The 103444-nt window shown below is 50.7% G+C and overlaps 2 protein-coding genes across 3 annotated transcripts; one reads left to right on the top strand and one right to left on the bottom strand.

Annotated features, from left to right (window-relative positions):
• The first annotated feature begins 11803 nt into the window (after positions 1-11803).
• Positions 11804-46805, top strand: STK32A (serine/threonine kinase 32A). Its single transcript, XM_055812901.1, has 13 exons — positions 11804-12179; positions 15337-15530; positions 22142-22197; positions 23397-23548; positions 26188-26361; positions 29713-29750; positions 35393-35482; positions 38884-38981; positions 40619-40735; positions 42748-42873; positions 43791-43919; positions 44284-44348; positions 44753-46805. The coding sequence occupies exons 2-13, from the start codon at positions 15479-15481 to the stop codon at positions 44844-44846; spliced, it is 1191 nt and encodes a 396-aa protein (XP_055668876.1). The 5' UTR covers positions 11804-12179; positions 15337-15478; the 3' UTR covers positions 44847-46805.
• Positions 46806-48411: 1606 nt separating this feature from the next.
• DPYSL3 (dihydropyrimidinase like 3) lies at positions 48412-87443 on the bottom strand. Of its 2 annotated transcripts, none has more exons than XM_055812899.1 (14): positions 87107-87443; positions 65895-65983; positions 63380-63564; positions 62163-62327; positions 61944-62005; positions 61495-61575; positions 59070-59138; positions 56442-56562; positions 54263-54419; positions 51663-51804; positions 51143-51313; positions 50363-50542; positions 49581-49743; positions 48412-49112 (listed from the first exon to the last, which is right to left on the bottom strand). In XM_055812899.1, exons 1-14 carry the CDS (start codon positions 87404-87406, stop codon positions 49024-49026), a joined length of 1974 nt encoding a protein of 657 aa, XP_055668874.1. In that variant the 5' UTR covers positions 87407-87443; the 3' UTR covers positions 48412-49023. The 2 variants fall into 2 exon arrangements, with proteins under 2 accessions (XP_055668874.1, XP_055668875.1); XM_055812900.1 differs by lacking the exon at positions 87107-87443 and adding an exon at positions 73025-73175.
• Positions 87444-103444: the final 16001 nt, after the last annotated feature.

The raw sequence follows: 103444 nt of genomic DNA, 5'->3' as shown, positions 1-103444 counted from the left end.
CCCGGCCCAGCCGGCACCGCCGCTGCAGCGGCCGAGGCGCGGCCGGCGCTGCTGACTAAGCCCGTCCTGCCGCGAACACACCCCCGGAGCTCCGCGCCCCGGCCCCGGCGCGGCCCCGCGGGGAGGCGCAGACCCGCGGCCCAGCGGCGCCCCGAGCCCCGGGCACCGGGCGGGGAGGGCGGAGGCTCCGCCGCGCCCGCGGCGCTTGGCAGCGGCTGATCAGCGCCGGCCGCGGCCGGTCCGCGCTTGGCACCGGGCAGCCCCCGGCCCGCACCCCCCGGCCCTTCCTCAGCCCGCAGCCCCCACCGCTTCCCCGGCCCGCAGTGCCCGCAGCCCCCGGTCCTTCCCCAGCCCGCAGTCCCCGGCCCGCAGCCCCCGCCGCTTCCCCGGCCCCCGCAGCCCGGCGGCGGTGCGGGCAGGACGCGTGAGCAGCACGCAGGTGTGAGGAGCCGCAGGGTTCGTGGTTTGCATCCCCGCAACGCTCGCGGCGCAGCCAAAGCGCAGCCCAGCGCCCCCGCACCGGGGGCTGCCGGGGCACCGGGGCAGGTGCCGCCCGGGGAGGGGGGTCGGTCCCCGGCCCCGGGGCTGTACAGCCCTGCTGCTCAGCCCTCCCGCGATGGGAGGGCAGCTCTAGACCAGGGGGTAACCAAAGGACAGCAGAAAGGCACCCACAAACCACAGGGTGCAAGTTAAACCACAGTGCAGAAACACATTTTGCTGGAGCGTGGGATCTTCTGAGGCAGGGCTCTTAATTCAGGTTTCCCAGCACCCAGCTGAACCTGCAGCATCTAAGTGGAACAGACCTAGATCAATATTGCTAACACTTTTTCAATCACAGCCTGCTCTTTAAGGTAGAAATCTCTCACAGCTCAGTGCACTCCAAACTCGCGCTGCCACAGCCTGCTCAGGTGCACACGATGGAAAATACCACAGCATCAAGAGGGCAGGTTGGAAGGAAACAACATAAGCTGCTGATGCTCATACACCCCATTTTACTGCTGTTTAATTACTCTAGGGACAGTTTTTTTGGTTTAGGACCAAACCACTCACCACCCTTGCCTGCTGTTGTTACTGTGTGTGGAGCACTGGGTCATTTTACTCTTTGGTTTCATCATCTGGCTGCAGCCTTTCTGACTTTGCTGTCATTGGCAGGTGGCAGCATGACTGCATTTCTCTCAGAGATGCAAAGCACCTGTGCCAGTGAAGAGAGAAGCTCTTCATTTCACTTCAGTATCTTTCTTTTTATTCAAAATACCCTCTCTGGATGTGGAAAAAAATATCCAGGTCTGGGCTGTGAGCCATGCAAAGCCTTCCTTCTTAGAGCTGACGGCTCGCTCTGCGTCACACAGAAGTGAAGGCTGAAGATCAAGTACTACAGTGTATCTCAAGCCTATCCCAGGAAACAAGATATGAAATAAAGAGGCAGTATTTTATAAAGCACTTTTCATGGAAAGTCACTTTATGTGCTCATGTGTGACTCACACAATGAGATTATTTAATATACTAGCCTGGAAATGGAAATTACTCTCTGAAGCAAACACATTTATGATATGTAATTCATGTGTATGTACATCTATCCACACACATACACTTTCACATGCAAACACACCACCAGCATCACAACCAAAAAAAAGCCCAGTCCTGTACCTAACATACTCTCCCGAACTTCCTGCTCAGCCATGGTGAGGCCATTTGTACCTGTTGGCCAGATTCAACAAACCAATGTGGTCACGTTTTTGTTATTGGCTTCACTGAAGAGAGCCTTCAAGTACTGCCTCTCAGCCTTCACTGCTCCGTGAGTCCAAGTTACCCCAAGAAAAAATCATAGGGGTCCCTTCCTGTCCCCATGCCTCTGGATTCCTCCAGCACTGGGTCTCAAATGTGGAAAAAAAAATAGCTTATAGCCTTCACTTGATAACTGGTTACATTAAGAAAAGGATAGTGAGTAAGAAGAGGCAACCTAGCATTTTATTAATCCTGAACTAGCAAACAAGTACTCTGGACTGTTAGCAGATTTGCAGATTCTACAGTAAAAGCACAAAACTTTTGTAAGCACTTCTGCAAAAAAAGACCTCAGTGAAAAAATATTTTGGCCTTAAATGCAACGGAGTGTTTTTTCCCTAGGGATTTAACAAACTTAAATATTCTCCTGAGGCTGGGGCCCCATACTCTCTCAAGGCTACAGACTGAAACCCTTCTCTGCAAAAGCAGCGTCACAGGGAGCTGCAGGTGGGGCTGGGTGGGTGGCAGTCACCATCCCACCGGGGAGGTCAGGGCTCTTGGCGGAGGCTTGGGCTGCCTCCCTCTCTCCTCGGTCTTACAAGACTGTGCTTCTAAAGAAAGCATCACACTTCGGGAAATACAACAAAATAGAAGAAATAGATCTAACAGGCCAGCTCAGTTCCTGCATCTGAATACCCACACGAGCAGCTGCTCGCAGCTGCTCTTCTAACAACATTTTTCAGGCACTGCCCCACTTGCTAGCAAGCTCTTTCCCCAGCATTATTCCCATGTCCAAACCCGCTCAGCTGGAGGGATGAAACACTGCTGGTAGTGCCTACACTCCGGTTTCAGGCAGCCACCATGGGCACGGTGCTGTCAGGGCAGCCAGTGTGTGATGGGCAGCACCGCGCATGCTGCATCCCAGTCACTGGCCTGTGCCTCGTGCCGCCAGTCCACAGCGCCATGCCCAGGGACATCGCTCACCTCCTCTGCTGCGCCAACAAAACGGACACAAATTTCCATGCGCTTATAAGAGGTAACACAAACGAACACGCTCTGCACATGGGAGGCAGGATTTTATCACTGTTTGTTGGGCCTCCCTACGGCAAAAACCATTGCCCATACTGGGAGGGTTAAGAGAAGAGGGATGTGGTAAGGGTTTCAGCTGTCCTTGAGGGATAAAGAACATATAGGGAATAAAATGTGAAATGGAAAGGGGCAGGAATTAATGGATTAATGGGCAATGCAATAAGAGAAAGGAAGATGAAAGTGTGAAATGAGAATAAGAAAATGGAGGAAAATGCCCGGTAAGAAGTTTAAACCAGAACAATCATAGGAAGAACAGAACTGAATGAATAAATTCAACTTGAAAGTCAGAAAAATTGAACGCATCATGTATTTCTTTTCAGTTGTCCATGTTTTTGCAGTCCACATGTTGGCTAAATGCTGAACAGATGTGCTTGCACATAAATAAGTGCCTAAGTGATTGAGGAGCACAAATCACCCTGAAAGCTACTGAGTATTTGTTCCTAAAATCCCCCAGCTGCCTGCATCAGTCCCTCCAGCATAGACACTTATCTGTAGAAGTGTATGCGCTGCAATTTGTTCTAACTCCAGATACAAGAATGAGAGCCAGGTTATACTTATGTCACCCAGAAACAGAATCCAACTGATGCCAGCGAGGATGTTACAGTGGGAGAGACTGTCTTGTAATTCCCTGAAAAATTCTGTAAATAACAACTGAAACCCAAAAGGAAATCTATTTCAAAGACTATTGATATGATTAAGCCATAATGCCTTCAATTGAATTTTTTGGATCAATAGTTAATTTTAGAAATCCATCTTTTTCAAGTGTGTGAGTACATAATGAAGGCAGAAGCGAGAAGAGTATAACTTAGCTCTTTGCCAGCAGTTTCCAACAGCACAGTAACAAACTTCTGCACACTGATGAGGCAAGATGTACATGACAAACAAGTTATTTTTGATCACAGCGACAAAAGGAAAAATAAACTTACCTTCTGTCACCCCAATATCTATAGTTCCTTTTACTTGGCTAAAGCACCACAACACATCCTGCATGAGGCTTCCAAATCCTGCCAGGGAAACACATGCAGAAAGAAGATAAGATACGATTGCATTGGTGTACAGATTGTCCTTTTTCAAATGAACACACACACATGCACATACGAATTGGCACACAAAAACCTGCAATGCCTGTGTGAAGATAAATATTTGCTCACCTGGTATCATTCTTCCATACAAAGTCCGAAGCTAGCACTGCAAAACTGAAAACATTATGCCCGCGTTATGAATTGCCCGTCTGTTTGTTTTCTCCGTACCATGGCAGGGCTATTTCGAACATGGTGCAATTGGAGTCAGTCCCCTCTACATCACTGGCAGCATCACAGAAGAGTCAGGAGGCCCTGTAGTCACGGTCTTTGTCACAGCCTCTCTCCATCAGAATACTAATGCCCCCAATCATTTCCAGCATTGTTGAAGAGAGTGAAACAGAGAAAAAGAGCACCACGCTTACTACCACAACAAAATTTTTTCCAGTCTGTGGTTAGCGGAGTCGTGAACTGCTTGCAATGAACCCAAGCAAAACGAAGCCACTTTCCAGGACATCATAATGTTGTAATCAAAATTTGCCTGGAATCAGAAGTGCACTGTAGTTGCTTTAAAAGAATACAGACATTTCTATTATAAGGTGTATTATTAAACTGTAGCTGTCTCAGCTGTGCTTGCTCCTCTAGCAATACTCTGTGTTAAGCCACTCTGAGAGATATTAGGATTTTATCTACTGCTGCTTCTCATTTTCTTGACAGCTCAGCAGAATTTCCTTTCCTGTAATGCAGTTTTCACTGTAGTAAAAAAAAAAAAAAAATAACCCACCACCTCAAAGGACAACTTGCTTCCTTTTATCCTAACACACATTTTATCTCAAAGCAATTTCCAGACACGAAGAAAGCAGCACAATGGAGCCATGAGGACGGGGAATGTCATCTTATCTGCTTTATACACAGGTGAGACGTGGCACAGAAATTGTGAATGTTTCGCACTCGGTGAGTGCGATCCTGGACCCAGGCAGGGCATTGTGTTATGGGAGACCCATATATGGTACTTCCCTGCAAAACACAAGGAAAACACGGAACTGGGAGATAGTGTGTAGCTGGAGACATAGCTGAGGCTGGGCTGTCTCACAGCCTACCAAATGTCTCTGTAAGATTTCTGTCTGGTTTTATTTAAATCATGATAAGTTTTCCTGCGATAATATAGGTCAATATATATAATATGTATTAAAAGTAATATAACTATCTCCAAGACATAATAGATACAAAGTCCAGAATGAGCTTTATTGGATGATTCAAGCCAAATACAGGGGAAAACTGGAGTTTTAAGAATATGAAAGGATCTGAAATCTGAGGGTATGGGACAGCTTGATAAGATTATGAAAGAATATTGTTTAGTGAGATTCAAACCTTGAGATGTCTGAACAGTGGGAACAGCTGCAAAACATGACAGGAAGATGTGGAAAAACTGGCATCTACAAAAGCAGGTCTGAACATCATTGTGTATGTTGGAACATCACATTGGAACATCACATCAGTTCTGCTAGAAGGTTTCAAAAGTGAGTGGACAACATGGGCAAGAGGAGCAATATTGTGATGCCCTTTCTAGAAAGCTCCTCTGTATCACTGTCCAGGTCCACTCAGATAAACTCCTCAAGGGAAGAAGGATTTGTGACTTCTTCCTCTTGGTCTGGGAGTTTGATGATGCCAAACACGTTTCTGAAAAGAGGGCTTGTTGTGTTTCCCAGAACCCTGGCTGCCCATAGGGGCTGGTGGGGGCAGGCGGGCAGCGCAACCCCCCCACAGTGCTTTCCTCGCTGGCCGTGTGCCCGGCTCCATTCAGCGCCTGGCGTAAGAAAAGCTTCTCGCTATCAGAGCGTGCTGCGTTGGGGTTTTTTTTCATGAAAGGAAAAATAAGCGTTTAGAGGAATTATTTATAACTCTCCACTCATTTGAGGGCCCTGGAAGTGACACCTTTGACACGTTTGTGGAACTGCTCCGAGAGCAACGGGCTGCCTGCCCATTCACTGCACTGTGTTATGCAGCAGCTGCTAACGCAAACTCTTTGGGCATGGTTTTAATTCAGAGGACAGACAAAGGCAGTATCTAATATGGCCCTGCTGGGGTTTAGGAAGCCTTATTTTGTCACTGAAATCGGGACTAAACCTCTTAACACCAATGTAGCACTAAGCAGTAGGCATTCTTTCTATTTACAGCCCTGGATGTGAGGGGATCGCTCCACCCAACATGCTCACGGAGCTATGCGAGGGTATGTGTTACAGCAGAGTGTTTGCACATTCACCGTGCATTGCATATTCATTTTCATTCATGCACAGGGCTGGTTACAAGTTTCTCACTTCTAATGCAAACGCCTGCGCACCCTCAGACAGTGCTGCTGAAGCTGCTCACTAACTCCACATGCTTCCCCAGTGGGATTTGCCCTCCCTCGGGGGGGCTAGTTGAGTCGGAGGTCGCGATCTCCCACTGCCGCAATCACCTTTGTCCTACTTTCAACTAATTTTCTGTGGATTGCAGCCCCTTATCAGCTTTTCTCCTCTTGCGACCAGAACTTCCTTGCTCAGAGGCTTGTTTCTGCATAACTCAGATAGTGGTGTGCTTTCCCCCACCCATTCCTTCTTTCCCATCCCTCCCAAGGCTGCCTTCCTTGGTTAAGAAGTCCCTTCGTTTGTCACTTTTAAGAACTTCCAACAACTTTAGAGAGTCAGCTTGGCCTAGACTGTGCACAGATTAGTTTAATGTATAGCTAAACACTAAATCTGAGTTTGGTAAATTGGGAGTTTAGACAACCATTTCAGAAGATTCCTGCTGATAACAAATGGTTCTGGCTGCAGCAGCAGGTGATCCCACACCTCTCCTGCCGAGCAGGAGGCTGAGGGCCCTGACTAGGCACTGGAGATGGCACTGGCCATGGCAGCTCCCTGCCAGCCCCCTACCCTCACTCCATCAGTGCCCCTGCACGGTGGCCATGCATGGGCAGCCCGTGCCAGAGAGGGGACAGGGGTCCTCGGGCCCACCCAGGTGCCAGGACAGTGATGGCTGCTCCTGGCCGGTGACCGGCAGCCTGGGCACGGGGCTGCACAGCTGCCATCAGGCTGGTAACAGCAGCAGCTGCAGTTCAGCACCAGCCGCAGTCACACGGTTGCTTGGAGGGAAGCGAACTCAAGGGAGAGCTGTTTGTGGGGGAGAGGGGTGTGTGAAATGCCCACCAGCATCCGAAAGCCTGTGGCTTTCCAGAGGCTCTGTGGCACTTGCCCAAGACCAGGCTGAAGCTTTGACAGCAGCGACAGTGCATCTCTCCAGCTCTCGGCAGTTTGCGGGGCTCTGCCTCTGATCTTCACTGTCATGAACATTGGTGTTCAGTGATTTTTTTGCCCAACAGCCTTTGACAGGATTTGTTCCTGTCCTTGCTTTGGAAGGTCACACATTTACACCCGGGATCGTCTATTCCTGCATTGTGCTGGATGAGCACGGCAGCCGGGCCCCCTCTGCCCTTGGTACCTCCTGGCTCCTGGGGTAGAATACTGCTACGTTACGGGAACCAGGTGGGGAAAAAGACTTCACTGAGTCCCCATTTGATTTAAAGCATGCCGTCATGTTTTTCAAGTTTTATTGCTGACTTAGCTTCTGTAAATTCTCTGTGGACAGTGTAGCGATCACCTGTAATTCTTGGGCTCATTTCTTTCAAAACATCGGTTCTCGCTCTTAGGATAGGATTTCCCTAATGAAGTGCATGTCTTGTGATATTGATGTATAAAAAGGCTTACCTGCAAGCTTGGTCTCTCCTCAGCATGCAAATTAAATGCCTTTTCATTCTAAGAGTTTGAAGAACTCTTTTAAAAATCAAATATGCCTGGGGAAAGGCTGCGCATGGGTATTGATTAGCTTTATGATGTCTGCGGCCGACTGCATTGCATTCAGGCCTGAAATGAGGTGAGTCACGCACGCCGTGGGGCAGGGGGAGAGCAGCTCGCAGACCTGGTATCTCGAGAGTCTGTTAATACTGGTGGGAGCGGGGGACGTGCATAGAGAGCACTTCTTGCTGCGTGAGGTTATGATAGGTGCTGGTTATGGAGTGGGAGCAGGAATACTTTTTACTTCTCAGCCCATCTATTGACACATCATGTGCCCATAAAACAGAGTTAACTTCCATGTGCATCTGTTTGCACCGCTGTGAGGCTGAGCTCACGAGTTGTTAGAGTTGTTAACGTTCCAGCTCCCTGGAGGAGAGCTGTTACACACATTTTTGTGCACAGAGCTATTCACAAAGCATTAATTTCTGCAGAAACTTGCTTACAACTTTTGTTTCCATTCTATGATTTCCCCCTAGTTGTTTTTTGTGATGTAAATGTTATGGGAACATTTTTTAAAAAAAAACAAGAAAATGAAGATTAGGTGGTTTTCATGGTGGCAAAAGAAGAGAAACACGTTAAGTGAAATGAGGTGGATCTCCTTCTGTTCCTGGCCATGTCAGAAAACAGACTCCCCTTATTCCAGGTGTAAGTGGAGCTGGAGGGGGGGAATGCATACTAACCAGAAAGTGAATAACCAAAAGTGAAAGCAAGGCCGAAGCAAAGGGAAACCCCTTGGCACAGGGAGCATGAGCCAGGGCAGCATGAAGGGGCAGGTGAGGATCCTCAGCCCGAATGGAGAGCAGCTTTTCAAAAAGGGATGTGGGGTGGGAAGGGCTGGAGGGACAACAGCCTCTCATAAAACACTGTGGTCTGCTCCTTATTTCTCCCTTCACACTCTCCTTCATCTACAGCTTTTAAGATGTCTTCAGTGCATTTGTAGCTCTAGTGAGTTCGATAATGTGTAGAGATAACTGAGCTGGAAGGAAAACAAGTTTGATAGAAGCTGATACACTGTTCTCTGCATGGATTCTGCAGCTGACTTTGCAGAAGCACTGATACCTCATCCGCTAGTTTAAAGCTGCAGTTCCCAGCATGGCACAGCCAGTGCCACGTAGGCAGGACTGGGGGTACTCGGCAGCCTCAGGTCTGCCACTCAGGATGTCTCTCTGGTGTTTTTTCTATTCCAGTACTCCAGAAGTCAGAACCAGTTGACAGTAGGTTAAGAAGAACGAGGACATGTGGGAATAACAAAGGCAATCTTGTGTTAATTTCTTGGGAAAACTGAAACCTTTGGAGTTGTCGTCTTTTCATCTTGCAGCCAAACAGAAAAGCATGGTGAATTCTACTGTGCATTTGTATGGATCACTGATATGTAGTGAATGAATCTTGCAAAAGCTGCTGCTGGCAAAGCTCAGTTTAGTGAAATAACTTCCATCTATGAAAAAGTAATTCTGTCCAGTAGCCACAGAATGGATCTGCTTTCGGAGCTTCAGTTAATCTTTCCATTAATACATAAAAGCTTTTATTCAACAGTCTTCTCTACAGAGCATGTCCTCCCTCTGGAGTAGTTAGATTCTGAAATCCTCTTCTGCCTTAAATTCTAGTGACCTCTAGCTGAAGAGGCTTAGCACTTCACATACTATAGCCACCAAAAGCCAGAACTTGGTGTGTTCCCAAACACACCAAACTTGGTGTGTTTCCAAACAAGAAATCTTGCAGGGATCAGTGTGTTTAAAAATTATTTTTTAATTCAGGCATAGATACATATATATGTAGTGGGTGCAGGTGCCACTGTGCTGTGGCCTGTGGCAAAGGCTGTGGGAGTCAGTGAATGGGCTGTCACATACACACACACACACATTATTTTTTTAAGCTGGGTCTTTAATATTAGCAATTTTAAAGTCACAGTACTTTTAAAAACAAAATTAACTGCTAGGGTACCTGCAATCTGCATTGCTTTAGGTGTTTTCTGTTGTTTAGTAGCTGAAACCTTAGCTCAACCCAGGACTGCTTTCTGCTGTACTGATGGACTTTGTGTAGGGCAGTTCAGTATGACAGGGTTGACCATGCTCTTTTTTCCTGCCTCTGCCAGTTACTTCATTAGTACAGGTATAGTTGTTGCAATGTAGCAGCCTACAGGCAAGGCACGTGATTTGTTGTATGCACAGTTACATCCCTTCATAAACGCATCCAGCTGTATCCTGGCAATTCTCTTATGAGTGAGTCGATGGTATCCTTCATTCTGCTGTCTTCAGGAAAGAAAGTCAAGAGATGTGTTGTATCCAGATGGACAATGTTCTTGACCTTGTGGGCCACAGTTAAGTCTTGTGGCTTAAATTTGTAACTCGGGTGTTACTGAGTGCCAGTGTGAGAAAGAGCTCTGGAAATAGGACTGTAGAATTGTTTAGGTTGGAATAGACGAGTCCTTGCTTCCATACGGGTTAGACGGGTCAACTGGCAGCAGGGACAGCTTTGCCCATCCCAAAAAACCTCGCTCCCTGCTTGTGGGAGAGGCTGTGCTGCTGGCGGGGAGCCGCGGCTGCTGAGCGTCGGGAAGCGCAGCGGAGGGAACCGGCTCCAGCAGCTGCCGCCGCCGGGGCTTTAGGGAGCACGACCCTGGGCTCCCCACTCGTGACTCCTCCCCACGAGCAGGGCTCGCCTTCCCGTGATGACTCTGGGGATAGAAACGGAGATGTTGCTCTCCGTTAGCTCAGGGAAGGAGAGCTTCGGCCAGCAGTGACCCTGTGTGGCTGATGGCAGAACTGCTGTCCCTGCGTGGGGACCTCGCCCTCCAGCCCCAGCAGGCACAGGCAGCAGCCGGAGCTTTTGAGGGCTGAAAGCCCTGGGGAAACTGCGCGAGGTAGATTAAAACATTCAACGTACCGGTCTTAAGCTTGATTAAATACGCATCTCGATACCTATGCTTCTGAACAAATGTCCACCTGCAAACCAACACAGAATACCTCAAATTCAGTGGAAGCTTTGGGCACTCATGTACAAGTGAGCCCACTTTCACCACAAGAGATGCCAGCAGTGGATATTAAAATCCGACACATGGAAGACATACCATAATGTCAAAGTTCACCAGAGTGTTACAGCTGAGAGATGGCTGCTAAGTCTATCCAGGACAAGAAGACTGCAGGTGGATACTCTGAAAGGTGAAGTCCGACCTTGGGCAGGGAAGGGAATCTCAGGCCTCCTACAGCTGAAGCTGTAGATAAATCATTAAACATTCCCCGCAGCATGAACTTGTTATCCAGCCTACCCGAGATGCTTTTATTTCAGCCACCCTTTTTGTTTCTGTGGGGTAATTACTGGATCCCCATCCTTGTTGCAGGGCTGTGCAGGTGGTCTCCCAGGGAAGAGAGCTGGGCTTCTCTGTCGGGGGGCTGACCTGCCGCCAGTGCCTGGTACGTGCTCCTGTCCCTGGGCTGGGTGGTGAGGGCGAGTCCTTGTCCAGCGGCAAGGTGAATCCAGCCTCCTCCTCCTTCTGCAGCCCATATTTATTTTTCATACAATTTGGTGCGTTTGATGAGAATTCTGTTTTAGGGGAACCCAAGCTGTGTTTCAGCTTGTTGGTTCTTCTCCGAGTAATACATGACTATGGCTACGGTTGGGTAACTATTCCGACTCTCGCTGCCCTGGGCAAGGACTGGTCTCCTTAGGAGCTCCAGGAGGCTGAGCCGAACACGAGAGGGAAAGCCAGTGTCCAAAGAATACGGACAATGGGATGGGAAACGTGGTGTCTCCCTTTTCATGGGATCCTTTCAGATAGGGATGTGCCTGGACAGAGGGGGCGGCGTGCCCACCGGGGCTCGGCTTTACTGCGGGCAGAGCCGCGGGGGCCGAGCTGGGCCGGGACCCCGCGTTGCCGCGGGTGGGGGCTGCGCCCCGAGGCAGGCGAGGGACGGACCCCCGGGGAGGGTGGTCCCTTGCTGCGAGACAGGAGCACAGCCCGACCCCCGCCCTTGGCAAAAGCGGCACAAATCCACGCCATGACACGAGGCAGAATAGGGAATAACGCCCCGCCGGCCGCGCCGCGCAGGGCACAGTCCGGGTCCCGCCCGGGAGCGGCGGCAGCGCCGCCATCGGGGCGGGCCGGGCGGCGGGGCCGGTCCCTCCCCCGGCCGCGGGGGCTGGCGCAGCCCGAGCCGGGCCGGGGGCGGCGGCAGCACCGACGCCGGCGCCTCCGCAGCCTGGAGCCGCCGCCAGCCGGGTGGGGGGGGGTCAGCACCACCGCGGGGGGGCACGGCTCCTCCGCCCCGCACCCCCCGTAGGCGCGGCCCCACGCGTGTGCGTGTGCCTCCGCCCGCGCTGCTGCGGCGTCCCGGGCAGCTCACGGCGGGGACCGGGGACCCGGCCGGGGTCCGCGGGGCGGGCGGCGGCGGGGCCAGTCCTGCCGCTCCGGCTCCAGGGCCGCTCCGGCTCCCGGTCCCCCTCCTCCGGCCGCCGCCGGCTGCTGCCGCCCGGGCAGGGGCTGCTCGGTCCCGCCCGCGGCCCCCTCGCCCCTCCCGAGGTAGGTGCCGTGCTCGGTTGCGCCCCGCAGACGGGGCTCCGCATTCAGCCCCGTGGTTGATCTGCTTGCCCCGCGGCTCGCGGTGGGGTGGGGGGGGGGGGCTGCTTACTGCTGCGACAGCTTGTTTGGGGGGGGTGGCTCAGGCCGTAACTTCGTCCCTGCCAGCAGGAGGGTGAGCGCTGGGAGGTCGCATGGCCGCGCTTCCAGGGGGGCTCCAGCGGGGTGAGAACCGAAGGTGACAGCGGTGGTACCTGCCCTTGTCCTTCCTGAGCTTCACAGAATCATTTAGGTTGGAAAAAACCTTTAAGATCATCAAGTCCAACCGTTAGCCCGGGACTGCCACGCCTGCGGAAGGGTCCCGAACGGTCCTTAGCTTCTCTGGCACAGAAGTGGCCGGGCAGTGTCCTGTGGTGCTGTTCCTGCCCAGCTGCAGTTGTCCAGCAGGGCAGCAGCAGCACCCGCCCCTGAGCAATGAAGAGAAATTTTTGTGAGCCCCTCGGAGTTAGTGGTCCCCTTCCGCGGAAGCTCAGTAGTCACCCATCAGTGGTAATGCAGCGGTGCAAGTGGTGCTCGCCTTCGGTGTGAACATCCAGCCTTTCCGTAGCCCTGCCGAGCTCCTCTCCTCAGAGGGCAGGGCCTGGGCGCGGGGCAAGTGCCAGACCCTGGCAAAGGCACTCGAGGGGTTACATGCCCTCTGCTTTGCTTGGCTTTTGCCGTTATCCGTTATATGCTTGGCAATGTGAAGGTGGGCTGCCTGGCTGGGGTGGGAGCCTGGGCATCCCCAAGCAGCTGCTTTCTCATGCCTGTAAAATTTCCACTGTGGCTGCCGGAGTGGCTGATGAGACCCCTGGGACCACTGATGGGTGGAGCCGCTCCTGGCACAGTGAGTGCTCCAGCCGAGCATCAAGTTCATGTAGAAGCATTAGTAGTTGTGGCCCAAGGGAAAGTAATGATTTTAATAATTTTGTGACTTTGCAGTGTGAAACAGGAAGAGATGTATCATTACCATGCCTTGGGCACACTTTATAAAGATACAAATCCTAATAATTATTACTCAGACTAGCTTAACTTCAAGGAATACCTATGTTCCTTCCTCATAGCTTTTATGTATTGATGTATTTTAAAAAATAAATTCAGCTGCAGACTCCTATACCAGAAAATACCTTTGAGCAGGTGACCTGGGTTGACATCAGTAAGATCAGTGTGATGTAGAAGCATCAGTATGCAAACCTGATTTATGGCTATTACATCTGTAAGTGTGGTTTTCCTCTAAAGAGTAAGTTTTGGGGCTTGAAAAGAGATACTGGTGTGGCTTTGTGTCAGACTGAAGGCTCAGTCTGTTCCCTTCAGAGGCACTGATGGGGATCATAAACATTTGCTGCTTCATTTGTTTTATTGTTGGATCCTGTTACAGGTCTCTGAGATGAGAAAGCAAGATTTTAGGTTTTTTAATAGTTTGCTCTGGGTTTTCTTAGGCTTTTGAGAAACGCAAACTCCCCTGCTCTTTGCTGGGAATAGTGAGCTCTACATAAACCACAGCAGCAGCGTGAGTGGGTTGTGGCTGAGATTGTGAAATGCCTTGGAGAGAGGGTGCCCCGTGTGCTGCCTCTGATCCGTTTTGGATGCCTCTTGGTAGTGCTGGGAGAGACTGGGGTGTGCTGGGGGACGTGGGGAGGATGGATGCCATTGGATACCGTTGCAGTCAGCCGGACATGGCTTTGGCAGCTCCTGCAGTTTGATTCACAGTTGGATTCCCAGGACTGTCATATTGGGGGTGAACGTTACATCACTGCAGCCCTGTTCAGGCAGACACCCAAATATAGGGATTGCTTTTAAACTTCGGGCAAGCTTTGGCACTTGCTCTAGGGTAATTGTCCTGATAGAGGGTGTGATGTTAGGGCTGAGTTCTTGGCTGAATGGTGGAGATAAAGTTAGCTGGAGGGAATGAATGAGCCAAGCATGCTGGTGTGAGGGATGCACAGCATCCCATGGCAGTCCCAGTTCCCAATACTGTCCCAGTAATTCTGTTTTCTCCAACATTTTTCTAATGGTTCATCCCTTTTGTGCTTCAATAACATGATTTTGTTATTTAAAGTAAAAAAGTGAAGCTGCTCAGTTTGCTGTGTTTCCAGAGTGTAGATCTGAGAAAAATGAGTAAGGCTGCATTCCATCCTTAAACGTTCAATGAAAATACGAATGCTCTGGAAAACACTCCGGGCTGGACAAAGTCCAGGTTATGCTGCACTGTTACTCCCTCATTTTATTCCTTTAGGGCTTTGTACTTCCAATAACAAATAAATGTGTATTTCACAGGGATGTCAGTATCAAAATAATCATATAAAGGTGCTTTGCATGTAAATGCTTCAAAAATAAAACTGCTGCTGTACCCATATAGGACTGTTCAAGCTATCTTGCGTGTCACTAAACTGTACAGTCATATGCTCCAGTATACATATACATGTTCAGGGGAGAACTGGAAGATTAAAACCTGTGTTGTCTGCTAATGAACAGACCTGTCCTTCCGCAGTGTAAGAGGAAAACCAGCTGCTGCGGCCAGCACTGAACCATGAATCAGAAGGTTTTCATTTTTGTTTATAACTCGCATCCAAAAAGGTTTTTGAAGAAACTGATTGGGAACTACACCTTCATTTTCCATGAAATCTTTTCATTTTAAAAAAAGAAAAAAAAGGTTATGATTTCTGTTCCAAATGACAGACTTCTGTAACAGCTTAAATCAAATAGTTGTCTCTTGGAATTTCTTCCTATATAGCTTTTACACTTCCATGTGACCTTAGTAGTCAAAAATGGCATTCTGATTTTATCAAGCCAAGTCATCACTGCTTGTGTTTATTTTGGATATTGACCTCACTACAATTAATCACTGAAGCTACAAAATATAATATGTTGGATGATACAGCAAACATGAGCCAGATCCTCAGATCTTTTTTCTGTGAGTCTATTTCTACACTTCCCTTAGTGGGGAGCAGTCCTGGTTGAGGTTGCAAGGTTTGATGTTCCTGGGTTTCTCTAATAAACTCCATTATAATGTGCTTTTTCCCTGATACTCGGTTTTGTCTCCAGAGTGGTGAACCTCCAGTGAGAAATCTGCTGGCAGAAAAATGCTTCTTAATCCTGAACGATGAATTTTTGCCTCCAGCCTTCTCCAGGATGCACTGGCAGAACGTTGTGCAGGTCTGCTGGGAGTGACCCGTGGGTAGCACCATCCTGGAGACACCGGCTCTGAGGGTGCCGGAGTAATTGGGAGAAGTGGAGAGAGCTGTGCCTGGGCTGAACAGACCATGGGAGCCAACACCTCCAGCAAGTCAGCACCCTTCGATGAAAACGAAGATGGTAAGAGCTTTTCCTAGTTGTTGTCTGGGACTGCAAAGCGCAGGGACAAGTGCAGGGACTGTGACTCTGAGAGCTGCCACCAGCTCCTGTGCTGGGGTTGCCAGTAGCCGGATGACATGGTTAAGCAAAAGGGTGTCCCGGTCTGCAGCATCAGTGTGCTCTTGGTCTCCTGCAGAGCTGTGGTCAGGTGTCAGCTGGCCCCTTGCCTCCCCTCTCTGCGGCTGGGCATGGGGACAATAACTGTCAGCAGAGGTTTGGTTTTGAGGTGGACACTGTGAGGTGCTTCAAAGGCAGGGTAGAAATGCTGCTGTTCAGGAGGCAGGGAGGGTTGTTCTGGAGTTCACAGTACAAGGAGGACTGGTATGAAGCGTGGTGGGAAGATAGCTTGAGCGATGCATGTTTCCATCCCTGCTTTGGCCTTGGTGGGAGGGCCACCGAGAGACCCGCTCAGCAGCAGAGAGGGTGGCTGGGCAGTTCTGCCCGTTGGCACGGGGAGACCAACATGCGGGCTTCATCGGCTGGAAAAGGAGAGTAACAATGCTGTGAGCAGTGTTGGAGTCCAGCGTCACCATGCTGCCAAGATGACAGAGACAGTCATTAAAAGATTTTTCCATAAATAACTTTCCTGTTGCATGAGTCAGCTTGCTAACTGCCCTATGGGCTTTCACCTAGGTAAAATAATAAAATGCATATGTAGATAAATACAAATATACAGAAGTAGAAGTAAAACATATGAGAACCTAGGTAACTCATAACCTGCTGCCCCAAAGATAAGAACTCCAGTCACGGAGGATGTAATCCTGATTACTGGGGAAGTAAAGGGAAAAGGAGGAAACATTGGCCAAAACCTGCTCTTTCTTGCTCAGCTCCTTGAGGAAAGAGGTCTCAAGGAGGAATGCGCTTTCATTCTGGAAATGCAGGGATTGTATCAGTAGCACCATTAGTGCTCGTGGCACAAGAGCCTTCTGTCCCAGGCTGTGGCTACCCAGCTCTTCAGCCTCCATGCGCAGCTGATGATGCACCCGACTGCCTGGGGAAAGGGAAATTCATTCTGCCCAACAGCGTGTTCCCTTGCTGTCCCGAACTACCCTGCTGTGACCTGGCCCTTCCCTGTGCACCCCTGTGCAAACCCTGTGCAGGTTTGTCTTCCTGCAGTGATTTCACACTCCGGGGTCTGTGCTTGCTGCTGTCGCCTGGTGAGCCATTCTGTCCCCACGCCCTGTGCTGCTGCGCCCACAAAGCCAGATGCATGTCTGTGGCTGTTTGGCTAAATTGGCTGTGGTTTCCAAATTATTAATGCAACCACTTGCAATTTTCCTTTGTTTTTCTTAGTTTTTTCCAGTTACTTTAAAGCAAAAGACATCTGTGCTGTGAGGTTTTCCTGGAGATTGTATTCCTGGGGCATCTAAATCGTCAGTATTGGTATCTCGCATAAACAACTTGTGCTAGCTTAGGATGAGTAGTGCTTTTCACGTTCCTGATCACCTTCCTTAGGGTGATGTGTCCTGGCTGTGAGACTGACTGTAACAAATTGAATTTTCCTTGGGGTGGCTGGTCTCCCTGCTGAGTCTTTCTCTGGGTTTGACATGCTTCGTGCAGTATCAGCTCCTGTGACTGAGAAATAAATCGTACCCCAAGCGATGCAGTGACCTGTGCAGGGTGACTGTGCTTGGGGCAGTAAATCTTCTCAGACAGGTGAGTTCTTATGAGAGCCAGTTCTGTGCTTGGAAAGAGCTTGGTTCCAGCAAACTAAACCTGACAGCATGTGAAGTCCCTATTAGCTCTGTGGCAAAGGACCCTGGGCTTTCCAAGTGTGAAATGCCGCTCCCGTGCTCGGTGCATTTGTGTGTCGTGCTGGCAAGTCAAGGGGAAGGTCCAGTCCTGACCATCTTGTGTGGTTCAGTGTTGATCTCTTGAGTTGCAGTAGGCTCAGGGGTCACCCTTGCACCCAGATACAGTGTCCAGACTGGTGCAGATGTGCTTTCATGGCCGTGCCCAAATCTAAAAAGTGGTAGCACTTTTTTCCCCCTCTAATTAGTCATATTTTAATGTAATGGGGGCGGGGAGAGAAACCCAGCTGAAATGGGGATGTCCCCTATTAACTTTTCCATTATCTTGGCAAATTTATGACCTGAGACTGTATCACCTTAGATGTCACAATCTTGTCCTCATTCTAATTTCAATTAAAACTGAAATTAATTAAGAGCTGCTGGGTCCAGCAGGAAGCAGCACAACGGCCCTTCTGCTCCATGACCCTGGCAGGTTGCCTCACGGGGCTGCGGCCGGTGGAGAGCAGTCCCACCTCTTCGGCTGTGCCGCAGAGAGACTTTTCTTTTGGGACCTGTGTAGATATAAACAGTAACAACGTGAGTGGTGCAAGTGCTTTGGTGCCAGGAAGGCACCTGATTCTTCACAGCCTGAATTCCGGCTCCGGCAGCACAGTGCTGTGGCTCGGCAGCTGTCTGCCTGATGCTGCTTGCTGGGGATGTTGCCAGGACCTGTGGCCGGGGGAGGAGGAAGGAGGAAGCATCCCCATCTAACAAGCATTTTGCCATTGCACCCAAGAAATGGGTTTGCTTCTTGGAGAACCGTGCTGTAATGTTCAGGGATTTTGTTTCTCTCATTACCTCTCAATTTGCTTACAAATAAAAAAAAAACCATCTTGCAGAATACTTGGGCAGTTGCAACAAAGTGAAATCTTTTGCAAAACAGAGTTGTTATGGAGCCAACTAGAGGGTGAAAACATCTGGATTTACATTGTACCATCATTTTCTGAATAGCTGTGGGCAAAAAAGTTACTTCACCTTCCTGGTCCTCTGTTCTTCAGCAGTGGGCTCCCTTCTCCTCCCACAGCTTGGCCATTTGCCCCGCGGAGTGTGCACTGCCTTCTGCCACGCAGGGACAGGCAGCAGGCTCATGCCTCGCTCGGGCTCCTGTCATCCCTTGATGTGCATGCATAGTTGTAACACCTCTTGCATATTTTTTCCAAATTGCTGTTGTTATGATTTGACTATTTTCCGTGGCACCGTGACTTTTAAGGTGTTTTTTTTTAAGATGGACTTCTCAAAGGGGCTTTGCTTGCCTTCAGCTGAAGTGGAATGATAATATTATTTTTTTTCTCAGTGTCTCCTCTGAGTAGGCACAGTCGTGGATAATAAGCTAGTGAGATGAAAAGAAAATGTAATAACCAGACAGAAGGTTCAGCACTGCAAGGTGTTTTCAGCTTCCTATGTAGTCAGGATCAGACCGCGTTAAAAGCCAGGTTTTGTTTGTGCTGCTTCTGGACAAAAGGGCATGCCGGGAAAGCATCCCAGAGGGTGGCAGCCAGATATTCTCCCCAGCTGGCCAAATCTGTTGGAAGATAAAGCAGAAATAGATAGTAGGTGAGGGCAGTGGCTGGGCGAGGTGGACATACACTGTTTTGTGTACCCTTGCCAGTGTCCTCTCCAGCCAACAGTCAGCTGTTCTGTCTTCAAACTGTGCTGGGACCAGGAAGAGCGTTAGACCTGTCCTTGTTCCTCTGCCTGTGTCTGTGCGGAGTTCAGCTCCCTGGTACGGAGGGGCTTGTGTTGTTGCTGCTGATCCTGTGGTAGCACTTGTTTTCCTGAGGCTGCAGAGCAGAGTAGGAAGGGAGGGAGGGAATTTAACGAAAATGAGGGAAATTACAGTGACAAAAGGAAGATGACTCCTAACAGACTGTGTGGTGTTGTGCTGGCTATACTGGGGTGGGTGACAGGGCTGAGAGGACTTGAGCCCCCACATGATTGATTTCCACTTGGCAGGTGGAATTTGGGGGCTTTGGCAGTGCCGACTTGTCTCTGGTAGGGTGTTTTTCATGGCTGGTTATGTTCTGTATTTTTTTTTTATAAATATTGTTCCTTGAACTTGGGTTTAGAAATACAACCCCTTATTTTCAAAATGGTATTTTATGCTTACGCTTCAGTTGTTTCTTTATAGGAATCGTACTATCTTCCTTGGCATCTCTTAAACATTATTTGTCTGAGTTGGCATATCACATGATTTTTCTCTCTGAAGGGCAAATGCTTTGGCTTTTTTCATTGTTTTAGATGCCATCAGGCAGTGAAATGAGGCTTGTCAAATCTGTAGATGTGGATTCAGGATGAAGAGCATCAGTTTAGTTCCTGATTCGAACTTTCAGTAGTCTTTGGAAGGGAGACTGGATTGGCTTGCTGTGAAAATTGGGGATGATAGGAAAGCTAAAACAGGGAGAGGTTAAAATGTGACCGTACCTAGTTTGAGAGTCTTAAATAAAAAGTATGCAATTTAGCTTCCTTGTGACCAGCTCAGTTACAGACCTGTGTTTAAAATGTTAATGAAAACATAAATATTAAAAGAGAAGGAGGTAGAGGGTGTTCACATGCAAAATCTGGCTGCCAGCTTAACTCCTGGATTTGCAGCTGTTCCAGATGTTAACATCTGGCTGGATGTCTGTGTTTCGCGGTCTGCCCTGCACAGGGTCCCAGCGCCTGGGACCTGACACGCAGCTCCTGCAGCTCATCCCACTCCCTGGCGAGCACAGGCTGTCTCTTTCTCCTCTCATTTTTCCCTGCGGGTGATAAGCATCTTCACTCTTCCCTTTTGTTCTGCAGGTATCCACCACCCTTCCCTGAGATGGTCTAACTGGTAAACAGGTCTAGTTAGACTCAATCGTATCAACTTGTTAGCTCTGATATTTGCAGCTGTTGTTCTGGGTTTGAAAAAGGGTGTCTGTGCCTAAAAGCTGGTCTTGTTTGCAAGTGCTACAGCTGGAAACCATAAACTTTGCTTTGGTTAGATTGCAGCATCATACCTGAAAAGGTAATGGCAACGAAAAGGACATTTTTTTTTTTTTTTAATTTAGTGTGCCTGTTTTAAAAAGTCATTCTGTGAATGGGTTACCCAATGGATATTACACTCCCAGCCAGGTATGCAGCACCTGTTTTTAGCCTTTTTTTTTGGAGAAAACGTGGGCAGGCTTAGTGGACTGTATGTCTGAGGCAGTTTGGTGACCCTCATGCATCATGTTTATGTTGTATGAAATCCCTTCTGCCTGGATAATTTCTTTGGGAGATACATACATTACATTAAAAAAAAAAAATCTGCTAGCAAATTATGAGTACATTTCCCTGCAGTTGTGTTCTGGCAAGGATCTAGTGTCTGCCCTGTTATTCTAGTGTTAGCTTAGAGGCAGGACGTGTCCTGGGGAAAATGGGTTTATTTCTGACCACTGTCATGCACAAGCCTGTCACGAGGAGGATTCATCTGTTGCTGTTGCCTTCCGAGATGGTTGTTAAACTCGCAGGCAGTGGTAAGCCTCAGCAGGGACCTGAGCGTGGCACAGGGCGTGCGAGGACTCGGTGCCCGCTGGCTCTGGTGGTCCCCACGTGGGGACAGCCCTGCCTTGTGGCCCCGTGCTGGCTGCCGGTAGCCCTGACCCCAGCCACTTCTGCCACGGGGAAATGCCAGGGGCATGAGGCAAATGAACCCTGCGATTTCAAACCCTCATCTTTTTCAAAACATCAAAACATCAGTGCTGCCTCTTGGTTCCAGAGGTCACGCTGATTAAAGCTGATGGAGTTATTATAAATCTTATCAGTGGCTTTCTCTGATGCCTTGAATGAGCATCTGGGCATGGTTTGGTTTGGCTCAGCCAGCAGTGGCTGGTGAAGGAGCGGATCTCTGACCGTGGCCCCGTAGCTGATGGCTGCTGCGCAGTGCGCTGCTGCACCAGCGTCTTGGAGAAGCGTTAGCAGGATTCAGAGCATTCAGCATGAGAATCATTGCTGTGGTGCCTTATCCGGCAATCGGCGGCAGGGTTTGAACCCAGTCCAGTTAATCTGTGTTAGCTGTGCAGTAATTTGATTTGCTGTTTCTCTGCATCTGTTTATTGCCTGAGATGAAACACAAGCAGCTTCATCCTGGCTGATCAGGAACACTCGATATGTAGGGTCCTTCAGATGAGCACTTACAAAACATTCCCCCTTGCCGTGCAGATGTCCGCCTCCCAGCTCCATCTCCAGCCAGAGGCCAGAAGGTGAAGTGAAATGCATGTTCTTGTTCCTCCCTCCGTGTTGCGATGCACGATCCACAGCGCTGCTCCTCCGTTTCCTTCTGAGCAGCAACAGCCGCCCTGGATGCTGGCTGGTGTGAAGCTGGCAGCCAGGCTTGCTGCGCTTAGCTTGCACAGCTGTCAAACGGTTGTGCAGAACACCACAAGGATACAGTGGTCTAGCTGCCTGTTGATGTCCTCACATGGTATAGAGTTTTGATGGGCTAAACTTCTTTGCATTTGGTTTCAGCAGGAGCGAGATGAGGCTTGTGTGTTTAACAGGCAGGGCAGTGTGACAACAGCCGCCCGATGACTCCTTGCCTGATTTGCCATTGGCAAAGGCTGACCCAGGGAACTTGCCTTTGCAGCTCAGCTGCAAAGAAGAAAAGCCTGTTAAACACCAAGTTTTAAACAGCACCCGAACTCCAAAAGCAACAGAAAGTTGCTACGGTATCCCTTGTTTTTCTCAGGAATTATCTTACAGAGAACAAGTAGAAATAGTGTAATGTCATCAAATGTTTGCTCAGCCATTTAATATTTGAATGTTTGCTCTCTCTTGCAGTCACCTTCGACCATTTTGAGATTTTGCGAGCTATTGGGAAGGGCAGCTTCGGAAAAGTAAGTATTTTGTGAACTAATCACCATTTGGACAGCTGGAAATGTAACTGAGAAATGGGCGAATTAGAGGCTGACACGAGAGTAAAGAAATAAGCCCCTGCATTGTCCAGGAGCTCTGACCTGAGCTTCAACTCCTGATAATCAAGAAGGAATCAGAGCCTGATTCCCTCATCCATTCCATAGCCACAAATTATATTACCGGAGGTTAAAATGAGAAACTGATAAATCAAATGAGCTGAATTTCATTATGTTTCTGGATAACCATTTCCCAGCACATCAACACTGAACAACATGACGCATCTGTATTAAAGAACTACAACTGACACGAAAGGCCCGGCAGTTTTTTCAAAAGGATGTTTCTCTGTGAAACAGTGTGTGTGTTATTAAAAGTGTCAGGTTACAGTTATACGTTTTAATGTTACGCTGTTGTGGAATTCTCCGCTTGTAGACACTGACAGAACTCTGGAAGGCCATTTGCCCCTTGCCGTGAAAGCACACTTGTGCCAGAAGTGGGGTGTGCCTTGGGTGCAGAGAGCGACAAACATCTCTAGAGATGTATTTGGTGGTGAAACAAAAAAGGTTGGCTGAAACTGTGCAAATTCATCCTGAATTCATAAACTGATGTGGAAACAAATCTGAAAAATCAGTCTGTTCCGTTTTGCGGTCTTAAAAATTCTGAGTCCTTCATTGAAGCCATGTTTGATGAAATCTAGATTTGATGAAATATAAGAAAGGTTAAAATTCAAACCCCAGTACCACCCAAAGGGAGCACAAGGTTGATTGTGAGCTGAATGAAAATTAGCAAGAAGGGGGAGATGAGGGGCTGCTCCCCAGTTTCTCACCTGTAGTCCTGTGGCGGAAAGGACCCTTCCAGACAGTAACTGGTGAGGGAGGGACAAGCACGGCTGGGATTAGTTAGTGCTATAAAATAAAATATTGACTTGTGTGTGATTCCCTGTCTCCTATCTTTGTGGTGATAAATTCCTTCCCATCACCTTCTCCCCAGCAAAATTTCTTCTTTGGCTGAAAACCAGGTGAGAGATTTGCTGGCCATGTCCCATGCTGCAGCGTCACAGCACAGAGCGCTCGGCAGCGTGGACTTCACTAACACCACTGGAGAACGCTGGCGTGACCATGCCTTAGCTGCCTAAATGTGCTGATGGATCATCCCTGATTTATCCCTTGCTTTGCTCACTTAGGTCTGCGTGGTGCAAAAGAACGACACCAAGAAGATGTATGCCATGAAATACATGAATAAACAGAAGTGCGTGGAGCGTAATGAAGTGAGAAATGTTTTCAAGGAGCTGCAGATTATGCAGGGCCTGGAACACCCTTTCCTGGTTAATTTATGGTAAGATAATGTCCCTTTGCTTACTGGCTGGGTTGGCATTGTCAGTTAACGATGCCTTTGGGACCGGAGTTGCCCACTTGCCCGCTGCCAGCCTGTTTGGGGAGCAGCCGGTGTGCTGCTGCGTGACAGCGGCATGCTGCCCGCCGAGCTGGGTGCTGGCGGTGGGTGGGTGGGCAGTGGGTGGGCTGCCTGAGGCTGGCGGCAGCTCCTGCCCATCGCTGCTCAGGAGGACACACGTGTTTGCCCTGTGGAGCGGCCCCAGGGCTCCTTGTCTGTCCCAGGGCTCTGGCTTCAGGGGAATCCTGGTTAATTAAACAAGTTATCTCCCTTGGCCCTCCCCAGACAAGCACAAGAGAGTTTATTTGTATGTTCCCTTGTGGTTTCTTCCTTGACAGGTATCGCTCGTTACCATAACCCAGTTTGATTTAATAATGCTCTTTTGCAGCAAACAGCAGCTCCCAGGACCAAACGGAAAGGGCACAGGATCGATAGCCAAGCAGTGCTCTGATTGCAGGGTTTCCCTTGGCAATGCTTCCTTCTCATCCCCTCTGGATTCTGATTTTGTAGTTTATTTTGTACCTTAAACAGGCTGCCTTAATACCTTATTGGTATTTGACTGAGTTGATGCTAATCAGCAAATATAAAAGCAATTTATCATTGAATTTACTGACAGGAAAATAACACCATTCAAATTTTTTTTGCAGAAACCCACGTATCTATTGGGGAAATGTGTACATGAGTCTTTTTCCTTTAAGAGTACTTGATAAATGCAGCCTACGTGCTCTGGTTATAGTCCATTTTCAACCGTTAGCAATGGGATTGACCAGCTGAGTGATATAAGATGCACTAATTCTTCCCCCTTCATTTGATTCAGCATGTTTTCCTGCAGTGGGGCAGTAGGAAGGAATTTTGAATAAGACTCAATTACTGTTAGAGCATGCCAGGCTAATTTTATTAGGGCACCAGTAACATTTCAAGTGTTGTGGTCTTGCACGATGCAATAACATGCAACGTGGCCAACATCCTGTAGTTACAGGATTCCTCGAGGCGGGGCGGGCAGGGGTGTAATTACATTTATTGGATATTGAATTTATTTTTAGAATGAGGTAGAATTTACCAATGCTAAACACAAAAGATGAGCCTAAGACACTGAAAATCACAGCTCTGTGAATAACTTTGTGTTCCTTTTTGAAATCTCTTGTAACTTGAGTGCTGTTAGGTGAGCTCTCATGGTTCTGATGGTATTGCCATTCAGTGTTGTTCTAAGGTATGAATGAAACCCACACATCTAGGCCTCCCGGAGCTTTGGGCTTACCTCCAAACTTTGCTTTCCTGCTTGAACGGGCAGTTCCATGCAAAACTCACTCCACAGCTGAGAACCAAACAGCATATGCATAGGTATAGACCTGTACAGAGCAGATCATCTGAGTTTCCCTACTTCTGTTCTTATCATGGCCTCGGGATGCCTTTAGCATTCCTTTAGCTTTCCTGCACTCTGAGTGATACACACAGTACAAGCTTTGTGAGGAGTGGTGTTCTGGTGCATGGTGCTGCTCATCACATCAAGAAGCTGGTGTATTGGTGAAAAAAAAAAAATCCATGAGAAAAAAGCTCATAGCTGGTTGATAAGCTGCCTGAAAGGGACACTTGGTGTAAACAGTTGCATCAAATGAGGTCACTTGAAGAGGAACAGCAGATAGGAGCTGCATCCCCTGTTGTGTTGAGCGAATGGATTTATTAACAGGCTGCTGCCAGGAGAGCCAGAGCCTGGCTATGAGTGCCTGCAGTGCACAGCCTACCGCTGTGAGTCTGGGCAGGGCTGTGCTTGCTCTGCATTGATCTACAGCCGTTCCCTTGGGTGCTTGGAGAAGATTAAATGTCCATCTTGAAGAGCAGAGTGTGAACCCCAAGGGAACAGACAGCAGTTATCCAGAGCTCCAAGCTGGATTTCCACTGCTGTATTGAGTTACTGATTGCTGGGCCAGCTGGCACTTGGCAGCAAGTGAAGGGATCTTCCAAGATCCCTTGGAGGGATCTCATGTCCACGAGTGCTAGCTGGGGCAGTGGAGGCTTTATGGACAATTTTCACAGAGTGCCAGCACAGATTCAGGTAACAAACAATAAACAAATAAGTCCTCCCCAAATGAAAATGCGTGGTCCGCACCTCCTGGGCTCTTTGTGGTCTGTGCTGCCAGTCACTGCCACTCGTGTCCCGCGATAGACACCTGAGCGCTGACCCCATCCATCTCCCTTCACAGCCCTTGGGAGGAGGAAACCACGGCAGGCTGTTAGTGATGGCTTTGGGGATGCTGGGATGTGGCGTTGGTTTTGAAGTGGCTGATAGCAGCAAGTTTGACATCAGAACTCTGTTCCTCTTCTTCTAGTGGGCTGCTGGCAGTCAGTCATGCAAGCTGCTCTGACCCCGTTACGGATCTGAAGCTAAATTTTCGTCATCTCAAGTATGACAATGGGAGTTAGAGTCACAGCGGGAAATGGAGCATGGAAAGGTCTTGAAATTACTATTTCCCAAGTGAAAAAGTTCCAAGAAATTATGAGTATCCCCACAGGTGCCATACGTCCCTCTATAACCTGTCTTTTTTCAGTATTGTCATCCTTGAATCATGCTTGTGCCGTTTTAGGTACTCGTTCCAGGATGAAGAAGATATGTTTATGGTTGTAGACCTGCTGCTTGGAGGGGACCTGCGTTACCATCTCCAACAAAACGTGCGGTTCCAAGAGGGCACCGTGAAACTCTTCATCTGTGAGCTGGTGCTGGCCCTTGACTACCTGCAGAGCAGGCACATCATCCACAGGTCAGCCAGGGACCTCGGGGTGGGGGGTGGGGGGCTGATGCTCGCAGATTGCAGTAGGGGTAGACATTCCTCTGTGACAGAAAAGACAAATAGAAGCTGAAGAGCTAAACAAAATATTCTCCCACATGTGTTTGCTTTTATGTAAAACACTAGGCTTCCCAGAGAAGAGCATTCCCCATACAACAGAGAACATCTTATTTCTCCCTCTGGGGTAGTTATGATACAGCGTATTTGATCTGTTTGCTGATCCTGCAAAAAGCTGTCTCCAATACCTTTAATTAGTTGTAGCTGATTAATATCCATCCTGGTCCAGGGAGGGTAGGCATCAGCCTTCGGAATTCCCCTGCTGTCACACTTGAAGGTCTCTCTTCCTTTTGCTCCCTTCTCTGTGCTGCACTGAAAGACAAGGAATGGGACTAAATGCAGCTTTTTTCTGTGCGAGGTTAAATTTCTTTCTAGAAGTGGTGAGTTTCTTTTTGGCCACCAAGACCTTTCATGGCTACTGAAAAAATATTAGAGCTCTTCCCACACATTCGAAGGCCTGCAAGGTGACAGGAGGTAGTGCTTTTCCAGGGTTTGGCTCCGGGCGGACAGACGGGCTGGCTCCCACTGGCACACCGGGCAACGCGAGCCTCGCCGGTCTGGGGGCTGTGACTCAGTGGCTGCTGGCAGGGGTGACGAACAGGGAGGGACTAGCGGGGGGTTAATAGAGGCGGCAAGGTTACCGTCTCCTGTATAAACATCGCTCCAGAAGAGCATTCTCCTGAGGTGTAAACATGAACCATGGTACAAAATGTAAACCTGAGGTTATGTGGGTTGTCAGTAGGGGAAGGAGCGTGCTGCTGAGGGGCTGGTAAAGACTAATGTGTGTTGGTGCCGGTAGCGTTTGGCCGCCGTTCCTGAGCGATGAAAGCCAAAGGGCTGCCGTGCCCGCAGCGAGCCCCGGAGCCCTGGGGGGTTCTGCCCTGCTGGCTGCAGGCAGCCCACCCTGGGGGTCGCTCCCACTTTCTCAGGAGTCTCACCTTCCGTGCTGCTGGTTTTGGTTTGTACCTGCATGGATTTGTACCTCGATGCACCCGCTGCGGGCAGGCAGGCAGCCCATCCCTGCTGCCCGTTCCAGCTCTGCGGGCACTGCTGTGCCCTGGGACACGAGGCTGGTGTGCGGTGACGGGGGCTTCACGCTGGCCCTCACCACCCGGCACCTGTGTGCCCGCACCAAATAATGGATGAGCATGAATTAAACATGGAGTGCAGGCTCAGCTGTCTCCGTCCTGGGCTGCGAGGGGTGAATCCTCACGCTGTTGCCTTGGCCCGAGCAAACCAAGGGGGGCACAGGCATAAGGGAAGCACGGGGAGGAAATCCTCCTCTGTTAGCAATGCATTGCAACTAGTAGTAGGGTTTATAGGACTACAGAGCTAGAGGTTCAATGAGTCTGTGTTAGAAGGAGACTGTTCTTCATAATGATGAAGGACATGACAGCTGTGGGCGCACGGGGTGCCCAGTGGGCTGCGGTCCCTGTTCTGAGCCACATCCCTGTGGTGCTGTGGCCGTCCAGGTACAAAGCAGACAGCCAAAGGGCAAAGCCTCTGCGAGTTCCTGGAAAGTTATTTGTAAATATGGGTGGGAGAAGCTAAAGTTTAGGCTGCAATGTGCATTTCCAGCAGCTATACATGTTTAAGGTGAATCGAGTACAACAAAACATGTATGGCAATCTGTAAAATTTGCAAGTTATTTAATCAACACTGTGATGCAAGTTGTTTAATTAACACTGTAACCCAGTGGGACAGAATTATATTGATAAAGTGACTCGGCTGAGTCAATTATGTTGCAACATCTGTAATTGGGAACACCAGGAGACAGGCAAGCGGTTGTTTATGTCGCTTGAACAAAGCCATGCAGAGACAGCAAGCACAGACTGATGGCTGGAGTTATTTCCCACCTACATGTAGAAGAGTGGGAAATATTTGTTAATTTTTTCAGTCTAGGAAATGGTATAACCAGTTTACAAAAAATAAACGTACAAATAATCAACTAAAAAAAATTATCTCGGTTCATTGTTTGCATCCTGGTAATGATCTCACTGTGCTGGTGTATTTCCATAGGCTGCATACCAGACTGAGTGAGATCATGAAAGGCCCCAGTGGAAATTAAAAAAAGTTAAAAGGTCGGAAACTGGATGAGAAATGAAAACCTGTCTTTATAGTTCATTTTGAAACTTTGAAAATATTTTTGTATCAAGAGATGGAAAGAATCCATTTTGTTTCAAACTCTTTTTGCTGAAACATTCCTTAAAGTTTTTGCTTAAATTAGTGCTTTCTCAGAAATGCCAAGTGCAGCATCACCATTTTTCACTATCAAATTCAGAGCTCCTGAGCACCTGGACCATTTGGCTCTAAACTTATGGCACAGCTTTGCTTACCTGAAGCCGCCCCATACTCTTTTGATTCACAACACTTACCTGTGTGATGGGGCACAGCACGAGGAAGGCAACTGGTGTTTATAACCCGCTGGAAGGAGTTTGGGTGAGAAGATACCAGAGCACTGTAAGCTATTACATGGTAATTAGATATATTGCCTATTCTTGATTCCAGGTGGCTAGGTGAATCCAAACTTTAGGTCAGTGACTGCATTTTTGAAGATAAAATCCTAAACCTGCTCATTTCTTCCCTTTGACCCCCTGGGCCAGCTGGGAAGCATCGAGAGGGGACAGGGTTATTGCACCAGTGCCTGCCCTGCGGAGGTGACAGTCTCAGGGGCATGAAGTTGCCAGGTGCCTGGCTCAGGCTGACAGCGGGTGAATGGGGACTGATGTAATGAGCTCATTAAAACCAGGTAGTGTCTTGTAAAGTCACTCGGGTGGATGCAGCAGGTGTATCAGGTGTACATGCTCTCACTTCAACAGAAAGCATTTCCCTACAGCACTGCTATAGGTATTATTATTTTGTTGGTGGTTTTTTACTGAGGAATAAAACCGGTGGGGTACCCCTTTGCTTCTAGCGCAGAGATGGGGCACAGCTCTCAATATAGTATTGAAAGAGATCAAGAAGTAAAAAAAGGAAAAAGATAAAAAGAAGCCCTAACCTTTTCACTGGATTGCCTGAGTCCACAGCAGCCTTCGCAGCCATAGCCCTGTACCACCATTTCTGCTTTGTTTGATTAGTCATTTTCTTGTACCTAAATCAAACCCTGCAGGAACATCAGAGCTGGAGACCCCCAGCAAAGGCACCCTCTAGGGCACAATGTTGCTGGAAGTGTGTCCGTCCAGAGCTTGGGCTTCCCTGAACTGCCTGCAGCAGTGTTTCATGTCGCTTTTCTAGGCTAATGGCTGTTTTCTCTGCCTTTTCTCTTAGAGACATCAAGCCTGACAACATTTTACTGGATGAGCATGGTAAGTGCCAGTTGCTTTGTAGTCCTCATGCATATGCATAAAAGCAGAGTCAGAAACAGGAACATCCAAGCTGAAGTTCAGGTGCTTGCAGTTTTCCTCGGTTTGTGTTGCTTTCTCTCCCTCGGTTCATTTGGGAGCAGGGCTATCCCTTTGTGTTCTGGTTGCTGTCTTTTGCTTTTTGAGCAGCAGCATCTAGTACCTTCAGGGCGCTGGGCACCCTCTGATGCTGTGGTATTTCTGGGGCTTTAGTGTTTAATCAGCACCTCCTTCTGGTCGATTGACCTAATGGTGTCCCTAGAAGACAGTGGTGAGACATTTTGTGCTGCTTGTGGTCAGTTGCCTAGCAGACCTTATTTTAAGACCTTGGCTCTTGCTTAAAACTTGCTCAAATTGTATATATTTGAATGGAAATGCTCATGTAATTGCAGGCTGTGTGTAACATATGCTCACCAACAGAATGAATTATGGTTGAATAGATAGTCTTCGTTTAGGTATTGTCTTCTTTCTTGAGCATTTGACATTGGGAGGGAGCTCCAAAGAGGATTTGGGGCTGGATTTATCATACCTGTTGCTATCATTTTTTTTTTCTTAGACAAAACTCTATGTTCATGCATTACTCTCTAGACACATTTTGCACTGGCAAAGCTCTCACAGTGAGAGTTCTCTGCCATTTATTAGCTTTTAACTCATTAGAAAAATACTTCGTCATTTCATATTTTTCTGAAAACCTGTGTAACTGGCTTGTGGTGGAAAATCTTCATTAGCAACTACAGCAAGGCACTCAAAGAGAAAGAGTCAGTGCAGGAGCAAGCTTATCTGAATTCATTATGACTCCAGAGGCTGTAATAGAGATGCTGGTGGCTCTCCTGTGTGACTAGGGTTGCCTGGCAGCACCAGAGCCCAGACTCTCCCCGTTTTGCGTATGACCTCTAATTTCAAAGTGCTAGCTGATTATTTATTTAGGAGCTGTCAGCAAAGGTGCTTCTGCCCCCAAGTGCAGCAGGCGTTCTCCTGCCTCACTCGGTGCTTCTCCTGCTGTTGCCCCACACGTGGACTGATGCAGAGCCCCCTCCTCCCTCCTGCCAGCCCCCACCGATGGGCTGTGGACCTGCTGGGCCAGGCAGGACCAGGCTCCTGGGGCTGCCCTCCCTGCCAGCGCTGCGCAGGGCTGCGGTCGGTCCGTCCTCACCAGCAAACACTCTCGATGTCACCATCTTCCAAGAGCCTCCACACCCTGTAGGACCAGGGTGATGCAGCCCCCTGCGAGCACTGGGGCCGTGGAGGTGCAGGTCAGCAGTCCCCGAGGAGGGAAGGAACAGGGCAGGGGAAGCTTCGCTTGTCTCTGTGGTTGCATTCAGCCCAGCAGGACGGAACCTGCAGACTTCTATAATGACACTGCAATTTAGGTTGATTTTTGAGCCCATTCTCTGCTCGCTGTGGTCTTTTAGCTGTCTGTTGCAGAGGTTTCAGACTTATTTTCTGTGGCTGTACCCTTGACTTCAGTGTCCTTCTGACTATGACTTGTAGTATTTCTTTTCCTCATCCATGGCAGCAAAGGTGTGTCCCCTCATGCATACAGAAAGCTTCGTGCACACACAGTTCAATTCCTTCTTGTCCCCAGAGCAACTGTTATTGTAGCTTGTTTATCTATATTTAGCCTTGTAGATTGTGCTTGTTTTTCAGGATTTCTTTCCCCATGAACGGAGCTGCAGCTCCCCATTCTTCCCCCTCTCCCTTCAGCAGGCTTTCACAACCATGATCACATAATAGATGCTATTTGCCAATATCAATTTTTCATAATGTTCTTGATTGAGATCAGTCCTCTGAGAGGCGGAGGCACCCAAAGACCTTCAGCAATCAGACTTCAGTCCTTCATTGTTTAGATTCTTCTTGCCCCCTAACTCTGTCCTTTGGCCCATCTGCCTTTCCAGCTGTAGAGTACCTCACCAGCTGTGACTCCTTCACCCTTTCAGATTTGCATGTCAAAAGGCACCCACGTCTGTTACAAACCACAGCACTCTTTTTGCCGGTGTAAATTGCTGGAAAGGCTGCTGGAGCCCTTGTGTCCGTCGTCTGATCTTTGTGTAGGAGGCTGGCTCAAGTTTTTAATAGCACAAATGCCTCTCGTGATGCCACACATTGAAGTGTATTGTCCTGCTGCTGACGGTCATGAACTTGACACACACCTCATGCTTTTGCCTCTGTCACCCCAGTCAGTGACATTCTGTATTACCATATCAATTTCAGCAAAGAAATTAAAGTGAGCCATAAATAAAGTAGAATATTGGGCAAATGTCTTGCTGTGCAATAAATAAAGCACTTGTCCAACATCAGAGATTGGGATCAGGTCCCACGATGAAAAGATCCTCAGCAGATGACCACCTTCAGCAGTCATTCCAAGCACAAAGTGATTTCCTCCTTTAATAAGTCTATTGATTTGGCTCAGTGACAGCACGGCTCACCTGGGAATAACAGACTATAACAGATGGCAGTTTCCAGGAATGGTCACTAATTCACCAGGAGTTTTTGGCCAGGTCATTTGTCTAATAAAATTGAAGAAAAGCTCAATTTTATCTCTAGTAAAACTGAGAGTTTTTTTGCAAGAGCCCCATAATGACTTGGCTCAGTGTTATTTCTCGTACCACTGCCGAAAGGTTCTCAAGGGCAGTGCTAAAATGGGTGAGCTGACGCTAATGCAGGCACTGCACACGTAGCCTGTTTGCCCTCTCAACACAGATAAGAAAGTTAAGGCACAGCCTGTCCAAGATCCTCCATACCCCACAGCTCCTAATGTCTCTTGTTTCATATTCTTTAGAATGTTATCTTAGTTGAATCTGCAGAAGCCTTATATTTTTTGCATGAAAGATGCTCTAGGAAGGTGAAGGAATTGCGTAGTAACGGAGGTGCTGAATATAGTAAGAAAATTCTTTGCCTTAATGTGGAACCAAAGGCTTGATCTGAAAGTGCCAATTTCAGGCAGGCGGGATGTGCTTCGGGAAGGACATGGTGCCCGCAGGACAGCTCTGGCTGTGCTGTTTCGAAACTGGCTGAGTTAGGGATGCTGAGCGATCAGGAAAACACCAGCCTTGAAGTCTGACCCTAAAGCCCAGCAGCAGCACCCAGCACATCCCTCTCGGTTACCAGTAGCTGCTGTCCTTGGTCGCCCAGTCCACCCCAGTCTGCAACGCGGCCGTTGCTGTTCAGCCTCCTCATATGAGCCTTCTTCCCCGGCCTCATTGGCCTGATTTGGTAATTCCCCAAGTGGGCTAGTTGATAAAACTTGTGATTTATTTGAAGTGAATTGTTTAAAAGATGCATCCAGAGAAAGGCGCATTTGTGCTTGGAATATCAAATTCTTCATAAGTCTTTATGATTCATATTTATGAAAACAGCTCCCTACAAAGTGGAACAAGAGCTGGGGATGAAACAAAAACAATGCAAGGACATAGAGGACTTATCCAGACAAGACAGGTGTGTGTCAATCTTTTCTTTCAAGTATTCCCCAGCGATTTGACGCCTGTTCTTTTGTGGACAGACCTGGCTGGTTTTGTAGAGTGGTGTAAGCAGTGAGGAGGGATGTATGCTCTTGACAGATCCACCGGGTACGGTGTGAGAGGTGAGCTCTGACACCTCACTCGCATTCTCCGAGCAGTGCCCACGGCTCACCAGAGGGACCTCCCATTTTCCTTCCTTCCTGCACAAGCCTGGCAAGCACCGCAGCTTTGGTAAGGAAATCTGTGCCTGGGTGGGGCTGGCAGCCCAGAGACCCCCAGGTGTGAAGACAGGTCCCACCTGAACGGGGCTGCCCTCCCCCTGCCCCAGGCACTCCGATGGTGGAATATGGAATTGCCAGAGAGCTGGATGGTAACTTCACAGGGAGGGGCTGGAGAACTTGCTCGTCCTCACCAGATGCTGACATGGAAGTGAAGTGGTTTCAGTGTGATCCCAGGGCCTTCTGGATCAGCGCCACATCTGCCCGGGCTGTGTGCCTGGCAGCAGTGTCGGGCGGTGCGTGTGCCAGGGCTCAGCACGAGGCAGGAGCCAGCACTAGCAGAGAGGTGGTCCCTGTCCCTGGAAACTGCAGCGCAAACAGGGAATGTGCCTGGGTTTTCATAAAGCACGGCAGGCCACGTGCTTCCAGCAGTTCTGCTGGGAACATGAGCCGCTCTGAGCCTGTCTCCAGCAGAGCTGTATGCGTGGATCCAGCCCTCCTCCAGGACACCGGCTGGACGCGCACGCTCCAGGGTCCCTTTTGCACCCTGTCATTGAAGAGACAGAGGCAGGAACAGGGATGTGATACAGCATTTTTGGGTGAAATCACAAATTCTGCTCTTGTTCCTCACATTTTCCCAGCTAGATCAGGTATTTGCAGCAGGAAAACTTGTGTCTCTGCCCTCATATAACAGACAGGAACAATGGTAAAGATTTACTTAAATGTTTTGTAGCATCCAGGCAAGACAACAGAAGTTCATTACCAAAGCATCAACTCTGAGATGTACAGAGGTGACTGTGTTCTATTTTAACTCATGAACTAAACCAGCAGTGAATTTCTAGCTGTTGAAGCTAATGATGGAGGGAAGTACTGTCACAGCATCTCCATCAGTAGGAAACCACTTTGATTTGATCTCTGTGGTGAGAGGAAACAACAGCAATTCAGCCACCCCCTGTTATTGCAGAGGAGGGTGATGAGTCTGCAAAACACAACACAAAACACCTGATGTTTTGACAATGAGCTCACCTTTGTCAGGGCTGAGCAAGTTCGGTGCCTTGGGAGAAGTTGCCTGAGGTCAGGAAGAGGAAAAGGCTGCCAGCCTTTGATCAGAATTAGGCTGAATTAACCGGCAAGTTTCACAGCAATTCACTTCCATGAAGCCAGCCTTGTGCTACCACCTGTACTGCTGTATGAGACTGTCTGCTCACTGGTATGAGTTTAGTGAATAAGGAATAATAAGTGCTTGGGGAAAAAAAAAAAAAAAAAGAATGCAAGAAAAAGAGCCAGCAGGAGCGAGGTGGAAGCATTTCCTTTCTCATCCCTGCAAGTGACGTCCACCTCTTGTTTCCTTTTCACTTGCAGGCAAAAGTGGTGCATATGGTAGCAGTGATAGCAGAAACCATTCCTACCCGCCCCCCAAGGGGGTTTTCGCAGTGTCTGAATTTCTTGCGCGAGGCTCCTTTGCTTTCTGTCAAAGGTATTTTGTTCCATTCTAGAGACATCCTCTAGAGAGGAAGATGGAGAGTACTCAGTACCTGGGAACAGCAAAGGACAGGTAGAAAGCCAAAAATATAAAGATTTTTTTTTTTATCCAAAAAAAACATAGTGGAATTTTTTCTGTGAGAAAAGTTCAGCTCTCTTCCTCCCAAGTTTAGGAAGACTTAAAACAGTCATCATAAAATAACTTATTGGAGAACTCCATACTTTTTTTTTCTTCCCAAAGGGTAAATAAGAGGATGTTTGATGTAACAAGATACATCTGTAAGCAGCCTGCAAGCTGAGATACTTTCTACCAGTTCTCCCACCAGAATATTTTTTTTTCCTGGAAATTCCTTTCCATGGAGTATTTTACTTTAATGTTTCCGATTCAAAGCTGTTTCTTGTGGGAAATTAAAGCAAATCAAGTTACACATTAACCTTTCTCTTTCAGGACATGTGCACATCACTGATTTCAATATTGCCACGATGCTGACTAAAGAAATACAAGTCACCACCATTGCTGGCACAAAGCCGTATATGGGTGAGTACCAATAACAATTATGTATTTTTGAATTAGCATTTTATGGGCTTGATTTGACAGCTGCGGTGGGATACAGATGGAGTCCTTTTTGATGAGAGTTTGAACTCTTTTCTTCCTGGTATGTAACCAAACACGTGGATTTGTTTGAAATGAGGAGCAAACTGGAGAGGTGATGCAGGGGAACATGGTGGGAGTCCTGCCCCAGTCACCCCCTGATCCAGCTGGAAAGTGTGCTGATATCACACCACAGACCAAAGCCAGCATACTGCAAACAGGGGGTTTAGTGCCGTTATAGCATGCTGTGCAGCATGGGTTTCATTGTAAAAAAAGACAGTTGTGCTCTTGAGATCTTGGAGCATTTCACAAGCAGCAGTCAATCTGTGTAGCAATGACGGAATGCTCTTGCTAGCCTTGAGGAGGAAAACGAAGCACAAAGGCTCGTATTTAGTCCCCAGTTACGTACGTTAGTCCCTAGTTTAGTACATTAGCATGTCTTACACTGCTGCACCACCAGCAATAATTGGAATTTTTATATAGATTGGCTGCTTTAAAAACTAGAATTAGCCTGTGTTTGGGCCAAGTGGATGTAAGGCTTGCTGTGTTCCTGCACTGCAGCATCCACTTGGCGCGGTAGGGAAGAGCCCATATTCTAGCATCGGGCTGACGTGGTCGAGAGCGTTGCTGCACTGGTGCCAGGCTGCATCAGAAAAAGGCAAGTGAGGCTTCAGCTTCTGCCCCTGCTGCAGAGGTGGCGTCCTGCCTTCCCACAGCAGGGCAGGAGGGCAGCGCCGCTGGGGGTGCAGAGCGCAGCGGTGCCTGTAGGAAAGGGGCACAGCTGTGGTGGGAGCGGCCGCCACGGCTGGGAGATAAATGCTGAGCCTATTTTTCAGTCTTTCCAAAACCCCTGCTGTTGTACCTGTATTGCTGGTAGCAGTAAACGTGGCTGTCGCTGCAGCAAGTGCAGCCCGGGCGATGGGGGTGCACTGGGGCAGTGGGGTGGGTGCCCTGGTGCTGAGCACATCCTGCACGCTGCGCTGCCAGCGTGGCACCAGCCTCCAGTGCCCGCGGAGCTGAGTAGCTGGGCTGGTTGCTACAGTTCTGTACCATCCCCTTCCCTTCTTTCCTCAGTTCACAAAAGCTGCAGGTTTTAGGAAGTAATAAAAACCATCCAGGCAATGGGATGGGATTAGTCCCAGGCAAGAGCACTTGTCAGGCAGCTGCAGGAGTGTGCAGGGAGGGCTGTTCTCCCAGGACAAGGTGACTGGAGCAGTGGATTGCTCCGTGGCAGTCTGGGGTCGGCTGGGGGAACAGCCTTCATGAGCGAATCATCACGCATGGAAGGAGGGCACGCAGTGATTGCCCCCCATGCAGACCTCACTTCCCTAGTACTCAAAAAATTTTGCTTCTTTTCTGCTTTATAAGGGGAGTACAGAAAACTTACTTACATTCACTTACTGTCCAAATCAGTGAAGCAGCTGACTTTTCAGACAGCAAGAGACCCACTTGAGACTTAGCGCACAAGCACAGGTAGTAAACAGAGAGCAAAATAACCGTGACAGATCTGGGAGGAATTGGGGCCAGGGCATGCAGCTGGTGAACCAGAGAGAAACACCCTGAGTTAATGCTAAAAGAACTCCTGTGCAGACAGGACACAGAAAAGTCTTTGTAACCATAAATTCAGCTTCCCTAACTGAAAGCAGTTCGGTACAGCTACAACCCCGCACACACAAAATACATACTTTCACATACCGTAATGCTGCCTCTCAGGCCTAAATAATGCAGCCTCCCTACAGCTGTTGCATAGCCCAGTCCCTTAGGGTGATCTGCTGGGAGTCTCCTTTTTATCAAGATGACTGAGTTGATCTTTCACCTTTGCATCACTGGTGCAGTCCTTTTAAAAAGAAAAACACACACAAAACATGCCCCCTGTTTTGGTTTTGTGTAGAGCAATTCTTGCCTCCCAGCTGACACCAAAATCTTGCAGTACTTTTTTTTCCTTACTCTCGAAAGGGAAATTTATTGGCTAAGAAAGCACATTTCAGCCTATGCCTCGGCCCACTGCCTGCTAGCCTGGTAACCTCCTTCTGAGAAGCTGTGGCTCTCGGGCTTTGCGCAGTTAAAATTTGCTTTCCCCTGCCCAGGGTGCAGTTGGCACTATGTCTGCATTTACGCTGCATGTTAATGTTTCTGAAGAGCCACTTCCGTTCACTGGGTGAGGCTGTATTTAGGCTCTGCCAGACTGAAGTACTTTTAAATATGAAACAGAGATAGGAGTGGGATGGGAACAGCTTTCCAGCATGAAGATCTAGTGAGCACTAGCTGAGGGCAGAGAGCTGGGGGAGGTGAGGAGATGCTCAGGCCAATTTTACGCCCAGATTCGGTGAATTAGGGTCAGTCCTTATTCTGAAGCACGTTCACTGTGAGGTAACGAGCAAGTTCTGTGTTGGCAAAAAGAGTTTGTTCTTTTGGGGCTTTGGGGGCAGAGAAGTGCTGGGATCCCTGTGGAGGGGACCGTGGGGCTCTAGGGCACCCGGGAGCACAGCAGCGCAGGCAGGGCTCTGCGCCAAGACGGTTGGGCTTTCAGTGCTTTGTATACTGCAGGAGCGAACGGGGCCTGATGAATCTCTTGGTGATTACAGGAGTCACATAAAGCATTTTATAATCCAAACAAATTGGATTGTGTTTATTGAATGTTAAACATTCCAGTTACCAAGGTGGTAGCAAACCTGTTTCTCCAGGCCATCCCATCATTTATGCACATTAATCAATCAAGGTTTGTAACAGTCTGTTGAAGCAGAAATTATTGGCAGTCCCATTCCACCGGTGGGGAGAGTAAGGCAGAGCAGCTGAAACGCTTGCTTGGGTTTCAAGACAGTAGAAAATGTTCCTCCCAGTGCTAATTGCACATGCGGCTAGTCGGCGGGGTCAGGGCTTCAAGGGGTGGCTGCTCCCAGGGTAGGCACGTGTCTGGGCAAAGTGGGGTGCTGGGAACTGGGTCAGGGCGGAGAGGTGTGCAGTGCTGGGCAGGATGGGACCGGTGGGTGCTGCAGTGTGGCTGCAGGGAGCAGCAGAGCGGGCGCGGCGGGATGCCTCTGCGCTGCAAGGCTGAGAGTGGGGGGAACCTGACAGAGACCACAGAATGAACTGCCCCAGGGAAACCTCTGCGCTCTGGTTCATGCCCACTGCAGCGGTGTTTTGGTAAAGCGCCGATCTACAGCCATGTGCCATTGGTCTGGAGAAAAAAGCAGAAATTGGCAAAGGCAGGTGAAGGGTAAGACACGGGTTTGTGCCCAGGGCAGAGCAGCAGGGATGCTCTCTCGGCACGGGTCAAGCATTCTGTGTTGCTCATTTCCACTCCAGACTGCAGCAAGGCAAACTTTTTCCTTTTCTGTATTCTACAGCACCTGAAATGTTTAACTCTGCAAAACCCACCGGCTATTCCTTTGCTGTGGACTGGTGGTCACTGGGAGTCACTGCCTACGAGCTGCTCAGGACCCGGGTACGGTGCGCGTGGCTCCAGTCCCCGTTGCCGGTTGGCATAAGCTCTGGGTTGGCATAAGCTGGGCAAGGCGAGCGAGTGGCAGTGCCTGAAGTTGGGTCTGTGATATAATTGGCTTTGAGTTCCCATCCTGTGGGGAAAAAAAGAAAACTTGAAAAAAATCTCGTTGCTGTTGTAATGAGATTGAGCAGTTTGAGTAAACACAAACTGCAATGCATGAATTATTAATAACGCATAATCCCTACCTGCCCCATCAGTGGTCTGCTTCTACCTCAGGTAGGGTTGGGGGCCTCACAGACAGATGGCTAGGTTAGTGTTTTAGAAGTGTAGTGTAAAAAAAGTGGGACAAAATTATTTAAATTACATTCTTCTAAGCAAAAGGTTGTTTAAAATCTTGTGAAGCTAGGAAACTTCTTTTGGTACGAGCATGCAAAACACCTTTTTAAGAAACTCTATCATCAGTCTTCACAGAAAGTCTAAAAAAGATGTTTTGATGAATATATATTAAAGAACAGATTTTCAAATTAATTTGTGTATCTCAAATTGTGAGTGACCCAGGTAGCACACATTAAGGGGACGTGGCTGTCTGACCTGCTGGGTATCTGAAGCCATGTGCCCCCTGTAAACATACTAATATAATACTTGAGTTTTCCATTTGTGATGTTAAATGAATGGCAGGAGTGTTCATCACATTGACTTTTGACTTGATGGCAAGCAGATGGGAGCAGAAATGGTTAGGTGTTCCAGCTGATGGCACAGCCGTGGTAAGAGGGTGGCACCAGTGATGGTCACCGTGGGGAGGAGGTGAAGGGAGACCTTGAGGTCCATCGAGTGCCAGTACACATTAAGTATAATGCACCTGGTTCGATCTCACAATTTATATCTACTGTTTTTTAAATGTATATTTAACACCCTTACCCTCCCAAGACACTAAAAATATGGGAATCAAAAATCTTTCAAAATGGGAACACTCTACCCTTGTAAATCCTCCCAGGTGGGCAGTGGTGTTGTAGCTGGGAGCTGTACCGGGAGGTGACTCACCTGCCCCGTCATGCCAGCTGTACGTTGCCTATAGCTGGAGGTGGCCAGGTGCTGAGCTGGGGCTGGGGCAGCCCTGTGCTCCAAAGGGACAGGTCATCCTGCAGCCTGGTGTCCCAGCTGTGCTTGTAACCCTCCTGGGACATGTTTTTTTCAGCCAGTTTGACAGGTGGGAGAAATCCTGCTCCTGTTCACTTGTGGTGTCTCCAACATGAGTGAAGAACTGAAAAGAGCAACACGTTTTACAGGGAATGTTGGGAGTGCTCTAGCCACAGCACCAGCTGTATAAAAAGCCTTTTTGATACCCCTGCAAGACACAGGTATTGAAACAGCTGGGCAAACACAAGCTGGCTAACGATGCTAACTTGTGGGTGTTCCTCCCATTGTCTGTTGTGCTGTTTAAATATCTAGTGATCCTTGTTCTTACTGATATTATTATTTTGTTTATTTCAACTGAGCTGCCATCACATGGGGAGACTTTCAACAGGAGGCCCGAGGAATAGGCAGAGACCGTTTGTAGCTTCTTTGCTTTAAAAAGATTTCCCAAGGAGTCTGACAAAGCAGATAAATTAAAACGCTTTCCTTGTGGCGTTTTTCAGAGGCCGTATCATATCCGCTCCAGCACTTCCACAAATGAAATCGCTCACGTGTTCAGGACGGCCACAGTGATGTACCCTGCTGCCTGGTCTGCGGACATGGTAGCACTGATCAAAAAGGTGAGGGCAGCCAGGGAAGCGCCTGGCACAGGGGCTGCCACATGTGGGTCCTATCTGGGCACCTGCTAAAGCACCTGCCCTCGTGCTTTGTAGCCGTTGCAGTAAATTGTGGGGAGTCATCGCAAGCTGTGTCCAGACGCAGTGTTAGCGACCTTCAGATGGTGCCATCTGATAAATAGTCAGCTTTTAATGTTGTAGCCGCACTAGTGTAATAACCAGTTAGCAGTACAGCGTCCTGGGCTGGTGGGATGAAATCTGTGCCGGCGAGCGCAGCTGCTGCTAATGCATCTCTTCTAAGGTCACACGCAGTCTTTGCTTCCAGAGTTCCTCCTCTGACTTTGTCTCTATGGAATGACGTAACTTAGAAGTAGATATTAATGTATATGTCGAAAAATTTGGCCAAAAAACAGCATACATTTTTTTATTTTGAAAAAAAAATTCTCCCAACAATTAAAAGATTTGCAAGAAGTGCTGATGCTGTTGAAATCTTTCCGTGCCATGTGGTTTATGCACCACTGTAATTATTTTTTTAGTAAAGCTGTTATCAAAATTGCTTCAAAATCATTACTGGAATCATTCTGAAGCTGAAATCATGTTTGAAGTGGAGCCATAGCTTCAATAAACAAAACTATTGCTTGACAGTGTCAGACGCTGGTTGCATACAGTGGCAGCAAAGCTGAAATGCCAAACCTTGCATAACGGCACTAGCTGCGTGTTTTGGATAGTATGGAAATAGTTTTCTAATTTTCAAATGAGTATAGGCAATATAGTAGTACTTCATGTAGCTTTCATCTATTTTTTGTTCCAAACAGTATGAAGAAGTATTTTGCCGTCTCTAATGAAATACTCTCAAAAGTTTTAAATGAAAATGAGACATAAATTCTTTGCATGAGACAGAACCAATGGCGTATTTTCCAAGAAGAAAGTTGAAGAATATCTCAATTTGCTTAAAATGAAATAGAGCTAATATTTCATTAAGCCTAACAGTAATACAGAGATATTTACTGCAGATGTCCTCTGTGTTGTTATGCTGGAAGTTTTTCCCTGGACCACAGCGTGCCGCGAGCCATATAGGTTCCCTTGTGAATAAATAATGCAATGTCACAATTAAATTTCCCAGTGCCCCTCTGCAGTTGGTTTAACAGCCAGATGTATTATTTATGAGGCCACTGTGGTTCTGTCCTGGCTCAGACATCTGTGAATTTCTGTGTTTATTAATGTTCAAGGTAAATAATCGTTCCTCGCCAAGCCTCATTGCTCAAGTGAGGATGGGATTGCAGAGCTGATGGGAGCACAGGGCTGCGCGGGGGGCGACCTGGGGGACACACCTCTGTGCCCTGGCTGCCCACAGCCGGTGCCCCGTGGTGGGGCTGGGGGGGTCACCTCATCCACCCCTTTCCCAAGGGTTTGGGTGGTTTGGTTTTCCTCCTGGGTTTTGGAGTGCATGCTATCGGGAGTTGATGCAATGTCAAATCCTTGAACTTTGGAGGCAAACCTCAATCATTTCTTTCCACAGCAGTAATTCCTACAGCAACGTTAAAAAAAAAATGCTGAAAATAAGCTGTGTGAATGCATTATTTCACACTGGAATTATACTTACGAATATTCCATTACTAGAGTGGGAAAACAGGGGATGATTTTCTGATACGGTGTTAAGTTGGGAAGACAAAGGCATGAGTTTAACTCCCCGTTCTGAAACAAATGCTTATTTTTAACCTTGGGCAAATTGTTTAATGTCATGGTACTGCCTTGTTGCCGGCTCCTATAACGTGGGTAAAAGTTGTTTGTAAAAATGATAATGAATAGAGTTAAAGACTGTGAGCCCTTGGCATCCACTGGCAAAGGGAAGCTGAGCCAGAGCACAGAGGAGAGGCACCCAGCTGAAGTGCGGGCGATAACGCAGCGGTCCTGAGCCCCGCTCAGTGCTACAGGCACTTCTGTGAGTACCTCATCTCTGACTTCGAATCTCAGGGTCTTGCTTTCTCACCTCTTCCATTTAACTCTGGCTGCAGTTGCTTGAGGTGAACCCTGAGAGGCGTTTTTCTCAGCTGAAAGATATCCAGGACTTCCCGTATCTGTCTGATGTGAACTGGGATGCTGTTCTCCAGAAAAGGATCATGCCAGGATTCATTCCCACGGTAAGGCAATTCGATTTTACAAGGTTCTCAGTGTGCCCAAGTCTTACACGCTGTAGCCTGCCCTCACACCTGGCACCACATCGTGGGACATTCTTAAACATTTCCAGAAGAACATCAGATGTCATTGAGGACGGGGGAAAAGAGAGGCCGGGGCAACATTCTCACTTTCCTGTGGGTGTAGTAAAGACTAATGGGGGATGACTACAAAGTGTGGGTGCCCCAAAATTAATCTGCTTTTTTAATAACATTCCCTGTTAGCAGCCTGGAGGGCACCCGCCGTTCTGCCATAATTGTTCCTTCCCGTAATGGCTCTCCCTAACAAGCCCATTGTTCATAGTAAAATAACACATACAGTAGATTACTGTTTCTGATCCTTTTTTAATTGGATTAAAACAGCACAGATGTAACATAACCCTTAGGGAAAATAATCCAAGGACTGTGGTGTGCAGTGCTACTCTGACTGTTTTTCAGCCAAACAAAAGTTGGGCTAAGCTATGAGTATTTGTTAATGTATTATTATATATTTTTAATAAATATAAATATTTATTATCTATTCCCCCCTCAGTTGCTGGTTTTCTCTGTGGTGGGTTTATTGCTTTTGCTATTGCTTTAAAACCAGTCCTGCAGGCTGCTGCACTCCTCCCAGCCAAGACACCCCGTCCTTGCTGTCACTTCAAAGCAGCCAAAGGGCAGAGTAGAAGCAGTGAGCACAAAAGGAGCACTTGTCACACCTTGACAATGTCCCCTGGCTGAAGGAACTGATAAAATATGTAAGAAGTACAGCAGGCATTCTGGCTATGTGTGCAGTTGTAATTAGTTTATTTTTTACAAAATTCAGCTCCCAGGCACGGTGCAGTTTGAGACACATTTCCAGGCAGGCTCTGATCACTTAGGGCCACCTTTTCTCTCCCCTCCAGAAAGGCAGACTGAACTGTGACCCAACCTTTGAACTAGAAGAAATGATCCTAGAATCCAAACCTCTTCACAAGAAAAAAAAGCGTTTGGCTAAGAAGGAGAAAGACACCAGCAAAAGCAATTCCTCCCAGGTGAGAGCACGCAGGTACAAGCACGTGGTCAAGGGAGTCCCTCATTTTGCAAGAAAGCTGTTTGTCATTTAGCTATCTAGCAAGACCACAGCAAACTGTTTAAACAGACCACTTTTTTCCCTTGGGACCAACTTTATTCCCAAAACTTTTCCATATCTTCCCCTGAGTGGAAGGCAGCATATATACCCGCCAGTCTGGTATGAGAGGAGAGTCTCAATGCCATTCTCCCCACTGGGGGGCTAAAGATGAGAGCTAAGATTTACAGCCATCTCCCCGTCTCCTTGAAATTGTCCTTGTAATGTCTTTCTGTGGCAACTGTGAATTTATTCCTCGTGTTTTTTATTTTTCTACTTGAATGTGAAAGACCTGCCATCTTCAAAAGCACCTGGAGATGCTCCAGAGGGACTTCATTGTTTTCAACAGAGAAAAGTAAGTCCTGATGCAGAGGCAGTGTATGAGACCCTGGCCCTTGTCAGGGCCTCTGGCAGAGCCGGGGTGTGGGCACCCTGGTGAACAGGGGGGTCAGGGGCATCTGCCAGGGCAGAGGCAGCGTTTCTGGCCTTGAGGCAGCGGCTGGGCACACGGCCACCAGCTGCATTAATTGCCTCATTTGTGCACACGGACTGTTACTGTTGGGGCTGGGGGCTCGGAGGGCTGCAGGGGCTGGGGGCTGGGGTGGCTCGGGGCTGCAGGAGCCTGGAGCTGCAGGGTGCAGCCATGCAGTGGGTGGCAGCTCGGCCAGAGGACGGGATGCTCGTGGGCAGCCGTGGCGCTGCGTGGCTGGCACTGCCTGGTGTTCCCTCACGGCTCAGCCCACCCTTTCTCTCCCTAAGGGTGAGAGACCACCGGAGCGACACCCAGGAAGCCATAGCGCTGGTGAAAAGCAGAGGCGCCTACAAGGAGGACAACCAGAACAACCACCTCTGATTGCGGCACAGCCCCTGCTGGCTGTCCTGGGGGCCAGTGCACACCCACCCACTCACCTTCATGCTGCTGGGCCACCGAACTCACCTGCTGCTGCCGGGACAGTGCCGATGGCCCAGGGCAGGTGGCCGGGTGGGAGCGGGGACACCCATCCCTCTGCCTTCCAGCCCACGGCCGGCAGACCCTGGGTGTGCGGGAGGGGCTATGGGTGCTGCCTCCGCCGTTCCCCGCAGTCAGTTGGACTCTGTTCCTATTATTTTGCCTTTCTTGGCGGCAGGAATGTGACTGTGTGATCGTGGATGACAGTACTCACCCTTTGGCTCGGCTAGCCGGCATCACAGCCCTGGCGCTGCCTGCGCGGCGGCTGCCAACGGCATAACTGAAGGGCTGAGTGCGTGTTGTTCAGAGCGGTGTCACCGCTTGCCATCAGTCCTGGTGATGCTGTGAGTCCAAGCTCTGGGGAGGGTGGGACTCCCCATGGGCTCACTGCTGGTTGCTCCAGCTGGAAGAAGCTTCTCTCAGCTGCAGGGTCACCACCAGTGCCCAGTGACAAAGGTGCCCTTTGCTTACAGATGCCTCCTGTGAACACCCCGTGAGTGTGGGCACGGAGGGCTGGAAGTGGCAATGATTGATCGATCTCCTTCCTTTGCTGGGAGGAGGCAGCAGTGGTTTCCCCTCCCTTCCCCCACTCTCCATGCTGGTTCCTGTTCCCATTTCTCGCAGAGCAGGACTGGCGTGGTGGGTGGTCAGAGCATGCAAGCAGATGCAGAAATAAAGAGGTAACAACCAGGCACTGGTAAATAACCAGCATCCAGTTGCTTTTCCACCTGAAAAAAACGTTGATCATCACATTAAACTACTGCAGTTCACTGAATCCAATTGGATTTGGCTTCCAACACCAGAGGTAAATTTGATTGTGCTTTTTTAATCTCTCTAACACTGAAATCATTCTTGATTTAAGCAGCTCTTGTAGTCCTGGTGCGGTCTTTGCCAGTGCTGAGATTGGCCAAAGCATTTCTATTACAGTAATGCTGGGAATGATGTCATTATTTAAATGCTTTGGCAGACTGGAGCTTTCATGTCCTTATTTCACGTTTTTTCCTATACTCAGCAATATAATGAATTTGTGATGAACTATTTGCCTCCCATTTACCCAGAGGTGTTCCTTGTATCCCCTGTGCCTTCCTGTCTTTCTCTGGCTAAATCTGATCAACTCGAAGAGCTGAATGAAAGCAACAGCAAATGAAAGGCTCATGTGAGCCTTCCCATGGATTGCATTGGATGCCTGGGTCTCCCCTCCATGGCGGTGGTGTCTCTTGGGGGATGCAGTGGAGAATCAGGAACATTTCTGTGCTGCAGGAAGGCTAAGCAGGGCAGAGCAGTGTGGCCACAATGGGTCTGTACAGGGTCCTGACCAAGCCCTCTCCCACCGACTCTGGGGAACAGATGCTCTGGGCAGCCTGGTTTGTGTGGGTGATGCTGGAGAGCCCCAGCTCTGTGCTGAGAGCTCTGGTGTTTGCCTCTGTGCCTCCACCCTGCCAGCTTCAACCCTTGTGGGACAGTTTCTGCACTGCCTTTGCAGAAACTTTTTTTGCAATAATTTCTAACAGAAATGCGAGTGGCACCAAACACGGTTCTAGGTCCTGATACCTTTGTTAACAGGAGGGTACAGGGGGGCTGCTGGCACAGCAGTGCAAGCACCTCCCTGGGTTCCAAGGGGACCTGTTCCGACTTGCCCTGTGCATCCTCTTCCTGACATGGTGCCATGGCAGCATGTACCACCACCTGTGTACAATAAAGATAAGCAGTCCCCAGTTTTAGAAGACTACAGCCGTTTCTTTGCTGCCATCACATGAAGACGCAGGGAAAGGGGAAGCCAGTTCTGAGGGAGGGCTGCAGGAACTGAGGGCTGCAGCACTCGCTATGCAGCATACCCCGCTTTCCTCTGCCCAGCTGGCAAGGGCCTTGCAGGCACACAGATGGATGTGCTGTGCCACCACCTTCCAGCACCTGGTTTGCTTTGCTCAGGTCAGGCTCTTGCCGTAGCTGCAGCACAGTGTGTGCATGCGGGCCAGGGAGCGGGGGCAGCAGCATTGCTGTGCATTGCTAGTGTGGAAACAACCGACCCTCTTCTGTCTAGGGAGCTGCAAAGCTGGAGTGGACTTAGTTCACCAGTAAGTGGTTATCCAAGAGTCCTCAGAGGGGGTCATTGCAAGGGGAAAGCCACCTTTCCCTGCTAAGTCACAGCACACCCCAATTAATAGCACCCTTCCCCAGCCACCCCTGCTTCTGAGCAATAAGACTTCCGAGCCGAGTAGGGGTCTCCATGTCTCTCTGCCTTCACTCTTGTCATTCCCAGGGAGGCTAGCCAGAGCACCCGCAGCACTTCCCATGGTTTCTCTCTTCTTTGCCCAGTCCTGCACCAGGTCTGGGGCCAGGCACAGTCAAGAGGTTCTGTGCCAACAGCTGTACCCATCCCCTGCACAGCACACAGCTATCACCACCTTGCTCTGGTGTGGGTGTTGGTTCGTACACCACCTGTGTTCATCTGGAGCCACAGACAAGGAATCTAGTCCTGCTCCTCCCTAGGGAAAAAACGACTGCTGTATAAATACTGTTGTACTGGCTGACAGAAAAAAAACCAACCCAACCCCCCCAAAAACTCAAGTACTTTAAATGGCACCTTTAAAAATCCCCCAAAGACTCCTACAACCATGTCTCCTTTCCCAACTTCCTCTGTAAACAGAGGCACAGTCTCAGCTTAATAACTACCAGGAAACAGGGAAAAATCTTTTAATTACTTAATAGCAGGACTTCACAAAACTTTAAAGTACGAACAGCTTTCCCTACCCCTGGCACAACTATTCTGGCATGGCCCCTTAAGGGCTGCTGCACGGACAACTTGTCCTGTCTGAGTTGCAGGCATGTAAAAATAAATATTTCAAGGTCAAATACTTAAGGAAGAAAAAAAGTATTTATTTAGCATAGCCTAAATTGACACGTAATTTTTGTAAAATTTAAAAAACAATCAAGGGGTTTTTTGCATGCTTTGCAAGCCTTACAAGGCTGTGACCGTCAGTTTGATAAACACTGCTTGATAAAGGGGAGCATTTAACTCACAGGTGCCCACAGAAAACAGCCTCCAAGCCAGCCCCAGCTGGGGAGACCCAAACACGGCCCAGGCAGGGCTGTGCGGAGCTGGTCTCTTGTCACCACACAGGTGACAGGCGCAGCTCTTGCTGGCCATTAACAGCCTGTGGTAGCCAGGTCAGGCTGCAGCCAGAGACCAGACAGACAAACCAAATGGACTTTTACAAACACTTGCAATGTGGTCTTTTGCCAATAGCTTTGCTTTTGCCCATGAAGTTACACCAATACGCTGACACCTACAGCAGCAAGCACCCCATGCCTTCCACCAGACAGCCTGTCCCTGCACCACAGCTCCTCCAGCTCAAACACCGCCCAAAGCCCCTCCTGGAGCCCAGCCTGCCCACAGGGCACAGCTTCACACCACCCCTGCCCAGCAGCAGCAGCCTGAGGAATAAAAAAAAGCCAACCAGCAACATGAGTTGTTTGAAGGAACAACTTTTTTTTTTTTTAATAAAGTGTACAAAGTAGTAAAACTCCTTACATGAGGTGCTGTGACAGCTGTTACAGAGATGATTTGGGCTCCCTCATGGGCCTCATGGTGAAACTCCAACAAGCGTTGAGTGGAGACAAAGGACATGAACACGACAGAGACCCACCTGCCCCTACCAGCTCCCGTGAACCTGGCCTCCCCGTCCCACACTGTGGCTCCGGCCAGCCCCCACCACTTCACCTGCCTGGCTGGCTCACTCACACTGGGTTGTTTCTGCTGTCCCACATCATGGCATCCCACACGCGTTTAACACGAATAACACACTGAACCGAGCGACCTGTCTGAGCGGCATGCATACAGAAAGGAAGAGTAAAAACACAACCCGACCAAACCCACAACAACAGAATTTTAAGGCTATGCATAAAACAAAATGAAGCAGTATCTTTAAAGCTAGGTAGCAAGTAGCATTTGTGAAACATAAGGCTTGAGGCTTATTGATTCTTCAGAACAGGTTTATTTGCTTTTCCTTCTTAAACACCAATGTACCATTTTTCTTCCTTCACTTGAACAGGGATTTTGTTTCCTTCTCGGCAGGGGCATTTAACTCAGGGAGGTTATGTTGGAGCGGCCTCCTGGGGGTGCGACGATGCGCTTGCTCGCTGAGCGAACACCTTCATCAACCTGGGTACCTGGGAGAGGACAAGAAAGCACAAAAGGAAGGGGGAAAGCAAAGAGTGTTTTCTTCACAGGACTGAGCAGTCAGGCAGCCTGGGGTCTTGCCAAAGGGCATCCTGAGGCTGGCTGCAGCAACCTGTTCCCCCTCCAACTCCAGTAACAGCCCTGAGAGCAGCAGCAGCTTGAACGTCTCTGTAGACACTCCTCCATGAACAGACCCACACAGCAGAAGCAGGGTCTGATGCTGTGCCGGCACCTCCACAGCCACAGTCTGCCTTGCTTCTACTGCAAGGTGCAGCATGCCAGAGGGCCAGCTCCAGCCGTGGCCTTTAAGGGACATGGAGGGTCTCTCCCTGCCATGCTCCACTCATGCTCGGCTCACCCCAGGCCATCTCCCAGCTGCCTCCTGCCCCAGCCCAGAGGCTGGGACAGCATGGCCAGTGGCTCTGTGCTCTCCCAGCCCAGCCACCACATCTGTTCACCTGACAGGCTGAATCCAGACTGATGGAGGTTCCTGACGGGGGGTGTCTGCCGCGTGGGGGACCCCCTGGTTGACCCCGCAGGAGTGCCCCCCTTGGGCGTGGTGGTCAGGTCAAACACGGGTCCATCATACATGCCCCGGGGCACAGCATGCATCTCCGCCATCTGTCACCAGAGAGAAGACAGTGACATTTCTCTGCTCCCAGGGAGCATCCTGCCGATGGCAGCTCCACGCTCCAGCGATCCTTGGCTCCCCAGCCCCACTGCAGAGGCAATTCGCACTGCCAACCCTGCACCCCCCTCTGCCCTGAACACCCAAGACCTCCCTGCAGCACTGAAGCCTGGCACAGCCCCCCACCCACCGCAAGCTGAGGGCCTCCCTTCCCTCCCACCCTGCAGAGTGTGCAGAGCCTGGTGCAACAGGCAACCCCTCAGCACAGGTGTATGCTGATGGATGGGGAAGGTCATTCTGCCCAGTCTCTCCATTTTTCACTCTGCACTTCCCTCCAGACTCTGGCTGCAGCAGGACAGCAACAAGGGCACGCATCCCACACTGCTGACCAGACGAGCATCTGCCTCCAGTGCTAGCACATCATCAACGCTAAGGTCAAAGCCCTCTACCCAAGTCTTAGCTATCCCAGCCGTAGGTTCAGAATACACCAGTTTGCCACAGTTTCCAGGGTCCAGTGAGAACAGCAGCAGAAAACCAACCCGTTATTAGAGAAGAAGACAATTTGGGCTAACAGTGCCCCAGTTTTGTCTCTTGGCACCTCCATCTCCTCACCTTCCTCCTGGCTTTGATGCGCTTGTAGACATAGTCAGGGAAAGGGCTGCTGGGCAGGAAGCGTCCAGTCCCCTGGGTCACATGCAGGTTGCCATCCTCCAGCATGATCTTCCCCTGGCATATGACAACCAGCGGGGCCCCACGTAGCTCCATCCCTTCAAAGATGTTGTATTCAGCTGCCTGCAGCAACCAGAGGATGATGGTCAGGAGAGACAGGAGCACTGCCTGCCCACTCAGGGCTGTTTAGTCCCCACATCTCACTGCTGAAGTCACTAGTGCAGGGAAAGTAACAGCCCTCCCTGCCCCAGAGGATACCTCTATGTCACTAGTCCCTCACACTAAGAACCCACCAGAGCTCCCAACACAAACCAGGACCAGCTGCTTTAGAGCTCGTTGTGAGCAAGGACTCAAACAGCAGAGGAGGGCAGGACCTAGGCTTGAGGTAAGGCATGAACAAAGCATGCTGGCAAAGCCAGGAAAAATTTGTACCTGGAAGAGGAACCCAGATAAGGAGAAATGTGTGCCCCTACACCTGCATGGGCCAGGCTCAGGAGAAGAGCAACAGAGCAGGGTGAGAAAAGCCCTGTATGCAGAGCCCAGGGTTCACAGACATGCTACCCCACAGTCACAGCTGGCATCGCATGGAGCCTGGACTCAGTCCCTCCTCTTTGGAGCCCAGCACAGCAGTGCAGCACCACACTCGCAGCAGCCAGGCAGCCTTCACCCAGTGCCACTCGCACCCCACCCTCCAGCATTCCCACAGACAAGCAAAGGGCTTACAGATTGATGAGTTTTTGCTGTGACGATCTTCACTGCATCGGGATCCCATATAACCAGATCACTGTCTGAGCCCACTGCTATTCTCCCTTTCCGTGGGTACAGGTTGAAGATTTTTGCAGCATTAGTGCTTGTCACAGCCACAAACTGGTTTTCATCCATCTTCCCTGTGGCCTGCTCAGACAGGAAGAGAACTAAGAGGTCTTATGGGAAAAGGGAGAGTAAGAGCCCCGGCAAGTACCAGACTCACTCCCACACAAGCCACTGGCTGGCTGGACCCAGACCGCTGCGGCTGATCTTGTTATTGGTGCCAGACAAACTGAAACCGGGGAGCATGGCCACAGCTCCTGGTTGTTCATGCTGAACCCATGACAGCTGCCTCTGCTGCTCTGGCTTGTCCTGACTCTCAAAGCCAGAGAGGAGAGACAGGCAGCTGGGTGCTCAGCTCTGCAGGGGCAAAAGCACAGGTCTCAGGTGCCTGCCAACCCTGCCCACTCTGCCCTCTCCCTGGCATGACTCTTACCACTGCCTTGTCCCAGATGACAGACATTCGTTCCTCTATGCCATTGGTCCCTTCTGGAATCGCTGTGAAGTTGTCTTTTCCAATTGCTTTCTGTGCGGTGCTGAATGTACAGTGGGCACTTCCCGAAACCTGCAGGTCACCACTGAGGGGTGGTGGTAACAAAATCATCGTCAGTTGTTTTGCAGTCAGACAACAGCAGGGACACGAGGGCCATGGATCTCCTCTGGGCACGGGCAGCCCCTGGCTCAGTTCTGTTTTACTCCACACCCTCATTTCTACAGCCCCTCAGTCTGAAGACTTCTACCCAACTCTGCCCCTGTGGCAGCTGCGTCATCTGGGAGCACGGGGGCAAGAGAGCTCTGCCATGCTGTGCTGCCCGCCAGTGGCACAGGCAGTACCCTGCACACGAGAGGAGTCAACAGCTTGGCTTCTGCAGGACAGGGTGGCCTTTGTGTCAAGCCAAAAGATGTCCTTCCATACCAACTCCATCATTTGCACTAACACAGAAAAAAAACCCATCCCACTGTGAGTCAGAAAAACCATTTCTGGTAGTTTGTCAGGTCTGCTTGGGAAAGCAGCCTTTCTGCTGCACAGGGAGGAAGAGCCTCTCCACCCAAGGACTGTCCCCCACAGCCAGCCCTTTCACCGTGTACTGCCAGCTCCTGCACCCCGAGGGGCAAGCACAGCCCTCCCCTGCCCCACAGGAAGCCTGCTGCAGGCTGGGACAGGGGACACGGCTGCAGGAGCGGCTTACAGGGGGCTGAGCCTGTGGGCTACCGTTGCTCACAATGCCAGCCTTCCCCAGTGAGGAGAGCACTTCAGCCCTGCTCCAGGGCTCTGGCTTGAGACATTTCCTCTGGCAGGAGCTCACCAAAGGCTCCTCTTAGCCCTGCATGGACAATGACAGCACGAGCTACAGCAGCCCACAGCGCAGACTGAGAAGGTGTGCTTGGAAGGGCAGCCTGGCCCAAGCTGCAGCATCTCTGCCACACCGCTACCACAAAAGTAGACGTCCCCCCTGGCCACACAAAAACTTGACAGTGGGATGAAGAGAGTCAGGACTCCCTGGAAGCAGCTCTCTCTGGAAGGCCCAGAAAAGCTTTACTACGATGCTCTGCACAGCTGCTGCCCTACACTGTTACCCAGAGCTCTCTGCTCAGAAGGGGCCACTGGTTGGACGAGATGCCCTGACCCATCCAGCTACTGACAGTGATGGCAGAGGGCAGGAACAGGCAGAGCAAGCGAGCTGCTCACAGGCAAGGCAAGGTGAGGAACAGCCCATGGCTCCCTGGAAGTCACCCAGCTGCTGCTGAGTCCTCGGGGAGCAGCAGACAGGCAGCAGCTGGAAAGTCATCGCTACTGGGCAAAAGGAAGCAGACCAGCTCAGGCCACCTCCCAGCACTCCCCGCAGGAGGCAAATGGTCCAAGCACCTGGGCTCCCAGACTGCCTGCACCTGAACCGGTGTGGCCATGACGTCTCTGCTCGGGGCTGCGAATCAGCCCTTAATCCACTAGTAATCTCCATCTTCCTCTGATAATTTCTGCCATATGTCTGACTGACTGCACAGCCACAGGCCCAGGCTGATGACACAACACGCTTCCTAATCTCCACCAGATTTATCCCGGTGGAAGAAAAGCCACCCAGCCCAGCTGGAGCTTCACAGCCTCTCCTCCTGCTGAAGCCTTACAGAAAACAGCAGAGGAAAGGTCTTAGGACAGATGCCTGTGGGCTGCAGGGACTTGCCTCTCTGAGATCTGGGGTGTATTTGAAGTGGAAGGGAAGGATTAGAAAGCCAGTTCAGGAGCTGGGCTCGCTTTTCCCTGCCAGTCCCTAACCTAAGGCCTTCTCCTAATTCATACATCCAGACCAAACAGAGGCATCTTTTACTCCCTGACCACAGCAAAATCCAGGGTGAGCTGCATATTCAGACTGCAAATGCACTGGCACCTCTCTTACACCAGCCATGGCATCTCCACCCTGGCATAACCCAGGTTTATCCTAACATGTCCCTCTGCCAAGACACCTCTTACTGACCAGTCATCCCTTGCTCATCTAGTCCTAGATGTTTCCAGCTTACTTCAAAGGTCATTTCCATTTACAACCCGCCCAGCGTCAGTCATCCCCTGGCTAACACAGAGCAGCCGCCACACGCACAGTTCCACATGCAAGCACCGGGTGAGAGGGGTGTGCAATTCACACGTGGCGCGTGGACACGGCCAGCAATGAGCTCTGTGTCCCTAGCTGCTGTGCGTGCCTTGCCAGTGAGAGGATGGAGTATAACTGTGAAAGGTCAAAGCAAATCGCTGAAGTGCTTTTATTGTTTGCTCTCTATTTTCAACAAATCCCTGCCCCACCCCCTTGCCTTGAGGGTGAAAAAACGACCCACCATCCCTGTCAGATGTGCACGAGCTGCCCTTAAAGGCCTCCGGCACTCCTCAGGCTGTACTACTGCTCACCTGCACAGGCGTGAGAAAATGCCCACTTTGTATTTGACCAGTGCCCCCCCCCCACCTACCCACCCCAACCTCTTGCTTCCCTACCTGAGGTCAGAGTCCACTTCTTGCTGGTAACGGCATTGCCCAGCAGAGCTATCACTCACCTGGCCAGGAGGGAGTTGATGTAGTCAGGAGTTGTTGGGTCTGGGCTCAGAGGTGGAGAGACCACAAATGCTGCAGCTTTGGCCCAGTTCTTGCTCCAGTAGTGTGTCCCATCAGTCCCGAGACTGGCCGTGATCGGCTCACCAAACACCACATTGCCTGGAAAGGGGGACAAAAAGGATACTGTTTTGGTGGAGCCTGGACACATTCTCTGTCCCACAGCACTACCAACAGCCTGCCGTGCCCAGAGAACACCCAGACCCATGTTGGGTTGTCCCACACTGCCTGCTTGGACCTCAGGTGCTGGGGGGCAGGCAGGAGGAACAGCAAGGCCCGCATCGATGTCAGGGGTGAGCCCCGTCCACCACCCCTGTAGGGCCCTCCTGCTTTAAGGGCACAGATCCTGCTGGTGCAGCAAGCCTGGCTGGAGCACAGTGCAGGAAGGCACAGCCACAGAGCTGTGTTCCCCAGAAGACACCACAGAGAGACAAACGACGCTTGCAACCTGGTCTCCTGTTCTAGCTGATGGCTGCTTTCCAATCTGCCCTGCCCCAGCCACTCTCCTGGGAAGTGAGGCCCCTGGGCCCTGGGCCCCCCCCTGCAAGCACTGGTGTCCCCACGCTGTAGCGGGGGCATTTCACCCCACGGACTTTCAGTCCGAGAGCAACAGTCACACCTCAGAGCTGACCAGCTGCACAGGCACACCTGGCAGGAGACAGGCAACCTGATAAGAAATGACAGCCCGCAATGGCAGGCAGAGCACAACGCTGACACTGAACCCATGCCAGACCAGCAACCAAGCCTCTCACCATGTCCTTCGTCATCGGCTGTGCATTCTTCCTCCCTTATCCCTCATAAATATTTACCATGTGCCACCATAGACTGGCAGGCTAGTCCCCCTCTCCTGTTCCTCACTCACCTTCTGGTGCCCCACGCCAGGGACAGCCCCGGGGAGACAGCAGCAGGTGGTGACCAAACGCTTTTTGCGGAGCAGGGCTCATCATGCTGCTAAGCTAGGATGGGGACTGAGAAATTGTGGTTTTCCTTCCAAATGCTCCACAGCCCGAGCAAGTACTTCTGGGAGACACTTGGCATTGCTATGTCCCACAGCTACCAACTCCACCAAGACCCTCTCTACAAATACATTTTTTACATTTCCCCTTCCCCTCTTCCTATAGAGGCTGCAGATCCTCAGAACCTTACTACCACTCAGCTAAAAGTTCTGTTCTCCCTGCCCAAAGGCAGGAGGGTGCACTGCTCCTTAACCCCCAGGAGAAACCCTGGTCCCAAAGCAGCCAGGCTGGCAGAACCCCCATGTCTGAGCTGGAATCAATGCACGTTGGCTAACCACAGGTACCTGCTGGTCACCCAGCCCAATCTGTGGACCAGCACCATCCTACAGTCCTGTTTGTAAGGGCGCCTCACTCACCCCAGACTGCACGTGTGCTCCTCTGCAAGCTGGCTGTGCAGCATGGAAGAAAGGTCCAGCTGGGCTGTTCCCAGATGGAAACCTGGGGTGGACACCGAGCGGTGCCTTTCAAAGTACCTGTGTGTGTTTACACGTGTCCTTCCTGCCAGCCAGGAGTGATGGACATGAGCAGGCAGCTGCTACTACAGGCACCTGGGGTCTGGCAGAGAAGAGCTGCCCACCAGCCTCCTCGTGCACCAGCTGATGGGGCAGGGGCACACAGCTCACTGAACGTGGCTCTGGATGTGCCATGTGCATGTGGGGAGTCCCTGTGCTCCATCACCGCTGACAAACAGAGCCTCCAGCCACCCGAAAAGGCACCCAGGTGCCTCAGAGGGGCTGGCACTTCAAAGGGAAGCCAGAGCTATATGCAGCAGCTCAAACCACTTGCACAGGGATCGGATTAGTCTCCTCAGAGAGCCCTTCGCAGCCACAGGCAAACTTTGGTGTTTAAAACATTGCTCCTACTTGCAACCCACATGCTGATGTCACTTGACGTGCAACAGGAGGTGGCTCCATGTGATCTGGTGCAGCGTTCCTGTGCCCTTCACAAGTCAGGTAAATCCCCCACCAATGGGGAAGTACTAGACTACACTCAAGGCACAGCGGTGGTCTTGGCAAAACAACCATGATGACACAGGGACCACTAAATCCAGCTGTCCGGGATCCCAGGGGCAACAGCAAGGCTGTGTGCGGCAGCAGCTGCCACTCACCTTTTTTTCTGGCTTGCGAGATGAGGTCAGCAGCGCTTTTGCTCATCACTTTAGTCACATAGAGAGGACAGTTGGTCTGGCTGGCAATAGTGATGGCCCGGAAGACAGCTTCGGCTTCCAGCTGGAAGACAGAATAGTGCATGGCTGCAGAAGAGCACTGGGTGGCCAGGGAGGAGCCCGTGCTCCTCTTGGCACACCATGGATTGCTGCCAGCACCCCTGGCTCCCCAAGGGCAGGTTAACCAAGGAGACCCGAGGGGCGAAGCTTCAGTCTCCTCGGGGCCTGGCCTCCCTGCAGGCTGCAGCCACAGGACGCCTGGCAGGGGAGCACTGCCTGGTGCTCAGGGGCCAGCACAGAGCTGCATCTGCTGTTTTTTCCACTGCCTGGTTCCAGCTCTCCTGACAGCCAGAGAAGCCCAGGGACTGCTGCCCATGCCTGGCAGCATGGCTCCCAGGCTGACGCCAGACAACGAAAGGGTCTGCCCTTCCAGACCACCCACTGCTCCAGGCTCTCCTGTGGCTGAATTTGGTTTAACCAAATGTCACCCTGCCCATGGCTGGGGTGCAACGAGCTACATGCTGGTAGGTTGCTCCCGTCAGGGTCTGGCTGTCTGGGGCAGCTGCTGCTCATCCCAGCCTGCTGACACCCGCCCCATGCTTCACTGTCCTGCTGTTAGCAGAGGGTGCATTTCCATCACAGGGGATATCTTTGGACTATTACATCAGTCCGTGCTCAGCCTGAGTTCAACCCCAGAGGTTCTCCAAGTGTTTGCTCTACAGTTTGGCTTCAAGCTTCGGCATGAGAAAGTTCAAAACAGAAGCCTTAAAAAGACAATGTACCAATCAGCCAGCTCCCAGGGGAGGCCAGGGCCGCCAGCTGCAGGGAACGCAGCAGCTGGCTGGGTAAGCTTCACTCTCCCAGCAGCAGCAGAATCAGACCACTGCACCCAGACACACGTGCATTCATACACCTCTAGTACTTCTGCAGGCCTATTTGCTGCACAGTGAAAACAGCATTTTCTCTTCTGCTTAAAGACATTTTAAACACAAATTTAAACAAGAAAACATTTTTGTCAGCACACTTATGGACTTGAGTAGTTGACAGGGTTTAGCATATGGACAGGAGCAAACAGAGCCATCACTGAATACCCTTTAGAGCAGGCAACAATCCAGGACAGCACCACCCTGCCCTACCAAATCACCACCAGCACTTGACAGAATAGCATGTCTTTAACTCCCACTGAGGTCCCTCAGGGACAGAGCAGACCCACAGAGCTATGGACCGCTTCCCCTGTCCTTTGCTATCAACCTGAAGGCTTTATGGGAGGTAGAAGGGTTTTTGCGGTCTACCTAACATTTTCCCAGGTAGACTCTGTTCTGGAAAAGGGACAGTGTTCATTTTCAAAGGCAATGAGATCTGGATTTGGCTGAACAGATGGCACCTAGAGCCTTCTTCCACTGCCTTCATCTGTCTTATGCTTTAATGGCATTTCAAGATCAAACACTCAACAGTGTTTTACTGGCTTTGGACGAGAAGAGCCACAGTGCTATCTTACGATAATAGGACAGTTCTCAAATCCTGGCACAACCACAGCATCCTGCAATTGCAGGTTAGCTTGCCAGCTAGAGGCAATGGGTCTAGAGCCATAAAAATAAATGGCAGTTTACACACAGTGGGACTCTGATCTACTGGATTTGACACTGAGCGTCTTCCCTGTACAGGAAAATGCTTTATACTCTCATACTTCAAAGAGAACAAGCACTGTAGTACACTAGGCTATATACGTTGTTACCAGCCACAATACAGTCAACTTCTTACACTTTTAGTTTAAGCCAACTGATTTCTATTTCCTGAAGTACAAATATATCCCTGTGCTCCCCTGCTTGGCTTTGCTATTGTACCAAATTCCTATTGTTTTCTTCTTTCACATGCTGTGGAGAAAGTTAAAAGCACCTCTCAGCAGGGAGCTATCTCAAGAAAACCTATCTAAAATTAGACTCAACTCAGATTAATGGACCAAACAGAAAAATACTCTGTGAGCTAAAATTAGAAGTAATCTAATTAGTGTCTTGACAATGATTTGTAACCAGGGAATTCCCCCCCTCTCCTTCCCTCCCACTCGTTCCACCAACGTCTTTGTCCATCTGATTTTAAAACACACTTTAGACCCTAAGCAGAGATTAAGCAGAAAGAGGCTGGAATCTGTCTGCACTCTGACGGATGTGAACAGTGAATTTTCAGAGAAACTAAAACTCACCATTTGGTTCTTCCCAGGCCTCTCACACCCGTGGAGGCACCTATACAAGACAAATGCCCCCAGACCAGCCCCAAATGCTGCTACAGCCAAATAGACCTTTTTGTTGATAGATTAATCTCTGGGAGGCTCAGAAGCCCTTGTCTCTGCTAGGAGACTTGAGCAAGACTGGAAAGTGTTTGTCACAAATGTGCACTTTGCTCTTTCCTGAGCTGCTGATGAGTAAGACTGTATTGCCTGTATAAATGAATACCCATGGATGCATACACACCACACTGCTTGCTTGGCCCCACCACATACACTAAGCTCTACTGTGACTTGTGGGGAAAGCTCTTCAGTGCTGAGCAAGGCTGGTACTGTCCTTTGCATCTTACCTCCTCAGGTCTGCTTAGCACGTGGCCCTCGGGGCCAGTAATTCCCATCTCCAACATCCTGGTTTGTTCCTAGGACATCAAAAGGACAGAGGGACATTAGAAGACTGTGAAACTATCAACTACACAGAAAAGCAGATCCCTCCTGTGTTGAGCCCTTCTGTCAGGACTGCCACCACTTTATGTCCTGTGGGACCACCATGCACAGCGAGAGGCTGCTGCACCCTCAAGGGGTTTGGGGTTTGAGAGAGAAGAAAGGGAGGATGGGGAAACAGGAGGGCTTGGAGGGAGCACGGACACCAAAGGAAACCTCTTTGATGAAATGAGTGGTGTGGGTGAAAAACAGGCACAAAACTCCCCAGTTCCACGTACACCACTTGATGTTTACAGTCCCTTTCCAAGGCCCTCCCTGACTCCCCTTCTGAAAAGCAAATTGTCCAAGTAGAAACTATTGAGAAAACAATCATTAAAACCAGCAAAAAAATTATCCTCCCAAGGTTACTCGTGGGTCCCCAGTGATGTTATTTAATCACCTGGAAATCAGCAAGTGCTAAAACCTGTCCTGTGTAAATTTCTTTAGAAACGGGTGGTGTGGGGTGTTGGTTCCTGTATTAATGTTATTCCAAGTATTTTGCTGTTACAATTAAGACCATGGACAACTGTGTGTGTGCACCACATGCACTGGCCTGCCTATCCCCTGCCTGTACCCTAGAGACTTCTCTCATATTCCCTCATCTTCATCATCTCCTTTTGACAGAGGTCAAAGGAAACAGGCAAGGGGACTTCATGGTCTGCCCTGACCAAGGCACCTTTCTGGCCTTGGAGGCCTTGAGGCCTGGAGGATCTTTCTGACCCTCACATCTTCAACCACATGCTGTCACTGCCTGTGGCAATGCCCATGTTTGCTGCCACCCAACACCTGCCCTTGACTTGCAGAAACCATGCGCAGTTGCACAGCAAGCAACATTTCTCCAAGAGGTGTTGTGGAGCATGAAGTGGATGTACAGCAGCAGTAATAGCAAGCCTGTAAGCAAGCAGGTTTATGCACTTTTTCTTGCGTCTCCTAGAGTACTGAGTATATTATGAGAATTAAATAATGTCACCAATCTCTGTCAGGACTGTGTAACTCCAGCAACGATAACAGATGTGTTCATAGCTGTTGGAGGAGTGTATCAAAGGATGAGGCTTCACAGCAGGTAAGTGCTGTGTGTTACCTCCTCTGACACCTTCTCTGCTACAGTGAAAGCACCATGCAAGGACTTAACACTCCTAATGCGTCTTGCTCTTCGTCAAACAAGAAGCACTCTCTCACCACCTACAGCACATCAGTCTGAAGTCTAGAGCTCTGCTCATGTCCTATTTCTGTTCAGGCCATGCATCACATCTCTTCCCCTGCAACCTCCTCTCCCGTGTTGACCAAACTCCAGAGAAACACACAACCGCCCGGACCACTGAAAGTAAAATGGACTGAAATGACGAGTACAGAGAACAAATCCTCTGCTTTCTTCCTGGGAACCTCCACCAGCAGATGACCACAAGCATCGTGTCTCTGTGCTAACAACACTGAGCTCCACACCAGCTTGTGATGTTTCAATCAGTCCTGACAGAAGGAAGCAATTCCCAGGGCTGTGACGTGCTACCAGCTATTAGTTTTGGGGCATTTTGTGGTTAGGCTGGTGCTGAAGTAGAGGTAATCTCTAGGCAATACAACTCCTCTGATCACTCTTTGTATCCATGTGAAAGTGCCATACAATTGTGCACTGCAGCTCTAAAATGTCCAAAGAAAAACTGACTCTTGTAGTCTGAGAGGATGTTCAAAGAATGCCCTCTTAGTTCACACTCCTTCAACTCCCAAGAACGAGAGACAGGCAAAAACAAGTAGCTGCAGAGCATAACTGAGCAATGTCTTCTCTGTCTTAATGGAAATCAAAACATTTGGACTTTCTCTCATCCAGGACCAATTAAAAAGCAGCAGGCCAATACAGACCACCTACTTACACACCCAGCCACATCCCTCATAACAACTCCCTCACAAATCCAGCTCCATTAGCCGGCTGCTTGCTTACAGCAGGGAGAAAATTCCTCTCTTGCTGCAGCACTTCTCAATACACTTTCAGTCTCTTAGCTAATTATGTGCAAGGCAAAGGTCTCCACCTCTCCACACTGAAGAAAGAGCTGTGGCTGGAGTGAACATACCATACTTGAGAGCCTGCTCTCTTCCATTTAAATTGCTAGTTTGCTATTTCAGATTCATTTATGGACCACATACAGCAGAAAATCTTGGTAAATGTGATATTTCTGCTCGAGGAGCAAATAGATCACCTAGCAAAAGACATCCATGCAGCTGTAGTCATTTTGCTAATGTCCCACACCGAACCTGCCTGGGACAGATTTTCAGTCCCTGCATACCAGAAGAGCAGTTAGTTACCTGTGCAATTATATCTCCATTTTCAGCATGAACTTGAGCTATGGCACCCAGTTCTGCCAGGCAGCTGAATATCTCGTACAGCTGAAATGGAGACAAGAGAAAATGATTGCCAAGCAAACAGACTGCCCAGGCTGCGCATGGCCATGGCACCCCCCACACACCCCCATGGCACCCCCACGGCCATGGCCCTGCATGGCCCTTCAGCCCGAGGCCCTGGCAGGTGCCAGGCGCTGCTCTCTGAAGACCATGGCTGCCGGTGGATGCTCTTGGTGATCTCCAGGCCAGACCCCTGTCTCCAGCCGCAGCACAGCATCTGGCCAGCCCACCACGGCCGCAGCCTGGGCGGCCCTGCAAAGGCGGAAGAGGAGAGGGGCCGCCTGCCACCCCAGCCTCCCTGTGCCCCCCGCGGCTGCCGCCCCCCGCTGCCCCTCATGCCAAAGGCATCTCACCTCGGTGTTTGACATCTGGTACGAATCCTTGTAGGCCATGTACACCATGAAGGAGTTAATTCCTAGGGGCAGAGGAGAGAGAGGTGAGCCAGGGCTCTCCCTCCCCGCCAGCCCCTCACAGGACAGCTCAAGGCTCCCAGCAGGCACCCGACAGCACGGCCACCCCTCAGCGAGGACGGGGCTGGCTGAGGCTGGAGCTGGGAGCGGCGGGCAGCAAACCTTTCTCCTGGACCAGGGTGTGCAGCTCCTGCCGGACACGGTCACTCCAGCGCGGCATGTCCACATGCAGCGCGTAGTCACAGCAAGCCTTGCCGTCGGCCCACTCCCGCCACCGCTCCAGCGCCTCCACCAAGCTGCTCTCGGGCTCTGGCACCACGTGGTCCACTGCAGGGGCACAGCGGGGGCAAGGGCTGGCAGGGGGTCCATGCCCCGGCCACCCCACCGCAGCCCTGCATGCTGCCGGCCATCCCCACAAGCCCAGGCTCGTCTCCCCAGCAGCTGCAGGGCAGCTCCGAAGACGTCCCCATCGCTGCCGTGGTGAGTCCTGCTCCTCTAAATACATTTATTGGCAGGGAAGCACACAGAGCCTTTGCTTAATAGCCCCTGGCATGGGACCAGGGGCTTTTACAGGCTTCTGCTGAGAAATCAGCTGATAGCTGAAGGATCCTGTCCTTCCTCACCCCGACTTCCACCCCATTAGCACACAGCCTCCTCCCACGCCACAATACTAATGCACCTTTTACGGCCCACCATGTAATCCTCATGCCCTGCCACAGTCCATTTTGCACAACTTATCCTCTTGGCCCAGGGGGAAGGAGAACCGGTGCAGGGAGAAGAAAACCAGTCCTTTACTGGAAGGATGAACAGTTGCTCCTGCATCCCAAGAAACCCTGCGGTGCATGCAGCTGTGACCATTGCACAGCATTAAAACCTGGACCTCAAACCAGTGCCCAGCAGTGGCCCTCTACAGGGAAGGACCTCAGAATTCCCTTTCCTTTTTCGTTAGCACTGTTTATTTCCAGGCAGTGTGAGATGCCAGGACATTGCTCTGTTCCTCTGCTCAGAGTCATCTGAGCATCATGCTGCCCTATTTTTATTTAACAAGGAAAAACGTTACGCCATTGTTCCTTTTTGAGGGTCCCAGTGGCACAGTGGCTGCAGACAACGAAGCACTGCAGAACATCAGATCTGCAAGGGCAAGGGATCCTATACAAATCCCCTGTCCCACCCTTCATTATTAATAAGGGTCCCAAAGATTCATCCCAATCCTCGCTCTCTAAACTGTATTGACAGAGATCGCAGAAAAGATGAGCGCGCACTGTCATGGACCTTTTAAGCAAAGATGACTGAGAAAAGCAAAGAGAGAAAGAAATAACTGGGCAATGTTCCAAGCATGCTGGGTGCTGTCATGCACAGGACCTGCCTGCTGCACTCACTGATCATGGTGGTGCCACCAGCCAGGGCTGCTTTCGTTCCTTGGAAGAAATCATCCACAGCTGTCATCCCCTTGTATGGCATCTGCAGGCGAGTGTGAACATCAATTCCTCCAGGGATCACCATCTTCCCGTTGGCTTCTATGGTTTTGACCCCTCCAGGGACAATCAGATTGTCTCCGATCTGCCTGATGAGATGACACCAAGATGAGTGAGCCCCCCACAAAGGACAACCAGCCACAACATAAGCAATGAACAGTCCAGCCAGGTCTGCTCGCGCCGGCAGCAGCAATGCCACCCTCCTTCGCACTCCCAGACCTGGCCTTGCAGGAGCCAGCACAGTCAAACCACCTCACCTTGCAGCAAAATGCACACTTGTCCAGCTTGCTTAAACCTATGATTTGCACAGTCCAGGGGTGGCTGCCATCTGTCTGACTGCTCTAGTGGTGTCTGTGATGAGCCCTGCTGCCTGGGGCAGGCACAGGTTTGGGGTCGTTGGGGAGCATGGTCTGACAGGCATGCAGATCTCTGCAGCATATGGTGTGAAGCTGCCTAGGACACTTCGTACCCCACAGACTCACAAGTCAAGCTCCTGCAAGCATTGCCAGTGTAGCAGTCCTACCTGTTCACCGAGGGTGCATGCTCACAAAACCCAACACCAGCCCTGTTTCCAGTAAGCTGCACCCCTAATCTCTCCCCTCCCCCGTCCCTCTGCCCACCTTAAGTAAGGCTCAAGTCTGAGGCTTACTTACAAAGATGATTTCCCACTGTAATGCCACAACTGCTAGACCAGCTCAGGGCTCATCAGGGACTTGTAATGCTGCTCACAGCACAAGGCCCCGAGGGTAAAGGGAAGCCTCCCTCCAGGAAGCTGGGGAGGAGCTCACCAAGTGCACAGCACAGCCCGGCTGGGCTCGCAGCACAGCCTGGAAGTGCTGGGCTCACTCTCTTCGCAAGGAGTGCAGCCAGAGCCCTCCCCTCCCATGTTGTCACCTTCATGGCCCTGAAGGATGCCTCTGCTATCAGCAGGGCCACGCTGTAGTGAAGGCAGCTAAAATCCCAAGTACCTAAAAATATCTTCTGAAAACAGGAAACCTAAAAAGTTCCAGCATACGTGTACTCCTAAATTAAAACGCCACTATAGCTCTCTGGAGTTTGTACTGTTCCAGCACACAACAGTCTCCCCCCTGGATGTACTCAAGACCTCCTGCAGGCCAGGTCACCTGAACCTGAGGGCTCCTTTCACTCAGCCCCCTGCCCCCTCAATCCCTTTATCTGTCCATATGTAGCACTCAGCCTTCAAATCTCTTCTTTCAGAAATCCTATTTTCATCAAGCCTTCCTCAGTCTTCCCTGAATAAACCAAGACAAAAGACAAGTTGGTTTTAGTGGAAAACATCTGATTTCCTTGGGATACTGGGGAGGTAAATGAAGAGCAAATTCCATTTCTGCATTTCATTCAACCTCAGCCCTTTGCAGGTTTTTTTCCTTAGAATAACAAAAGTTCTATGGACAGAACTGCTGGCTCCAGTGTCCTCACAGCAATAAACCAGCCGCTCTTTCCACCACCTTTATTGAGATGAATCCATCACCAAAGGATTTAAAACTGCTTGCTCTATTCTTACCAGAATTCACTTGTGAGAGCATTTCACTTCCCAGGCAATGAGATTCTGTGACACACAAGGCTGCAGATGAGGCCAAGTGATTTGCTCAAGGATACCTAGCTAAGTCTGTGCCATAGCAAGACCTGAAGCTGGCTCTGATCCCTGCCTGGGTACAAGTACTAGTCAGTCGTGAATGCTCTTGTCCACTAGCTAAAAACAGCCTCATAAAAATACAGTCGCACTGCTTGAAGTACTTCTCTGCTGCTGGATTTGTTAAATATACCACCCTGTTGGAAGGCTGGATATTTTCCTCTTACCATAGAGCAAGCAACACCTATTCAAGTCTTCCTGTTACGAACTATCACAGTTCTTTTAACTCACCCAGCTTGGGGTCCCAACATGATGCATTTGAACTGCAGCCTTTAAACAATGGAGTTATCACTGCACCTCTAAAACACACACAAAGAAGCTGGGGGGACCCAGAGGTTTGCCTGCAATTCCTGAAAATCTCGAGGCTGCAGATGACCTGCAGCACAACACTGTCCTTGTTAGTGCTAACAAATGGGATCTTGTGGGGCGTTGTTCAGGCTAATAGTGTTAACACAGAGCAAAACAGGAGTCAAAGATAAATCTTGTTCCTGGTGCAATTAAATACATCTTTGTTGTACAATGGATGCTGGATCACGAAGTCACCAGTCTGACTGCAATTCAGTCACTGGACTGACTGAGTAAACATGTCAGGCAATCATGTATGTGCTCACACACACTGCAGAGAGCTGAGCCGCTAACCAGAGCAGGCTATCAAGTTTTACTGGCTAGCAACTTGGGTACAGACCACATCCACAAAAAACCAATAACCACCCAACTTGAAGCTGATTCAAGGGGAGATGGAGATAACAGAAGCCCCATACTTACTTTATGAGGCCATCCTCCACGTAGATGTCAGCATAGAATGACTGGTCATCATTGACTATTCTCCCTCCTTTAATAAGGAGACGATCACTCTGCGAAGGAAAGAACAAGCAGCTGTCAGGAGCAGGCAATACAGGCACTTCTCAGCGGCCAGGACAGTGCCCTTCTTGGATGCTGATCAGTCAGCTCACCCAACAGCCAACACTGTGGAAAGCTCACATCTGTACCGACACTTGAAACGACAGGGCAAGAGCAAGGACTGAAAAACCCCCACACTCCTAGGGCTGTGTCTGAGTGGAACAGGTGCTGCCTGTTCACCTGAGACAGAGCCGCAGGTGAAGGTGATAGTGCTCCCCCGGTCGCTGCAGGCAGCACAAGCGAAGCACCACTATTTACAGCAAGTTTGTCACTAGGGGCGTGTCCTTAAATCCTATCCAAATACCACACAAAATAAGTTGCATTAAAGACGAGAATGTGTATCTCTCTAATCTGTTATCACCTCACAAAGACCACTAACAGGACAGGCAGCCCTGAAGACAATGCATCTGCTGTTGGAATCCATCCCGCCTCTGCAATGCTCAGGGTAGTCCTGAGGCGTTTCAGAAACGTCACAGGGCTACACAAGACCCAGAAGACATTAAACTGCATTTCCGACTCATCATTTACCACCTCCTCTGTTGTCCTTTCTACTGACCTAAAGTGGCCAGCAGCCTTCTCTGAAGGAGCGCAGCTGGATGGTGGGGAAGCGCCCAGACCACACCGGCTCTTACACCCTTCCTGTACACATGCTTTTGGACCTGGGCACCCCAGCGTATGCTGATGGGAGAGAACGGACCCTGTCCTGTGGGGAACAGACCCTGTCCTGAGGAGCTGGGAAGGCTGAGGTCCTGCTCTTCTACCTCCAGCTGCACAAATCCGAACACTAGCTGCAGGCAGGGCAGGGGCAAACAGCCTGATCTCACACATGGCTACCATGAATTCAGGTGACATAAGCCAATCATGCTGTTCCAGAGAATATGCACTTCCTGACTGCTTAAAACATCTCCAACGACCCTCCAGCTCTAAGCTCCCCTTACCTTCCCCCTCTGCTCCCCCCCAGTGCCCACAGCCCAGGTTTTGACAGGTGAATACAACCTGTTCCACAGTCCGAGCCTGGACCGTGGCTGACCACAGCCTTCGAGCAGGGCTCACACGCCAGCCTCGTTCTGTGAACCTCTTGCACAATTAATTCCCCTACAGAGAACTGGGTTTGTTCTTCATCCGCTGCCCCTGGGGTGATTTCTAGCAGTATCACCACAGTGGTGGTAATTTGCAGTTTCCTCCCTGGCAACAGAAGGATGCAGGAGAATCCCCCCACATCCCTGCAGCTTGCAGCAGCCAAAGCGAGGGGAGACCGTGAGCGTTTTTACAGCAATCTCATCCACACAGTCGAGACAAAGAAACTGGGTGGGGAAAGGATCAGAACGCACGGTGCGCTCAGCCCAGCAGCAGCTCAGTGCTGGCATAGGGGGAAGAGCCACGGTCTCCCCTCGCTTCCCAGGCAGGTGCCTGCCCACAGCTGCACCCATCGATGAGCAGCACCCCAAGTCCCAGCAAGCAGGACTTACCCCCCCCCCCACCCCCACTCAGCACAGCGTAACACTGATCAGGAGCCTCGCCCCTCACCAAGAAAAGCGCACGTCCGGATTGTTCCTGTGTTCCCATCCGATCCACCATCCTCCCCGACGAGCAGACCTGGGGTCAGCTCCCCTTCTCCCCCAGAGGTCTAGCAGAACTGTGCGGGCTAAGCGGGGGTCTGGAAGCAAGGGCATGTTGCTGGTCACAGACCTCCCTGCGCAGCTCCCTTAAACAGCTAGCTTTAACAGATCACAAGCAGCACATGATGATACCGGCCTCAACTAGCGACCTGGGGGACCATCACCACCTCTCACCTGCAGCTCTTTGCCTCAAGTACAGCCGAGGCAGGAGGACAGCTGGGTACGTGTTGGCACAGGAGTCCCAGGCAGCTAGATCTCAGCCTGCGCTGCATCTCTGCCCATCATCTGCAGGTGATGCTCAGCTTTGGGGCTAAGGACCCCAAGCACAAACAAATGCTATTGATGAGCCACTGATTCTCCTTCCCCAGCACAGGATACTCGTCCTTCCTTTTGTGTCAATCCAATTGTCGATTCACTAACAATACTGTAATTTTAAGTTCAGAAATCCCTAAAAGAGCAAAGCGTGACCCAGCCTGCTTATAGCCAGTCAGTGACAGGGGACAAGCAGCTGAGCCATGACTCCCATGCATGCAAATGATGAATATTTAAGTAACAGCACAAGAAACATAGGTAGAAACTACCAAGCAACAGTATCAGGTATCAGCCACACAAGAATCAGGGTCACAGTCAAAACACAGAGAAGGACTCATTGTTTTGTATTTCAGTCAACTGTACATACAGTTTCTCCCACATAACCCCTATGCCCTGGCAGATCCTCCTTGGCTTTACCTAGCCTACATAGTGAGAAAAAAAATGGGAGCCTACCTGCCCAGATCCAGTAACACAACTGGGCTTCCACTTTTTTTTGCCTTGTCCTTTAAACCTGCCCAACTTGCTTTCCCAAAGGCCCTGGAGCTCGTTCTCACTAGAGTGCAGAAGCAACAGCAAATACTGATGCTGGCCTCTTCTCCCTGCGCATGGGACAAGACAAAGAGAAGGGAGACAGGCGCAGGCAGCGTGGGGGCAGGAGACCACAGCACTTGACCATTACTGAATAAACTGTTAATATGAACTCAGAAAATATGCCTGCCCACAAACACAAATGGTCATTCTGTGGCAGATGTGAAGGGCTGCTCAGTGCTAACTCTGTTAGTACACAGAACGGTGAGGTCCTTAATGGCTGGGGCACAAACAAGGCGTTCCTTCAGGGGATTGGGCACTGCCAGACACCCCCCGCACCCACGGAGAGCAGGGCGGCATCAGTGCCTACCCACCAGCTGTGAGGAAAAAATATAATTAAATAAAATGAGTAAAATCCAAGCGACACCACAGCTACAGGCTCTGGCATCATTCAGGAGGGCACCCAGATGCCAAGAGGCAGGGGAGCAAGAAAGGAAGAGGATGAAGCAGTTAGGAGGAAACAAATGGAACTTAATAGACAGGCTTCTGCAGCACACACCGCCAGAGCAGCCTCAGATTACAGTAAATGCACTGTTTCCCCTGCCAGGGCTCATTTGTGCGTCTCCACACCCACCATGTCTCCCCGCCAGGCAGTGTTGGGCTGTTATCAGCCATTGTCAGCAGATGGAAAAGCCCTCCTGCACCCTGCGCAGGGAGCACCTTGCTTGCCGGCTGGCAGAAGCATGGCGGGGATGGGGGGGGGGCGGGGGGGCATGCCCAGCCGCCTCTGCCTGCACACAGCACGTGGGGACCAGCCTCTGTGCAAAGGGTCCAGCATGCCAAAGCAGCAGCATGAGCAAAAGGTGCCACGCGACTGCACCTGACCGCTGGCACTGACCCGTCGGACATGCCGGGTGGGTCTCCTCCACTGACTGTGGCTCAAGTCTCCACACAGCCAGGGACAGCCCATTAGTCACCAGTGTGGTACCCTTCATGAGCATTCATTTCTACAGGCACAGGTGCTGTCCCACAAGGCCAAGCCTTGCAGCCTCTCCCCAGAACAGCTCTGCCAAAACCTGGTGGGATCAGCGCCAGCCCCGACACCCCTGCCCTGCTGGGAAGCCTTTCTGCCCAACACTCCCCGTCTCTCTGCCCATTGGCATTTGGGATTAAGCTTTCAAAACCATTACCCATTCCCTCATGCCCACACTCTGCTCCTGATGCTCTTAAGCATCACCTGGTCATTTGAGATCCCAAGATATCGGGGGGTCTCTTAACATTTCTCAGCGTGACACTACAGAAGGGAGGCAGCAGCTTCCAGAAGGCTGCTGAATCCAGCCAAGAATAGTGCTCACCTTGTTTGCAAAGCCCAAGGGCATAATTAGTGTAGCATGGAAGCAGGTGTAGGGCTTTATCGCCCTTTCCCTTGTAAAAGATACACTAATTGCAACGGTGTTTCATCAGTAGCTGGATGTCTCCTTACTCATGTACCACATGACAGCATGGAAAAACCCCTGGGTGGAATCACAGGGACAGCCAGCCAGCTGCCAGCTACACCCAGTGACCCCCCCAGTCTGTGGGCATGGTCACAAACGCCATACTGATTGCTGCCAGTTTACCAAAATCTGTCTAGTCAGTAACTGAGGCTTTTCTCCCTGCTTGCACCTCATACAACATACTAGCCGTCCCCGTGCAGACCTCATTGTCTTTAGAGATGCCAGAGACATCACAGAGATGGTGCTTGTGGGCTCTGACAGGGCGGTTGAACAGGACAGGCATGGCTTACACCAAGAAAAAATATGGTAACTCCAGTCTACCTGGGGTAGGGAAGGTTTCTGCAACCAAAACACAAAGACTGGGCAATTTTGATTCAACTGACAGCTCTGTTAACAGCTACTTTGTGAAACCAGGGCAAGGCATTTCACCACTTCAGTCTTCCACCTTTCTTTCCGCAGGGGTAGGAAAACATACTGTGGACAGCAGAAGTATTTTGATTGTATCTCCAAACAATCAAGGAAAAGGAACTAACAAAAAGTCTCTCAATAGACACACAAGGTTTGAAATTACTACTCTCCTGAGGTGGGCATCCCAGCATCAGCACACATCTGGAAAGTAATACTACGTTTACTGGTCTCTGATGCACTATGCACAACCTAAGCCACAGTGAAGAACAACACTTACATATCAAGCTGATGAAGCAATCACAGAGAAAGCCAAAAGACTCAGTTAACCTCTTCCCCATGTTTTCTCCACATCACAACCAACAAGTATGCCCACGTCCTGATCTTCCTTCAAGGGCTATGGTCCTGCCTGTCACACGTAGCTTTTGACTAGGCTTTTACAATTTAGTTTGGGAATATTTACCCCAGCAATTTATCTTGCACAAACACATGCACCCCTCACTCATGCTCCTGGCTTCTCCACTAAAATGGCTGTGCTAGAAAATACCAGAAATTGCTGCAAACAGATACAACAGGCAAATTGTGGTTTTTCACGTTATTATCAGACACTAACTATGAATTCTGACTGCAGCACTGTTGTGTACAACAGGAAGGAGTGTTTGCACATCTCCAGAAAAATCACTAGATAGTTCAGACAATAGCTGTCAGGAAGTAAAAATACTCAAATTACCTAACTCCCACACAGAAGCCAAACCTGCTTATTGCTTGGGTGACAGAAGTGAGGAAGGCACCACTCCCTTCATATGCTATGCGGCTCAGTCACTGCTTCAGCGCTATCAGCTTTGCGATCTATAGGCGAGTCACCTGCCAGCATAAGGTGGCTCCTGTAATTCTCTGTATACTGTCATGCTCCCCAGATGTGATGCTTTAGATGCTTCCAAGGTCTCTGAGATGTCTTATGTTCTAATGGCACAACACAGTCCCCAAAATCTCTCTGTTAACCAGCAGAGCTTAGCTGACAATCTGCCGTGCCCAGAAGCTGCTATGTGTCTGGACATGCAAGAACAGATTCCCGGGTGGAAATCTAGGAAGAAGTAATAAACAAATAAAACAATCTGCAGAAAGGGACAGGAGAGGCTTTGTTCTACAGGAGACACCGTTGCTGATTTTCTTTCTGCCATTCCTTTGAACCAGAGAAGACCACCCAACACCTGACTTCACTTTGTTGCTTCCCTTGAGCCTCAAAGCATGGGTTCGGGACATACGGGTCATTTGACCAGAATTCCAGAGCAATCTCCTCCACCCCAACCAGGACACGATAACGCTGCAGAACAGGGCAAGTGAGTCCCGGAGGGCTGCCACCAAGCTGCAGAAGTCAGAGGAGAGAGCTACCCGTAACATCAGCTACACAGACACCGTGCGTCCACAGCACCTGCAGCCTCAGCAGGCTGAGGAAAGGATTTAACATGGAGAAATAAAGCAACTGGTGAGATTCTGTTACCACTGAGGTGAGAAAGCTCCTGCCAGATCCCAGAAGAGCAGGAACAAGCCCTGCGTATTGTTAAAGCGTATCATAAAGGTCCTTGCAGAAAAGGCCCCAGAGAATGGGAGAACTCCTACCTGCAGCAGTACTGTTGTCAGCATGGTGGTCTAAGGATACAGAAAAGACAACGTGTGAAGCGGTAATATTGCTTAAGAAAGGAATTCAATCTGGATTGACAAAGGGATTTCTTTTTACAGTGGTAATGATCTTTGCACTTCTTTGGGAGCACATTGTTCACATCTGTAGATTAAAAGGAGTAACGGAACTCAAGTGCTTTGTTTTCCCTTTATCTTCAAGGTGCCAAATCTGTCCTCAGGAGGAAAATCAGGAGCTATGCGAAGCCAGCAAAAAGCCACCTACAAGATGAAAGCCCCGCCTGCCCTCCCCGAAGAGAGCCCCGTGAGGCTGCCCTAGGGGGGCCGGGGAGAACAGCCGCCCCGCGGAGGAAGGGACAAGCTGGACCAGAGCACGGCAGCCGGGTCAGCGCCGCCAGGCACCGCGGGGACCCCGAGGCTCCGCACCGCCACACAGACCGTGTGAGCCAGCGCCTTTCTTCTCCCAGCCGTGCCGAGCCGTGCCGGCGGTAGGTGTGGTCCCTGCGCTACTGCGCCAGCCAGGGCCCGCTGCACCTGATGCGGCGACACCGGGGCGCAGCTGGGGATGCGGCGGGCGGCACCGAGCGCGGGGAACGCCCTGCGGGCCGGCCGGGCAGCCCGCACCGCACCGCCCCGGCCCCGCCGCGCCCCGGGAACGGCCGCCCGCTCCCCGCCGCCGGCCCCGCTCGGAGGGGCGCCCGCCCGTGCTGGGCTCGCCGGGCTCCGCGGGAGGCTGCCGCCGCTCTCCCCTGGGGGACAGGCAGCGGGTACCGCCGGACACCGGGGCACGGCTCCGCCCAGCCCGGGCTCACCGGCGGGGCCGGGGCACCTGTGCGGGCGGCGGGACGGGCCGCGGGTCTTCGTCTGCGCGCCGCCGCCGCCCCGGGCCGGGCCGCCTCGCAGCCGCGCCCCCCCACCCGCCCCGTGCTCCCCGGCGGCCCCGCGGGGCGCTGCGCACCGGCAGCGTCCCCCCCCCCCACCCGCCCGCGGCACCCACCGTGATGCGCGGGATGTTCTTCTTGCCCTGGTACGACATGGCGCGTCCCGGCCCGGCCCGCCTCGCCGCCGCCTGCGCTGGCCTCCGCGCCCGCTCCGCACAAAGGCGAGCCCGCGCCCGCCGCACGCCGTGCCAGCCGCCACCGGGGCCCCCGCCCGCCCCGCCCCGCCCCGCCCAGCCCACGCCCTCCGCGGCCGCCAGGGGGCGCCCGCCACGGCGCAGCCGGTACCGGCCACCGGGTACTGCTCCCAGTGCAGATAGTACCAAGTATTGGTTACTGGGCACCGCTCCCAGTGCAGCTGGTACCAGATTCCAACTATTGCTCCCACTACAGCCAGTACTGGGTACTGGGCTCCAGGTACCCCAGTGCAGCCGGTACCACATACCAGGCTGTAGGCACTGCTCCCAGTGCAGCCAGTACTGGGTACTGTGCTCCCTGTACTGGGCTCTGGGTACCGCTCTCAGTGCACTGGCACTGTGCACTGCCCCACAGAAAACTCCCCGCGCACTGACCGGGGCTTGCCACCCTCTGCACCTCAGGTGCTGGGCACCGGCACCCAGTGCCACACATCCAACTTCGCCCATTGCACAGCCGGCACGTAAGTAAAAGTGAAAGAAATTTCAAGAAGAATGGATTATTGGGTACTGCTGGAGTGCATCTGCATCACCCTAAGCTTTCTTTCACAGGCACACGAATTGGAAACATTTAAAAAATAGTAAAATGCACTGGAGGTCTGACTCCGGGATTCTTGTATCCTTTGTAAACACTGTGCGCGTCAGCAGTACTGAGGACTCCTGTATCCCCTCAGCGGTGATCTTGGTAGGAAGGTTTGAACTGTGGAATTGGTTACAAGTATCCGCGTGTGCCAAGCCGGACGATGCTGGCCTGGGACCCCCCCCCCGCCAGCCGGCCAGACCACCCAGCCCGAGTCTGGGATGGGAAGAACTCGCCTGCCCTCTCCTGTCTGACGCGGTCCGATGCTGCCGGCAGGTCCCGCACAGTCACGGCCGGGCCTGAATCCTGCTTGCTCTCCCAGGCCAGCTGCGCCTCCTCTCACATGCAGAGCTCTGAACACCATCAGCAAGATCCTTCTACAGATCCTGCTGCTAATGGTGTGCCATCTGCCAGCCACATCCCACAGCTACACCTGGCACAGGTGTACATTGCTGTAAATCCCATTTCTAGCTCCTGCTGGAAAAACAAGCTGCCTGACCCAGCCCTCCCTTAAGTTCACCTTCCAAATTAGAACCTAACTATGGTTTGCAAGGGCTGCGGGACCTCAAAGAGCACCCTGCTCCCCAGCGCGTGCCTGGGCAAAGGAATCCTCACGGCACGACCCCTGGCACTGCAGCCAGCTCCAACTGCCACAAGCGCCAGAGAGGTGGGTGATTCCAGTGTGGACTGTCTGGAGTGCCAGCTCTGCTGCCGGGGTTCAGGGGAGGGTCACGCTCAACAGCATTAATCATACGTTCTCCTTGCTGAAGGGTTTAAGTACATCGATTGTTATGGCAGCTCTCCCTTACCAGAAGCTTTGATGTCTCTACTGGCTCAGAAACCCAGCCCACAGCTTTTATTACTCACCAAGTTTGTTATTCTGTGTGTGCTTCCGATGAAGCTCTTAGAAAGTTTACTGGATACATATTTATTCTAAACCCAAAAGGCATTCACCAGCTTAAAGTGAAAGTCATCAGCTTCTCTGTAACCTACTCATTACTGCCAGCACAACGAGGGTATCTGCAAAATTGCATGGGCTGCTTGGCCCAGCTGGACCACTGCCTCCGGCCTCCATTCCGTGCTGCCTGTGAGCTGCTGCACACCAGCAGTCGGCAGGACCCGGGCTGAAAGCCTTCCCACTCCTGGGTGGACCCGTGGGCAAGGAGGTGTCTGCAAGCGCCGGGAAGGGAATGGGGAAGCAGTGCTGCGCCAGAGCCCCTGCAACCAAGGAGCGTGCCAGGAGGAGGTAAGGTAGCAGAGCATACTGTTCTTGCCATGATGCTGCAATGCTTCAAGAACAGGTCCTGGTCTCTACTGAAATTAGACTGAGTGGAGCTGGGACATGAGAAACACCCTCTATCCCCATCTCCAAATCTCCTGAAACTTCACTCACCCATTTTCCAGAAAGTTTAAGAGTATCCCTGTGCTGTGTGGTACCATGTTACTTTGTCTGGAGCCAGTAACAGAAAGAGTAGCAGTTAATAATAGATAAAAGACTACACACACAGATTCTGCTGACTTGAGCACTTAAGACACTTTCAAGCACTGAGCTTGCATCAACCCCCTGGATGCTGGCCAGCCACGGTGACTTCAGACCCCTCTTTTGAAGGGATGCGCTTTCCTTCTGGTTGCTATGTGACACTCGCACAAACAGAGTAAAACATGTTGCCCTGGGCCCAAAACATTCAGAATGGAGAAAGATTGTATTTTTTTCCATAGGACCTCTTCCAAGTGCAGTCCGAAAGTTGTTACTTGCATGCTTCGAAACATCCTCAATAAGAAAGCTGGTCACTTTGAAACTTATTTTAAAATGGCAATACTCTTACAGCTCATAACCTCCTCAGAAACACCTACAGGGATAACATGGCACTACATGTTTGTGGGCAGCCACGATGGGTGACAGGAACAGGGTGAGGAACACCAGTGGTGTGAACATCGAATAGAAAGCACGTGCTGTTGCAAGGACTTCGTCACTGAAACAAACCCAGCTCTGACCGTGGCCCACCAGTGCTCAGCAGCCAGGCCACACACCTGTTGGAAAGACAAGGACTGTGCTGACCCAGCCCTAGTGCAAAGGCAGAAAGCAGATCCCACCAACCCCCCATGACTGTGATCAAGTAGCTCTTACAGACGGACACAACTGAGGTACAGTGAATATAACCAGACAGGGAATAATCAGGGCTCAAATGTCATCATGTTCAGTAGACTTGCCAGGACAGCCTGTCCCCATGCACAGGGTCTTCTCCTCCCCATACATATTCTTGACATAAAACCATCCCCTCTTCTCTCCTAGCAGAGGAGCTTTCAGGACCTGAGCTTCCTCAGAGCAGAGTGAATCCGAGGGATGGAAACACCGCAGCTGGTGTGCTCTCTCCAGGTGGAACCTCTGGCAAGATGTGGTGTCTCAAGAGGCTGGTCATGCACTCCTACCCAGCACACCAGGAACTTCCACCACACACAAACTTCAGAGAAGCTTTTCTTGCACTTGTGCCCGGAGGAAGGTGGTTACCGACCCAGAGCCGTGGCTCTTCCTCCACACTCCTTTGTGCCCTTCCCACTGGGATCCATGGGGTCACCCTTACTTCTGTGGGGGAGCCCAGCTCCAAGTGATGAGTGCTCACAAGCATTTGATGATCATGCTGTTCAGTGCTTCTGGCTCCAGCTCTCCCAACCTCTGATGCTCAACTTGAGAGCCAGAGCTGGAGGAAACTGGGAAGAGAGCCCACTGGCTCTGTTACTGAGAAACACAACTACACTGTCTTTCACACCATTCCCACCATCCACACCATCTCCCAGAGGCAATATGGAGCTCTGCAGCCTTGCAAACTCCCACTCTGGAGCAGACATGAATGGGAAGGAATCAAACTCAGCTGCTGGTGCTGGATGCACATAAGGTCTGCCAGGAGGCAGCAGGAGACTTTCTTTATGTTGTATGAGGCAGCCGGTGGGCACTGACACAAGTTTTTCCACAGTGGAGCAACTGCTGAGTTTTTCTCCTGGCTAGAATATACATCAGGGCTTTGGCAGTGGAAACAAGGAAGGAAATCAGCAGATGTATGGCCTGAAACAAACTAAACTTCCAGGTCAGCACTGAATGTTTTCAGGTAGGTGTTACCTCCACTCCAGCTGGATTACCGTAATTTCAATCACCTGTCCAAACTGACATCAGGGTGGGTTCAAGCCAGAATTTATCTGCAGCCTTATTAAGGATTAGAGGTCACAGCAACTTCAGGTCCATTCCCTTCTTTCTCCTTTGGACTGAAGGTGATGCCTTCCACAAAATCCTCATGAGGCAGCTTGCAGAGCCTGTCTGAGATGATGCTTCACAGCGGATAACAGAGGCTCTGTAAAAGCAGAAGTCCCTGGAAGGTATTGCCCTTGGCCATCAGGAGCCCACAGTGTGTCCACAGCAAACACCGAGACAACAGCCCTGTCAAAACATCAGTTTCCACCCGGTGGTCTGGGGACACCTTGAGGTCTGTGGGCTGCCTGGCACTGTCCCCATGAGACCACGGAGAACTGGGCACGGACATACTCAGGTGGTTAAAGCAGTTGGTAGCCTGATGCCCACAGCCTCAGGACTGCAGCCACACCACCTTGGGCTCCCAGCTGCCCCTCCTTTACACAATGGGATGTCAGTGCTTTAGACCACAAAGACTGACCGGTTCCCCACACTGCAGCTGGGAAGTCTCGTCCCCATGGCACAAGCTCCTGCACCCTGCGGGCATGCAGAGGTGTCTGGCCAAGGGAGAAACTGCTTCATCTCTTTGCCAGAAATAAATCGGGTTGAAACCAAACATGTCAAATGGAATATGCTAGTATGTGTACACGAGTGACTGATGCTTCAAGGCCAATTAGTTCAATTACAGCCTGAACCTGCAGAGCAACGAAGTGCCGGTGACTTGGGTGGCTCAAAACGTGCTTCCCTTCCCCTGGTGCCAGGGCCGGCAGGGAGCCGCCAGCTGTGGGGGCTGCAGGACTGGGCACTGCCACCGCCCCTGTCCCTCTGCTCGGCATCGCTGCCAGCATCAGCAGCACCTGGGCGAGACACCTCACCCCACAGCTCCAGTGGGTCCTCGCCTCTCTCTGGTTCCTCCCTTCAAAGGCAGGATGGAAATACGAGAGCCCAGCAGAGCAGCAGGCATTCCCTGGTTTTGTTACTGATCATGTGCATGAAGGGCAAAAATTGAATCTGCAAACTGCCTTGGGAGCTCAAGGGCTTAACACCTGGGTGAAGAAGTAGGGTCCAAATGGTCCAGTAAAGAAGCAGAAGTAGCAGAGCATACAACCAAGCTTGGAGGAAAAAACGAGGGGTGCCCCGAGAGGCGTTTCATTCTCAGTCAGAACTGTTCTTCCCCCATCCAGCCCCCAGCCCAGCAGAGCCACCCAGTGCCAGCAGCACGGGGCTGTGGTGGATGCTCCTGCTGCAGCACGTCACCAGAGCACAGAGCCAGACCCTCTGCAACCCACGGCTGGTGCAGCTGCTGGAGGGTGCTGCTGCCACCCTCCCTGTCCCTCCCTGCAGCCCTTCTCCCACCTGCCTGCACCTCTGACAGCCCCAGCCCCACTGACATGAGACCCCCAGGCCAGACAGGGTCCTCCCTGCAACACTAAGAGAAGGAGGCTCTTGGCCAAGTGGGTGGTGCTCCAGGGCACCAAAGAAATGCTCAAAAATAACTCTCCAGCCTTCAGCTGCGAGCAGAGAACCTGCTGCAGGCTGCTGTGCTGTCACAGCAAAGAGCCACATGAAAAAAGGAAGCCCAGGGACATCAAGACCTGGCTGCATCCCCTGCGGGAGGTCCGACACCCCTGGCCAGCAGACACAGGGAGCACACAGGCACCCCTTTCCAGCTGGAAAACGCCAGGCTAAGGAGAGCTCCCCTCTCCAGAGACATCTCTAACACTGAAGGCACCTGGCTGGGGCTGGCTCAGCTCACTGGAAGCATCATCTGTTTTACATCCCAGAGAAAACCAGATGCTGTAAACCACAGATGGACCCAAACCCCACCCACGAACAGATCCAGACTCGTGCCACGTGCATGATAAGTGCAGCTGCAATGGTGGCACAGCTCTTCTCCCACATGGGATCAGAGCACGTGCTGTGTCCAATGATGGCACCTCAGTCCCTTCTGCCTGTCTCCCCACTCCTTCATACATCAGTCTGATGCAAAGGGAAAGTTTGGACCAAATTAGGGTCCCTCCTCACTTCTTTAATGTGTGTGTTGAGGAACAAGATTCTTATTAGGTTCAGCTATTTCACCGTGATGTTAAAGGCACAAGCTGCTGCTTCCTTTCTCCACTGACACACAGAACTTCTGCGAAGCTTTTTTGTGCAATTTGAACTCACTTCACCCTAGCAAAAGCACAGCCATTGCAACCCACTCTGCGTGTGACACGGAGCGGCCTGCACACAGCTCTCTAGAGGTGACTGCCGAATCAGCAGCTACCCAAGCATTTTCAGGCACACCAGCCACCCGTTCCACTGGCCCATGGCTGGGACAGGGTCTTGGCAGGTGCCCGAGCACACAGCAAGGATCTCGGGTCAGTGCTGTGACACAGCACACATCCTTGTGCATCCACGACAGGTACAGGGATGCCCTAAAGCTCTCCCTGGAGCGCTGCCCCAGAGCCCAGAGTAACAGCCACAGGCACCAGTGAAGCAGGATGCTATCAGCAATCATGGCAGCTACAAACAAAGAGAGCACAGCATGCCTGGCTGCTTTGTCATCTCATGATCTTTAATCCAGCATCAGTGTTCTTGAGGCCTGACCCACGGCAGCACGGCTGGGGATGCAGGCTCTCACCACACGAGGTAACAACCCCATTCTTTAGGACATATCCCGCAGACCCCACAACGACACCTGCAGCCACACCAGCAGCCGGCTGGGGCAGTGGGGTACCTGCATGCTGCGCTGCATGCTGCAATGGGGACCATGGTGCACAGCACCCCCCCACTGGAGATGCCTGCTCCCGCTGCAGGCAGCTGCATCCCTCCCTGCTGCACCCCGGCTAGAGGAGAACGCTCACCCTGAAACGTCATCCCTGGCAAAACGCTAATGCCAAGCCTGGAGGCTTCCACTTCATACTTGGCTCCCTCCATGGGGTGAGCTTTGGCTACACAAGAGCATCTGGATTTCCACTGAAATGACTCAATCCCCTCAGAGCACAGGTGGGCCAGCTGAGCCCATGAAATACAGGTACCAATCTCGCCCCTTTAGGAGCAAGGACTAGAAAGGCCTGAGCTCTCTGTTCAGCGTCACTTCTCCCCTCTCAGCTGAACGGAAACACCCGTCACTGGATCCAAATCCATGCACTGTAAAATGGAGTTCGGCTGTTCCCAGCAGAGCCATGGGAAAGATGCTGCTGGATCCGACCCACAGCCAAGAGCCAGCCCAGCGGAACAAGCCAAGGTCCAGCTATATTTTCCAGCTTCTCAGCCCTGTCTCCAGGAAGGCTGCCGGCATGTTTGCTTCTTGTTTCTTCCTCCCATTTCCTCCAGCCATCCATAGCAACTGCTCCCCGGCAGAAAAATCAACCTTCTCTGCCTTCCACGTCTTTGCAGAGGTGACGATGGAAGGAGTCCGTGTAGCAAAAGCTTTTGCCTGAAGTAAAGAGGTCGAGCAAACGCAGCTCTAGCTGGTCTCCGCCATGGTTTCCCTCGGGATTAGGGCTGACCACCAGTGACCAGCTTTGCACTCGCCCAGACCATCTCTGGCGGGTAGGCCACATGTATGAAATCACTTTTCTGAGTCTCATCACAAAACCTCCTTGTTTTGATGCCACTTGCAATGGCATCGACATTTTACAGTCTTTCTCTAAGGCTGTTCTCTTGCACTTTTCAGAGCTGAACCTTTTTGTCATTCCCAGCTCACATCTCTGAGTCCTCAAGACCACATCGGGATTGTCCCTCCCCAGCTGGCATCCACAACACCACTGTCACCTGCACACATGCTGTACTTCTCCTTCCAGCTCACTAGTGACACCAAACAGTCACTTCAATGCATACAGCATTACAGATGCATACAGCTTCCCACCAAATGATTCCTACGCCCTCCCTTTAAGACCCACACAATTTTCCTACGTGGCTGTATCCGCCTAGACAATGTGCAAGCTCACGCTCTGGTGCCAGCCGCCCAGCTGGCAGGGTATACACAGACTCAGGCTATTTCCAGGTCCCCTCCCCTCACAGGTGAGACCGCAGCTTCAGCTTCTCCTGGACCACCCTGACCCACGTGCCTGGTGTGGAGGGCGCTGGCAGCCAGCCCCCAGCCCAGCCCCTGAGGGACCCCGGCTGCCCAGGCAGGACTGCGAGCAAAACCCTTCTGCAAAGGCGAAGCAGCGTGGCAGCACCCCAAGCACCCTGCGAGCCCGGACCCCGAGAAGATTGCTGGCACCCGCAGGGCAGAGCAGCGCAGTGGCGAGTGACATGTAAAAGCTGCTGAGCTACAGCCCTGTCACTCTGCTGAATCCTCCTGGAAGACCCGTACCCTGGCAGCTGCCTGTCTTCCAGCACGATGCCATGCCTTAGGAAAAGCCCCCCAGAAGCCTAGGCCACCTTGCCAACAGCAGCCTGGCATGGACTGGAGACAAACACTCCTCCCACCCGGTGAACTGGCAGAGCTGGGGCTGTTCTGGCCTCTTGGAGGTACTGACATCTTAGATAAAAAGAAAAGGAAAAAATTATTTTGGACAGAGCCTACTATTTTGCTGCAGCCAAACTGCAATGTTTCATTTCAATTTAAACCTACTGAAGTTTGCATTTGACACTTTCAATCATGTTCAGAAAAAAGCTCAGCATTTTCAGCACAACAAAGCCTCTTCCCAGTGAGAAAGCAAGGAGTCTTGCCTTGCAAATCCCAAAATGTTTAGCTGCTGCTTAGAATTTTTCATTGCTTGTGTTTCCTTCCCAAAACAGGGACCTCAAAAGTCACACAAAGTTGTGATAACCACAAGAAATGTCCATGTGGCTCGTGCAGTTCGGCTCCCAAAGCACGCTTGTTGGTGGAGCGCTGCCTGCCAGGAGGCTCCCAAGGCACCTCCGCATACCTCTGCCAGGCCCGCAGGCTCCAGCAGCCCCGCACCTCTGTGCCCCATCCCACCGCCAGCAGCTCGGTGGGGACAGAGGCAGCTCATGTCCTGCTGGGCTTCATCGCCCAGAGCCGCTTCAGAGGAGAGAAGCTGCTGCATCTCTGAAGCCACGTGTTGCTGCAGGTGTTTTTCTTGTGGCATCCCCCACCAGAGTACTGGGCGAGCCGCTGTGGGTCTGCGGGCATGGGAGAGGCAATCCCAGCCACGCTGGAAGCAACTCAGGAAAACAAGCCTTTCCTGACACAGCATCAGGTGCAGGTCTTGCTGCATTTTCTGAGAACTCCAGAAAAAATATACAGTATTAAAAGAAGCATCACCTCTCCTACCTGCTGCGACCGGCTATTGCTAAAGCATCTTGTAGACTTACTTCGTGGCATGCCTGGTGATGCCTAATTGCTTCCATAAAACGTGCCATGGCTAGGATCTATTATTCATTGTTAAACATTGAGAAAAAATATCACTGTCTTTTTATTTTAAAGGAAGAGTCTATGGGGGCATCATTTTGCAAAGATAAAGAGCGTTATAAACCCTCTCACGGACACAGAAAAGGCCTCCCTGCCCTGCACATGAGCCCCTTCTAAACCACCTGGACAGAACCCCTCCGAACACTGTGCATCCCCAGGGTTGTGCCCCAGCAGCAAGGCACCAGCAGAAACCCTCACCCCGCAGGTCGCGCCAGCCCACTGCCCGGTGCCCCCCGCCTCTTCAGGGGAGAGAGATCTGCTTCGGGAAGGCTGAGGACAGGCTGGATCAATGCAGGACTGAGCGATCAGTCAACCCATCTTGTTTACACCTGGCTGCAAAACCCAGTTTCTTTTGTGCATAAAAGTACCGGATAGACCTACATTTTCCTGGGAAAAGCATGAGGTTTTCCAGAACACATCACCCAGAATCACAATCACAGCATCCTTCCAAAGCCCCGGCAGCGCGAGCTCGGCGCGCCGTCATGGTGCCTTATGGATGTGGTAGCAAGGTACCGCCGTGCCCGTGTCCCCCTGCTCCCAGTGCACACCCACGGCACCAGGGCCAGCCGGCTGGCAAAGCCCTGGCCACCTGGAGCTGAGTGAGGACAGAAGGGAACCGAGCATTGTTGCCATGAGGTAGTGCGATAATCAAACTGCTTCCACGTTACAGTGAGGGTTTTGGCAAAACAAAGCCTCTTTGCAGCAATCAGGAACTCTTAAGTGAATTCTTAATTTCTTTAGAAAACTAACCCTACTGCATAACCCCCATGAAATCTAATATCTGTGTCTTCTCACATGGAGGGGTGGTTTATCAAACACTGCCGTTTTGCATAACTGCTGGCAACAATCTGTATCCTGGCACGAACAGCCAAAGTACTGACTCCTTATTGTTGTGCTTCAGGCATCAGATTTCTCAAAAAACACCAAAAAACGTGCGGGAATTTTTTCAATTTTTTAGCATCAAACTCCATGAATTATAACATAGGTTTCACTGTTGTATTTGCATTGTGGGAACTAGTTCAGTGGCTTAGGTTTGTTCCTATTGTTTGTAGAAATACCAGAAATAATGTAACTCCAAATACTTCTCTTAAAAAACAGTAAAACCAAACCGAAACCCAGAGCATTCTGCTGAATGGGGTGACACTGAGGTTATGAATTAATGTTATCAAAGTGCTTTATGACCCCTTTCACAAATGCCAGTCTTTAAACTGTGCTAAAAGGCAGGGCACAATGGCAGCTTTTTGATCACGCAAAGTTCACGCGTAAGAAAAGCCTGCAGCTGGCTTGGTGTTTCCGCTATAAAATACTGGCAATTGGAAAAAAAAAAGCTGAATGCTGAAGTCACAGCACATTTTACATGTGTCAAAAGGAAAACTAAGAGAGAACCGAATTAGTTCAAGCTTGATTCTCTATTTGAGGCAGCCTTGTGTCTCTTTCCAGGATTCATCACCACCTGAATCGGGGTGGTGTCACACAACTGGACACAACGAGGCACGCGTGACGCTGGCGACCTCCAGGAGAAAGCTACGGACTGGCTCCGGTGGGTCATCTGGAGGGATGGACCCCTCGCCTGCTTTCGCTGCCTGGTAGTTTCCCTCACACTCCTGGCTCCGGCAAAGGGTGGAAGCCTCCTCATCCTCCTCCCCAGCCACCAGGCTGAGAAGCTGCCCCAGCCTGCAGTGAAGCTGCAATCCCGTGTTTGTGGGACCACAGCCAGTTGCCTTGGAAATGCCGACCTCACTGCAGAACCACGCAGCAAGCGTGTAATGAGCTGAGTGCTCCTGCCTGTGACACTGAACCGGCGGAGGAAAAGGCAGGGTCTCGCCACGGCTGAGCAGCGAGGAGGCACATGGAGGCGGCTACCACAGGCTGCTGGTTCACCTTCCTCCCAGGCACTGAGCACAAACTCCTTCCCCGCTCCTCAAACCCACATTGCCTCCACAGACGCCCGGCGGTGCAGCTCTCTGCTACCATCCGTACGCCGCTAGCCCTCGGAGAACATCCCGACCACAGGAATTCAGAGGGTGCTGCCTGCAACCTCCAGAGAAGCTCTCTGACTTCATTATAATAAAGTAAGCGCTGAAATCCCCTCTGGCAAAGGCATGGCAGCTCTCAAGGAAAACTGCAGGAAACTTCACAAGGGTAGCGTCCACATAGGCCATTACTGAAGGAAACCTGCAGCAAGTTAAATCGCTCTTGTAAAATCAGGTCTCTGCAAATAGCCTAGACCAGAGCAGAATGTGGCCCCCCAGCACTGCTCCTCCAAACCTTGAGTGTTCTGCAACAACAACCCCTGCTGCAGCAGATCCTTGTACCAGGGAGAGCAGGCTCCTGCTTGCAGCAAAGAGCACCCAAAAGGCATGTCTCTTGTTTGGGCAAGTCTGCACCAGGAGCGGGCACTGGGACGTGGCCAAGCCCCGAGAGCCCACCTGCCCGCAGGGGCAGGCAGGCAGGCAGCAGCCTCGGTGGCCAGGGTCTCCTCCAGCCCCAGCGACCAGCCACTGCTCCCAAATTAACCAGCAAAGCTCAAATTCCCACTGACGAAGCAAAGGCCCAGCACCTAACAGCCCTTCGCCGTACCCCTTGCTGTACCGTGCTGTGGCTTCTCTGCACCCGAATCCACAGCTCAGCTGTTGTCCTTCTGACAGGCTTCGTGATAAAGGAAAGTGAGCCTGAAACACCTGCCTGGGCCCGCGTTACAGCAGCACATCGTACCACACCACGTGTTATCACTGGGCGGTTACATGCTGCAGTTGTCTTTCCTGCAGAAATGCCGGTGCTTTAACTGTAATTAATGCAAAAAAAAAAAAAAAAAAAGTATGTTGGTCTGTTGTACTTCCAAGAAACTGTTCACTGCAAAAGTTAGGAGACACATCTCTGCTGCCCTGTGCACAGGCAAGTCTCTTACTTTCAGCTTTCCTAATAAGTTGCTTGGTCAAGGGGAGATGACAATGTTTCTTAAGTCTGGGAAATTATTCCAAGAAGCTCCATTTGCCTTGACAAAAAGAGCCTTTGTGTGCTCTGAATGTGCAGAGTTCAACACAAGCGAACTCTCCGTGGTGGGGCAGGCACAGCACGGCTCAGCACACATGGCGCGCGCTCCCATCCTGGGGCATCCTACACTTCAAAGCTGAAGTACCAAGTCACACGATCCCTTCTAGCCACATATGCACAAGAACACGTACATGAAGCTTCCCACCTTCTTAGGCAAGACAAGCAGATAAAAAGGGTTTGGTTCCTGGTGCTCATCAGCTGGAAGGCATCAGAGGAAGAAATCTAGGAGCAGAAATCCTCAGGAAGAGAGGAGCTGTTGAAGGAAAACCTCAGCTGCAAAACTCCAGAGATAAGGGTCTACTTAAGACCTTAAAAGGGAACAAGACTGTTCCAAATTTTTGGTATGGCTAATAAAGAAAAGCTCTGAGTAAAACCCACAGGCAGGCTGTCATGAGTTTCTGTCTCTTTTCCAACAAGCAGCAGCACAAAATTAACGCAGCGGTCAGAGTTCTGCAGCTGCTATTCAAACCATACAGACAAGGTCGGTACCGATAGCAGTAACGTTAGTTTTGCTCCTGACTGCGTAAAAAGGGCTGTAAAGGAGCAAAGCTCAGTAACAGGAACCAAATAGCATGCCAATAAGACACTAAAAAGCAGAGGCTGAAGAAATTAAAGTGCAATGAAGAAACCTCAAAGCAACCCGCTGCCTACCTAGAAGCTCCTGCAGAAGACCAGAGACATCAAGGACAGTCTGATGCTTTTCCCCAAAACACAGACAGGCCAAGCCACTGCCCTTCACTGCCGCTCTCCCACCAGGCTCCGGCTGCTGAGCTTAGTCCTCCAGGTCCCAAATGTCTGCAGTTTATCAAGGTTCATGCTCCGGACACAAGCAGAGGTTTCTGCAGAACCCTGAGACGGCCACACCACTTCTGCAGGCTCACTATTTACTTCGGTGATTTGTGCTTCCAATTTTAAAAATGGGGTTTAATAATTTGCCCTGTTCACCCTTGAAAACCCTTGCCCTTAAGATGACTATTTAGTAAAAATTTCAGCCCCCAATGAACTCATTGATCAAGAGGCCACCTAACGCCCTTACTTGCCTCATATGTAAATGAGCATCAGGCTCACCGAAATCCCAAGTCGGGTACCCACGTGGCACTGTTAATTCAATCATCCTTCTGCCAAACTCACGCTGGTGTAAATGGGACCAGAGCCAAAAAAGCATGACACCTTGGCCCCTGGCAGAAGGCACTATGCTGCGGAGGTGGTGAATCTGTTTATTACCTTGAGTTTGGCATAAGTTGAGAAACTTTGTGCCTGATGATACTTTCAGTGATGCCACTTCCAGATAGATGGGATGGTATAGAACCATGGAATGGTTTGGGCTGGAAGGGACCTTAAAGACCATCCAGTCTAGTGCACTGCCACGGGCAGGGACACCGGCCACCAGCCCAGGTTGCCCCCAGCCCCGTCCAGCCTGGCCTTGGGCACTGCCAGGGATGGGCATCACCTGTCCCTCACAGCTGATCTGGCAGTTGTGATCTGTGCCACTGGCAGATAAGGGCCTGCCTGTTTGGACTGGCAACTCCAAAATCACACACACACACCCTCTTTTTTTTTTTTTTTTTTTTTTTTGGGGGGGGGGGGGGGCGGGCAGGGGGGCGGTATTCGTTCATACGAGAAACCGAGCCGGCGGCAGCTCGGCCCTCCCCGTCGGGGAACGCGGGCGGCCGGCGCAGAGCCCACCGCCGGCCCGCCCCGGGCCCGGCTGCCCCGGGCCAGCCCCGCCGCGCCGCACCGCACCACGCCCCGGCCCCTTACCCTGCCGTCCGCGGGGGCCAGGTCCTGGAGTCGCTCCTCGTCGGGGGCGGCGCGGGGCTCGCTGGGGCCCGGCTCGGGGTCGGGGTCGGGGTCGGGGCCGGGGTCGGGGCCGGGGCGGGCGGGCGGCGGGGCGCGGCGCTGCCCTACGCGCAGCGCACCGAAGTCCAGGGTCTTGCTCTCAAAGGCGCCCTCGACGCTGCAGAAGAGCCCCCCGCGCTTCTGCCGGGGCACGGCGGCCGAGCCGGGCCGCGCCAGGTACACCGGCAGCTCCTCGCCGCCGCGCCGCCCGCCCGCCGCCATGCCCGCCGCGCCGCGCCGCTCCGCCGGGACGGGGCGGGACGGGACGGGCCGGGGCGGGCCGGGGCGGGCCGGGGCGGAGCCGCGGGGGCTCCCCGGCGGGGCGGGATGGGGCGGGCCCGCTCCCCGGCGGCGCCTGCGGCAGCGGTGCGGGGCTCCAGGGTGGCGGCGTGCGCTTGGCGGCGGCGCGGCCGCTCCCGCCGCCGGTGTGGCGGAGCCCGGGCTCGAAGCCGCGCGCGGCGGGGCCCCGGCGGCGGGCGGGGCACGTGCAGCCGCCTCCCGGCCCGGCCCGGCCCGACCCCCGCGGGCGGCTGGCGCGGTGCCCCCGGGCCGCCGGTCCCGAGCGCCTGCAGCGGCGGGGTGCCAGCACCCCCTCCCAGACTCGGCAGGGACACGGGGACACGGGCAGCGGGGATTCGACGGGGATCGGGGAGTCGGCGGGGACACGGGGAGCAGGGACTTTGACGGGGACGCGGACGGTGGGGACTCTGGGGGGGGACACGGGGAAGGGAGACTCAGTGGAGGCACAGGGGAGCAGGGACTCGGGGGGGACACGGGGAGCTGGGACACGGGGAGCAGAGACACTGCAGGGATCAGAGACTTGGCGGGGGACACAGGCAATGGGGACTCCGTGGGGATCAGGGACCTGGTGGGGACACAGGGAGCAGGGACTCGGCAGGGACACAGGCAATGGGGACTCGGTGGGGATCAGGGACCTGGTGGGGAGCACAGGGACTGGGGGCTCGATGGGGACTGGGGGCTCCGTGGGGACACGGGGAGTGGGGACTCAGAGGGGACACGGGGAGCACCTGGCCTTGTACCCCACGGGCAGCAGCAAGCGCTGTGTGGCCACTAGCTGAGGCGCTGCTTTAAGAGCTCCGCTGTGACTTCGGTTCAGAAGTACAGGGGGACAGAGGGACAGCCAGGGGTCTGGCCTGCGTGGGTATCGGCCACGTAATGGAGTAGCAACCTGTGAAATCTATCACACAGCACCAAAACTGGAGTTTTAACTTTAAAATTCTTTCTCCAGGTTCTCATTTCTTTACACAGAATGAGTGTGGGTAGTACCTGAGCCCAACATCCTCTCCGGTGATTTCTCACACCACATATTTTTGTTACGTGATGTGGTCAGTGACACTTTTCCCAACCTTTTTTGTCCCTGCCAGTCCTTCAAGGGCAGATGTGGTTCTCACTTGTCGAAAAATTCCCATGGCACCTGCCCCGTCACGGGGACCAATGTCCCGGTTGTTACCCTGGGGGACCGTCTGTGGGCAGGGGGTGACACAGGCTTGGAGTTAGGAGGAAGGAAACAGTCTGGGGTTGTTTCCTTCCTTTCACGCTCTGGGAAGCAGCCTGCTCTTGTAACTGAACTTGTACCAGCGTCATTAACTCGGTCCCTATTTTCTCCACTGAAGTGGAACAATCTACGGGACCTTGAATTTGTAATCCAGGTCTGAAGAGCTGGGAGAAGGGAGGATGCACTAAATAATGTGTCAGTAAACTTCAATGAGTTACTTTCACAGCATTGTGTCACACAGCACAGTAAAACACTGCTCACTGTCTACCCTTGCTTTCCCTAAAGCAAGACCAGAGAGGGTTAAATCTGGGTTTTCTCATGATCATACATAAACTTTAATATGCAGCTGCCCCAGCTTTGTGGCTTCATGGAACTCACCACCATGGGCTTTGTGCCGGCGCCAGAGCCCTGCCGCTGCCTGGCCAGGGATGCACCAGGAGAGCCCCGTGCTGCTGCCCCTGTGATGTGTGATGCTCGCTGCCATGTTTTGGGTGCAGGGGCAGCAGCAGTGCCTGGGGCTGTGGGAGGAAGTATTCCTCCAAATAGCCAGAATAAGTTTGTTTCGTAGCTTTTCTACTGCTGCTCTCCTGGCAAACGCTCTCCCTCTGTAACTGGATGCTTGGCAGCCAGACCACCAGTACAGTCCAAATCGATGGATACAACGTGGCTGCCCAGCAGGTCTTTACCTTCCTAAGGGATTGCCTCAGCGTGAATGAATGCATCCTTCTCCTGCTGCAGGGTGGATCCTCTGAGCCGAAGCTGAAAACCATCTCAGCGAGTTTCTGCCCCTAGCAAGGGGGAAAATCTACAGATCTGCTGATTTCAGAGCTGGCAGCCAGGACAGACAGCGAGCAGAGCCCCCACCTCCTAGTTGCCAAGTAATGGCACTTGGAGTGAGCCTTTCTTGGGACCAAAAGCGAGCTGCAGCCTGCCCTGTGGCTTTGTGCACTGACCATGGGGAGGTCAGAGCGAACCCCTTGTTTTGGTTGGGACCTCTCCATATGGTTGTGTAGCTTTATGGGGAATTAAAATTCCTTGGAACGGGGCCTGGCCTTTGTTTGGTTCTGCAAATGTGCAAAAGTTTCAGCATTGTACTTTAATAGCAATATTTATTCAAACCCTGATTCTAATGTTTATCTTTCCTAGCGCCTTGCTGCATAAATGGTTGCACTGAAATTATCTGCACCAATGAAGGAGTATGGGGGGTCTTCTAAGAAGACAAGACTTTAAAATCTGGCCTTTAATGGCAGTTATTCACTGTATAAAAGAAAATTCTTTTATTTCTCAAATTGCCATTCACTTTTAAGATTCTTTTTGTTAGGTGTTGTAAGGCCTCTAATTCAAGGACGCAAATGAAAACTGAAGTTTGGGTTCCGTGTGTGTTCACTGCAATAGCCTTGCTTTTTAGCCCAGCAGAATGCATTATTTATATTTCTGTACGTGTGTGTCTCAGGTCAGATTCGAAGGTTTTAATTATACAATGACAAAATGCCTGTCCCCTGTAATTAAGCACATTTGATTTTCTTTTAATCACATGTTTACATGCTATAGTTGACAAAAATGTTTTTCAGGCAAACGGTCATGAGTGATGCATCTTCAAATCCTGCTGGCAAACAAGATCTCCTCTTGCCTGCCTGTGCAAAGCAGATGAGATACAGATCAGGGAGAGGAGCCATGGAGAGGCTGTCTGTCCAGCCTGAGCCCCGCGAGGATGGAGATGGCAGGCGTTTCGATTCATGGCCGTGGGTGCTGCCGCGGGACCTGCATGCACGTCTCCGCCCCAAAACAAGAGTGCTTGTCCCTCACGGTTCAGGCACTGAGCTGAGCCTGCCAGATGGGCACTGCCGGCCACACCTCGAAGGGAAAGAAACAGCCCAGTATTCTGATTTAGGGAACAGCATTTATTTTACAGGAAATTACATTTTGTAGTGACAAGCTTCTAATTTACGTCTGACAAGACTGTCTCTGTCGAGTAAGAACTTTTTATTAAGCAGGGCTCAGAAATGGAAATCTGTCATGTTGTGGGGTGAACCGCACTAGTTATGAATGGGGGGAGTCGTGCAGCCTTCTTGGAAATGGTCTTTAGGCAAATTCCTTTCAGCAAAAGGATTAGTTAATAAGATGGGACATAATCACCCTGTCTGGGATGGGCGTTTTCTTATTCTGTGCACTCAGCGCCTGCATTGCTTTCCTTTGTTGTTCTCATCATCTGCTGCCAGAGCATCGGCTCAGTCTCCCATCAGTACCCATGCGGGGGAACTGTGGCTCCAAATGCCAACTGGCCAGGCTGCTGAGTAACCAGTGAGAGGCACAACATGCAGTATAATTTTCACAAGCATTTTCTCCATGAGGCTACCCACTTACTAAGTGTTATCTTTTAAATGTTTGAAGAGGAATTTAAATTGCCAACAGAATCATTCAAACACCAAAGGTATTGACAGAGAAGTCATATTAGGTCAACTTGCCTCTGCTGCCGAGGCACTGTTGCTCTCTGCTGGGTATTTTCTGATGATTTTGCTAATTCATTTTCTGTTTGTCAGGCCGGCAGGCAGTTTCTTGATTGGAAAACCCTGCATCCTCTGTTGGCAAACTGCTGTGCTTCTTCCCAGTTCCCAGGTGCTCTATGCAACATTATTCTCAACGTCTATAATAAAAACAGAAAACAATTAAAAAAAAAGTGAAGCACATCCCATATTGTGCCTTCTTGTTCATGTAATGTTGCCTGTGCCACTGGAAGTTGCTCGTTACACCAGGAAGTTAAGATCTTGTGTTTCCTTTGCCTCACCAACAAGGTGAAATCCACTGGCCCTCGCTTTAGTTTTAGTGAAGCAGAATCACGGTGCTAAATGCTACAGCTGGATTTTATCAAGCAGTGGATAATTTCAGGATCAATGGTAAATAGCTGGAGTTCTTTAGTCAGGTGATTTTCAGGAGCATCTATCGGTAAACAGAAGTCAAATACCATGTTTCAAAGCATGAGGTAGCAAACTGTCAAAAGGAAGCACCTCCCACCACGTACAGTGCGACAGTGGCAGAGGCACGTGCGTGGCGGGCAGGTGCCAGCGGCCACTGGCTTGGGGGCAGAAGGATGCGCGGCAGCAGCAGGATGCATGATGCGCAGCAGCAGCAGATGTGTTGGCGCACCACAGGCACATGCTGTTTTTTCTCCTCGGTGGTCTCACTAGCAGCAATCACATCTTCATTTTAACCTCTGTTTTGGTAAACTAAATGCCCTTCATTATTAACATTGAAGTTTTTGTCGTCTGCCATCTGTGTTAGAAATGACCCAATGTTCTGTCCTGGGTGACTGGTGAGAACATGAGACACGGTGTCACTGCATATGGGGTGTTTTCCCTTGGCTATGATGCTCCCAGCACCTGGGCAGCCCCACGGGGGACACAGCTTGCCTCTCATCAGCAGACGTCCAACTGTGCGGTTTCTGCACAAAGCACAGATGCCTGGCCCGCTGAAAAGGGCTCTCGCCTGCACAGGGATCGCGTCTGCGGCTCCGGGTGCAGCTCTCCACAGTTGTCCCTGCACCCCCAACGCCGTTGGCTTGTTCCTCGGGCATCCGAGCACCAGCCAAGGACCAGACATGCTCACGGCCGCTAAGATGAGTTTGCAGGAATCAGACAGCTTCTAGTGCTTTCTAGCATTGCATGGCCACCAGTCTTCCCCTTTCACCCCCAAGAAACACAAAGACTTTGGAAGGAAGGAAGTCCTGCCTGAAATTCACTGTATTTAGTGTTCAGCTTTTTATTATTGCTTCTTTTTCTGGAGTTACTCAGCCTCTTTAAAGAAAGCTGAGGAGGTGGGAGGGAAGCGTCTCGGGCCCCATAGCTGTGACCACAATGCTCGTTAGGCTCTGAGAATGCCATGTTATTTAAAGGAAATAGGCTGTTGACATTAGGGGAGATCTGACACCCTCCTTCACCAATGCTCACAAGTTCAGCAAAGGAGAGCCATGTCCTGAGTGAGGACATTTCCTTCCTTGATGTCAAATCCATACAAAATGGTTTTACACTGGTTTTCCTGTGGGCCTGGAGGTAGCAGATCTCCAATTGTGCATGAAAGGGACATAATGGCAGCATAACGTTGCCAGCATGATAAATGCACATCTGGTTTCATAGCTCATGTTTTCTAAAGTCTGACGGTTCAGCTGGAGAAACACTGAGAAGCAGCAGGGCAGAGGTAGTGGCAGGTTAACACGAAGTTCTTCATCCCCATCCACTTCCTACAGGCTTTGATCAAATTGCGTCCCTTTGTTACGTGCATGACAAGTAGCAATGGCGAGATTAATTGGAGTTACCTTATTTCAGGCAAAGTTAGAGCTGCCTTCTCTTGCTCTGCAGCCCTGATTTACTCGGGTGCCCTGTTTTAGGAGACTGCCAGATAAACAGGATTGTTTTGCTGATTTGTTCTTGCAGCAATGCCACAACAGCCTCCAGCACTGCATTTCATGTGCCTCACGGAAGGTCAGGCTAAGGACAAGCACAGATGAAATAGTGAGAGCCAAACTTGACAAGAAAATCTGCTTGTCCTACTTAGATTTAGAGGCAGCAGTCAGAGATGGGTGGGTTCTTTCATGCCCCAAGAAATGGCACATTCATGAAGCGCAGGCAGTGGGTGAGCCTGGTGTCTCCATCGACCAGGGAATGCTAGTGGCTGGTGCTTCCATCACCATGCTCCAGTTTCTAAACTTTCAGACATAGCGGGTCAGAAGGTCAGAACAGGCCTTTGATCCTCCAGGCTGCTCTGCACATCAAGGGGTTCTCCATCTCAACTCTGTACATCTTTCAGAAAACCATCTGATCTTGATTTACGCTTCCAGTGCTGGGGAGTATATGACAGGCACAGTAAGGGCCTAAATCAGAATCCTACCCTTGCTGTTACAAATGGGCATCCCATATCTCCTCTAAATGTGCTCAACTTCAGGTTCCAGCAATAGGCTTCTCGTACACACCCATCTGTGAGCTTCAGGGGCCTCCTATATCAGGCATCCGCACCCCCATACTGGCACTTACAGACTGATCGAGTTGTTAACCTCTTCGACACGACGATCGTGGTGTTGTCCCTGAGACTGAACTACAAGGCATGTTTTCCAGTCCTTTTGCTGTGACTATGGAGGGGGTGGCAGTTTTGTCATCCCCTGGCAACGCAGGCAGCTAGAACTGAAGGCAGCGTGGCAATAGTACAGCAATGTTAAATACATCCATATGTGCTCCCATTTCATATGTCTGCTCACACACCCAAGGACTAGCATCAGTTGTCTTCACCACAAAGTCATGCTGGGAGCTGATGTTCAGCTGATTTAAAATCAGTTTTCCAGAACAGTTTGCAGTGCTGAAGGTATGTCTTTGTTCCCAGACGTACGGGTCTATGTGGGACCCTGTGAATGTGCCGTTTTGTGGGACTGGCCCCAGCCTTCCGCGGTATAGCCGGTGTGCCGCCCTGCCCAGCTGGATATGCTGTACTGGGTGGGAGAAGTTACAGGTGAGACTGGAAGGACATACCGTGCGTTGTCATAAACTCGAAAGGATGGGAACGGGATGGTTGTCTAACACAGAAGCAATGGTGGGGGGAAACACCCCTTTATACAGGGAAACGTTTCACCACAGGCACAGTCGTCATCTGGCGGACTGCTGTGCAGCGGCGTGGTGTCCTCCCTGAAATCCTTTGGCAAAGTCAAACCACTGCAGAGTTAGAAAGAAAAAACATCTGACCCTGTCAAAAGCCTGCTCAGTATTTCATGTCAAAGCCACAAGGAAAGTGGATTCATACCCTCTTAATTTCTGTTGCAAAATGCTGTTGTATTGTTGGAGGGTATAACTTCCAGCAACACTTACAGACGGCCTTCAGCATGCTGTCAGTCTGTCATGCTATCAAACATCACAACTCTGATGAGCAGTTGGAAGTTATAATCTTCTGTGATGGGTTATTCCAAGAATATTTCTGAAATGGAGTAATGCCTTTTGCTCCCAGATTGACTTAGTGCTGAGCAAAATCTATGGGAAGTTCCAACATTTTAGCATGTGGGTTTTTTCCTCCTGAAATGAGCTGATAGTCAAAATGTTAACAAATAATAATTGTGGAACAGGAGTTCTGAAAAGTTTTCTGTGGGGAATCTGTCCCCTCCTTCCTTCTCCCTTTCCTTGTCCTCCAAGAAGGGACTACTACTTCTCCTTCCATGCCCAAGGACCCTTGTGGTGCTGCAGGCATCACTATCAGGTGCAAACTGAGTCACTGAGTCATGAAGTTGTTGGAGACAAAATGTGCCAGAGATAAAGCTCTCACAAGGCAACAGAAGTAGCATTTTGAAGAGGTTCAGAAGTACAGGTTTAGCACTAGTACAAAACCCCAAATATTCCAATCTAGGTAGAGTCTACACAGCTAGCTGGACCCACTCAAACTAACGAGGAGGAACATGTTCTGGGTTCATGCTCTGTCTCTCAAAATAATCTCTTTCCACCCACCCTGTTTGTTCCCTGCTTCCTGGGTGACATCATCCAGCATCTTCTCCCAAGCTGTGAAGCTGGATCAAGATCTCTGTCACAAAGGCCTGCGCTGTGACACCAAATGCTGATTTGCTTCCAAATGTCAGTCTGCTGTTGTGACTCCCTCTCACTCCAGCCAGTCCCAGGGACCACCAGCTGCTCCTCCCTGTGCTTGCTTTTATTCCTGGATGGGACTTTGAGGACTAAGCTGAGATTTCCTTGTTTCCGTGGGGTTGCACTTGACCTAATCAACCACTGCAGACCTAAAGTGGCCTTGCCTTCAGCCTCCCTGCCCACAGCTTCAGCACTGATGCCCTACAGCAAAACCAGGTGGTGTATCTAGAGATAATTACTGATTACATGCCTGTGATTACATGCTTATCACCAGTAATTAGACGTCAACAGGGTAGAATTATAGTGGATTTAAAGGTACTGTGTTTTTTTGTTTATATGGTGCCTTGTGACTGTGAGGAAGCAAGCAGTGAAATGTATTTTGGCCAGGCTGGTGACACAGGCAAGGCTGCTGTGTGTGCACATTTTCCCTCATGGCTGTCTAACCTCTGGTGTAACCCAGGACATAAGCACCTTAGCTGTGTAAATACCGCAGGAGCCAGGCTGCCATCGAAAGCTCCCCCTCTGCTTCCCTGTCAGTCCATCTGCTAACACTTCAGAGGAAAAACCATATTCTCTGAACTGGAGTGCTGATGTCTTGCAGGAACTAGAACCTGTGCTTGCCATGTCCAGGACTGCTGCTCAATTTTCATTACTTCAGCTGAAAAGAAACTGGGTTGGGAAAAGGTTGTTATCTAATGATGTGTAAAGCTAAACTGTGCTAACCTGGTCCCGCGGTCCTTATCGTTCTGAGAAAGATGAATCCACTGCTCGCTGTCTAGCAGTGGTCCTGGCTCAGCGTTGGCTGCAGGTGAGTCAGGAGCAATAGCTGAGCAAAGTCTTACTATCTAAGAGAAAGGAAAAGTTGGCTCTAGCACTGCTTTAGGACTTGGCTTTTTCCTGGTGAGTCATGAATTCACTAGGATAAACTGTATTTGGAGACACAAATGGCTGCCAGCGATGTGCAGAGCAGGAGCAGGAGGCAGCCTTACCTGGCAGCTCATTCCGGTGTGATCAGCAGCTGAGAACCAGGCACTGATGAGTGGGTGATGGGCTCCTGGATGCTGACACGGCTTCTCCCTCCCGTGCTGCAGAAGGAGCTGGTGGCATCAGGGCAGTGCGTGTGACATCGAGGACAGGGATCACCCAGGTGGCGTGGTCCTGCTCGGGGAGTGCCCAGGCAGCAGACTGGGGACTGGGGCGTGCATGGGACATGGCAAGGCAGACCAAGAGCTGAAAGCTCTGTCCTGTCACGGTAGATTAGCTGAAGAGAACTTAAATGTGCTGCGGTGATGGATACAGAGCAAGGACGCAGCTACAAAGGTCAGAACGCTGCTGGTCCAGAAGAAAGTCTGCAAGTACTGGTCTCCTCCCAAGCCAGGCAGCCAGCCCTGTGCTAACCGCTGAGCTTGTGTCTCCCATCTGTTGGAAAGCAAGGGTGGGGGAGGAATCACGGGAGAGAGATTTATCAGTGTTGGCCAGAGGATGAACCTAAGTCCTGGCTGAAATCTCTGTTTGTTGAAGGAAGACACTGCAGCAGAGAGTTATCTCAATGAAAAGAGATGTTTTGTGGATTTTATTTAAACAAAACCAGTGTCTTTCAAAGTTTTATGCATCAAAGAGAACTCCAAAAAGGCCCAAATGCAAAGATCCTTGTTAGATCCTCAAACATCAGACAAGTCACCTTCTGACCAGCTGAAGGTACTCTAGACATTTTCCAAAGCCTGTTTTTGCAGGTAAACTGACAGCTCTGAGGAATGACAATAAGCTCCATTTGCTTTCAGCTTTAATATACTTATGCAATTCTAACCAGGTTAGTAACAGCCAAAACATATCATGAAAATAATTTGCATTCATTTAATTAGCATAGTTCATCTGACAGTTGCAAAGTTTCAGGAGACCGATAAGTACCACCAGTACAGCCAGGAGTCAGTGACGGCAGCACAAGAAAACCTTGCTGGAGCCTCCTTGCCCTGTGCCCCTGCTGCTCCCTCCTCGGCATGGGGGTCCCAAGGGCACTGCGGTGCAACGCGGGAGCCGTCGATAGGCGACGCTTGGATTAGTCACTCGCCGGTGTGTAGTTTGCATTGGTTTGGTTTTCCAGTGCAGTGTACATCACACGCCTGTGCTGTGCCAGGGCAGAGGTGCGGTGGGGTGGGGGTCTTGGGGCTTTCTGCAGTGGCTCCCAGCCGAGCACTGCAGCCTTTGTCCTGTGGCTGGTGGGCACACTGATGTCAGGGCAGTGACGGTGCATCCGAGAGAGCTGTCGTCCCCCACCGGCACTCAGCCAGCGGTCGGGGTTGTCTGGCAGATGCTGTGCCTGCCATCAGGCACGGGCAGCAAAGGAGAAGTGCCGGGTCTAACTGACCAAACTGTGGCACCACTGTGGCAAAAGGGGCTGTTGGCAAGACCCCCAACAGCCAGTTGGTGTTTTCCTTGTGGCGAAGCCAAGATGAAAGGGGATGCTGACATTTCTGGTAGGGACTGACTTGCCAAGGTCATTTGGACTAAAATTTACCCATCCAAATTTTACTTCCATACCTACTTACTACTGCTTGCTGTCAAAAGTATCCAAAATAATGCTGGTTTCATCTCGCTGTGTTCCGCCTGGCTAGGAGAGTTGGTTTTATCACGTTCTTATTTTAACATTCCTGCTGTAAATCTGGGTTAACTGGAGTGTAGCTCAGTGGAGACACATTTGTGCAAAACTGGCTCACGAGGGAGCAGAATGAGGCTTGCTGTGTTTCGTAACAAAGCTAGACGGTGTTGGCAAATGAAAGATATCTGACTCCAGCAGCCAAGCATAGCAACTGAAGCTCTGAGATGCAGTGGGAAGAGAGAGGAAGGAAATGCATGAGCTCAAGGAACTTCAGGAAACTCCTCAGTGGGCAAAAAATGGTCAGGTTTCATCGGGTATAAAGAGCAAAGGAAGCAGGGCAGTAAAGACAGGCATCTTTCAGCAGACCCAGCGGCAGCAAGCCACACCTCCAGCTTAACTAGTGATATTAGTAATTTTGTTTAGTCTGGATTCACTGTCTCACCAAATTGCCCTTTGAAATCACTGCCAAGTTAGCCCACCCTTAAGGACTGGTGAGCAATCCCTTCAACACAGATGTTAAAATTGATAAAAATAGATAACGTCCATCTATGTTGCTTGCTAAATATGTCCTAGGGAAAGGCGAGCACAGCTTATGGACACCCCTTTTCAGGGAACAGTAGAAAAAGGCTTCCGTACTGCTGCGATCTGTCAAATGCATCCTGCCCTTCACTCCTTTGCAAGCAGTCTTGGAAGAGGTTGTTCTGTAAACTCATCTTCAGCTGCTCACACGAAACCCAAGACTCTGTCAGAAGGCCAGAACCCAAGCTCAGATGCATCCAATACATCTGAAAAAGGGGGACTTAGCCCAGGGTAAATCCTGCCACATCAAGGTCAGCGTCAGGCCCGTGGTGTACCCAGGAGGTGGGGGAGCAGAGCAGGTTGTGCCAGTTTCAGATCACCCGGTGGATTCCTGTTTCCCAGGGAAATCCTCACCTTCCCGTCTGGGTGAGCTCCCTGGCTGGACCGCGATGTGCCCAGCTGCTGAGGGTCTGGGCCATGGGGCTGTAGATGAAGGTCTCTGCAGGAGACCCCAAAACAAGTGGGATGTGCATGGGATACACATGCAGCATTATGTTCCTAGGGCCAAATGTTAAAGTTCTTAGTAACTTTTGCTTTAGGGGGCCAAAAAAGAGGCGATATACTATTCCAAAAAATGCTTTAAATTTTGCTGTTTTCTACATGATGTATTATTGTTCTGTCCTTTCTCTGTGGCAACTGATGGCAACAGGCACTTCAGTATCAAATTGCCCCTGCATGGTTGCACACCCGAGGTTAAATTTGTGACCCCACACCAGGAGCTCGAAGTGGAAGCCACAGGTATCTCCTACTCCTTTCAGGATGCTGTGATGTCTCTGGGCATGGTTCCGCATTGTTTTCCTCTGCAAAAGGGGATGTAAAGTGTTAGCAGGGGAGGAGGACACTCCGTTCCACCCTCAGCCCACGTACCAGTGCCAGCTGAAAGGGTGAGACAATAAAAATGTCGCCACCTAATCCCCAACAGTTTTGGAAGACTAGTTTAGAAGGGGTAGGGATTATCTGTCTTTATGGGATTACCGTGTTGCACAGACACTATATTAACATCAATATTTTGTCTTTATAAAATGAGTTCATACCCACCTTTGCTGAGGCTGAAGGGGCTTTGCCTAACTTCTGGCTTGGTTCTTTCATCTCAGCTGCTTTTATTTCTAGACCAACGGCTTGTCAGTGCCACACCAGAGCAGGCGGCGGTGAGAGCAATTAGACTGACTCATCACACCGCAGGCTGGTTCCTGTTTAATAGGGAACTGTGCACCACAAAATACCATTGTGCTGACTGTCACCACTCCATGAATTTTACCAAGTATGAAAAAACAGAGACCAGAGAGAGAGACACCGATGAACAGATAAAAAGCCAAATGCTTTTGTGCGGGAGAGGCTGGAACCCGGGGTCCAAGCTGCAGCATTTTGGTGTGGGCACTTTGCAGAGCACAGGTGAGTTGTGAATGTCAGTGGCTGTGAACTTTCAAAACACAGTGAAACGTTTTGGACTGGGAAGCTGTGAAAGGCAGCACATTAGTCACTTCCCTAGGAAAGCATATGAATGTTGTATCTGTTCATGATAAACTTCCAGTGTCTGGGTTTGAAATCAGTCTGCACCCCAGATGTGCTAATGCCTTAACTGCAATATAGCTTTCTCATAAAACATACAGTATTTGAAGAATTTCAGACCCATAACTGCCAAATGAACCACTCTCAGTCTGTGAAGCTAAAATCCTTTTCCTTGTCCCTACATTTGCCCATTACTACAGATTTGTCTTCGTAGAAAATGGAGAAGGACATGGCAGGTTATTTTTGCAGTGTGGCCCTTCTGCTTCACTGTGTTCGCCTCCTACCATTGCACTATTTCTGAGGTATTCATCGTGATATGGAAGTGAGGACTTGCCTGTGTCACACACAGATATGTGCAGGTGGTCAAACAGTTTTATGTACAATATCCATGGTATGTTCTTACAGGCTCAGACTAAGTGACTGCCCATCATTAGGGTATTCAAATCCTTCACTCAGTGCCTGGGCTAGCTGATAAAAAACCCAGTAATGGATACCAAGGTGACCTCTGGAAGTTTCTGTGCAGAGAATATACAAACAGAGGCTTGTCTTTCCTGCCAAGCTGGAATGCTGAATTCTTCTCACAGCCCCTATCAGTTAAGCAACTGCAACTGTACCCGCGGGTTTACCTGGGGCTTAAAGGGAGCACTTTGAGGTGCTGGCCATGTTAAAAGTTCCCTGTTTCATATATGAAGGAATCCAAACTGCTGTAGGTTGTTGTCATTTTATTATAATACTCAGTGGATATTGCCACCCTAACCTCATTCAGTGTCTTCATTCTCTGGAGTTACATAACACCAGTGCTTCCAGCTACGCCTAAACCCAGCAGCCTTGCCTGGTTCAGGATGAAGAGCTGTACGCAGGGTGCTTCCTGAGCATCACCTCTGCAACTCGTGACAGCTCAGGGGCACGGGAACTCCAGCTCACATAGCTGCCCATTGCTTTTCTCTGGCTTTCCTTATAAATGTGTAAAATGTTTGCCTTAACCCTGTGAAGGAGTGTGTACTTCTTCTGTCCTTCCCTTTGAAGCTCCAGTTTATTTACTTAGGCTTGCACAGTAACAGTTCCTAACTCATTAGCATTTTTCCTTTGAGGATTGCAAAGCACTTTCAGTGATGATGAGAAAAGGACCAGAGAGGTCCAGATTTTCTCCGCAGAGCTTCAACCAGGAGAAGTGGGGTGCTGGGGGCGGTGCGGGCATCAGCAGGGTATACTGCAGCTGAGGAAACATGTTGTTGGGATCATGGCAAGGAAAGCCCTAAAACATGCTGACTGAGAGAATTACAAGATACTATGGTTCTCATCCTGGAAAAATGTTTCACAGGTTCTACACTATTTATTAATGCTATTTATGTAGTTTAGAATGTTTACATGCTTTTAAGTTAAAGATAGTATCACAGCTTGCAAACTCAGGACCTACAAGACAGTTGCAGCCAGTGCTACCTGTCAGTGCAACCTGTTGCTTGGGTTTCATCCAAAAAAATATTTTTAGGTACCTAATGAAAACAGACTGATTTTCCTGTGTGCCAAGTACTTCCAAATCTGCCTCCATTTGCCCTCCTCCTTTTTCAGTGCTAACACTCTCCTTTAATCCTACAAACCATTCAGTTGTACTCTCTTCATGCCTGAACAGGAGCTCAGGTCCCTGACTTGGAAAATGCTGTTGAAAAACAGCGAAGTTTTTTTGCCAGCAAAATTTCTGGAAGGGCAGCGAATTCCCCACTGAGGGAGAAAGGCAGTGCTTTCAGACCTCCTTTATCTATCTCCAGGAAGTGAAGCTTATTATGTTTCCCCTGGACCATGCAAAGCAGAATAATAATCTTGTTTTGTAAAGTATGTTTTGTGTCAGGTTAATGTTACTGAACTTCTGGGATGGTTGAAAACATACAAAGAACGTACAAACAAAAGGCTGCCAATTCCAGAAGCTTTTCCATTCAAAACTCGGAATGCACATAACCTAATTAGGGCTATTATAAAGAAATAAAAATTAATGAGCCATTATTATGTGACTCTTACTGCATTTATATGGCAGTTTGTTCATAAAGGAAACAGACTGCTCAAGACCTGAGCCTTGAAAGCAACTGGGAGCCAGCAGCCGCTAACAAGCCGACGTGTAGCTCAGCCTCCGAGATGCTCTGACCTGTGAGAGTGTTTTCAGCAGAGCCTGAATCAAGACCACAGCAAGAAAGCACACCAGGAGTTTCTGCTGCGTCTTTAGCAGCGGGGAGAAGCACCTTCCCCTCCAAGCAGTACTGACAGGCAGCCTCAGGCAGCTTTGGGTGTAGCTGCTGGGCACTCAGGCGAAGTTTCAGAGCAAGGTTAGCTCATGAGAAGGATTGCACGTCCTCCCAGCACAGCAACTTCCCTGCAACAGATGTCTCCTGTGGGTGGGTACGGGCTGCGCATCTGCAGCGCAGAGGCATTCTGGAGCCGTGAGATCACCGCTGCGCGGCTGGCTGCGGGGAGGAAGCTGGTGGCCACCGTGGTCATGAACTCGCTCCCGCTGTGCTGGCGGATCCCGATGTCACCCACAGAGCAGACCACAGTTAATGTGCTGCCAGTGCAAAAAGCAGCGAGCAGGCACAGCCCTGCGTGTCACTGCCACGGACCTGGTCTGCCCCCTGCACTGCTCAGGCCCCCACCTTTACCTGGTGTCTTGTTTCTGCTGAACGGAGAGGGCTTTTCTTTAACTGCTTTTACTACTCACAGTGTCTCAGTTCTTTATGATACGAATTGAGCTATACATTCAGACAATTGTTAGGAAACCAATTCCAGAACAATTTTTAGTGGCTTTCTTCCAGTTTCCAACGCAATGTCAGATTCCTAGCACTTCAGTCATTTTACAGTTGCTAAGGCCAAGCAATGCCAAGTTTTGCCTTTCACAGTTTTGGCAGTCAGTCTTTGTTTTTCTGCTATAATTTTTATTAAAAAGTTTTTGGTCTGATTTTTATGAGAGTAGCTCATGATTTCTTTGGGTCTTGTGGTCATATTTTAAAATGGGTACCAGAGGTGAGAATATTTTTTGTCTAAATTTGTAAAACCACAGCTTCCCTGTCACATATTTCACACTCAAATACTAAAATGATGGACACGGACACTTCCCACCCCAGGCTTCACCCCGGCTTCAGGGACCACCAACGTGCCACCGCAGGGTTCCAGCAGGAAGGCTTTGCTGCCAGTTTCCTAACCACCTCCCCTGGACCCTTGGCTGGGCGGTTATCTCTGTGGCACCTCCGTAAATCGGGAGCATCAACTCATCCAAGCTGTTGCTGCTGCTCTCAGCAAGATCAAAGTGCATCCTTGTTGGTGCCTTGTTCTGCTGAAACCCAGCCACAGCGCAGTACTGAGCCAGCGTCCAGCTTCAAACCCGCCCAGGGAGAGGTAAATCGCTGGATAATGGTCTTGTTGTGGGAAATCCTGCAGCGCAGGCTGCCAGTAAGGGCTTGTGCCGGTCC

The sequence above is a fragment of the Falco peregrinus genome, chromosome 8, assembly GCF_023634155.1.
Source record: "Falco peregrinus isolate bFalPer1 chromosome 8, bFalPer1.pri, whole genome shotgun sequence".
Lineage (NCBI taxonomy): Eukaryota > Metazoa > Chordata > Aves > Falconiformes > Falconidae > Falco > Falco peregrinus.
The sequence above is the reverse complement of the archived record's forward strand: the minus strand, read 5'-3'. Positions and strand labels throughout refer to the sequence as shown.

Coding starts and splice junctions, on each gene's coding strand:
- STK32A (XM_055812901.1), top strand. CDS start 15,479: ATGGGAGCCAACACCTCCAGCAAGTCAGCACCCTTCGATGAAAACGAA. Junction 26,362..29,712: donor AGCAGGCACATCATCCACAG/GTCAGCCAGGGA, acceptor CTTTTCTCTTAG/AGACATCAAGCCTGACAACA. Junction 43,920..44,283: donor GCAAAAGCAATTCCTCCCAG/GTGAGAGCACGC, acceptor TGAATGTGAAAG/ACCTGCCATCTTCAAAAGCA.
- DPYSL3 (XM_055812899.1), bottom strand. CDS start 87,406: ATGGCGGCGGGCGGGCGGCGCGGCGGCGAGGAGCTGCCGGTGTACCTG. Junction 59,139..61,494: donor ATGGAGATATAATTGCACAG/GTAACTAACTGC, acceptor TTGATGTCCTAG/GAACAAACCAGGATGTTGGA. Junction 56,563..59,069: donor TGCTAAGCAGACCTGAGGAG/GTAAGATGCAAA, acceptor TCTGTCTTCCAG/CTGGAAGCCGAAGCTGTCTT.